Source organism: Melanerpes formicivorus, unplaced genomic scaffold (assembly GCF_026170545.1).
Source record: "Melanerpes formicivorus ecotype bairdi unplaced genomic scaffold, bMelFor1.0.p_v2 SCAF_26, whole genome shotgun sequence".
Lineage (NCBI taxonomy): Eukaryota > Metazoa > Chordata > Aves > Piciformes > Picidae > Melanerpes > Melanerpes formicivorus.
This window is the reverse complement of record NW_027142378.1, coordinates 12,000,716-12,140,545: the sequence shown is the minus strand read 5'-3', so window position 1 is coordinate 12,140,545 and position 139,830 is coordinate 12,000,716. Positions and strand designations below refer to the sequence as shown.

Here is a 139,830-nt window from a genome sequence, read left to right as displayed (position 1 = left end):
AGAGGGAAACTGATCAATGTTTGTAAGTATCTGAGGGGTGGGGGTCGGGAAGGAGGGGCCAGGCTCTTATCAGTGGTGCCCTGTGATGGGGGCAAAGGGCAGTGGGTACAAGCTGGAGCACAGGAGGCTCCACCTCAGCATGAGGAGAAACTTCCCTACTGTGAGGGTGGCAGAGCCCTGAGCAGGCTGCCCAGGGGGGCTGTGGAGTCTCCTGCTCTGGAGCCTTTCCACCCCCCCGGATGCCTTCCTGTGCAGCCTGCCCTGGGTGATGCTGCTCTGGCAGGGGGGCTGACTTGCTGATCTCCACAGGTCCCTCCCACCCCCTGGCATTCTGTGAGCCCCTGCTGGCTCCTCTGCCCCAAGGGCTGTGTGGGTGTCCATGGGCAGAGACCTCTCAGCCATCCACCCCTGCAGATGCTGCTGGCCAGGGCACACCCCAGCATTGCCTCCATCCCTGCAGCCTTCCCAGGCACTCCAGCAGCCTCAGGGACAAACCTCCATCCCTCTTGGGCCAGTGGTCTGCTGCCTGCACTGTGTCCCTGTGCTGGGGCAGGGAGCAATAACTCACAGCTGTCAGGCTGAGCCGGGCTGCCTGTCTGCAGCGCTGGAGGCATCGCTATTCCACTTGATTTATATTGCCAACCAAGCTAATTAAGCAACAATTCAGGAGGAATCCATCATTGTGACAGACTTGTTGATTAACCATCCCACACACAAAGTCAAGGGTGTTTGGTAGCCCTGGGGGGGGCAAAAAAATAAAGAAGGGGAAGAAAAAGGCAAACAAAACTGGGGTCAACAGGGAGAGACAGAACACAAAGCCTTGGCCACAAGCAGCAGTGACTGTTTCCAGAAGCACCCAGGAGCTGCACTGCATTGCACAGGGCCCAGCGGCCCAAACAAAAGCAGCTCAGAGCAGTGGGGGGCTGGAGAGAGAAGGAAAACTTCTACAGCTCATCTTCTCCAGGGAGAACTAACTGCAGCCCCCCAGCACCAGAAGGGTGGAGAGAGACTGCTTGCCAAGGCCTGCAGAGATGGGATGAGAGGCAGTGGTTTGAAATCAGAGCAGAGCAGATGGAGATTGGATGTGAGGGACAAGTTCTGCACCAGGAGGGTGGTGGAGCACTGGAACAGGCTGCCCAGGGAGGTGGTTGAGGCTCCATCCCTGGAGATAGCCAAGGTGAGGCTCTACAGGGCTCTGAGCAGCCTGATCTGGCTGAGGCTGTCCCTGCTGACTGCAGATGACCTTTGGAGGTCCCTTCCAACCCAGCCCATGCTATGGCTCTATCATTCTATGGTTCTGTGGCTCTGTGGTTCTACTCCTGTGATCCAGCTGTGAAGGCCAGCACTGTGAGGGTGGTGCCCCTGTGTATGTCCAGCAGGAGCAGGGAGGGGACTGTCCCCTGGGACTCAGCTCTGGGGAGGCCACAGCTCGAGTGCTGTGTCCAGTTTTGGGCAGCTCAGCACAAGAGAGATGTGGAGGTGCTGGAGCCAGGGCAGGGCAGGGCAGGGAAGCTGGGAAGGGCCTGGAGAATAAATCTGATGAAGAGCAACCAAAGGAGCTGGGGATGGTCAGTGTGAAACAGAGGAGGCTGAGGGGAGACCTCATTGCTGTCCACAGCTACCTGAAAGGAGCTTGTGAGAGGCTGCTGCTGGTCTCTTCTCCCAGGTGATTAGTGACAGAACAAGAGGGAATGGCCTCAAGCTGCCACAGACTGGACATTAGGAACAACTTTTTTCACAGCCAGAGTGGGCTCCCAGTCCCCCAGAGCCAGGCAGGCAGCTGGAAAGCTCATCAGGGGTGACCCTGCCCTGTGGTTAGGTAGTTCAGCAGGAGCACAGGCAGATGTTGGGACCACTTCTCCTGGGGGGTGGGTACCAGCTGTATTTAGCAGCACCATGCTCAGTCTTTAGGATCTCCCTGCCACAGGGCTGGAACTGGATCTCTTCCCTGTTACCTGGCAGCTCCTTGCCTGGAATACCTTATCCTGCTCTTCCTGGCTGCAGCAGCTGTGCCTAGTCCCACCCTGCCATAGCTGCACCTTTGCAGCCCTGGGACATGGGATGCCCAAACTGCTGGGCTGCCTCCCTGGGTGTCTGCCCCCGGCTGTGGGTGGCTGTCCCTGCTCCATCCTGGTGCTGGGGTGCATTCTGCTGCATGGCAGTGACATCTAGAGGCTCCTTGGCCTGAGCTCCTCTCTCTCACTTCTTGCTTGCTGCTGGCAGAACTTAGCAGGCAGAAACCTGCTCCTCATGGAGCCCCTGGAAAGCTCATTCACCCTTCAGGCTGAATCACAGCATGGGGAGGGTTGGAAGGGACCTCCAGAGCTCACCCAGTCCACCCCCCCTGCTAGAGCAGGTTGCAGAGGATGGCATCAAGGAGGGTTTGGAATGACTCCAGGGAAGGAGACTCCACCATGTCTCCAGGCAGCCTGCTCCAGGGCTCTGCCAGCCTCAAACCCAATCAGATGCTGACCTTTTCTCTCCACAACCTGTATCCTCCGTGGCACAATTCAGGCCTGTGCTCCAGGCAGTGCACTCAAGAAAGAGGGGAAAGCATCTCCTGAAGCATTCCCCAAACCTGAGGTGAAATGGAGGGAGAGGGAGGGAGCACCACTGGCCATGTGGGGGGCACTTGCCCTTCAGCAGCACACTCTGAGGTGACAGCAGAGGCTTTGTGGGTCAGCTCAGCACACTGCAAACGAGCTTCCAGCCTGCTGTCAGGCAATGAGCAATCCAGGGCAGCAGAACTCCCTCCCAACACAAAACCTGTGTGCACAGTGGCACTTCTGCCTGAGGGGCACTGGCTTTAGAGCCAGACTCCAGGAGTGTGGGGCCAGAGGAGCCCTGTGTCCATTCAGCTGCATTTTAAACGTGATTTCTGGGGGGTTAGCCAGGGGCAACCTTGTTTTGAGAGCTTGTGTCTCACTCACCTCCTCCTGCAGGCTGGCAGAGCATCCCCAGTGACATGGCAGAGACTACAGGCTGAGCAAACAGCATTGCTGTGCCAGGCAGGAAGGGCCAGACTGAGGAAGATGATGACCAGAGGCTGGTGAAAGCAGATGACAGCAAAGCTACTGAAAGGCTCAGGGAAACATGCTGTGGCTGTGCCCTCTGTGCTGCCAGGCTGGCAGGGGCTGGGACATGCTCCTCCTGCCCTGCAGGGACTGGTGAGTCACACACAGCTGCAGAGAACGGTTTAGGCTGGGAGGGACCTTGAAGATCATCTCTTGAACCTACCCTGCCATGGGCAGGGACACCTCACACCAGCCCAGGCTGCTCAAGGCTTCATCCAGCCTGGCCCTGGACACCTCCAGGAGGGAGCATCCACAGCCTCCCTGGGCAGCCTGTGCCAGGCTCTCACCACCCTCACCATAAAGAATTTCTTTCTCATCCCCAGTCTCAATCTGCCCTCCTCAAGCTTCAGTCCATTCCCTCTTGTCCTGTCCCTCCAAGCCCTTGCCAAAAGAGTGACTTCCTTCTCCAGCCACGCAGTAAGTGGAGAGCAGAGCAAGCAGGGGTAAGAAGGGGGCAGGATTTCCCAAGCTCCCTTTTCTTTGAGGCTGAAAGGCCTGGGGCCCAAGTGCAAAAAGTGGTGGTAGACATTTTTAGGTCAGGAACAGATTGTTTCTCTTCCTTGGACAAGTTACACTCTGGTCAGAAGGAGACTTCATCAATCCAGGGCTGTGCCATGCCATGTATAATACAGGAGCTCAGCCAGAGCACGATGTCCTCCTCTGGGTGTGCAGCAGTGAGTCTGGATGGGGATGAGGATAGCTGCTGGGTTAGGGTGAGCTCCAGCCTGGGGTGGCTCAGAGGGACACACTGGCAGAGGAACAATGATCTTAGAGGTCTTTGGCAACCAAAAGAATTCCTCAGTGAGACCTGGACAGGCTGAGAGCTGGGCAGAGAGGAGCCTCATGAGGCTCAACAAGGAGAAGTGCAGAGCCCTGCCCCTGGGCAGGGAGAATAACCTGCAGCAGTACAGGTTAGGAGGTGACCTGCTGGAGAGCAGCCCTGGGGAGAAGGACCTGGGAGTGCTGGGGCAGAACAAATCATCCATGGGACAGCAATGTGCCCTGGGGGCCAAGAAGGCCAAGGGCATCCTGGGCTGCATTCAGAGGAGTGTGCCCAGCAGAGCCAGGGAGGTTCTCCTCCCCCTCTGCTCTGCCCTGCTGAGACCTCCCCTGGAATCTTGCATCCAGCTCTGGGCTGCCCAGCTCAGGAGGGACAGGGATCTGCTGGAGAGAGTCCAACAGAGCTGCCAGGATGCTGAAGGGACTGCAGCACTGCCCTGTGAGGAGAGGCTGAGAGCCCTGGGGCTGTGCAGTCTGCAGAGGAGAAGACTGAGAGGGGATCTGATCAATGGCTATCAATAGCTGAGGGCTGGGGGTCAGGAGGGAGGGCACAGGCTCTGCTCAGCTGCACCCTGGGATAGGACAAGGGGCAGTGGATGGAAACTGCAGCACAGGAGGTTCCAGCTCAGCATGAGGAGGAACTTCTGCACTGTGAGGGTGCCAGAGCCCTGGAGCAGGCTGCCCAGAGAGGTTGTGGAGTCTCCTTCTCTGGAGCCTTTCCAGCCCCATCTGGATGTGTTCTGTGTGCCCTGTGCTGGATTCCATGCTCCTGCTCTGGCAGGGGTTGGACTTGATGGCCTTCAGAGGTCCCTTCCACTCCCTCACATCCTGTGACCCTTTGGTTGCATGGTTTGGGGTCAGGTAGGGTCAGAGGCACTCAGCACTTCATCACAGTGCCCTCCTACCAGGCTCTTTGATGGTAAGCTTTCATGAAGTCCAACAAATGCTTTCCAACAGCTCCCTTTGCCTGCAAACCACAGTGAAGGTGTGCAGAGCTGTGGCAAGCTGCAGCTCCCTGGCACTAAGTATCTGAACAACTCTTCTTCCATTTTTCCTCCTATAAAACGGAGAGGTTGGACAGGAACAGCTGAGAAACAGCCCAGCCATGAGCCCCAGGCAGTGCTGGTATGGGGACAGGCCCTGAGGCTAGCATCTCTTGCTTGAGCTGGGTGGTTTAGCTCCCTGCTTCTCCTGTCCTCGCCTCTGGAAATTCCAAGCACAGAAACCTCACCTCAGAAGAATGCAGAATTGACCATCTCTGGGTCTGGCCTGGCCTGTGGGGCTGGGTCACAGAATGGTAGGGGGTGGAAGGGAACTCTGGGGACCCTCTCTTGAAGCAGATTCTCCTAGAGCATGTCCAAGCAGGCTCTGAATGACTCCAGAGATGGAAACACCTCTCTGGGCAGCCTGTTCCAGTGCTCTGCCACCCTCAACACGAAGCAGTTCCTCCTCATGTTCAGATGGAACTTCAGCTCTGTGCCTGTTATGCCTTACTCTGTCCTGGGCACCACTGAAATCAGGCTGGCCACAGTGTCACACAGGACATTACAGGTTGGAAGGGACCTCCAGAGAGCATCCAGTGCACCCCCCTGCCAGAGCAGCATCACCCAGGGCAGGCTGCACAGGAATGCATCCAGGTGGGGCTGGAAAGGCTCCAGAGCAGGAGAGTCCACAGCCCCCCTGGGCAGCCTGCTCCAGGGCTCTGCCACCCTCGCTGTGAAGAAGTTTCTCCTCATGTTGAGCTGAAACCTTCTATGTTCAAGCTTGTACTTGTTGTTTCTTGTCTTATTACTGTGCACCACCCAAAAGAGCTTGGCCCCCTCCCCTTGACACCCACCCCTCAGATATTGATAGCCACTGATCAGATCCCTCTCAGCCTTCTCCTCTCCAGGCTAAACAGCCCCAGGGCTCTCAGTCTCTCCTCACAGGGGAGATGCTCAAGTCCCCTAAGCCTCCTCCTGGCTCTCCCCTGGCCTCACTCCAGCAGGTCTCTGTCTCTCTGGAACTGGGGAGCCCAGAACTGGACACAGGATTGCAGCTGTGGTCTCAGCAGGGCACCCATGAAGTATTGATAAGATCCCCTCACGTTCTGCTCTCCTCCAGGCGATCAAGCCCCAAGCCCCTGAGCCTTCCTCCTGCAAGAGAGGCGCTGCAGCTCCCCCAGCACCAGCAGAGCTTCTCGCAGCTCCAGGCGTGAGCTGCAGGGGGCAGGATTGCCCTGCAGGGGGCAGGATCGACCTGCAGGGGGCAGGATTGCCCTGCAGAGGGCAGGATTGACCTGCAGGGGGCAGGATTGACCTGCAGGGGGCAGGATTGCCCTGCAGGCTGTGGTCCAGCCCAGCGCTCATTGCTCGCCCAGCCGGCACTCCGCTTCCAGCCAGCGGACCGAGAGACTCGCAGCCTCTTGTCGGCGAGAGTCGCGATACCGCAGCTTGCTCCCGAGATGTCAAACTCCTCCTGCAAAAGAGATTTCTTCTCCACAGAGAAAGGCACCTGGCCGGCCCTGGTAGCAGCCCAGCTACAGACACACAGGATCAGCCAGGTCGGAAGAGACCCCCAAGGGCATCAAGTCCAATTGATCACCCAACCCTAACTGATCAACCAGACCATGGCACCAAGGGCCTCATCCAGGCTCTTCCTAAACACCTCCAGGGATGGGGACTCCACCACCTCCCTGGGCAGCACATCCCAGTGGCCAATCTCTCTGTCTGGGAAGAACTTCCTAACATCCAGCCTGAACCTCCCCTGGCACAGCTTGAGACTGTGTCCTCTTGTTCTGGTGCTGGGTGCCTGGGAGAAGAGACCAACCCCCACCTGGCTACAGCCTCCCTGCAGGGAGTTGCAGAGAGCAATGAGGTCTTCCCTGAGCCTCCTCTTCTCCAGGCTAAGCAACCCCAGCTCCCTCAGCCTCTCCTCACAGGGCTGTGCTCCAGACCCCTCCCCAGCTTTGTTGCCTTCTCTGGACACCTCCCAGCAGCTCAACATCTCTCCTAACCCGGGGCAGAACTTGCAGTAGTACAACCCACACGAAGATGTTTCCCTGCCCACTGTGTCCCAGAACATTTTCTGCTGAGAATGAGTGGCAAGGTACAGCTCTCAGGCCTGCATTTAACTAACTCAAGCACAGGTCACAAAGCAAAAGCAGGCACTGGAACTCGAGCTGTGCTGGAACAACAAGCACTCCCCACCAGCAGGTTTATTGCCTTGCTGTCATTCATTTGTGCTCATTACAAAGGTCCTAAGCATCAATAAGCTGTTGCACCTGGAAATTACAGATATATAATACCTCTTGTCCTTAGGCTGCTGCACAAACCTGCTTCCACCCACAGCAGAGGAGGGAAAATGGGCAGGGAAAAGCACCCAGAGAGGAGGAAACTTCTCTGGGCAGCTTCTGATTGAGGAATGATTAACTAAATGAGGAGAGCTTCTGGTGGCCTTCCAGGATCTGCAGGGGGCTGCAAGAAAGCTGGGGAGGGACTTGTGAGGGTGTCAGGGAGGGACAGGACTGGGGGGGATGGAGCAGAACTGGAAATGGGGAGATTGAGATTGGCTGTGAGGGAGAAGTTGTTGCCCATGAGGGTGGTGAGAGCCTGGCACAGGCTGCCCAGGGAGGTGGTGGAAGCCTCCTGCCTGGAGGTGTTTGCAGCCAGGCTGGAGGTGGCTGTGAGCAACCTGCTGCAGTGTGAGGTGTCCCTGCCCATGGCAGGGGGTTGGGACTGGCTGAGCCTTGAGCTCCCTTCCAGCCCTGAGAGCTCTGTGTTACCCTGTTCCAGCAGAGGGAACACCCCTCCATTGCAGAAACTCCTTCTTCTTCCTCCCCTTTCACCATTCCTTTCCTAGCACAACCTAAACACTAAATCATATTCCCACTGCTCCATTAAGAGTGAAAGCTCCAACACTCCCTTTGCCTCAAAGCCTGCTGGGGTGGTTCTGACCAAGGTAATGAAGTCCTGTGAGGAGCAAGGAAGAGCTGGCATCAGAGATGCCCTGGCAGTCAGTTGTCTTAACCTCCTGATTGATCTCCCCCGTGGATGCACTGCTGCAGCAGAGAGGTTCAGGGAAACAGATGATAAACACAAGAGCCCCTCCAGAGGTTCCATTTCCCATCCTTCCTCCCACAGCCTCCCAGAGAGGCTGCTGCTGGTCTCCTCTCACAGGTAATTAGTGACAGAACCAGAGGGAATGGCCTCAAGGGGAGGTTTACACTGGACATTAGGAAGAATTTTTCCCCAGCCAGAGTGGTCAGGGACTGGAATGTGCTGCCCAGGGAGTGTGTGGAGTCCCCAAGCCTGGATGTGCTTCAAGGTGGTTTGGATGTGGTGCTTGGGGCTCTGGTTTAGGGGAGAGCCTTGCAGAGGAGGGCTCTGGGTTGGAGCTGGTGATCCTGAGGCTCTTTCCAACCCGAATGTTCCTGTGACATCAGGAGCTTCTCCTTTGCAACTGGTTTGGAGCCCTTGGGAACTAGCCCCAGGAAAGGGCCTGCCATTTCCCTCTCCCATTTGGAAGGCAGAGGGGGGAGGAAGAGGAAGGTTTGGGAGGGGGAAGGGGGAGCAGATGCTTGCTGGAGGAGCAGCCAGAAGAAGCTGGAGGCAGGTGTGGGATTCTAGAGGTTCCAGCAGATCCCAGCCCTCAGCAGCCAGAGGAAGCCGGCACGCCACAGCTGGGCAGAGGCAAGGCTCTGAGTGTGCAGTGTGGAGGGGCAGGGGATGGAAAAGGCAGCAGGAGACATTGATTTTCTTAGAGGAAAAAGTGAGCAAGAATGACATCAATGGAAGAATATTTGTTCTTTCTGTCTGACAGACAAATATAGCCCTGCAGGCTGTGCTGAGGCAGCAGGCAGGCACGCCTGGAACGAGCAGCCTGGGAGGCAAGCTGCTACCACTTGTCCTCACCCTTGTTCTTGGCTTTCAGGTCGTCCTTTCCGTTTCTCTTCTCTCCTCCAGCATGACCTGGCCCTGGCAGCTGCCACAAAGCCACCTCAGAGCGAGCCCTGCCTCCAGAGGAGCAGTGTGGAGAGCAGATGGAGGGAGGTGACTCTGCCCCTCTGCACCGCTCTGGGGAGACCTCACCTGGAGGCTGTGTCCAGCCCTGGAGCCCTCAATGAAGGAAGGACATGGAGCTGATGGAGCAGGTCCAGAGGAGAGTCATGAAGATGATCAGGGGGTGGGAGCACCTCTGCTACAAGGACAGGCTGAGGGAGCTGGGGGTCTTCAGCCTGGAGAAGGCTCTGGGGAGACCTCATAGCAGCCTGCCAGAACCTGAAGTGGAACTACCAGAAGGATGGGGAGGGACTGTTTGCAAAGGCCTGCAGGGACAGGATGAGAGCAATGGCTTCAAACTAGAGAAGAACAGAGTTAGGCTGGAAATCAGGAACAAGTTCTGCACCATGAGGGTAGTGGAACACTGGAACAGGTTGCCCAGGGAGGTGGTTGGGGTCCCATCCCTGGAGGTATGGGCTGGGGCTGGAAAGGCTCCAGAGCAGGAGACTCCACAACCTCTCTGGGCAGCCTGCTCCAGGGCTCTGGCACCCTCACTGTGCAGAAGTTCCTCTTCATGCTGAGCTGGAACCTCCTGTGCTGCAGTTTCCATCCACTGCCCCTTGTCCTATCCCAGGGTGCAGCTGAGCAGAGCCTGTGCCCTCCCTCCTGACCCCCAGCCCTCAGCTATTGATAGACATTGATCAGATCCCCTCTCAGTCTTCTCCTCTGCAGACTGCACAGCCCCAGGGCTCTCAGCCTCTCCTCACAGGGCAGTGCTGCAGTCCCTTCAGCATCCTGGCAGCTCTCTGTTGGACTCTCTCCATCCCCCCCAGTCCTATCCCTCCCTGACACCCTCACAAGTCCCTCCCCAGCTTTCTTGGAGCCCCCTGCAGATCCTGGAAGGCCACAATGAGGTCTCCTGGGAGCCTTCTCCTCTCCAGCCTGCACAACCCCAACTCCTTCAGTCTGTGCTCACAGCAGAGCAGCTCCAGCCCTCTGCTCATCCTCCTGGCCCTGCTCTGGACACCTTCCAGCACCTCCAGATCCTTCCTGGCACAGATGCTCCAGAGCTGGCCCCAGAGCTGCAGCTGTGGTCTCAGCAGTGTGGAGCAGAGGGGCAGAATCCCCTCCCTGCCCTGCTGGCTCTGCTTCTCTTGCTGCAGAGTAAACCTGCCCTGTTTACAGCTGCCCCCTGCACAAGAGCATCATCACTTTGACAAGACCAAGGCAGAAATCAAGAGGGAATAACCTTTATTAGAATAAACCAAACCAGGTTGAAAGAGACCTTCAAGATCATTGTGTCCAACCCATCAACCAATCCAACCCACCCAAACAGCTAACCCATGGCACCAAGCACCCCATCAAGTCTCCTCCTGAACACCTCCAATGACGGTGACTCCACCACCTCCCCGGGCAGCCCATTCCAATGGGCAATCACTCTCTCTGTGTAAAACTTCCTCCTGACCTCCAGCCTGAACTTCCCCTGGCACAGCCTGAGTCTGTGTCCTCTTGTTCTGGTACTGGGTGCCTGGGAGAAGAGACCAACATCTGCCTGTCTACAACCTCCCTTCAGGTAGTTGTAGAGAGTGATAAGGTCACCCCTGAGCCTCCTCTTCTCCAGGCTGAGCAACCCCAGCTCCCTCAGCCTCTCCTCACAGGGCTGTGTTCCAAACCCCTCACCAACTTTGTTGCCCTTCTCTGGACTCGTTCCAGCAAGTCAACCTCCTTCCTAACCTGAGGGGCCCAGAACTGGACACAGTACTCGAGGTGTGGCCTAACCAGTGCAGTGTACAGGGGCAGAATGACCTCCCTGCTCCTGCTGGCCACACTGTTCCTGATGCAGGCCAGGATGCCATTGGCCCTCTTGGCTGCCTGGGCACACTGCAGGCTCATGTTCAGCCTACCATCAACCAGCACCCCCAGGTCCCTCTCTGCCTGGCTGCTCTCAGCCACTCTGCCCCCAGCCTGTAGCTCTGCCTGGGGTTGTTGTGGCCAATGTGCAGCACCTGGCACTTGGATGTGTTCAATCTCCTGCCCTTGGCCTCTGCCATCTGTCCAGCCTGTCCAGGTCCCTCTGCAGAGCCTCTCTACCCTCCAGCAGATCAACTCCTGCCCCCAGCTTGGTGTCATCAGCAAATTTACTGATGATGGACTCAATGCCCTCATCCAGATCATCAATAAAGATGTTAAAGAGCACAGGGCCCAGCACAAAAATCACTGCGAGGCATTTTCCTGTCTCCTCCAGCCCACATTAGCCAAAGCAGCGGCAATGAGCAGCAGATTAATGTGCCCAAGCCTCCAGAGATGGGCTGTGTGTATTGGTGCCCCTGAGCAAGACCATGCCTGGGCTGAGGGCTCCCGGAGGAGCTCATCTCTCCCTCCCTGCGATGCTCATCGCTCTGACATCACAAGCACGTCCAGCAGACGAAGAAACCCCAACTGAAACCCAGCCCAGACCTCACAGGCACATCACAGCCGCAGGGCAGGCAGTGGAGGAGCGAAGCAGAGGGCTTACATCAGCCCCCAGCAGGTTGCTATGCGACCAGGAAATCCCCCCCTCTGTTGCCATGACGATGTCAGCTCCCCACCATTGGCAGCACAGCTGGGAGGAGGGCAGCAGGGCTGGCAGTGTGCGCACACCGGGACAGAAAGAGCTGGGATGGAGCAAGAGCATCACAGCCTCTGGACAGGGAGCTGCAAAGCCTGCAGAGCTGCAAAGCCTTTCCCCTGAACACTTCCTGGTGCAGCATTTGCCCCTGGGATTTCATTCACCCCACACAGAGTCAGGGTTGGAAGGGGCCTCAAGGATCATCCAGTCTGGGTCCCTTCCAACCCTGAGAGTTGTGTGATTCTAGCTCAGCACCAGAGCTGTTTCCTGGGCACCAAGTAGGGCTCCAGAGAGCTTTTCTTCTGCCAGCATGCCTTCTCTTCCCTTGGGCCCTCTGTGAGGCTTTTTGTGTCCTCAGCCCCCTGCAGCAAGGCATTCCCCTGCTCTTGTGCTCCCCATGCAAGGACCCAGCTCACTCTTTCCAGAATCAGAGCAGGGTAGATGCAGATTGGACATCAGGGAGAAGTTCCTTACTATGAGACACTGCAACAGGCTGCCCAGAGGGGCTGTGGATGCCCCTCACCCTGGAGGTGTTCAAGGCCAGGCTGGATGAGGCTTTGAGCAACCTGGGCTGGTGAGAGGTGTCCCTGCCCATGGCAGGGGAGTTGGAAGTAGAGAATCTTTAAGGTCCCTTCCAGCCCAAACCATTTGATGGTTCTTGCTGCAGCCCCAGGCCCACAAGTGGTGCACAGAGAAGACCTCAAGTTGAAGGGACACAGAGTGAGGCTTGCCTCCTCCCCATCTCCCAGCCAGCTCTCACCAGTACAGGACTCTTCCCCAGCCCCAGAGCCATGCCAGAGCAGAGCAGAGCTTTCTCTTTCTTCTCCATCCAGCTCCCCAGAGCTCATGCAGGCAGTGGAACAGGAGCTGCAGGAGAGCAGGCGAAGGGCTGGGGAGGGAGGCACAGAAATGGCTCTCAAGAGCTGGCAGGGAGAGGGGAACGAGAAATAGCTCTGCTGGTGCATGGCTATAAAAAGGTTTGTGAGCTGCACTCTGAAGGAGAAAATTGACTCCATTACAGTCAAGTGGCTCAGTGCCTTCAGCTGTGTCTGGCCACCTCTGATGTGCAGGGAAATGGTTTGGATGCCTTTTGTTGTGCTGCTTCGGCAGAGCTCTGCCTCCGGCGTGCTCGGCCACCTGCCGGACCCAGGGCTGCAGCAGTCACTGTGCTGAGGCTCTCCATGGGCCTGCTGATGTCTTCCCATCTGCTTCTGAGCCCATGGTCCCTCCTGGCCGGTGGCACTCCTCCTTTCCATTGCTGTCTGCATGCTGCTGCCCTCACCCCAGGGCTCTGCAGAGAGCAGAGGGCTGGAGGTCTCCTGCAGGAGCAGAGTAGGTGCCTCAGGCTCAGACACCCAGGGCCAGGGATTTGGTCACAGCTCATATCCGAGGTGAGGAGAGCAGCTCTTGCATTTGTGGTGCTGCAGGTGCTGGGTTTGGCTTCATGTCTTCATCAAAGCTCCACTTTCTCTCCTCCTTCCCACACTGTGCCCCAGGGGATGCCATCCCCAGCTCCTCCCTTTGTGGGGCATGAGGTTCCTGCCTGCTCTTCCAGTTGGGACCAGAGGTGCTGTGCTCCATTTTGCTGTGGGGACATCCACCTGGCTGAGGATCCTTGCAGCAGCTGTGCTGTCGGGTTGCAGGTCCAGCGGTGCTTGGCCCCCAGCCTTGAAGGATCCACATCTCTGAGGAGCTAAGGGGTGCCTCATGGAGTGTCCCTTCTCTCCAGCCAGCACACACCCAGGGCAGCCCTGTGCAGGCTGTGGACATCTGGGACCCAGGAAGAAGATTCCTCAGCAGAATTTGCCAGCAGCATCCTGGCCTGGGTCAGGAATAGTGTGCCCAGCAGGATCAGAGAAGTGATGGTGTCGCTGTACTCAGCACTGCAGAGGCCACATCTGGAGTACTGGGGTCACTTTGGGGCCCCTCAGTCCAAGAAGGACACTGAGGGGCTGGAGAGTGTCCAGAGAAGGGCAACCAAGCTGGGGAAGGGTCTGGAGCACAGGGCTGGTGAGGAGCAGCTGAGGGAACTGAGGTGGTTTGGTCTGGAGAAGAGGAGGCTGAGGGAGACCTCATTGCCCTCTACAGCTCCCTGAGAGGAGGTTGGAGCCAGCTGGGGGTTGGTCTCTGCTCCCTAGTATCAGGTGATAGGAGAGGAAATGCCCTGGCATTGCACCAGGGGAGGTTTGTGTTGGAGATTGGGAAACATTTCTTGGCTGCAGGAGTGGTCAGGGACTGGCAGAGGCTGCCCAGGGAGGTGGTGGAGCCCCCATCCCCAGAGGTGTTCAAGGGACCTGTGGCCATGGCAGTGTGGGATGTGCCTTAATGCCCATGGTGGTCTCAGATTAGTTGCTGGACTGGATGGTCTTGGAGGTCTTCTCCAACCTGACCAACTCTATGCCTCTGTATTGGACCTGAGGCAGGGGCTTCAGCTCCCAGGGAGATTGACCTGAAGCCAGCAGAGCTCCAGGGCTAACAGCAGCAGAGGGCTTGGGCTGCTGGTCAAGACTCACACAAACACCCAGAGCCTGAAGTGATTTCTGGCTTTGGGACACACACAGAGAGACACAGACACACAGACACACAGACAGACACAGACAGACACATACACACAGACAGACACAGACACACAGAGACACACAGACACACACAGACAGACACAGACACACAGACACACAGAGACACACAGACACACAGACAGACAGACACAGACACGCAGAGACACACAGACACACATACAGACACAGACACACAGACAGACACGCAGACACACACACAGACAGACACACAGACACAGACACACACAGACAGACACAGACACACAGACAGACACAGACACACACAGACAGACACAGACACACAGACAGACACAGAGACACAGAGACAGAGAGAGACACACACACACACAGACACACAGACACACAGAGAGACACAGAGACACAGAGACACACAGACACACACACAGACACACACACAGACACACAGACACACAGACAGACACAGAGACACAGACCCCCAGTGCTGGCTGCTTCTGTGTCTGCAGGCTGCAGGCTGCGCTCCTGTCACACACACCTTACACACAGCCCCTGGGGGCAGGCATTGCCTCCCAGGGGGATGCCCAGGTGCTGCTTCCTCTGGGGTGGGCCTGGCCCTCTGCTGGCTGCCCATGGGCAGCAGGGAGATGCAGAATGAGGTCTCCCTTGCCCCTGCAGAGCAGCGAGCCCAGCCAGCCGATGTGAGCCAAGCAAGGCTGACATGGGAAGCAGCTGCCCAGGTTACATTACTGAGATTGTATTTAATAGGGAGGGCCAAACCTTTCCAAGCAAATCAATGCTCCTTGGCTTCATAATGCCCTTGCCACATCCTAGTGAAGGCTCCTTCCAGCTCCAGGCCCTCTTTTCCTGCACTCCTTGTGCTGGTGACACCTCTGACTGCCTCAGATGGCACCTCATGCTCTTTCCAGCTGTTTCTATTCAATTCCCTGCACTCCCAGCCCGGATTTGTCAATGGTTGGATCAATTAAGGGACTCTTAGGGGAGAACAATTTTCATTAGTGAGAAGGAAAGGGGAATTCATTTCAATCCTGCCTGTTCCTGCAGCCTCCAGCATCTCTTATTCCCTGTCCTCACCAGGCATGAGCAGAGGATGGCCACAGACCTACCCACCGGTCTGTGGCCACCTGAATTGTCTGCCGTGGCCATGCAGACTTTCCTGGGGCTGGGGTCCCTCTTCACCCACAGTCAGAGCCTGTGGCACAGGGTGCTGTGTTCCCAGCAGCACTGCACCCCCCAGAGACCACAGGAGCACAGGATGTCAGGGGTTGGGAGGGACCCAAAGAGATCATGGAGCCCAACCCCCTGCCAGAGCAGGAGCAGAGGATCCAGCACAGGGCACACAGAACACATCCAGATGGGGCTGGAAAGGCTCCAGAGCAGGAGACTCCACAACCCCTCTGGGCAGCCTGCTCCAGGGCTCTGGCACCCTCACAGTGCAGAAGTTCCTCAGGTTGGAACCTCCTGTGCTGTGCCCAGTGCTGCAGAAGGTGCATGACAAATGCTGCTGGTCAGTGGCAGACCCAAGAGCAGAGCTCAAGGTCTTTGCCCCAAGCTGTGCACAGTCCACCCACGAGGCCACTTGCCTGGGCTGTGTCTCCCCAGCAGCAGAGCACACCAAGCCCCACCACTCCTCCTCTGCAGTGCCCTCCTCTAGCTCCTGGCCTTAAATGATGCAGAAAGTCTACTAAGAACTTTCCTGCTGGAAGGACTCAGCAGGAAGCAGCTAATGCAACCTCTCTGGCTCATCCACAGCACTCATGTCCTACAGATAATAAAACCACAGGCTCCTGTCTCATTAATGCCTAATTAGAGCCTCTCTCCCTCATACAGCACTTTCTGTCATTAGTGGTGGGGAGCTGAGAGCCTGCTGCCTTTAACCTTCACATGCAGTGAGGAGGCAGTCCTGAACACCTTGCTGTGATCTGGCACAAACCTCCTCCCTGCACTCCTCCCAGGGGCTCCTGGAAAAGCTCTCCCCCTTTCCCCAGCAAGGGCAGGAAGGCAGGAGCTCTAGAGGAGCTCAGCAGCTGCAGCAAGGGTGCTGCAGGAGATGTTGGACTCTACCCCCTGCACACTCCCAGGGCTGCACAACCCTCTCCATGAAGAGGCTAGGAGGGAAGCTGCAGCCAGCTGTCCCCTTCCAGGCTCCCATGGAGGGATGGGAAACACAACCCCAAGAGCCACAGATCACAGCTCAAGCACCCAGGTGGACATTGGCCTGCCCCAGACAGGGAGCCATAGAATCACAGAATGGTTTGGGGTGGGACATTAAAGACCACTCAGTTCCAGCCCCACTGCCATGACCTGGGACACCTCCCACCAGCTCAGGCTGCTCAGGGCCTCATCCAGCCTGGCCTTGATCACTTCAGCAAGGAGGTATCCACCACCTCCCTGGGCAGCCTGCTCCAGCCTCTCACCACCCTCACTGGAAAGAATTCCTTCCTCTCTCCAGCCTGAAACTCCCTCTTCTGTCTCAGAGCCATTCTGCCTCATCCTACCACTTGAAGCCCTTGTAAAAAGCCCCTCCCCAGTTCTCAGGGGGGCTACCAGGGTCTTCCTGGAGCCTTGTCTCCTCCAGGCTGAACAGAGCCACCTCTTGCAGCTGTCCCCACAGGGGCTGTGCTCCAGCCCTCTGACCACCCCTGTGGCCCTCCTCTGGACCTGCTCCAGCGGTCCCATGGCCTTCACACGCCGGGAGCTCCACAGCTGGACACAGCAGTCCGGCTGGGGGCTCATGAGAGCAGGGCAGGGGCAAAGCACCACTGAGGGTGAGTTGTGTTCCTTCTGGCTGCATGCAGAACGTTGTCAGGCAGTGGAAAGGAAGCAGCAGAACCAAACCCACAGAACGCTTCAGGTCTTTATTGTTAGAGGAACTGGTAGATGGCTAAAACATTCTGAAGTGCTGGGTGACCCCCTGAAGGCTAAGGCTTCCTGGAGGATTGGGGTATCCTGGTGCCCCCTCCCACAGTGTAGCATAGAAAAATCAACCCTTAGAAAAACACAGCCCTGCTTGGAAGGGCACAGGGTGCACAGGAGCAGGAGCTGCCAGCTCCTGGGGTCAGGAGCAGCACCTCACAGACCAGCTCTGGGCCTTGCAGCCAAAGCCAAGAGACAAAGGCCTTGGTCTGACGTCCTGCTCTGCCCAGGTGAGCTTGGTGAGGGACACAGAGGGGCAGGGTTTCAGACCCCCCCACTGATGCTGATGAGGGAAGGTCTGATTGAGTATCCTCAAAGCACATCACTGATCCCCAGCAAGCTAAGCAAGACCCAGCAAGACCTGCAGGTCCTGCAAGGCAGAGCAGGTGGTAGTGGGTGAGAGGAGCCTGGGTGTCACTGTGTGTGCCACAGCAGGGGGAGGTGTGACCCCTGCAGCGCTTAGCACCTCGAATGTGTCGGCACTGAAAACATCTCAAAGGGATTGACCTGGTGTGGAACCCTTGGAGAGGGCCTTTGAGACCACTGAGTCCACCCTGCCAAGCCCCCCACCAAACCATGTCCCTGAGAGCCACCTGAGTGTGCTTCAGACAGGGAAACACAGCAGGACCAAAACAATCTCCCCACACTCTGTGCATTAGAAGCTTCTGAGTAAGAAGTTTTGCCCAGAGAGGAAGGAAAGCACAGAAGGATCTCCCCCCTCCCCCCCCCCCCCATTTCCTCAGCCACATCTCAAATACAGAAACCTCTTTGTAGATAAAGATCTGGGGCCTGGTTCAACCCCCCACCCTCCACCCTGCACTTCTACTTGGGCTGGACAGTGAAGCACTCCATCTGCAAAGCCAACATTCCCTCGCCTGGGGGAGGAGGAGCCTTCACTCCCCAGCTGCAGGCCTGCAGCAGGCAGCCAGGCACTGCAGAGGGGACAGGAAGGTTCTTCTTTCTCTTCAGGAGTGGGAAGGAGGAATTCATCTGCAGGATGCCTTCCACCCCACAGGCAGGTTCTGTGCTTGGCTCCAGCTGGGAGGAAGCTCCTTGGTAAGGTCAACCTTGGGCTGCATTGGGCTTCACTTTCAGACACACACACACATGGAAACCTTTCACTGCTCCGTGCCCAAGGCTCACACTGATGCTTCTGGTACAGCACAGAGTCCTCTGAGTGACAGAAAAGTGCAGCTGGTACTAAAGTCACCAGCATATGGACCCTGCCCTCCAAAGACTATGTTAAGGCTACTGGAGTAGGCTGGCCATGGTTACTCCTGCTATGAAAGCACAGCTGTGGGTCAGGGCAGTCCAGAAGAAGCCTTTCAGGTCTCTGCATTAACCAGAAATGAGGTTTGTAGTCGGCTGGGGGCAGAGGGAACTGCACCAGAGCAGAGCATTAGGTGAAGCAGAAGAAACCCCAGCAGGCCAAGCCAGTTAGGTGCAAGCTGCACACTGGGTACCACAGAACTGGGTGTGAAGAAAAGCCCTTGGAGTGCAGGCAGGACCTCCTTCCACCCTGACAATGAAACACCAGCTGGAGGTCATCAGGGAGCCAAATACAAATCTGGGGGGGGGAAGCCACAAATCTTCAGAAAACTAACCCTGAATGTAAACCTAATCTCCTAAGGAGGAAAAAAGGTGATAGGGATTTAAAACAGATGGCCCCAAGCACCTCCCAGCACAACAAAGCAGAGGTGAACACTTCTCACCTGGCAGGGGACAGCTGAGCAGAGGTGGTGATGCCTCCAAGGCAGGGCCCTTGACACCCACACACACATTTAGTGCTCAGAAGCAGACTGAGGTGGTCCCCCCAGCGCTGGAGGTGCTCAGCACAGGCCAAGGGATGCTCTGCACTCTCTGCTTCCCATCTCATGGCAGTGCCATGCAACACAATGGAGCCAGGCCAGCTGGGCTTGGCTCAAACAGGCCTCCATGCAATGGGCAGCAAAGGTTTGGTAAGTCACAGAGTCACAGAGCTGTCAGGGCTGGAAGGGACCTCAAGGCTCAGCCAGCTCCAACCCCCTGCCATGGGCAGGGACACCTCACACTACAGCAGGTTGCTCACAGCCACCTCCAGCCTGGCTGCGAACACCTCCAGGCAGGAGGCTTCCACCACCTCCCTGGGCAGCCTGTGCCAGGCTCTCACCTCCCTCCTGGGCAACAACTTCTTCCTCACAGCCAATCTCAATCTCCCCATTTCTAGTTCTGCTCCATCCCCCCCAGTCCTATCCCTCCCTGACACCCTCACAAGTCCCTCCCCAGCTTTCTTGGAGCCCCCTGCAGATCCTGTCAGAAGTCAGGAAGGTTGTGCAGCAATAGAGCTGACCAAGTGGTCTAGCTTTTTTGAGGCTGAATAAAACAAACCTACCCTGAAGAGTCCCCACCCCTGGAGGTGCTCAAGAGGGGACTGGATGTGGCACTTGGAGCCATGGTTTGGTTGTCAGGAGGGGTTAGGCATTAGGTCATAGCTTGGACTTGATGATCTCTGAGGTCTGTTCCAAGCTGGTTGATTCTGTGACTCTATGAAGTGTCTCCCAGCTGCTGGCAGGGTTTGTGCCTCTCACTGTGTCAGCAGCAATGCTACTTTCTCTGCACACACCAAAGAATGCACTTGGAAGTGCTTGTCTTGAGTTTAAGCCTTTTGGCTTGTCTGGAAGTCATGAGGTGAGAGGGAAAGTGTGGTAATGGAAGCCCCCTCCCCCCCCAAAACTGCAGAGGAGGTTGGAAAAGCAATGATGTCACAGCAGCTCCCTTCCCTTGTGCTGTGCTCAGCCTCAAACCCGCTCCTTGCACCCCTGTGAGGAGACAACCACTGCCTCAGCTGCTTGGCAACAGGCCTGGCTGATGAGCACGCAACAAGCAGCCTCCCTGCTATCTAGAGGGACACTTGAGAAGCCCAAGGAAGCCTCATGAAAAGCAAAATGAATGCTTTGAAACAGCCCCAAACAAACCCCAGAGACATCTTGCCCACTGTGAGGAAGTAAAGACAAAGTTTGCAATCACATCATGGCTACAGGGAGACCTTGCTGCCAAGCATCTGCCAGCTGCTCACAGACAGACTCTGGCCTCTAGGAGCTCAAACCCCACTAATGAGAGCAAGGCAGCTCCTCTATCCCCCAGCTCTGTGCACTGCAGCAGCAATGAATCAGAGTCACACAGCTGGCAGGGCTGGAAGGGAGCTCAAGGCTCAGCCAGCTCCAACCCCCTGCCATGGGCAGGGACACCTCACACCACAGCAGGTTGCTCACAGCCACCTCCAGCCTGGCTGCAAACACCTCCAGGCAGGAGGCTTCCACCACCTCCCTGGGCAACCTGTGCCAGGCTCTCACCACCCTCCTGGGGAACAACTTCTTCCCCACATCCAATCTCAATCTCCCCACTTCTAGTTCTGCTCCATCCCCCCCAGTCCTATCCCTCCCTGACACCCTCACAAGTCCTTCAGCAATGAATCTCCCACAAGTTATCAGGGAGAGCAAACCAGTGTGAATCAGTGAGAAATCAAAACCTAGCTGCAGAGGTCTCAACTCATCAGCTATGACTGAAATGGAGGCAGAACCAGCACTGCTTTCTGTACTGCAGCACAAGACTGCAAGGCTTGAAAGTCATTCATGGTGGCCAGGCCAGGTGCAGTAGTGTTTGGGCAAGCTGATGTGGAAATAGGATTGTTCCAAAAGAAGTCTGAATTCTTGAAATCACAGGATGTTAGGGGCTGGAGGGGACCTCAAAAGGTCATCCAACCCAACCCCCCTGCCAGAGCAGGAGCACCAGGGCAGCTCACACAGGAGCACATCCAGGTGGGGCTGGAAAGGCTCCAGAGGAGACTGCACAACCTCCCTGGGCAGCCTGCCCCAGGGCTCTGGCACCCTCACAGTGAGTAAGTTTTTCCTTCTGTTCACATGGAGCCTCCTCTGCTCCAGCTGCACCCACTGCCCCCTGGCCTATCGTTGGCAGGGCCTGGCTCTGTCCTCCTGACACTCACTCATCACATCTTTGTGAACATGGATGAGGTCAGCCCTCAGGTCCTCTTCTCCAGGCTACAGAGGCCCAGCTCATAGAATCATAGAATGGTCCAGGCCAGAGGGGACCTCCAAAGGTCATCCAGTCCAACCCTCCCACACTCAGCAGGGACATCCCCAACTACATCAGGCTGCCCAGGGCCTCACTGAGCCTCACCTTGAATCTCTCCAGGGAAGGGACCTCAACCACCCCCCTGGGCAACTTGTGCCAGTGTTGTACTCCCCTCCTAATGAAGAGCTCCTTCCTGATATCCAGTGCAGCTCTGCTCTTCTCTCGTTGGGAGCCATTGCCCCTGGTGCTGTCCCTGCAGGCCCTCAGCCTTTCCTCTCAGAAAGAAACAGGAAAACCTCTCCCCCACCTCCCACCAAAGCACAGTGAAACACTGCAGCTTTCCCAGCCCTGTGCTTTTAGTCCCCCCCAATGTGCCTGCTGCAGACAGCATCCATCTCTCTGTCCTGGCTTGGGTTCCCACAGGGGGAGTTCAGTGCACGCCGCATTCCTTAATGTCCCGAAGGATTGTCCGTGGATCCAGCACGCAACGACAGCAGGATGCAGTCAGACAGCAGGATGCAGTCGCTGCCTGACTGCAAGGAGCAGTGCTGGCACTACATTCAGAGATGAAGAGAAGTCCCCATCCTCACCTGCAGCAGGAGCTACCATTTCCCTCTCTCATTCCCAGAAACCAAGAGACAGCAAAGGAGGATTCTCATGCAGAGCAGAGCAGAGCAGCCCAGCCCAGAACGCGTTCTCCCCTGTGCGTAGCGCCTGCAGGACGCCTCCCACCCGCTCAGCTCTACAGCCTTCTCCCCCCACCCCCCACCCACCCCCCACTACTTGGATCTTATTTTGGTGCCATGGAGCTCCTGCTGCTTTTTGAAGTAGCTGTGGCAGGCCAGCTCGATCAGCTCCAGCCCCCCAAACAGCTTCTGCTGCGCGACGAAGAAGACGACCATGGCCGCCAAGTACCAGCGGGCCAGGCTGGAGAGGTACAGCAGAGCCAGCATGGCCAGGGGGAACACTGTCCAGTACAGCAGGGAGATGCACTTCACCATGAGGACCCTGAGCTCAGACTTGCAGGGTGGGACAGCGCTCTGCCCCGTGGCACCGAAGCGCTTCCCACCCTCGTAGAAGCGTCGCAGTCTTTCCTCCTTCTCCTGCCAGCGCTGGCGGCACCACAGCTGCAGCTCCTCCGGCGCCGCGGGCACCGCCTCGATGGGGTACCTCCGGACGTGGAAGTGAATCTCCTTGGGGAAGTCGCCCTTCAGAAGGTGCCTCTCCGTCTGAGGAATGTTTTGGGGGTATGCCACGGTTATGTCGTGGATAGCATCCAGATTGTCACCTGTGAGGAAGGGTGTGGGGAGGAAAGGATGAGTACAGAGCCTGCAGTGCCCCCGAGGCCGGCCCGCTGCGGTGCGCGGCTGACAGCTCTCCCGCTGCGGCAGCGCCCCCGGGATACAGCACCAACACAGCGGGGTAGGGGCTGGAAGGCACCCCTGGAGATCATCCAGTCCACCCCCCTGCCAAAACAGGGCCACCCAGGGCAGGCCACACAGGAGCACATCCGGGGGGGTTTGAATGCCTCCAGAGGAGGAGACTCCACAACCCCCCTGTGCAGCCTGCCCCAGGGCCCCAGCACCCTCACACCAAAGCTTTTCCCCATGGTGAGGCAGAACTTCCTGGGTTCCAGTCTGTGTTCAAGACGAGGCACAGCACACCTGGTGGAGCCCAGCTTGAAGTGAACCACATCTGCTTAGCTAGTTGGGGACAATGCCTGCAGAGAGCCTGAGGGAGCTGAGGGCTCTTCAGCCTGGGGAAGAGGAGCCTGAGAGGTGACCTCATAAAGATGTGCAGGGTGAGTGCCCAGAGGCTGGAGCCAGGCTCTGCTGGGGGATGCCCAGTGCCAGCACAAGGGGCAGTGGTGGAAGCTGAGGCAGAGGAAGCTCCATGGGAACAGGAGGAAAGGATTTTCCCTGTGAGGGTGCCAGAGCCCTGGAGCAGGCTGCCCAGGGGGGCTGTGGAGTCTCCCTCTCTGGAGACATTCAAACCCCACCTGGATGTGTCCCTGTGTGACCTGCCCTGGGTGATGCTGCTCTGGCAGGGGGTTGGACTGGATGATGTCTCAGGGTCCCTTCCAGCCCCTCACACTCTGATGCTGTGAAGCACTGAGAAAGCCTCTGCAGATTGGACATCCCAGGGGATGCTGAGGAACAAACCCAACCCTCTACCCTCCATTACCTTGCCTGATGCAGCCAGTGCTCTTGCAAGCAGGTTGGTGTTTCTGAGTGGGGTGTGCAGCCCATCCTCTTCACCACCACCACCTCCTCCTCCTCCTCCCCCTCTGATCAGACATACTTTTGAGATTCCATCCACTCAGTTCTGCTAGTGTAAAGCCCATCTAAAAATAGGTGCATGGTGGACTGGAGGTTGCATAACTGCTGAGTTCTGCCAGCAGTGATTTATCCTGCTGTTTGTGTTTGGCTGCCTGGCTTGGGGCAAAATGGAATTGGAGACCGAGAGCTGTCTCCAGCTCCAGTGACTGAAGACTTTTGTTCCCCTAAAATGATGTCACTTCTTGCAAAGATGATCACAACCTACTCTTTAGCTCTGCTCCCCCTTTTAATTTCCTCCCTCTCCCTGGCATTTTGGCTCTCCTTTGCAGCTCTAAAAATGACAGGGACAGAACAGAAAGTTACTTTAAAAGGCCATGCTCAGAATTATGTATCTAAAGTTCAACTCCAAATATCACAAGAAAGGGGGAAAAAAAAGCCCTTCTCAGAGCTGCCTTGGGATGATCTCTCTGGGACAGTCCTGTGGCAGGTTCCTTGGCTTTTTAAAGAGCTACAGATGGCTGCCAGGAGATCTAGCAGAGCAAACCTCAACCCTCAGGTTCTGTTTGCAGAAAGGCTCACAGGAGGTTAGGGGTTGGAAAGGACCTCCAAAGATCATGGAGTCCAACCCCCTGCCAGAGCAGGAGCATGGAATCCAGCACAGGGCACACAGGGCACACAGAACACATCCAGGTGGGGCTGGAAAGGCTCCAGAGCAGGAGACTCCACAACCTCTCTGGGCAGCCTGCTCCAGGGCTCTGGCACCCTCACAGTGCAGAAGTTCCTCCTCCTGCTGAGCTGGAACCTCCTGTGCTGCAGTTTCCATCCACTGCCCCTTGTCCTATCCCAGGGTGCAGCTGAGCAGAGCCTGTGCCCTCCCTCCTGCCCCCCAGCCCTCAGCTATTGACAGCCATTGATCAGATCCCCTCTCAGTCTTCTCCTCTCCAGACTGCACAGCCCCAGGGCTCTCAGCCTCTCCTCACAGGGCAGTGCTGCAGTCCCTTCAGCATCCTGGCAGCTCTCTGTTGGACTCTCTCCTGTCCCTCCTGAGCTGGGCAGCCCAGAGCTGGCAGGACTGGGTACCCACACAGCTGCTCTGATCCCTTCAGCAAGCAGACACACTTCTGTGTCCTATGCCCAGGGATAGGACAAGGGGCAGTGGACACAAACAGCAGCACAGGAAGTTCCACTTCAACATGAGGAAGAACTTCTTTACAGAGAGGGTGCTGAGCCCTGGAGCTGGCTGCCCACAGGGGCTGTGGAGCCTCCTTCTCTGGAGCCTTTCCAGCCCCACCTGGATGTGCTCTGTGTGACCTGCCCTGGGTGATGCTGCTCTGGCAGGGGGTTGGACTGGATGATCTCTAGAGGTGCCTTCCAAGCCCTGCCATCCAGTGATTGTGTGATGGTGCTCTGGGCAGCACAGCACCCTGCAGTGCTGTATTGCAGCAGTGGCAGCAAGTCAATAGAGGATGGCCATCAGATAAGAAAGAGCTGCTGCTGTTGGCTTCCAGTGCAGCACATCTGCATCTGTTCCACAATCCAGACAGGAAGCTCACCCTGCTCTTGTTTCTCCTTCCTTAATTGCTGTGGGGAAGTAACCTCATGTTCATGCAGAGCTCTTTGCTGTCTGCTCTTATCACTACCCAAAGCCAACCACTAGAGAGTACTCTTCAGCTGCCTGGTGACCTGACTGCCCTCCAAAGCCTCCCAGGCAGCACTCCCGCGGAGGGCAGGCTGCAGCAGCCCCAGCAGCAGCAAGCTGGCAAGCCGGCTCCCCTGCAATGCAAAAGATGGGCTGGGGGCATGCAGCCAGCACCACTCACTGGGGAGACGTCAGAGGGAACTGAAAAGGGGTCCAAAGCTTGGAGGGCATCAGGGTGGCAAATACAGAATCACAGGATGCCAGGAAGGGACCCTAAGGAGCAGCTGGTTCAACCTTGCTAGGATCAAGCCTGGATCTATCTGGTTCAACCTTGCTAGGATCAAGCCTGGATCTATCTGGTTCAACCTTGCTAGGATCAAGCCTGGATCTATCTGGTTCAACCTTGCTAGGATCAAGCCTGGATCTATCTGGTTCAACCTTGCTAGGATCAAGCCTGGATCTATCTGGTTCAACCTTGCTAGGATCAAGCCTGGATCTATCTGGTTCAAGCTTGCTGGAATTAGAATTAGAATTAGAATTAGAATTAGAATTAGAATTAGAATTAGAATTAGAATTAGAATTAGAATGAACCAGATTGGAAAAGACCTTCAAGACCATCAAGCCCAACCTATCACCCAACACCACCTCATCAACTAAACCATGGCACTAGGTGATGGTGCAGTTGAAATGAGCTGAGCCAGCAGCCTGCCAAGCTGGGTCTGAAAGCTGCTCAGTCTAGGGGAACCCACTGCTGTCCTTGGGAGATGATTCCGGTGTCCAGCTGCTCTCCTGGGGAAACATTTCCCTCTGGAGTCCAGTGGGAGTCTCCCCAGCAGGATCATAGAATCACAGAATCAAGCAGGTTGGAACAGACCTCCAAGATCATCAAATCCAACCTATGACCTAATCCCTAACCCCTCCTGACAACCAAACCATGGCTCCCAGTGCCACATCCAATCCCCTCTTGAACACTTCCAGGGATGGGGACTCCACCACCTCCCTGGGCAGCACATCCCAAGGGCCAACCTCTCTTGCTGGGAAGAATTTCTTCCTCCCCTCCAGCCTAAACCTCCCCTGGCACAGTTTGAGACTGTGTCCTCTTGTTCTGGTGCTGGGTGCCTGGGAGAAGAGACCAACCCCCACCTGGCTACAACCTCCCTTCAGGTAGTTGTAGAGAGCAATGAGGTCTCCCCTGAGCCTCCTCTTCTGCAGGCTAAGCAGCCCCAGCTCCCTCAGCCTCTCCTCACAGGGCTGTGCTCCAGACCCCTCCCCAGCCTTGCTGCCTTTCAAGTGCTCATCAGCTCTTGTCTCTTCCACGGGACTCTGTGTAAAGAGTGTCCCTCCTCATGAGAGCCACCCCTGACGTACTGCTGCATGGCAATGAGATGCACACAGCTCAGACCAAACCAAAAAAGCTAAATGCAAACATCCCCTGCCCCAAAACCTCAGAGTGTGGAGCAGATGCTGGCAGAGCCCCTGCTAGCAGCCGCCTCAGGCACTGGGATGGCTGCTGCCACAGATGCCCCCAGCCCAGCTCTGCTCTGTCATGCCTGGCTGAGTCCTGCTGCTGCCACTCTTGGTCACAGTGGTTTGCTTGCATTTCTGCCCACCAAGCAAGAGGAATGCAGGGCAGCAGCAACAGCAGCCTGGCAGGAAGGGATGGATGCAGCACACAGAACACAGACAACAAAGCCACATCCTACTTTTCACAGTCACAGAGCTGCCAGGGCTGGAAGGGAGCTCAAGGCTCAGCCAGCTCCAAGCCCCTGCCATGGGCAGGGACACCTCACACCACAGCAGGTTGCTCACAGCCACATCCAGCCTGGTTGCAAACACCTCCAGGCAGGAGGCTTCCACCACCTCCCTGGGCAGCCTGTGCCAGGCTCTCACCACCCTCATGGGGAACAACTTCTTCCTCACATCCAATCTCAATCTCCCCACTTCTAGTGCTGCTCCATCCCCCCCAGTCCTATCCCTCCCTGACACCCTCACAAGTCCCTCCCCAGCTTTCTTGCAGCCCCCTGCAGATCCTGGAAGGCCACAATGAGGTCTCCTGGGAGCCTTCTCCTCTCCAGCCTGCACAGCCCCAACTCTCAGTCTGTCTCCATCTGATCATCCTCAAGGCCCTTCCCTGGCATGTCCAGACCTTAGGACAGGGGCTCCTCCTTATTTTAAACCAGGGACAAGGGTTTTGCTTTGAGCTAATTTCACACTCTGCCATTCTCTGGAGACTTTCAAACCCCACCTGGCTGTGCTCCCGTGTGGGCCTGCCCTGGGTGATGCTGCTCTGGCAAAGGGGTTGGGCTGGATGATGTCCTGAGGTCCCTTCCAGCCCCTCCCATCCTGTGAGCAGAGGGATTTTTGTCAGCAATGTCTGTTTCATTACCTGAGCCCACAGCTGAGGCATAGCCACATGGGAACCAGCTCTTCCCTCTACACCTTGCTGAGTGAAAGCAGCTTGGGGCAGAGGAGCACTGAGGTTTCACTGAAGCAGCCCAGCCTCAGTCATGAAACAGTCAACAAAACAGAGCCAATGTGTTTTAATCTCTCATTCTTTACTCTAACCCCTCCAGATCCCCCTTAATCCTCTGATACTCCACTCTGACACTACCAATTCAATTCCCTGGGCTCTTCCTTGCTCAGCCTGGAGAAGAGAAGGCTCCAGGGAGACCTCAGAGTGGCCTTCCAATACCTGGACAGGGGTGATGGGAAAGCTGAGAAGGGACTTTTGACAAGGGCTTCTAGTGACAGGAAAGAGGAAAGGGATTGAGGCCTGAGGAGGGCAGATTGAGGCTGGAGATGAGGAAGGAATCCTTCCCAGTGAGGGTGGTGAGAGCCTGGCACAGGCTGCCCAGGGAGGCTGTGGATGCTCCCTCCCTGGGGGTGTTCCAGGCCAGGTTGGATGAGGCCTTGAGCACCCTGTGCTGGTGGGAGGTGTCCCTGCCCATGGCAGGGGGTTGGAACTGGATGATCTTTATGCTGCCTTCCAGCCCAGCCCATTCTGGGGTTCCCCTCCCCTGCCCATCCCTGCGCCCCAGGGAGCTCCATCCCCTAACAGGCATCAGCAGCCCGCGGCTGCCCGCGCCCCCAGGGGAGCTCACTGCCCCCAGCCCCCCGGTGCTAAAGCAGCTCCAGCAGGCCCCGAGGCAGGCAGTGGACAAATCTCATTACATTCACAGCCCAGCACTTGGGGCAGCAGTCTGAGGCAGAGAGGGATTCAACGCAGAGCCGCAGCTCCGGAGAAGCCTCTTTAATTACGGCTGACTAATATTTATCCACAAAGAGGAATCTGTCTCGGGATTAGGCTGAGACCTGGAAGAAGCCAAAGACATCAATTTAATAGGGGACTGGCTAATTAAAGCATAATGGAAGGCTAATTGTGATAGACTGCTCTGTAGTGCGGATGATTGATGGAGAACAATTGCTTTCCGCGGGCTCTTTAGGGAGGGCTAAACACAGCACAACAGTGGCAAGGCGGAGGGAGAGGCAGGCACGGCCGAGCTCCCAAGATGATTACAATCAGCTGATGAAAGACAGCGACATCTCTGTCCCACAGAGCGCTGCCACCCCTCCTGCAGCCTGGGGTCACACAGGGTAATGGTTACCCAGCTCCTTTCTCCCCTAACGACCGGGGATCAGACTCCCGACCCTGCCGCAGCGACTCGGTGGAGCTGCGCTGGGGGCAAGGGGCAGCAAAGCTGAAGGGTCTGAGGGCCACTGGAGCCTCAGGGAAACGACACACAGGAACCCTCCCAGCTGCTGCGGGAGGGAAGGGGGCAGGGAGAGACTCACAGCATCATGGAATCACAGAATGGTCTGGGGTGGAAGGGAGATTGGACGTGGCACTCGGTGCCATGGGGCACTCGGTTCCATGGGGCACTTGGTGCCATGGGGCACTTGGTGCCATGGTCTAGTCATGGGGTCTGTGGTGGCAGCTTGGACTCAGTGATCTTTGAGGTCTCTTCCAACCTTAGTGATACTGTGACCTCCAAAGGTCATCCAGTGCAGTCAGCAGGGGCATCCTCAGCTAGGTCAGGTTGCCCAGAGCCCTGCAGAGCCTCACCCTGAGCTGGGGTTGTTCACCCTGAGCTGGGGTTGTTCACCCTGGAGAAGAGAAGGCTCCAGGGAGACCTTCCAGTACCTGAAAGGGACTTAGGAGGAGGCTGGAGAGAGACTGTTTGCCAAGGCCTGCAATGATAGGGAGAGGGGCAATGGCTTCAAACTAGAACAGGGCAGAGTTAGATTGGATGTGAGGAACAAGTTCTGCACCAGCAGGGTGGTGGAACACTGGAACAGGTTGCCCAGGGAGGTGGTTGAGGCTCCATCCCTGGAGATATTCCAGGTGATGTTCAGCAGGGCTCTGGGCAACCTGATCTGGCAGAGGATGTCCCTGCTGACTGCAGAGGGGCTTGGACTGGATGAGCTTTGGAGGCCCCTTCCACCCCAGACCACTCTGTGCTTCTGTGATGTCTTTCTAGCTCAATCCATGATGTGAGAAGTCATCACAGCAGCACCAAGCACAGACATGAATGAATAATTCTACCCAAAGAGCAGAGCCCTGGCATGAGCTGGCACTGCAAACTGGCTGGTACACTGAGCCATGGTGCAGCCTCTGAGGACACCACCTAGCCAATGGCCCCAAGGTGGACATTAACTGGCCACCATCCATCTCTCTTCACTGCCTTTCAAAACACTTCACTTTGACACTGGGAACAACAAAACAGGCAAACCAGGGTGTTTTCAGACCCCTTGGTAAGTGATCCTGCCCAGCCTGGAACAGGGGACTGCTGGAGGGCTGGCAGCTTGTCTGACTTGACTGCTCTCACATCTTTCAAGCTGGTTTTGGCCACTTCTCAGCTGCAACCACAGCTCCCCCAACCACACACCTTCCAGGGAGGGATGCACACAGCAGCAGGCTGGTACAGCAGCAGGCTGGTACAGCAGCAGGCTGGTACAGCAGCAGGCTGGTACAGCAGCAGGCTGGTACAGCAGCAGGCTGGTACAGCAGCAGGCTGATACAGCTGCATCTGCACTGCTCTCCTGGCAGCCCCAGGGCAGGCATGAGGAGCAATGAACTGCCTGCTCCTAGCTACTTACCAGGAGCATCCTCCTAGGGCTAGCTGCAGGAAAAGCCCTCTGGGATTCTCAGGGGGGGAAGTTCTGATGTGTCTCAGTGCTTATGGAAATAACAGCCTCCCTCACTGGCTGGGCTGGGACTGGGATGGTCTTTGTCACCTCCAGCCAGGTTGACATCAGGCAGGGTCCATACATTACCCAGGGCCCTTCACAGAAGGCCTTGGTACCACCTGCAGCTGGGGTTCAGTGGGGTTTGCAGAGAGCCTCCAGTGAGGCAGGATGCCACAGCCCAGAAGGCCAATGGCATCCTTGGCTACACCAAAAGAAGTGTGGCCAGCAGATGGAGAGAGGTGATTCTGCCCCTCTGCTCTGCCATGGGGAGAAGGATGCTGACCTGCTGGAGGGGGTCCAGAGGAGGACCATGAGGGTGATCAGAGGGCTGAAAGAATTGGGGCTGTTCAGCCTGGAGAGAAGGCCCCAGGGAGACCTTAGAGCTCCATCACAATACCTGAAGGGGACCTAGAGAAGGGCTGGGGAGGGACTGCTCAGAAGGGCTTGGAGTGACAGGATGAGGGACAGTGGTTTGAAACTGGAGCAGGGCAGAGCTAGGTTGGACATCAGGAGGAGGCTCTGCCCCATGGGAGTGGTGGAACACTGGCACAGGCTGCCCAGGGGTGTGGTGGAGGCCCTGTCCCTGGGGGCATTCAAGGTCAGACTGGATGTGTCCCAGGGCAGCCTGCTCTGGTTGGAGGGCCTGCAGGGGGCTTGGACAGGATGACCTCTGGGGGTCCCTTCCAACCTGATGCAATCTGAGCACCCCTGAGTCTCTGATCTCCTGGCTGGAAGTGTCTTGGGTCTGCCTTGGGTCTGGATACTGCAAAGAAGGAAGAGCAGAGCAGAGCAGCACCCAAAGCAGGATGCCTTGCATTCCTGGCTCTCAGGCACACGTTCTCCAAGGGCTGCTTTAAGGAAATATTTACTCTGGGGTTGTTATGGAGATCAGCTCTTCATAGCAGTTTGTAAAAATAGGCAAGGCTAAAAATACCAAAAAGGAAAAAAAGAAGAGGAGGAGGAGAGAGCTCCAGAGGGACCCGAGGCACTAAAACTGGAATGTGGCATGCAGCCCTGTCTGCCTCCGAAGAAATCTGCATCCCCTGCCCTGCAGCAGCACAGTGGCACAAAGGGAACTAAAGCCATGAAATTAGCATTTTAATGGAATAGAGAGCCCATTGACGTCAGGACTGCTCACTGATTGTTGCTTCCAGGTGGCCTAATGAGATGAAAATGGAGTTTATGTCTTCAGCTAGTCTCAGCCAGGCTTGTTTGGTGACTGTGATTGAATGGAAATGAGCAGAGACTGCTGTGTGCAAACACGTCCGGGCTGGTAAGCAGCCTTATCGGGTCTGGGCATCAGGAGTGATTGATTTGAAACCTTTTCTGCCAGAGGAAAGGGATCTCACTCTGCCTCCCACAGCTCCACACCAAAGGCAGAGCCCAAGCCTCACCCCGGACTGTGCAGCACACTGCACACAGCCTCTGCCCTGCCTGCTTCAGGGACTCCCACATCACATCCTCACTGCTCCCTCATCTCTCACGGCACAGGAAACATTCAGCAACAGCAGAGTGAAGTGGGAAACTCTAAATCCAACTGTGGAGAGCCCAGGGGTTTGGCACCAGGGGCAGGTCAGACACTAAGGTCCTCTGAGGCAAATGCCAGAGCATCCTACGCTGTGAAGCACAACACACTGCAGCAATGTGCTTGTGGCAAGAGGGCAGTGGTACCCCAGGGGGCATCAGGGAAAGACTGTCCAGCAGATCCAGGGAGGGTCTCCTGCCCCTCTACTCTGCCCTGGTGAGACCACACCTGGAATACTGTGTCCAGTTGTGGACTTCCCAATTCAAAGAGACAGGGAAGTACTGGAGCAAGGCCAACAGAGAGCTAAGAGGATGCTTAGGGGACCTGAACATCTCCCCTGTGAATAGACTGAGAGCCCTGGGGTGTTTAGTCTGGAGAAGAGAAGGCTGAGAGGGATCTGATCAATGCCTATCAATAGCTGAGGGGTGGGTGTCAGGGAGAAGGGACCAGTGTCTTTTTGGTGGTGCCCAGAGACAGGACAACCACAGGTATAAGATGGAACCCAGGAAGCTCCATCTCAACATGAGGAAAATCTTCTTTGCTGTGAGGGTGCCAGAGCCCTGGAGCAGGCTGCCCAGAGGGGTTGTGGAGTCTCCTGCTCTGGAGCCTTTCCAGCCCCACCTGGATGTGCTCTGTGTGACCTGCCCTGGGTGATGCTGCTCTGGCAGGGGTTTTGCACATTGAGGGTCTGGAGTGAGTGTGTCCAGAGAAAGGCAATGAGGCTGGAGAAGGGCCTGGAGCACATGGCCTACAGGGAGGTGCTGAGGGAGCTGGGGGTGCTCAGCCTGGAGCAGAGGAGGCTGAGGGAGACCTCACTGCTCCCTACAGCTCCCTGAAGGGAGGTTGGAGTGAGGAGGGAACAGCCTCTGCTCCTTGGTGGCAAGAGACAGGAGCAGAGGAAATGGTTTCAAGCTGTGCCAGGGGAGGTTCAGGCTGGATGCTAGGAAAGATTTCTTCACAGAGAGGGTTCTCAAACCTGGGAATGTTCTGCCCAGGGCAGTGGTGGAGTCACCATCCCTGGAGGTGTCCCAGCAGCCTGTGGAGCTGGTGCTGAGGGACATGGTTTGGTGCTGACCCTGCAGTGCTGGGTCAAGACTGGACTGGATGATCTGTGATCCTGGATGGATTCTGTGATCTCCAGAGGTCCCTTCCAAGCTCTACCATTCTGTGACTCCCTGCTCATCCATTCCATGCTCCTGCAGGCCACTGAGAGAGCTGCAGGGCATCTTCTGCCTGCAGGCCCCAGAGTGAGCAGAGAGGTAGAAACATCCTTCATTATTACTGATGAACCAACACTGAGTGTGCTTTAAAGGCCACACTGCTGCCTAGAGAAGAGGACAGCTAGGCTGGGCATACACCCTCAGGATTCCTCTGAAACCCTTTGAGTAAGTTAAGTTCTGTCCCACTTCCCAAGCCCTGCTCCAATGGGGAGAAAAGGAAGTGAGACAGACAACTAAATAAAGCCCAAAGCCAGGCTCAGCTCATAACACTGTGCATATTATTTCAAGCCTAATTCTCACTTCATTCCTGGGTTCACACATCTGTGAAATAGTCTTCATCAGGCCTCATTTCTCACTTGATAAGATGTCCTGACATGCAGCCTGCTGTAATTGATCAGTACCAGGGACTGGAGCAGGCTTGGAGACTCAGCTGACTCCAGCTCAGCTCTTCTCCCGAGTCTGGACTCCAGAGCTCAAGAACAGCAATGAGGGGATTTGATGTTCCCACTCCCAGCCTGGGGAAGAGAAGGCTCTGGGGAGACCTAATAGCAGCCTGCCAGTACCTGAAGGGGCTACAGGAAGGATGGAGAGGGACTGTTTGCCAAGGCCTGCAGGGACAGGCCCAGGGGCAATGGCTTCAAGCTAGAGCAGAGCAGACTGAGATTGGATCTCAGGAAGAAGCTCTCCACTAGGAGGGTGGTGGAACACAGGAACAGGGAGGTGGTTGAGTCTCCTTCCCTGGAGATACTCAAGGTGAGGCTCCATGAGGCCCTGGGCAGCCTGATCTAGTTGGGGATTCAGTACTCCTAAGGTTGGAAGGGACCTCAAAGATCATCGAGTCCAACCTGTCACCACAGACCTCATGACTAGAGTAGGGAGGACACCACTGCCCACTGCAGGCTTGAACCCACAACCTTCCCATTAAGGGTCTTGTGCACTACCAACTGAGCCACCTGTCCCTGCTGAGTGCAGGGAGGTTGGACTGGGTGAGCTTTGGAGGCCCCTTCTGGCCTGGACCATTCTTCATGGGTCTGCCAGCTGTTCCTCTTCCTTCCAGCAGTTCCCTGTGCCTGATTCCCCCAGCAGGGCATGGTGCACCTTCCCTCACATCCCTCCCAGCATCTCTCTGCCTCACACCAAGTGAGATCTGAACCAGAAAGAGACTCTGGAGATCCCCAGCTCAGAGCTCAGCTCTCTGGCCATGCTGGGGCCCCTTCAAGCATGGTGACCCTGCCACAGTGCCAGGGGACACTCTGTAAGCCTAGGCAGAGTCACAGTCACAGTCCCTCTCTCAGTCATATCTGCTCTGCTCTGGTTTGAAGCCATTGCCTCTCATCCTGTCCCTGCAGGCCTTTGCACACAGGCTGCTGTTAGGTGTCCCCTAAGCCTTCTCCACCTGGCACTTGGACCTGCTGAATGCCATCCTGCTGGACTCTGCCCATCTGCCCAGCCTGGCAAGTCCCTCTGCAGAGCTCTCCTGCCCTCTAACAGATCAACTCCTGCCCCAGCTTGGGGTTGTCTGCAAATACCAATGATGGACTTGATCTTGCAGTGAGCCCTTTCAGCACATGGAGCCAAGCAGAAGCTAATCCTGCTGAAGAGCCATGGGGCTGGCAGCAAAGCTGAGCCCTGGCTGATGGAAGTGGGAGCCAGGTTTGCCCACTGCTGGCTCCCAGAGTCAGGAGAGCTCACCAGGCTGCACTGGATGCTACATGCACACACTGTTTTCTTGTTAGAGACTTCTTCTCTCACCCACCCCAGAGGAGAAGGACTCTGTTTCCCTCACTCTTCAGAGGGGTAGGTGCAGGCTTGCCTTCTCATGGCAGAAGACCCAGCCTGCAGCTGACATCAGCTGTGTGGGCAGGACGCAGAGCCACGAGGGCAGAGCACGCAGCCTCCTCCTCGAATGCAGAGGGACTCTGGGCCAAGGGGAACGGTTTCCCTTCATTATCCTCCTGTTGCCTCCAGGAGCATTTCCCCTCTGTGAGCTGCTATTGCCTAGAGCAGCATCTGGAAGACGTTAGGGAGGCAGAGGAGAGGAGCAGACATGAGCTCAGAGCCTTCCCAAGCGCTGCTCTGGGGAGCTCCAGCACACCTGCAGCGCCCAGCCCGCGCCTGCCGGGAGCGGACGGCCTCCGAGCGAGCGGCAAGAATGGAGCCCCAGGCTGAGGGACCCTGCTCAGGCAGTGTGCCACTGCTTTCAACACCCAGCCCCAGGCTCTGGAGGGCTTGCTCCCAGCATGGGTGTGCGGTATTGCAGCCTGGGCGGTGACAGAGGCATGAATAACCACATCCCAGGACGGTCACAGATCCCTGGCTAGCAGCAGATGGAAAAGCAAAGGCATGGAACCACAGCTGCTGAAAGGGGAAGGACCCCACCAGGACCCCCAAGCTCCACACTCCAGCAGGAGGGAGCAGCTACACCCTCTCACCTCCTGCCAGAGGTGTGGGCACTCACTCCATGCCAGCAGCCAAAAGCTCCCTGCCCATCAGCTGCACATGGCACTGCCTCTCAGGCCCAAACTCCTCTGCTTCCAGGCACACTGCTCACTGTCTCACAGCCATGTCACGAGGAGCAGCAGAGGGCTGGAGCTGCTCTGCTGTGAGGATGGAGATTGGGGTTGTGCAGGCTGGAGAGGAGAAGGCTCCCAGGAGACCTCATTGTGGCCTGCCAGGATCTGCAGGGGGCTCCAAGAAAGCTGGGGAGGGACTTGTGAGGGTGTCAGGGAGGGATAGGACTGGGGGGGATGGAGCAGAACTAGAAGTGGGGAGATTGAGATTGGCTGTGAGGAAGAAGTTGTTCCCCAGGAGGGAGGTGAGAGCCTGGCACAGGCTGCCCAGGGAGGTGGTGGAAGCCTCCTGCCTGGAGGTGTTTGCAGCCAGGCTGGAGGTGGCTGTGAGCAACCTGCTGTGGTGTGAGGTGTCCCTGCCCATGGCAGGGGGTTGGAGCTGGCTGAGCCTTGAGCTCCCTTCCAGCCCTGACAGCTCTGTGACTCTGTGATTCTCTGCAATCCACAAACCATCCTCTGTGCAAGCAGAGGAAGCCACACACAGGCCAAATGTCACTGCTGGGGCAATGAGTGAGTAAAGAGAAGTGTGGCATCACCCAGCAGAGCATTGCACAAGCTGCTCTTCCCACCTCAAATCTGGTATGAGTTCCTCAGACACACAATGATGGACTGAGGAACACAGAGCCTCTGTCACTCTTTGCCTGTGTGGTCACTGTCACAGGACACAGCTCAGGTGAGTGCACTCCTCACAGAAGGACCTGGGGGTGCTGGTGGGGGAGAAGCTGTGCAGGAGCCAGCAGTGGGCACTGGCAGCTCACAAGGCCAATGGCAGCCTGGGCTGCATCCAAAGCAGTGTGGCCAGCAGCTTGAGAGAGGGCATCCTGCCACTCTGCTCTGCTTGGTAAGGCCTCACCTGGAGTATTGCATCCTGCTGTGGGACCCCCAACACAAGAGACAGGGAGCTGCTGGAGTGGGGCCACAAGGGGGGCACCAAAATGGACTGGAGCTCCTCTGCTCTGAGGACAGGCTGAAAGGACTGGGGCTGCTCAGCCAGGAGAGGGCAAGGCTGCAGGGAGACCTTAGAGCTGCAGTTAGTATCTGAAGGGGAGCTACAGGCAGGCTGGGGAGGGACTGCTCAGAAGGGTCTGTGGTGACAGGCCAGGGGCAGTGGTTGGAAACTGCAGCAGGGCAGAGTTAGGCTGGACATCAGGAGGAGGCTCTGCCCCATGAGAGTGGTGGAACACTGAACAGGCTGCCCAGGGCTGTGCTTGAGGCCCTGTCCCAGGAGACACTCAGGATCAGCCTGGCTGTGCCCCTGGGCAGCCTGCTGTGGCTGGAGCTGTCCCTGCTGAGGGCAGGGGTTGGGCAGGATGACCTCTGGGGGTCCCTTCCAGCCCTGGGCATTCTGTGGCTCGGGATGGATCCATTGGAAGCCACACCTGATGTCCCTTCTCACCACAGTGGAGATGGACTGGATGGCCTTCAAAGCTGCCTCCCAGGCCACAGCAGTGATTCCCTGATCTGCATGCAGCAGCCACCAGGATCTGCTGTAAGCCCTCCCAGTTGTGGTGCTGCAACTTTTGAGGCCAGCACTAAAGGTTATCTGGAGAGCTGTGGCTTAGCTCGTGATGAAAAGCATTACCTCTAACATTTACCAAGTAAAAGACTCCTCAATCCTTGATTTTTAAACACCTGCCAGGACAACCTTCACTTCTTGCAGTTCTTAAGTGAAAACAAACCAAAAAAGCAGCTAAAAAGAGGAATGTGCTCCAGGTGCACCCCTCAGACCCTCAGCCTTCGCCTAAAGGGAAGAAAAAAGTGTTGATATAACATTTCCAAGCTGCCCTGTGTTGACAGACAGAGCCTGCACTTAATGAGCAGAACTTAGCCTGGGTTTGTGGATGACACCAAGCTGTGTGGCCCAGGGGACACACTGGAGGGATGGGATGGCACCCAGAGGGACTGGGACAGGCTGGAGAAGTGTGTTGAAGCCAACCTCATGAAGATCAACCAGGCCAAGGGAAAGGTCCTGCTCCTGGGATGGGCAATCCCAACAGAAAGAGAGGCTGGGCCAGGAGTTGCTGAAGGAGTCTGAAGGACTTGGGGGTGTCAGCTGATGAGAAACTCCCCAGGAGCCAGCAGTGGTCCCTGGCAGCCCAGCAGGCAGCTGTGTGCTGAGCTGCACCCAGAGCAGCAGCACAGGGAGGGGATTCTGCCCCTCTGCTCTGCTCTGCTGAGACCCCCCCTGCAGCACTGCCTCCAGTTCTGGGCCCCCCTAGCAATAGAGGACATGGAGCTGCTGGAGGAGGTCCAGAGGAGGCTATGAGGATGGCAGAGGCTGCAGAACCTCCTCTATGGGGAGAGCTGGGGCTGCTCAGCCTGGAGACATGAAGGCTCTGGAACCTTAGAGCAGCCTTCCAGTACCTGAAGAGGGCCTACAAGGAGGCTGGGGAGGGGCCCTGTACAAGGGCTTGTGGTGACAGAATGAGAGGCTAAGGCTTTAAGCTGGAGGAGGGCAGAGTCAGACAAGCCCATGCTGACATCTCCTGCAGCACTCCAGAGGGGTGCAGGAGGTGAAAAGCTGCTGCCAAGTGCAGGGAGGATGCAGAGGAATCTGAAGATGGGATGCATCCCCAGAGGGGTCAGGGAGAGAGAAAGGAGGAAAGGTCACTCTCAAGCTTTTAACAGGCAGCAACATCTTCTGGAGGATATAACTCCACAAGCATTTGGCAGAGCCTCAGGCCATCCATCAGCACAGGCAGGACTGAGGGGCAGCTGGCTATTCTGTGAGATAGTCAGCATTTTATGAGTCATAAACTGAACAGAATGTGGATGTGCTGAGCCTTCTGCACTCCCAAGTCACCCCCTTTTTTGGTAACCTCAGCCCAGCATCTCCTGCCATGCAGCAGCAATGGGAACCCTCCAAAACAACCTAAACTCAAAGGAATTAAGCCTGAATGGAACCAGACAATACATGGATGCTGGAGTCCCATTTAAGGGAACAAAAGAAGAGCTCCAGAGAAGGGGGGTGGTGGGAGTGGGGAAAAGACCCAAAAACTCAGAGAGGTCTTTTTGGCTCCAGAATTGTAATGATGCTGGGAGAACCAACATTCCACACAGCTGGCAGGGCTGGAAGGGACCTCAGGGCCCAGCCAGCCCCAGCCCCCTGCCATGGGCAGGGACACCTCACACCACAGCAGGTTGCTCACAGCCACCTCCAGCCTGGCTGCAAACACCTCCAGGCAGGAGGCTTCCTCTCACCCTCCTCTCCTCCAGACTCATCAGCCCAAGGTCTCTCAGTCTCTCCTCACAGGAGAGGTGTCCAAGTTCCCCAATCACCTACATCTCTCTGCTGGACTCTCCCCAGCAGATCCCTGTCCCTCTTGAACTGGGCAGCCCCAGACTGCACAGAGTGGATAGGTGAGCTCCCACAGCTCCTCTGGAGGTGCCTTCCGAGTTCAGCTCAGCCTTCCCAGCTCTTTTTCCAGTGCTCCTGTGTCAAACTGCCCAGAGGCAATCCCTTGCACAAACACTGCTAAGCCTGGGCCACCAAACAACCTCACTGAAGTACAGAAAGTTACCCTGCTTCCCTCTAAGGCCTTTGTCTGCTCCTCTGGGCTGAGAAGGATATTTGACCATGTCAGAGCCATCCTCTCTTGCAAGGAGGCCACAAACCATGGCATGAGTTTATCCTATCAGTCCTCTCTGCTTTCTTTGTGATCACTGCACCACACAAACCACTGCTGCCTCAGTTCATTCCAAGTGGAGCAGTTCTAAACCCAGGCTAACAGCCACACTGGGTGGAACACTGAGTGCCTTCTGCTCTGGCTCCTGTTGTTGAGAAAGCAAATCAGGAATGCAATCACACAAATAGCTGTAGTGTCTGTACAGGGAAGAGGAGACCCGAAACAAAACCACATGGTGAGGCTCTGGAGAGCACAGAGTCACAGGATGCCAGGGGCTGGAAGGGGCCTTGAAGGATCTTCCAGTCCAACCCCCTGCCAGAGCAGCATCACCCAGGGCAGGGCACACAGGAGCACACCCAGGTGGGGTTGGAATGTCTGCAGAGCAGGAGACTCCACAGCCCCCCTGGGCAGCCTGCTCCAGGGCCCTGGGACCCTCACAGGGAAAAAGTGTTTCCTTCTGTTCCTGTGGAGCCTCCTCTGCTCCACCTTGCACCCCTTGGCCTGTTGGACATCCCTGAGCAGAGCTTGTGGTGGGGGTTGGTCTCTTCTCCCAGGCACCCAGCACCAGAACAAGAGGACACAGTCTCAAGCTGTGCCAGGGGAGGTTTAGGCTGGATGTGAGGAGAAAATTCTTCTCAGCAAGAGAGATTGGCCCTGGGGATGTGCTGCCCAGGGAGGTGGTGGAGCCCCATCCCTGGAGGTGTTTAGGAAGAGCCTGGATGAGGCCCTTGGTGCCATGGCTGAGCTGATCAGATGGTGCTGGGTGACAGCTTGGCCTGGATGATCTCTGAGGTCTTTTCCAGCCTGGTGTATTCTCTCTTCTGTATTCTGAGTGACCTTTGGATCAAGCATAGTGCTTGTGTTAAGCTTTCAAAACCCACCCCCAAACCAAACCAAACCAAACCAATAACCCCCCCCAAACACTGCCCAGGCCTCAAAGATACTTCACAACAGCAAACTGTTTAACTGTTCTGTGCTAAATATTTACAGTGATTGTATCAACAGTTCCAACCCAGCAATGTCTGACACAATACTCCAGCTGGCTTCCAATGAACTCAGGAATCTTCTTATTCCCCAACCAGTGCACACAAACCACTCAACTCTCAGCCCATACAACAAATACCAACATTTCAGGAGGTCACAGGGTGTCAGGGGGTGGAAGGGACCCAAAGAGATCATCCAGTCCAACCCCCTGCCAGAGCAGGAGCAGAGAATCCAGCTCAGGTCACACAGGAACACAGCCAGATGTAGCTGAGGCTGTCCCTGCTGACTGCAGGGGGGCTTGGACTAGATGACCTTTGGAGGTCCCTTCCAACCCAGACCATCACTGGAGGTGCTCAGGAGGAGACTTGATGGGGTGCTTGGTGCCATGGGTTAGTTGGTTGGGTGGTGTTGGATGATAGGTTGGACATGATGATCTTGAAGGTCTCTTCCAACCTGGTCTGGTCTGGTCTGGTCTATTCTATTCTATTCTATTCCATCCCATCCCATCCCATCCCATCCCATCCCATCCCATCCCATCCCATCCCATCCCATCCCATCCCATCCCATTCCCTTCCCTTCTGTTCTGTTCTGTGATTCTGTGACTGCTAGGAGGGGGTTTGTGGAACCCTGGGCTTGCCAAGTGCCCAGCTCCCAGGGAAGTCCAAGTCCCACCCCCCAGAGGCACCCAAGTGAGCAGGTGCCTATTTCTGCCTGCAGGAATCAAGAGTTTTCTTTAGCCAGCTGCTCTGACTGCCCTGCTGCTTTAGGTTGAGCTGCACCACTTGGGCTGGCACTGTCCACTGCCAGCAACACAAACCAGCTACACCCAGGTCCCTGGCATGGGCATCCCAGGCCTGCTCCTTGCCCCCATACCCACTGCAACAAGACAAGGATCTGCAGGCCAGATGGTGAATCATGGAAGAAAAACTCTCCCATTGAAACCCAATCCTTTTCCTGTGCTCTCCCCTGGTGGCAGTTACTGGTTTACAGGCACATAAAACCAGGCAGTTGGCTACACAGCTTTAGGGTGGACTGTTAATCCTCCCACCCCCTCCCCCCAGCTGTGCAACCAGGTGAAAAGGGAAGCAGCTGAGGGACTGGTTTCTTGTTCTGCTCAAGTTCAGCCAGGAAACAAACCCCCTGGGCTTCCAAGTGCAAAGGCAAACATCCTGGGGGGGTTGCAAAGGCTCCACTGGATGCACAGCAGCAGAGCTGCAGGTACTGCAACAGAGCTGAAGTAATTCACCCCAGCACAGCATCCAGCCTGGCAGGAGCAGGCAGGCAGAAAAGCAGCAGATCCTGCCTGAGGCTGGAGAGAGCTGCATCCATCTGGGAAGGCAGCAAAATAACTTTACCCATAAAGGGTAAGGCTTGATGAGAAGCAACATTCCCTGCATTCTTCTCACAAAAAGATGTGTGGTGTGGCAGGACCACAGCCTAACACACTACCCTTAGATGGCTGGCCTGAGCCTGCACAGGGCAGTGCCCACACATCCCAGGTTCTCCTGAGCAAGCAAAACTCAAAGCCCAGATGGGCTTATTGGGCCTAAAAACAAAGCTCCTGAGCACCAACTCTGTGCTAGCTTGAAACAAGTTGGATGCCCACAGCCAACCTCTTGTCCTACAGAGCAGGCTGAGGACCTCCACAACACAGTTCCCCAGCTCCTTCAGGAGAAGCCCCTGGGGTCATGGCTATGCACAGTGCCAAGTCTAAAACCACTTGGACTGAAGTGCTTGGACAGATGGGCAGAGTCCAACAGGATGGCATTCAGCAAGTCCAAGTGCTGGGCTCTGCACTTTGCCCACAGCAACCCCAGGCAGTGCTGCAGGCTGGGGGCAGAGTGGCTGAGAGCAGCCAGGCAGAGAGGGACCTGGGGGTAGTGGTGGACAGTAGGCTGAACAGGAGCCAGCAGTGTGCCCAGGTGGCCAAGAAGGCCAAGGGCATCCTAGCCTGCATCAGGAGCAGTGTGGCCAGCAGGAGCAGGGAGCTCATCCTGCCCTGTGCTCAGCACTGCTCAGGCCACACCTGGAGTCCTGTGTCCAGTTCTGGGCCCCTCAGTTTCAGAAGGACATTGAGGGACTTGAAGGTGTCCAGAGAAGGGCAACAAAGCTGGGGAGGGGTCTGGGGCACAGCCCTGTGAGGAGAGGCTGAGGGAGCTGGGGTTGCTTAGCCTGCAGAAGAGGAGGCTCAGGGGAGACCTTCTTGCTCTCTCCAAGTCCCTGAAGGGAGGTTGTAGCCAGGTGGGGGTTGGTCTCTTCTCCCAGGCACCCAGCAGCAGAACAAGAGGACACAGTCTCAAGCTGTGCCAGGGGAGGTTCAGGCTGGAGGTGAGGAGAAAGTTCTTCCCAGACAGAGAGATTAGCCATTGGAATGTACTGCCCAGGGAGGTGGTGGAGTCCCCACCCCTGGAGGTGTTCAAGAGAGGATTGGATGTGGCCCTTGGAGCCAGGGTTTGGTTGTCAGGAGGTGCTGGGGGACAGCTTGGACCTGATGACCTCTGAGGTCTTTTCCAGCCTGGTTGATTGTGTGACTCTGGGAATGCTCAAGGCCTGGGACTGAGGTGGGGTGTGTGTGTTTGAAGGGGGCAAGGGGCACTGCCATCTCAGCCAAAGCAATTCAGCTCTCTCCAAGACTGAGGCTATGGAACAAAGATGGTTTTGGTACTTAAAAAGTTGAAGAACAAAATAAAATAGAAATAACAACCAGATGGTTTCTGCTTTGGGAAGGACTAAAATCCCTAAGCCTTGGAACTGGCAGTCTGGCAGGAGTGGTATTTGTGTCAGCCTTTGCCAGCTCCCAAGAAAACATCCCAAATTTGGCCAGCAACTATGAGCCTTTGAAGAATCTGAACTCTGCACAAGCTCCCCAGCAAACACTGCCCAGAGTTCAGAGCTGAAACTGAAGGAGAATCTGTCCTGGTTCCATCCTCCCCACTGCTGGGCTTCAGTCCATGCACCATGCCCTGGGAGTAAAGACCCTTCCCTGCTCCTGCCTGCAGCCACCCAGGCAGCCCAGGCAAGGAAGCTGCCTGCCTCACATCACAGAATCACAGAATGGCAGAGCTGGAAGGGGCCTCAGAGGTCACAGAATCACAGAGCTGTCAGGGCTGGAAGGGGCCTCAGAGGTCACAGAATCACAGAGCTGTCAGGGCTGGAAGGGACTGGAACAGGCTGCCCAGGGAGGTGGTGGAAGCCTCATCCCTGGAGATACTCAAGGTGAGGCTGGACAGGGCTGTGGGCAGCCTGCTCTAGCTGGGGATGTCCCTGCTGACTGCAGAGGGGCTTGGACTGGATGCCCTTCAGAGGTCCCTTCCACCCCAGACCATTCCATGGTTCTGTGATACCTATTGAGCATCTCCAGCAGGGCCTTTGTCAAGCAAAGCAGAAAGGCAGCCCAGGGAGGGCTGCTGGCCATTATCTGTTGTGTGATCAGCCACTGATTTAGTGTTTAACAACTTTCAGCACCACATGAAATACACCAGTAGCAAAGAACATTGGGTTGCAAAGTTCAGGACTCAGCTGCAGACAAAAGAAGGCAGATCCAAGGTGGCCTCTGCCCATACAACAGATCCTATCTCTCCTTCCAGGATGAAATACTGCTTTGCCCCAGGGCCTGAACTCGCAGTGAATTGGGGTTGTGTGACAACAGAGTGCAAGGAGGCTTTGCTTCAATTGCTCCAGGAGGAAGAAAGAGAAACAGGAGAAGTTCAACTGGAGGCAGCTGAGCTGCAAGCAGCCCTCATGCTAAATAAAGCCCCAGAGCACCCAGTGCTATTTCTGCTTGGTTCATAAACAGACTGTTAATTTCCCATCCTCTGGTGTGCCTGGCTGCAAGTTCCCAGGGTCAGTTCCACTGAGCATCCCCAGCTGCAAGCTGCATGGAGAGTGCTGTGGCTGGAAAAACCCCAGCCCATAGGTGTGTCAGACCTGGCAGCAGACCTGACCCAAGGCTGCTGTGCTCCCCCTGCCCTCAGACGGGAGGCCAGTGCAGACAGAGTGACAAGCAGTGCCTGGGAGATCAGGAAGCACTTCAGCAGCAAGCAGCAGAGATGGAAAATTCTGTTTGCAGACAAGAGCTGGAACAGTGCAGCAAACAAGCCCTGGGGCCACACAGGGAAGATGAGGAGAAAACAAAACATTTAGAGGGTGCTCCCTCAGTGAGTGCTCAGTGAGGCAGAGGAGGTCTGCGTGGGGGAGGACGGCAGGCAGTCGTTTAGCTAAGGACCAGAGCAGCTCACACAGACGTGAGAGAGCCAAACTGAGATTCCACAAACAGCTCCCTGCTGCTTGCTGGCTCCTGAGAGCATTTCCCAGAGAAGGGCTTGGGCTGGAAGGGACCTGAGAGATCAGCTCCTCCACCCCCCTGCCACGGGCAGGGACACCTCTCACCTAGCCTTGGCTGCCCGGGGCTTCATCCCATCTGGGTTTAAAAACACCCCCAGGGAGGAGGCATCCACAACCTCCCTGGGCAACCCAGAGTCTCAGCACCCTCATACTGGAGAGCTTCTTCCTAAGATCCACTCTAGCTCTGCTCTCCCTCAGCTTCAGACCATTCCCCCCTGTGCTGTCTCCAGACACCCCTATGGAAAGTCCCTCTCCAGCCTTCCTGCAGGCTCTGCCAAGCAGAATGGTTTTCCCTCTCTCCCCTTTAAATTTTGCTTTCATTGTTAGTTTTGCCCAAATCAATGACCACATCCCTCCAACAAGTGGAATGGAACAGGGCTGTGAGACTGGATGATGCTGAAGCTGAATGGTGAGGGAAGAAATCCAGCCTCACCCTTCACACAGGGACTAGGGCTTCAAGCAGTCAGCTTTTAACATTGAAGATCCAAAGCTGATCTCTAAAGACAGACTCACATCTAGCAATTGTAGAGTGGTCTGGCTTGAAGTGGACCTTAAAGATCACCCAGTTCCAACCTCCACTAGACCAGGCTGCTCAGGGCCCATCCAACCTGGCCTTGCTGTCTACAGCTACCTGAAAGGAGCTTGTGGAGAGGCTGCTGCTGGTCTCTTCTCCCAGGTAATTAGTGACAGAGCCAGAGGGAATGGCCTCAAGCTGGGACTGGGGAGGTTCAGACTGGACATCAGGAAGAGTATTTCCCCAGCCAGAGTGGTCAGGGACTGGAATGTGCTGCCCAGGGAGGTGGTGGAGTGCCCAAGCCTGGGTGTGTTTAAAGGTGGTTTGGATGTGGTGCTTGAGGCTATGGCTTAGAGGTGAACTTTGCAGAGTAGGGCTCTTGGTTGGACCTGGAGGTCCAGAGGGTCTTTTCCAACCTGAATGTTCCTGTGACTCTGATCATGCCAACAGCCAGGTCCCAGAGCTTTCCAGTTGCACAAGCAGTGCTCATCAGCACTACAAAGCTGTTTCACTCTGACTGATTGGGTTCTGCTTTTCCAACAGCTGTAAAGAACACTGTTCAGAGGAGTTGTGGAGACTCTAAGTGTTCAAAGCCAGGGTGGGTGAGACCCTGGGCAGCCTGGTTTGCAAGTATCTGAAGGGTGGGTGTGGAGAAGAAGGAGCCAGGCTCTGCTCTGTGGTGCCCTGGGACAGGACAAGGGGCAATGGACACAAACAGTTCCACCTCAGCGTGAGGAAAAACTTCTTTACTGTGAGGGTGCTGAGCCCTGGAGCAGGCTGCCTTGAGAGGCTGTGGAGTCTCCTCTGGAGACCTTCAAAACCCACCTGGACAAGTCCCAGTGTGTCCTGCCCTAGGGGCTCCTGCTTTGGCAAGGGGGTTGGACTGGATGGCCTCTGGAGGTCCCATTCTGTGATTCTGTGGCTCCTGTCTCATGGGAAGCTGGGGGTGGGGGGATGGGGGGGCTCATCTAATCAAATTCAGCAGCAGATTGGAAAGAAGAACCAGGACTGAATTTGCAGTTGCAAGCTGGGCCCTCTCTCAGGACAAACTGTTCGACAGACACTCATCCCAGTGCCGGGGGATTTGCATCTCAGAACTGAACAGCCAGATGCTAACCACTGGAACGTGCCAGAGCCAGCTGCTCTTCAGCACTCTGGGAAGTGTAGTTACCAATGCACATTAACACACAGCCTTAAACTGTCTGAACACTCTCCTCCCCCCCCCCCCCAAAGACTAACAGCTCCAAGGCAGCTCCATGCCCATGGACAGCTCTGAAATGAAGTCACAGAGCAGCACAAACAAAGCACCAACAAAGAGGCAGGACAAGCACTGCCATCCATCCAGCACCCTGCAGCTGGAGGCTCACAGTGAATGCATCTCTGATCACTGAAGCACCAAGGCTGGGAGAGGCCTCAAAGATCATTGAGTCCAACCTGTAATGCACCAGAACAAGAGGACACAGTCTCAAGCTGCACCAGGGGAGGTTTAGGCTGGAGGTGAGGGGAAAGTTCTTCACTGAGAGAGTTGTTAGCCATTGGGATGTGCTGCCCAGGGAGGTGCTGGAGTCCCCATCCCTGGAGGTGTTCCAGAGGGGATTGGATGTGGCACTTGGAGCCATGGTCTGGTCATGAGGTCTGTGGTGACAGGTTGGACTCGATGATCCTCGAGGTCTCTTCCAACCTCAGTTGTGATACTGTGATACTGTGAAAGTTCTTCCCAGAGAGAGTTGTTAGCCACTGGGATGTGCTGCCCAGGGAGGTGGTGGAGTCCCCATCCCTGGAGGTGTTCCAGAGGGGATTTGATGTGGCACTGGGAGCCATGGTTTAGTACTCCTGAGGTCCTGGGTGACAGGTTGGTCTGGATGATCTTTGAGGCCTTTCCCAACCTCACTGATTCTGTGATTCTGACTTCTTATCCCTCTGCTTCAGCACCAGCCCCCTCGTGCTGTGAGAAGTGCCAACCCAGACCTGATAAGCACCAAGGACTTAAATCAGCTTTCCAGAGCCTTGGCTGGCCTGGCTGTTTCTAGCCGAGGCGACACCGAGGACGATCACCTTCGGCGCGGTGAATAAAGCCACTGCACAACCCCCAGCCCCGGCAGAGGCCACCCCAGCAGCACAGCTCTGCTGCCAAGCCTGCCCTTGCTGCTGGGCTCTATTCAGATGCAAACCGCTGCTGTCCCTTCTCCTGCTGCACTTCCACGGTGCTTCATTTGCACAAAAAGTAACGAGGCTTTGCTTCTGCACGCATCAGGGACTCACCCTGAGCTACCTCTGCATATTTAATGTATTTCCATGCCATCGTGCAGCCCCGGGTAATTGGTCCCCGGGACTCTTACTGTGTTTCAAAGGGTGAAAGGTAAGAAGATCTTACTTAACGTTAAGTTTCCATTCAAGGGGTGAGCAGCAATTTCCCCACTCATCTTCACCCCCCCTGTCTCTTTGATGCTTTTGGGGATGTTTTACACTTCAAGGGGCTGCAGGTTTCCCTCACTGAAGGGACACCTTGCAGGCACCCAGGCTTAGCCAGGTTAAGTGAGCATTCACAGGCAGAGAGCTGAATGATGACTTTCTCACCTTCTTTGCACCACCTTCTCCCCAAGTCACACCATCCACCCCAGCAAGCCAACACAGGAGGCAGTCACACAGACTCCCCTTGACCTCACCTTGCACTAAAGGCCACTGAAATCCCTGCAAGGGACCTGCACATGCCACACAGAAGCACGAAATGCTAAGGGCTGAAAGGGAACTCTGAAGACCTCTGAGTCCAACCCCCTGCCAGGGCAGCTGCACCTAGGGAAGGTCACACAGGAACACATCCAGGTGGGTTTGGAATGTCTCCAGTGAAGGAGACTCCACCACCACTCTGGGCAGCCTGCTCCAGGGCTCTGTCACTCTTAAAGAAGCTGCTCCTCATCAAGTCTGTGCCTGCTCCCCCTTGTCCTGTCACTGGGCACCCCAGAAGGGACTGGCCCCATGCCCTGACACCACCCAGTAAGTACTGATAAGCACTGGTGAGACTGCCCTCACTCTGCCCCCTTCCAGACTGAACAGCCCTACACCCCTCAGCCTCTCCCCCTAACAGAGGCATTCCAGACCCCTCAGCAGCCCTTGGCTGTACCCTGCCCAGCACCTATCTGTCCTTCCTGAACTGGGGAGCCCCATACTGGACACCACTCCAGAGGGGGTCTCACCAGGGTGGAATAGAGGCGGTGGGGGCAGGGGGGAGAACCTTCTCTGCCCTGCTGGCTGCACTCTTCCTGATGCACCCCTGGGTGCCATCAGCCCTCTTGCCACAAGGGCACACTGCTGGCTCATGGTGGCCCTGCTGTGGGCCAGGCCTCCCAAGCCCTTTCCCCAGAGCTGCTCTCCAACAGGTCAGCCCTCAAACCTGCACTGACCCCCAGGGCAGTTCTTCCCCAGATGCAGGACTTCACAGCACCCCCCCAGCTCTCCAGCCTGGCCAGGCCCCACTGTGTCCCACACAACTGTGAGCAGCTTCAGAACAAGCTGTGAGATGCTTCTGCCCCCACAGGACACAGCCTGAGCCACAGCTGGGGCACAGGTTGGATGCACTAAACTTGGCTATTTTTGTCCTGTTAAGATGCTGGAAGCAGTTTCCAGGTCTGGGAAGAGGTTCCCCTTGCATCTGCTGCTCTTGGGCTAGGCATGTTGGGCCAGGCTCCACCTCTGCTTAACAAGAGGACTGCCTGCTGTTTGCTTGCTACCAGAGCCTTAACTGTGCTTCCCTTCTAGACCTGTGGTTGCAGTCACTTCTTTTCAAGCCCAGACAACACAAAGTCATGGGAAAGCTACAGCTGGAGAGCTCATCCCAGGCCTCTGCAGCCTGCCCAGCACACTGCTCAAGGTTCTGCTGGAGATCTTCCTGTCCCCCCTGCCTTGTACCCCCATGTCCCCTGGGAGCTTCACCCCACAGGGATCTGCCTTCAAATCCAATAGATGGGATCACTGAAGCAGAAATCCCACTTGAAGCAAACTCCTTGGAGAGCCACCAGCTGGCCTGCTGGCATCCAGAATGCAAGGCTGGCAGGGAGGACCTCATTCCTCACAAGTGTTTATGGAGTGGAGAGCAGCAGCCCAGGGCTGCCTCTGCTGTGCAACCTCTCTCAGCCTCTGTCAGTAAACAGTGGGAAACTACTGAGCCCAACCTCCTGCTGCAGGAGCTCCACTCAGAATGCCATAGCTTGGAGCAGAGGGGCTCTAAGGACCCTTCCACCTGAAGCCATGCTACACTGAACAAAACCAAGGGCCCAAAGCTCTCTCAGCAAGGCTGAGTTGGATGAGCTCCTGTGCCAAGTCTCTGCCATGTGGCAGGAAATCCTCCACTCTAGGCTGGATTCAAACATTCCTGTCCTGGGCAGCTGCCTTGGCTGGGGGCACATGGAGCACAAACCTCAGAGGTGCCACAGAAGGGACCCTCTGAGAAGTGCTGGATGTGGAGTGGCTTCAGTGGAGGCAGTTGGTAAAGCATCATACTTTTCATGCTGGGGAGAGAGGTCATCATAGTATCATAGTGTCAGTCAGGGCTGGAAGGGACCACAGGGACCATCCAGTTCCAGCCCCCTCAGATCTGGCCACATGATGGCTTCAAGAGAAGAGTACACAGAAATCAGAGCATGGCTTAGGTTGGAAGAGACCTCAGAGATCATCTACTCCAACACCCCCCTCAGGGGCAGGGACACCTCTAGACTTGGCTGCCCAAGGCCTCATCCAGCCTGGCCTTAACACACCTGCAGGGAGTGGGCATCCACAACCTCCCTGGGAAATCTGTTCCAGCCCCACCAGCCTCCTACTGAAGAGCTTCTTCCTGAGATCCAGTCTGACCCTACCCTCCCTCAGCTTCAAACCATCCCCCTTGGCCTGGCTCTAGACACCCTCAGGACAAGTCCCTCTGCAGCCTTCCTGCAGGATCCCTTCAGGTACTGGCAGGCAGCTCTGAGGTCCTCCTAGAGTCTTCTCCAGGCTGCACACCCCCAGCTCCTCAGCCTGTGCTCACAGCAGAGCTGCTCCAGCCCTTGGATCATCTTTGTGGCCTCCTCTGGGCTCACTCTGTGCCCTTCCTAGGCTGGGGACACCAGCACTGGGTGCAGTGTTGGGGGTGGGGGTCTCAGGGGAGTAAAGGGGAACTCACTCACAATTCTTTGCACAGCACAGTCAGTGCTGCAGCAAAATCGTGGTGGGAAGTGCACAGAGAGGAGAAACCAATGGCCAAAGACAGCATCAGGGAGGGTTGAGCTTTCTTAGTTCTCTTGAACTTGACAGCTGGCATTTCCTCCCTTTGCTCTGAGGTGAACACCGAGGCAAGGAGGCAGTGGTGGGAGAGAAGGTTAAAGGATTAGCTGGCTTCTGCAGTGCAGTGAGGCCACTTTGGACACTCTTTCAGACCTGCCTGGGGCATGGGCAGCAGGACATGGCAGAGAGGACAGAACCACAACTTAGTGAAGCAGGCCTGCATGGAAGAGTGCTTGGAGTGTGTGCTGCAGGGAGGTGCAGGAAGAGATGCTTCAGCAGAATCCCTGCAGTGGGGAAGACTCCAGCTTTGGGTGACCCTGAGCAAATACCTGATAGCATGTACAGGGGTCCACCTGAAACACATCAGGGGCTGAGAGAGATGGAGCTGGGCATCAGGCTAGGAACCTAAGCACAGGATTCAGGATTGGGGCACACTGGCAGAGGCAGCAAATTCCAGAGCTGCTGTGGGATGCCAGATGGTCTGCAGAACTGCATGCTTTGAATGCTGGACTAGTCTGATGGCTCTGACAAGCAGGAGAGCCCTGTGGTGACAGCAGCCAAAAGGCATACTGCTTCCTCCTCCACCCATTCAGCATCATCAACTGGTTGGGGCTGTTCAGCCTGGGGACAAAGAAGGCTCTGGAGAGACCTTATGATGGCCTTCCAGTACCTGAAAAGGGGCCTGCAAGAAAGCTGGGAGGGGAGTTTTGACAAGGGCTTGTAGTGTCAGGATGAGAGGGAATGGATTGAAGCCTGAGGAGGGCAGATTGAGACTGGAGATGAGGAAGGAATTCTTTCCAGTGAGGGTGGTGAGAGCCTGGCACAGGCTGCCCAGGGAGGCTGTGGATGCTCCCTCCCTGGAGGTGCCAAGGCCAGGCTGGATGAGGCCTTGAGCAACCTGGGCTGGTGTGAGGTGTCCCTGCCCATGGCAGAGGGGCTGGCACTGGGTGATCCTTAAGGTCCCTTCCAACCCATTCCCTGATTCCATCATCTATGAACTTGCACCCAGTGCTTTGTAATGAATCTCGCTCAGCCCCAGGCTCTGCTGATAAGCATCAGCTCCTCCAGACTGCATTGCTTCCATCTCCTTTTACCTGGCTGGGTAAATCAGGGCCCTTGTGCTCTCCATCTAAGTGTGCCCACAAACAGGCAGCTCCCTTAGCTCCTGCTGCTTTGGAAGGCAGCAGACTGTGATGGAGGAGCGGCAGCAAGAGTCATTTATCTCACCCATGTCAGCGTTTTGTTTCTCTTGTAACTCCTTTGGTTTATTCCTATTTAACCAGGCTCCCTGGTGGATTCATCTGGTTCTGAACATTCTTCTGTATCATAAACACTGCTGAAAATAACATCCCATGAATTACAATAACAGCCTGAGAAAGATACTGGCTCCTGAGGCCACACTGAGCCCCGCTCCTGACAGCAGCCAGACTCAGATACCATCCAAAACCCACCCAATGTCCTTCCCCAGACCTCCTCTGTTGGTTTGGGGCTCTTGCATTTTCCACTCAGCAAGAATACCCAGCTCCCAGGGTGCATTGTAATGCTAATGACAACCCCTCTGCACACCGACTTGCTTGAAGGATCTCCTGTCCTTCCTCTTGCATTATTAACGCCACCAGACCACTGGAAGACTAATTGCCAATGCCAATTCCCTGAGTGCTATCTCCCCCTCCACAGAAGTTTCCATTTTAGCCCCAGCCTGTGCTCAAGTGGCAGACAAAATGCATTTCACAGGCAGCTCCCAGCAGGCTGTGTTTGTCTTGTGACAGAAGCCCCAGCAGCATACTGCTGCTGCTCTCAGTTGTTTGGAGCTGCCCTCCCAGGGTGTTTATACACACATGTATTTATTGGTTTGCTTCAGAGAGCCTGGTCCCCAGTGCCATGTTGTGGGCTTACAGTGATGCTGATGCTCCCTCCTCAAGGTAGGGCCTGGGGGGGTGTCCATACAGACACACTCAGGAACTTCCAGGAAGGCAAAGCCCCCCAGAGCAGCCAGACACTTCTGTTCCACGAGGCACAAGTGCAGTGCAGGAGTGAGAGGCACTGCAGGGTCAGAGAGACTCTTGACCACCAGAAGAGCTTTTGGGAGGGGATTTTTGTTGTCAAACCATACACTGCCCATCCCTTCCCTTCCCTTCCCTTCCCTTCCCTTCCCTTCCCTTCCCTTCCCTTCCCTTCCCTTCCCTTCCCTTCCCTTCCCTTCCCTTCCCTTCCCTTCCCTTCCCTTCCCTTCCCTTCCCTTCCCTTCTTCTTCCTTTCCTTCTTTTCTTCCTTAGATACCTTCCTTACTTTCTTTCATTCCTTTCCTTCTTCTCTTCCTTTCCTTTCTCCCTCCCTCCTCCCTTCTTTCCTTCCTCCCTCCCTCCTTCCCTCCCTTCCTTCCTTCCTCCCTTCCTTCCTTCCTCCCTTCCCTTCCTCCTCACTCCCTTTCCTCCTTTATCCCTCCTTTTCTCCCTTCCTCCCCTCCTTCCTCACTCCATTCCTCCCCCCACCTTCCTCCCTTCCCCTGCCTCTCCTCCCTCACTCTCACCTTCCTCCATTCCTCCCTCCCTTCCTCCCCTCCTTTCCTCCCTTTCCCCCCTTCTTCCCCCTTGCCTTCTCCCCCCCCTCCACTACTTCCATCCTGTCACATTTGTCACAGCTCTTCTGCCACAGCAATGCAAACCTTTGAAGAAGAGATTTGTGGACAGCAAAACACTTTGAGAGGCTGACAAGGAGAGAGCTGCTGCAAAAGAGCTGCTGGAGGATTTGGGCAAACCAAGGCAAGACTCCCAGCCTTCAGGCAGCTCCTCCCAGCTCCTGCTGGACACACACAGCTCATTTCCTCACATTCACCCCAGGGCCCTTCCAGCAAGCACAGCAGCTGATGGAGCTCACCTCACAGCTGCTCTCATAGATCACCCTGAGAGCCCTGCTCCCCGTGCTGACAACTGTTTCCCCTTTCCTTTCCTTTGAGACTGAAAAGCAGCACATGGTCAGAAGTTTGTCCTCCTGGGCAGAGGGAGCAGCAAACTGGCTACAGCTCTTTGTGCCCTCACCCTGGAGTGTGCACCACAAGAGGGCTGCATTCAGTCTTGCTTCTGAGAATCAGGAGTCCCAGCACCTCCTTAAGCAATCTGAGTGCCCAGCCCTGTCCTCCTGCTTGCTTTGGGAAGATCACAGAGCCACACAAATGTTCAGGCTGGAACAGAGCCTCAGCACCACCAAGCCCAACCCACAGCCCTACCCTGCAAGGCTCTCCCCTGGATCATAGCCATAGCACCACATCCAAACCACCTTACACACCTCCAGGCCTGGGGACTGCACCACCTGCCTGGGCAGCACATCCCAGTCCCTGACCACTCCTGCTGGGAACATCTTTTTCCTGATGTCCAGAGAGATGCAGTGCTTTAGGAGGTCACTCGACTTGGAGATCAGGACAGAGCATCCCCATAGGGGACCCTGGAATGGATTCCAAGTGACAAGTACCTACAGTGTTGAGTTCCTCCTCTCCACCAGCTAAGAGGCAGCAATGGACCTCTAGAATCACAGAATCAGCCAGGTTGGAAAGGACCTGAGAGATCACCAGGTCCAACCTACCACCCAACACCACCTCACCAACCAAACCACGGCTCCAAGTGCCTCATCCAATCCCCTCTTGAACACCTCCAGGGATGGGGACTCCACCACCTCCCTGGGCAGCACATCCCCAGGGCCAATCTCTCTTGCTGGGAAGAACTTTCTCTCACCCCCAGCCTAAACCTCCCCTGGCACAGCTTGAGACTGTGTCCTCTTGTTCTGGTGCTGGGGCCAGAGACATAAATGAAACCTATGCTCAGCAGCCATGTGGCATCTTCTTTCCTGCCCCTTCCTCTCATACTGCTCAGGCCACACCTTGAGACCTGTGCCCAGTTCTTGGCCCCTCAGTTTAGGAAAGATGTTGAGCTGCTGGAAGGTGTCCAGAGAAGGGCAACAAAGCTGGGGAGGGGTCTGGGGCACAGCCCTGTGAGGAGAGGCTGAGGGAGCTGGGGTTGCTTAGCCTGGAGAAGAGGAGGCTCAGGGGAGACCTTCTTGCTCTCTCCCACTCCCTGCAGGGAGGTTGTAGCCAGGTGGGGGTTGGTCTCTTCTCCCAGGCACCCAGCACCAGAACAAGAGGACACAGTCTCAACCTGTGCCAGGGCAGGCTCAGGCTGGATGTTAGGAAGAAATTCTACCCAGCAAGAGAGATTGGCCCTGGGGATGTGCTGCCCAGGGAGGTGGTGGAGTCCCCATCCCTGGAGGTGTTTAGGAAGAGCCTGGATGAGGCCCTTGGTGCCATGGTTTAGCTGATGGGATGGTGCTGGGTGACAGCTTGGCCTGGATATCTCCAAGGTCTTTTCCAGCCTGGCTGATGCTGCAGCTCCTGCAGCTGGGCCCAGTGCCAGAGGCCCCAGCGTTGCAGGTCAGGCTCAGCAGGGCTCTGCACAGCCTGCTCTAGTGGAAGACATCCCTGCCACGGGGGGTGGACTGGATGACCTTGGGAGGTGCCTTCCAGCCCAGCCCACTCTGGGACTGCAGGCCCCTGTGCTGCTGCAGCTTGGGCGAGTTGAGGGCCGAGAGGGAGCGGGAGGAGGGCAGCAGTACCTTGCCTGAGGCGCTGAACCACGCAGGTGAAGCCGGTGGTGCGCGGGTGCAGGACGTAGTCGTAGCGCTGCAGGCCGCTCCGCGCCGCGAACTCGTTGCTGCGGGCTCTGGTGTTGGCTGCAGGAGAGAAGGAGAGGCCCCAGCCCCTGTCAGCGTGCACACACACCCCAGGAGCAAAGCACTGCTGCTGGCTGCAGACACAAGAGCAGCTGATGCAGCACAGAGGCAGGAAAGTGCCGCAGTTCCCAGCTGCAGGCGGGCTGCGAGTGCGCTCCCAGGGGGCTGCCAGGAGGGAGAGGGATGTGGAGTGCAAGGAAAGCCTTTTGGTGCTCTTGCTTCACTGCAGAAAGGCATCAGCAAGTCCTGCACATTTCACAGACCCACAGGGCTGTTGCTGCTTGGAACAGATCTCTAAGGTCACCCAGTCCAACCACCATCCCCACACCACCATGGAACCATGGCCCAAAGTGCCACCTCCACACCTCCAGGGATGGGGACTCCACCACCTGCCTGGGCAGCCTGTGCCAGTGCCTGAGCACTCCTGCAGAGAGCAAGTTGCTCCTGATCTCTGACCACTGCCATGTAACCATGGCCCAAAGTGCCCTGTTCATACAGGATGGGGGCTCCACCACCTCCCTGGGCAGCCTGTGCCAATCCCTGACCATCCTTTCAGGAAAGAAATTTGTCCTCATCTCCAACCCAAACCTCCCCTGGCACAATTTCAGGTCACTTCCTTTCCTTCCTTCCTTCCTCCACTGCAGTCTCCTTTCAGGGAGTCACAGAGAGCAATGAGGTCTCCTCTCAGCCTCCTCTTCTCCAGACTGGGCCACACCAGCTCCCTCAGCTGCTCCTGAATGCAATGCAGCTGAAGTGCAACCTGAATGCTGCAGGTTAAACCTCAGGCTCTACAGCAGACTTCAGTAATTAACAGAAAAGAAATCAAGTCTAAGCCTTAATCACCTCAGAGTTCACACAGCTAATTAGCACTCAGGCAAACCCTCTCTGCAGGTCTGCTCCCTGGCACTTGCTTTCAGAGGGAGCTTGTGAATGAATCCCTTGGTGCTTGCAGAAGGCTCTGACTGGTGCTGCAGGACAGCCCAGGAGCCAGTCCTGAGCAAGACATAACCAATGCTGCCACACAAGGTCTGAGACCTCCACTGCAATCACCTTCAAACCTCCTCTCAGTGCTCCTCCTGGTGCTTGGAAAGCCTTCCCTTGTAAACATCTGCAGAGCATCTTCCAGCTTTGCCTTTGCCTCAGAGCCTCTCTGCCAAGGTGTGAGCAGCTGGGCACTGGCAGTGCCCAACACTGCCCAGCTTTGTGTCCCTGATGTTTGCCTCCCTGCCTTGCCTCTGGACCCTGCAGTTTGCTGCCACAGAGAGCACTGCCCTTTTGCAGGGCCCTGCTGTGAGGGGATTGTAGAACCAGAGGAATGCTCTCAGCCACTGTGATGATCACTGGCACCTCCCCCTGCCCTTCCCAACAGCCACCAAGCCAGGTCTTGGTGCATCAAACAAGGTTTGTAACAGTCAGCCAGGAAGGCCAAGGGGGCTTGATGCTACCCTGACAGTAAGTGTAGGATCACAGAATGGCAGAGACATTCAGGCTCAGCACCACCAAGCCCAACCAACATCCTCACCCTGCAAGGCTCACCCCTGAGCCATAGCCCCCAGCACCACAGCCAAACCACCTTCAAACACACCCAGGCTTGGGGACTCCACCACCTCCCTGGGCAGCCTGTTCCAAGGTCTGATCACTCTTCCCTTGTAGCTCTCCCTTGGACTCTCTCCAGCAGATCCAGAACATCAGCTCCCCTCCAGCACACAAGCCCACACAGACTCACAGCATGGCCCAGGCTGGAAGAGACCTCACAGATCATCTACTCCAACCTCCTGCTGTGCTCAGGGATGCCTCTCAACTAGACCTGGTTGCTCAAGGCCTCATCTAACACCATTACTAGTGGCAAATGAGAGTGCCAAACAGCAGACACTTGAAGAGGCCAGTGCTTCCCTGCAGGTCATCTGCCCTGCCCTTCATGCTTCCCACTTCTCTGCTTGCTCCCTGAGCTGCTCAACACAGCAGGGGGAGCAGGATCCCCACCCCACCTGCAGTGGCTTCAGAAGAACCATCCAGCCATAGCCAAGTGAATCTGCAGGGTTAGAGAGGATGCTACACAAGCAGGAGGAAGGAAGAACCAGAACCAGAGCAATGCCCTGACAAAAGATCTGTGATAAATCTGTGCTCAGACATCCAAGCAGAGATGGGGGATTTGGCACTGTGAGGAGGAGCATCTGGGAGGCAGAGAGCTCTGGCCTGAATGGCATCAGCAGCATGCACTCACACTTAGCCTGAGTCATCAACTGATACAAATGACTCTCAGAGTGGGAGGGGGTGGAAGGGACCTCTGAAGATCACCCAGTCCAACCCCCCTGCCAGGGCAGGATCACCTGGGGAGGCCACACAGGAGCACACCCAGCTGGGTTTGGAAAGCCTCCACAGAAGGAGACTCCACAACTTCCCTGGGCAGCCTGCTCCAGGGCTCCAACACCCTCAGAGAAAGGAAGTTTCTCCTCATGTTGAGGTGGAGCTTTCTGTGTTCCAGCAGAGGTGTTCCAACCCTTGGATCATGGCTGTGGTCCTCCTCTGGACTGGCTCCAACAACTATGGAGGTGCTGGAAGGTGCCCAGAGCAGGGCCAGGAGGAGGAGCAGGGGGCTGGAGCTGCTCTGCTGTGAGCACAGCCTGAGGGAGTTGGGGTTGTGCAGGCTGGAGAGGAGAAGGCTCCCAGGAGACCTCATTGTGGCCTTCCAGGATCTGCAGGGGGCTGCAAGAAGGCTGGGGAGGGACTGCTCAGGATCTCAGGCAGTGATAGGACTGGGGGGAATGGAATGAAGCTGGAGGTGGGGAGATTCAGGCTGGAGGGGAGGAGGAAGTTCTTCCCCATGAGAGTGGTGAAGCCCTGGAATGGGTTGTCCAGGGAGGTGGTTGGGGCCCTGTCCCTGGGGGTGTTTAAGGCCAGGCTGGATGAGGCTCTGGGCAGGCTGATCTGGTGTGGGGTGTCCCTGCCCATGGCAGGGGGGTTGGAACTGGATGATCCTTGTGGTCCCTTCCAACCCTGACTGATGCTATGACACTATGAACTCTGTGTCCTCTTTTCTCCCACCCACGGGAGCTCAGGTTTGCTCCAGCCTTGGACTTCTGCAATTATGTCCTAACCACCAGGGATTCCCAGCTCAGCTGCCTCAGCAGAGGTGAGGAGCACAGCCTACCTGTGAGATCAGTTCCTTCTGGGAAGATGAGGAGCTGCAGGGGTTCATGGATGTCACAGAAATAATCCAGCATTCTTTCAAAGTGGCTCTTGTCATCCTCCCACCTCCTCTGGATGAACACAAAGGCAGCAACCTGCATGGCCCAGCCTGCAGGTAAAGAATACACCTTCAGTAACACTCTCACTCACTTCCACACAGGCTGCCCTCCCAAGGCATTTCACAGGCTGTGGCAGACACAGGCCTGATGCAGCCTGGCCCTGGTAAGTACAGGTGAGTGTTTGTGCTGGACACACTCACTGCATTCCACACTCCTGGATGGTGGGAGCTGTGCTTGCACATGCAGCTGCCTTGGCTTCCAGCTCAGCTGCTCTGGCACTTTCATGCTGGGGAGTAATTTCAGCCCCTCCAACTACAGAGCTGCTATTCACTCTTGATCACAGAAGGGGGAAAACATAGCACAACTTGATGCCTAGCCACTTGTTTGCAGGGAGCACACCAGCCAGCTGTGCAGGTGTACAGCCTGGCAGCAAAGTGAGAGCACTGCACAGGGAAAGGAATGAAGCTGCTGCTGAGCCTGCAGCCCAGGGGGGCAAACAGCATTGCCTTCAGTCAAGGCTCTCAGCTCTGCTGGCACAATTTAGTGGAATCACAGAGCTCTCAGGGCTGGAAGGGACCTCAAGGCTCAGCCAGCTCCAACCCCCTGCCATGGGCAGGGACACCTCACACCACAGCAGGTTGCTCACAGCCACATCCAGCCTGGCTGCAAACACCTCCAGGGATGAGGCTTCCACCACCTCCCTGGGCAGCCTGTGCCAGGCTCTCCTGGGGAAGGGTGGTCAGACACATCAGACAGCAAGTGCTGTCCACTAGTGCAGGCAGCAGAGCTGACAGCTCAGTGCTCTGGCTCCTCCACATGCCTGAGATGCTACCTCCCTAAAGCAGGTGGAAGCTCAGAGGAGCATCACATTGCCTTGCCCACGCTCCTGGCTCACTCTGTAGCTCAGCAGAAAGCCTGCAGCTAGGTATCCCACATCAAAGAGGCAGTGTCACAGCCCTGCATGCTCCTCTCTCCTCACCACAGCTCTCAAAGTCTGCTCCTCCTTTGCTCTGGTGACTCACAGCGTGTTAGACCGAGCTCCAGAGCACTCAGTGTAGGAAGCACATGGAGCTGATGGAGAGGGCCCAGAGGAGGGCCATGAAAATGATCAGGGGGTTGTCCAGGGAGGTGGATGGGGCCCTGTCCCTGGAAGTGTTTAAGCCCAGGCTGGATGAGGCTCTGGCCAGCCTGATCTAGTGTGGGGTGTCCCTGCCCATGGCAGGGGGGTTGGGACTGGATGATCCTTGGGGTCCCTTCCAGCCCTGACTGACACTGTGATTCTATGACACTATGATACCTGTTGTGTGCTCCATCTATCTCAGCCACTAGGCCTAGCCTGGTGCATGCAAAACACCTAGGTGCCAAACCTTTCTGTGAGGGGTGTCACACAGCAGGCCTGAACTACTCAGTCCTTCTGCTCTCACTGCAGCAGAGGCTGTAGGTGGAAAGGAGGGAAAGCAGCAGCAAAACAAATGCTTGCTTGGCAAGTCTGCTGATGCCTTCCCAGCTCAGCAGCTCCTTGGGAAGAGAGATTTGGGTCCACAACAGAGGGAGCATGGCAAAAAGCCTCGCTGCCAGATCCCACCTGCTCCCCTGCCTTCTGTCCTGGAGCAGAAGGCTTTCCATCACATGGAAACTTGTGCAAAAGTCCTCCCAGTGCTCACTCCTTGGCAGCACTGTGAACATCAAATTACAAACACCTTCAGCTATTCAGAAAGTTGCTGCTTGGGTGATTTGTACTTTACCTGACTAACCTGCCACAGAGCAGAGGACACAGAGAGACAGTTTCCAATTCCTGGCCCAAGTGCTGGTGTTATATACAGGCCATGAAAAATTAACCACAGGCAGCAATGTAAGGACAGGTGTCAGAGAGGAGGGAGAGAGAAAGAGAGGGAGGGAGAGAAGAGGGGAGGAAGAGAGGTAGGGAGGAAAGAGGGGAGGAAGAGAGGGAGGGAGAGAAGAGGGCAGGAAGAGAGGGAGGGAGAAAAGAGGGAAGAGAAGGAAGGAGACAAGATGGGAGGAAGAGAGGGAGGGATAAAAGAGGGGAGGAAGGGAAGGATAAAAGAGGGTAGGAAGAGAGGAAGGGAGAGAAGAGGGCAGGAAGAGAGGGAGGGAGAGAAGAGGGCAGGAAGAGAGGGAAGGAGGGAAGGGAGTTGGGTTTTCAAAGCAGGTTTGATCTGCCAGGCTGTCCAACAGGTAGCAGCCAGTGCTGTGGAGGAGCTTTTCTGTCTCTCAGTGTGCATCTCATCAGCCACAGCGGTCCTGACTGCTCAAATGAGAACAGACTGCCTGCTGGTCAGATGACTGATAGTAGAGGACCCAAGTTTTCCTCCCCACACAAACCAAGTGCAGCACAAACTATTTCACCAGTTCCAGTCCTTCACCACCCTCATGGGGAACAACTTCTTCCTCACATCCAGTCTGAATCTCCCCACTTCCAGTGCTGCTCCATCCCCCCCAGTCCTGTCCCTCCCTGACACCCTCACAAGTCCCTCCCCAGCTTTCCTGCAGGCCTCCTTCAGACCACAGCAAGGTCTCCTCAGAGCCTTCTCTTCATCCCATTGCAGTTTTGCTTGTAAACCCAACTTCATTTGTGCCTCCATCTGAGCTGGCAGAGCCTAGCTGAGGCCCTGGGTGCCGTGGGTTGGTTGATTGGATGGTGTTGGGTGATAGGTTGGACTGGATGATCTCCAAGGTCTTTTCCAGCCTGGTTAATGCTATTCCATTCTATTCTGGTCTGGCCTGGCAGTTTTATGTGGGGGGCTGGGGGGTAATTTCCACCCAGCACACTAAGGAAGGAGCTGTGGCAGCACTAACACCTCCCTGTCACCCCACACACAGCCCGACTCCCCGCGGCGTGCGGCGCTAACCGTGCCGCAGCCCAGCCAAGCGCCGAAGCCTGCTCTGCTCAAGCACTCTGCTCCTTCACTCCATGGGAGCTGATCCATCATAGCTGTCAGTGTGCATGCTCTCAGCCCCTGGCAAAGGCAGGATAATCTGAGTGGCTTTGCCCTGCTCCATTGAAGACCAGGCTGACTCAAATGACTTGGCACTTGCTGCCGGGGAGGCTCGCGCCTGGGGACAGCTCCAAAGGATCGACTCAGAGGGTGCAGGGTAAGGGGGGGTGCTCAGCCCAGCACTCAGATGGGGCACCAGGCCACTTCTTCCCCATGGGGGTGGTGAGAGCCTGGCACAGGCTGCCCAGGGAGGTGGTGGGAGCCTCCTGCCTGGAGGTGTTTGCAGCCAGGCTGGAGGTGGCTGTGAGCAACCTGCTGTGGTGTGAGGTGTCCCTGCCCATGGCAGGGGGTTGGGGCTGGCTGAGCCTTGGGGTCCCTTCCAGCCCTGACAGTTCTCTGATTGTGTCACAGAAGAAACTGCAGCAAGAGCCAAGACCAGAGTGGTGGTGCCTGGAGATGCCAGCCTTGGTGAGTGGCACTGCAAGGCTGCAGGAGTGCTTTCTGAAGCTAAGGTTCCTGACAGGCACCACCTGCTCCTTGAGAACTGTGCTGCACACCACGGGCCAGGGCAGAGCTCCTCTCAGGCAGAAGCACCATCTGGTTTGCTTTGGGCTCCTTTAGTTATTTTGTTTAAACCTCACCTTTTCATCAGTTTGGTGTTGGGAGGTTCACTTTCCCCCATGCAGTGGAATGCAAAGAATGAAGAAGTTAAGACCTACCTAAGTGACTCCATGCATCCCCCTGCCCCATCTGATTTTCATTACCTGGAATCCAACTGCCTGCTTGTAACAGGCTCCACAGACTCATTAAACCTGATACCTTTACACTTTTAACCTGCTAAAGGGGTGAGAAAGACTCTGGATCTGTTTGCACTCCAAGCTCTCCCCTTCACCTACCATATACACCTCTCAGAGCACTGGAGTCTCTCACAGGAGTCACCAAGCCTAGTTTGGATGTGGTGCTTGGGGACATGGTTTAGAGGTGAGCCTTGCAGAGTAGGGCTCTGGGGTGGACTTGGTGATCCTGAGGCTCTTTTCCAACCTGAATGTTTCTGTGATGCTGTGACCTACTTTCCCATCCCAGCTGAGACAGTACAAAGGTGCAATGCTTCATACTTCCAAGGTGCTGGGGCTTGAGAGCCCTGGGGCTGTGTAGTTTGGAAAAGAGAAGACTGAGAGAGGCTCTGATCAATGTCTCTACATATCTGGAGGGTGGCTGTCACAAAGAAGGGGCCAGGCTCTTTCCAGTGGTGTCCTGGGGTAGGACAAGGGGCAATGGATACACACTGGCACCCCTCAACATGAAGAAAAGTTTGCTGTGAGGGTGCTGGAGCCCTGGAGCAGGCTGCCCAGAGAGGTTGTGGAGTCTCCTGCTCCTGGATGTGTCCTGTGTGACCTGCCCCAGGTGATGCTGCTTTGGCACAGGGTTTGGACTGGATTCACAGATTGCATTGGGCTGGAATGGACTCTCAGAGGTCATCATGTCCAAGCCCCCTGCAGTCAGCAAGGACACCTCCAGGTAGATCAGGCTGTCCAGGCTGATCAAGGCTGATCCTGAGTGTCTCCAGGGACAGGGCCTCAAGCACATCCCTGGGCAACCTGTTCAGTGTTTCACCACTCTCACTGTGCAGAGCCTCCTCCTGATGTCCAAGCTGAATCCCCCCTGCTCCAGCTTCAGAGCAGTGTCCCTCATCCTATCCCTACAAGCCCTTCTGAGCAGTCCCTCCCCAGCCTTCCTGTAGCTCCCCTTCTGATACTGAAATGCAGCTCTAAGGTTTCCCCAGAGCCTTCTCTCCTCCAGGCTGAAGGGCCCCAACTCTCTCAGTGTGCCTTCATAGGGAAGGTGCTCCAGGCCTTTGGTGGCCCTCCTCTAGACCCACTCCAGCAGGTCCATATCCCTCTTGTGCTGGTGGCTTCAGATGATCTTTGGAGGTCACTTCCAGCCCCTACCATTTTATGGGTCTGTAAGATGTTCACCAACTTGGCACCAGAGGGCTGCCCTCTAGGCCTTACCTCACACATAACTTGAAGCAGAATGTGGGTTAAAAAGTCTCCTCATGTGGAGGTGGCACCTCCTGGGTTCCAGCTTGTGCCTCTTGCTCCTTGTCCTGTCACTGGGCACCACCAAACAGAGCCTGGCACCTTCACCCTGACCCCTACCCCTCAGCTATTGATAGCCATTGATCAGATCCCCTCTCAGCCTTCCCTTCTGCAGACTAAACAGCCCCAGGGCTCTCAGCCTTTCTTCCTAGCAGAGATGTTGAAGTCCCCCAACCATCCTCCTAAATCTCTTGAACTCTCTCCAGTAGTTCCCTGTCTCTCTGGAGCTGGGGAGCCCACAGCTGGACAGGGTATTCCAGGTGTGGTCTCACAGGGAGAGGAAGAGGAGACCCCCCCAGAGCTGCTGTGTGCTGAAGCATTGCTATTAATCCACATCTTGCCATTTCCTGTGCTGTCAGAAGAGGTGTCCTCTGTCAGGCAAAACTGCCCATAAACTCTGACTGCCAGGGGGGAAAAATGTAGCTGTGTTACCTGAGTGCAGCTCTTACTTAGGAGGACTAAAAGCCCAGCAAGTGAATTCAATAACTCTGCAACTCCAGGAGAGATCCTCCTCGTGGAATCCTGCCAGCAGGCCCTGCTCAGACAAATGGCCTGACAAAAAGCAGCTATAAATAAGGCTCCTCTGGACAGCAGAAAGTTGATGCACATCCTGCCCCAGCTAGCCTTGTATAAACCAGCAAAGAAAGCTGAGAGAGGAATAAAACTGCAGAGAGAAGCTGTGATCTCAGCCAGCTCTGCCCAGTCCCTCAGCCAGCCATTTCTGGGACAATGATTTCTCTAAGTACCTGAAGCTGGGACCCATGTCCAGCCTCCCTCACTATCAGTATTGATCACTTCTTATTTCCTGCAGCATATTTAGCATAACCAAAGGAAACTGAGAGCTGCAGTGATGGAGGTGAACCATCAACCTTGCAGTTCCTTACAGAGCTGCTGCTGGATCCTTTTCTCTCCTTCAGCATAGTATCAATTGCCTAAGGAAGAAAGGAGCCTGGTGGAAAGATCTGCAAGGTGGAGTGAAATGGCACCAAAAGCCCACAATGGTGAAAGAGGCTTTGAAAAGAGTCCCAAGGTCTTTCTTCAGTGTCCTGAAACATGCTTTCAGCACAGAGAGCAGAAATGTTTTCACCTGTAAGCACCAGTGGCATATGGAAAAGAAATCAGAGAGCCACAGAGTGTGAGGGGTGGGAAGGGACCTCCAGAGTCCAAGCCCCCTGCCAGAGCAGCATCACCCAGGGCAGGTCACACAGAACACATCCAGGTGGGGCTGGAAAGGCTCCAGAGAAGGAGACTCCACAGCCCCTCTGGGCAGCCTGCTCCAGGGCTCACCACCCTGCTCATGTTGAGGTGGCACCTCCTGTGCTCCAGCTTGTACCTGATGTTCCTTGTCCTGTCACTGGGCACCACCAAACAGAGCCTGGCTCCTTCACCCTGACCCCTACCCCTCAGATATTGATAGCCATTGATCAGATCCCCTCTCAGCCTTCTCCTCTCCAGACTAAAGAGCCCCAAGTTCTCTCAGTGAGAGAAGTGCCTAAGCAGCAGCCCAGGTGTCCCAGGACATTTCACCACTCAATGCACCACACATTTCACACAGGTTTGTGAGCACAAGAGAATTTCAACCCAGGTCATCAAACAGAGCATGAGCAGTGCTGGGCAAGTTTGCAGATGACACCAAGCTGTCTGGCCTGGCTGACAGGCTGGAGGGAAGGGATCCATCCACAGGAACAGGCTTGAGAGGGGGCCCAAGCCAGCCTCAGGCAGTTCAACAAGGCCAAGTGTGAGGTCCTGCAACTGGGTTGGGGCAATCCCAAGCACAAATCCAGGCTGGGTGAGGAGTGGCCTGAGAGCAGTCTGGAGGAGAAGGACTTGGGGGTGTCAGCTGATGACAAACTCCCCAGGAGCCAGCAGTGGTCACTGGCAGCCCAGCAGGCAGCTGTGTGCTGAGCTGCATCCAGAGCAGCAGCACAGGGAGGGGATTCTGCCCCTCTGCTCTGCTGAGACCCCCCCTGCAGCACTGGGTCCAGTTCTGGTGCCCCCAGCATAAGAGGGACACAGAACTGCTGGAGTGGGTCCAGAAGACATCATGAAGATGATCAGGGACTGGAGAACCTATCCTGTGGGGACAGGCAGAGAGAGTTTGGGCTGTTCAGCATAGAGGGGGCTCTGGGGAGACCTTATAGTGGCTTTCCAGTACCTGAAGGGGGCTACAGGGGAGGGAGTTTTGACAAGGGCTTGTAGTGCCAGGGTGAGAGGGAATGGATTGAGGCTTGAGAGGGCAGATTGAGGCTGGAGATGAAGGAGAAATTCTCTCCAGTGAGGGTGGTGAGAGACTGGCACAGGCTGCCCAGGGAGGTCATGGCTGCCCTCTCCTGGATGTTCAAGGCCAGGTTGGATGAGGCCTGGAGCGACCTGCATCTAGCAGGAGGTGTCCCTGCCCGCGGCAGGGGGGTCGGAACCAGATGATCCTTAAGGTCCCTTCCAACCCAACCCATCCTAGGGATCAATGAAAAGCTAACACACTTCCCTTTCACACTGAAGGGTTCAGCCACCTACCAAATCCTGGAATGCCTTTGAGGCTGGCTTTGAGACAGATCTTCTCCAGCCTGAGGTAGCTGTAGCGCAGCAGGCAGCTCCAGAGGAACATCCAGTCCATGCGGGTGCGGTGGTTCATGATAATCACGCTCCTCTCCCCCGGCACAAACCCATCACCAGTCACAACCACCTTGGCACCAAACACCATTTCCAGCAAGGCCTAAAAACAGCATCACAGAAGAGGATTCACTTCACTCCCAGCAGGGCAAAAGCAGCAGCAGCAGCAGCAGCCCATTAGCAGTAACAATGCATTGGAGTGACTCTTCACTGTGCTACCAGCGGCACACCAACCTCTGCCTGCCTCCTGATGGAGCAGGCAGCTCTGCCACAGAGACAGCTGCTCAATGGCAGAGGAAACCACAATTAAATAGCACTTCTTAAAGGCACTCTTCTTCCATCAAGCTCCAACATCAAATGCTGGTTTTCCCCTCTGTTTTATGCCCCACCCCAGAATACTCTCACGCTGGAGTAAAGGCAGAGCAGTATGGACTGGGAGCTGGCAGGAGATGTATCAGAGCATCAGCCAGGCTGGAACAGACCTCAGAGATCATCAAGTCCAACCTGTCACCTAATCCCTAACCCCTCCTGACAACCAAACCATGGCTCCAAGTGCCACATCCAGTCCCCTCTTGAACACCTCCAGGGATGGGGACTCCACCACCTCCCTGGGCAGCTCCTCCCAGTGGCCAGTGACTAATTACTAATTAAAGGAGAGACTGGCTGCAGAGATAATCTGTTGCTCAACACCACAAGGGCTGGGAAGGCATCAGAAGTTGCCTTGCTTTCCTCTTGGGTACAGGTGGCCAAGATGTTTGTGCTTGACTTCCACCTGCAAAACCAGGTAGAACCTAATGGCAGAAATCACAATGGCTGCACACAGCAGAGAGATGTGTAAAGGGCAGGGGGGTGAAGTCAGAGCAGATTTAGATTGGATGTTAGGAACAAGTTCTGCACCATGAGGGTGGTGGAGCACTGGCACAGGTTGCCCAGGGAGGTAGCTGAGGCCCCATCCCTGCAGATATTCAAGGTCAGGCTCTAGAGGGCTCTGGACAACCTGATCTAGTGGAGGATGCCCCTGCTCTCTGCAGGGGTGTTGGACCAGATGACCTTTGGAGGCCCCTTCCAATCCCTTTAATGATGTAGACCTAGATAGGAGCTGTAGCTCCTCCTTCAAGCCTGGTGTTTGATTCTGGGGAGTCTGCAATTGCAGAACATTGGGAGACAAACAGAGCAAGGGTCCTCCTGTGACACTATCAGCAGCCAGCTACACCTTGCCATGGCAAGAACCAGGAGCCCTTCTCTTCCCTTTCCTGGCAGTTACTTCTTTCCTCTTAACTTCATCACATTTAGTAATGATCACCAGACCATGAAACAACTCAGAGAATCACAGGTGGGAGGGACCTCAAAAGCTCATCCAGTCCAACCCCCTGCCAGAGCAGCATCACCCAGGGCAGGTCACACAGGAGCACATCCAGGTGGGGTTGGAAAGTCTCCAGAGAAGGAGACTCCACAGCCCCCCTGGGCAGCCTGTTCCAGGGCTCTGACACAGGGAAAAAGTTTTTCCTCATGTTCACAAGGAGCCTCCTCTGCTCCAGCTGCACCCACTGCCCCCTGGCCTGTTGGACATCACTGAGCAGAGCCTGGCTCCATCCTCCTGACACTGCCCTGCACATCTTTATCAACATGAATGAGGTCTCCCCTCAGGCCCCTCAGCTCCCTCAGCCTGTCCTCAGCAGGGAGATGTTCCACTCCCTTCAGCATCTCTGTGGCTCTGAACTGGACTCTCTCAAGCAGACCCTGAGGTCCTCCTTGAACTGAGGGGCCCAGAACTGGACACAATATTCCAGATGTGGCCTCAGCAGGGCATCCCTCAGCAGGGCATCCCTCAGCAGGGCACCCCTCACCAGGACATCCCTCACCAGGACATCCCTTTAGAACACACCAGAGAGAAGCAGAGAGAGCAGCAACTAGCTGGTATGTCACAAAGGGAATTCATCCTTGCTGCCACACTGTACACATTTCTGCACACCAGTGCAGCAGGAAAAAAGAGGTAAACCTATCTGTAAAGGCCTAAAGGAATGAAGTCCCTCGGGGTTCAGAGAACAGATGAAGAGACAGATCCCATTCCTCCTGCCTTTCCTCAGGAGCAATTCAGGGAAGAGCTTTGCTATTGATTTTCAGACTCCTGGAGCTATAAAGCTGATGCATTTAAGTGAGGAAGACTTCATTTCTAGGGGAAGCTCTTCACCTGCAGTCATTTCTCTCTAATTCAACTACAAGGACTAAATTCTCAGGGGATTAAGTAAGAGAGGAGTGAAGGTCAGCACCACTGCAGCACAGAGTTAATAATTCTCCTAATTAGATAACTGGAACACAGTCCAAAGGAGGAGTTTGGAAGAGCACTCACTGAGAAAGTTTGTCATCCAGAAGAATCCTCCTGCTCCCTGGTGCTTCACCTACCCTTTCCTGCTCAGCCCCTGACTGACACTGGATGGGGATGGCAGGAGAAGGCCTTAAGAGTGCAATTCAGATGTGTCAGGAGCTTACCTGACATTCACTGTGGAAGAACAGAGGGACTGGGCTCTCACCACCCTCATGGGCAACAACTTCTTCCTCACAGCCAATCTCAATCTCCCCACTTCTAGTTCTGCTCCATCCCCCCCAGTCCTATCCCCCCCTGACACCCTCACAAGTCCCTCCCCAGCTTTCTTGCAGCCCCCTGCAGATCCTGGAAGGCCACAATGAGGTCTCCTGGGAGCCTTCTCCTCTCCAGACTGAACCACCCCAACTCCCTCAGTCTGTGCTCACAGCAGAGCAGCTCCAGCCCTCTGCTCATCCTCCTGGCCCTGCTCTGGACACCTTCCAGCTCTTCCAGAGTCTCTTTCACCAGGAGTCCCATGGAATAGACAAGGGCTGATGGGGACAAGTTACTCCTGGGGAGATTCCCATTGCACTCCAGAAGAAAATGTTTCCCCATGGGAAGAGTCAGGCATTGGAATCATCTCCCAAGGGAAGCAGTGGATTCCCCTGCTTTGGGCAGCTTTAAGACTCAGCTTGAGAGGGTGCTGGGCCAGCTCATCTCAGCCACACTATCCCTTAGAAAGGTTGGACCAGATGATCCTTGGGGATCCCTCCCAACCTGGCATTCTGTGAGCCTGGGATAATTGTCTCCACAGAGACTAAGAAGGTTAAGGCCTGTTTTGACACAAGCAGTAACAAAACAACATTAAAAACACACAATCAAATCAAATCAGAAGCATTTAAGTCCAGCTGAATGATGACCAGACCTGGCTCCAGCTGCAACTTACCACGGGGAGGGTGAGCCAGGTGGCCACGATGCAGTCGGTGATCCTGCGGTACCACGCCGGTGAGACAAGCATCAAGGGGAGAAAGGGCCCCAGCATGAAGATACTGCCAAAAAAGCTCCCCAGGAATAGTGCCAGTGCAAAGTAAATCCCTTTCCATGACACCATGGCTCTGAAAGAGAGAGGGGGCACTGTCTAAGGGAGAGAAACTGAAAGCACCCACACAGCGCTGCGAGTCCAGGGGCCCCGTGGGAGGCAGCTTCCTCCTTCCTCCCCTTGGCTGGGAAGGCATCCTGAGAGCAGACACCAGCCAACTGCCCCAGCTCCCCAGCACCACCAGAGGAACAACCATAAGCACAGTGACTTGGGAAGGGGCACTGGGGTACTAAAGGGGTCATAATAGTGTCAGCTGCATCCCCTTTACTCTGCTCGTGGGAGACCCCACCTCGAATGCTGCAGTGTAAGGACACAGAGCTGCTGCAGGCAGTCCAGAGCAGGCCACAGAGATGATCCAAGGCATGGAGCAGATCTGCTGTGGGCACAGGCTGAGGAGCTGGGGGTGTGCAGCCTGGAGGAAAGAAGACTCTGGGGTGACCTTAGAGCTGCTTTCCAACAGCTGAAGGGATCCTGCAGGAAAGCTGCAGAAGGACTTTTCCTCAGGGTGTCTGGAGACAGGACAGGGGCAGCGGTCTGAAGCTGGGGCAGAGCAGGGCTAGGCTGGATCCTAGGAAGAAGTTCTTCAGTAGGAGGGAGCTGAGACTCTGGAGAAGGCTGCCCAGGGAGGCTGTGGATGTCTCCTCCCTGGAGCTGTTTAAGGCCAGACTGGATGAGGCCTTGGGCAAGCAAGTCCAGCTGAGAGAAACCCCTGCCCATGGCAGGGGGTTGGAGTAGATGATCTCTGAGATCCCTTCCAACCTGAGCCACTCTAGGATTCCATGATCATTTCCTCTGCTTATTACAACAACCAGCTGAACCCCAGAATCTTCATCAAGTTATTGTTGTCAGCCAAACACCCAGAAGAGCTACAGAAGGACTTTTCAGCCACTACCTTTGTCACTGCCAAGGTACTAATGTCAGCAGCTTCTGAAATGGGGAACTTCACTTTTCACAGGATCATAGAAGGGTTTGGGCTGCAAGGGACCTTAAAATCCCAGAGTCACAGAGTTACTGAGGCCAGAACAGACCTCTGGGATCAGCAAGTCCAGCCTATCCCCTACCACCACCACATCAACCAGACCATGGCACCAAGTGCCACATCCAATCTTCCCTTAAACACCCCCAGGGACCTCATCTAGTTCCAAGCTCCCTGCCATGGGCAGGGACATCTTCCACTAGGCCCAGGCTGCTCAAGGCTTCATCCAGCCTGGCCTGGAACACCCCCAGGGAGGGAGCATCCACAGCCTCCCTGGGCAGCCTGTGCCAGGCTCTCACCACCCTCACTGGAAAGGATTCCTTCCTCATCCCCAGTCTCAATCTGCCCTCCTCAAGCTTCAGCCCATTCCCTCTCATCCTGGCACTACAAGCCCTTGTCAAAACTCCTCCCCTTCTTCCTTGTAGGTCTCCTTTTCCACCTCTCCATTTCTCCTTGCAGGAACTCATCTTCCCCACCCAGGGGCTGCATGCAACCTCCTTCAGGACGCACTCAGGCCTGCTCAGAGCCACTGGTGCTTGAGCCAGGTGCAGTGATGTCCTCCAGCCAGATGCCTGTCCCCAGGCAGCTGCTGGACCACACAGCCTGGGACAGATCAGGCGTTTCAAGCCCCAGTTCTCTTCTCATCACAGCAGGGCAGGCAAGCACTGGCTGAAGCCTCCCAGCTCAGCCTGCCTTAGACAATCTGTGGCTGTTTGAAGCCTGCTGCACTTCGACTGTCCTTATCAGTTCTTTCCCAGCTTATCCCACCAAACAGCCACCAGCCCTTGGTTCTTGAGGCAGTAGTCTAGACTTGAAATATTTCAGTGTCTGTGCTATCAGTTACACTCCCTGATTACAAATGGGAATGTACAGTGCCCAAGGCTCCTTAATGCATCATGGCAGAACACTCAGCAACCCTCCAAGCATCTGTCACACAGCTTCAGGCCTTCACAATTTAGCAGCCACTACCAGCTATGACAAAGCAAATGGGGAAATATCAATTCTCCAAATGAGGGCCTAAAAATAGACTCTTCTCATCTGTTTTGGGCTCCAACAACTGTTTGCAAAGCCAAAGGTTAAGTAGAAGTCACTTTCCAGTCCCTCCACTGGACTCATTTCTTTCCTTTGACAGGCTATTTCAGACATGCTGAGAGAGAAAGGATTTCAGGGCAAGCAAAACAGGAAGCTGGTGTTTTCTTCTTTCCATTTGAAAATGAGCAATGGAAAGGTAATCACAGCCTCACAGAGTCACAGTGTCACCAAGGTTGGAAGTGACCTCAGGGACCATCGAGTCCAACCTGTCACCACAGACCTCATGACCAGACCATGGCTCCAAGTGCCACATCCAATCCCCTCCTGAACACCTCCAGGGACAGGGACTCCACCACCTCCCTGGGCAGCACATCCCAATGGCTAACAGCTCTCTCAGTGAAGAACTTTCTCCTCACCTCCAGCCTAAACTTCCCCTGGCACAGCTTGAGACTGTGTCCTCTTGTTCTGCTGCTGGGTGCCTGGGAGAAGAGACCAACCCCCACCTGGCTACAACCTCCCTTCAGGGAGTTGTAGAGAGCAAGAAGGTCTCCCCTGAGCCTCCTCTCCTCCAGGCTAAGCAGCCCCAGCTCCCTCAGCCTCTCCTCACAGGGCTGTGCTCAAGGCCTCTCCCCAGCCTTCTCTTTGCAGGTCCCTTCCAACCCACACCATTCCATGCATCTATGAGAGCCACTCTGCTTTTGTGTGGGGGGCAGAGCTGTGGGGAACGAGCCCACATCATTCCAAGGCAAGGAGAGCTGCAAGCAGCCAGCAGGACAGCACCCTCACCCCGGGCCTGTAGCTCCTGCTGTGTTTTGTGGCAGCACTCCAAGCTGTTGGGGCACTGTACTTCCCATGCTCCAGTTGCCATAGCAGAAGCAAAACAAGCTCTGTCTCCAGGTACTGGGAACAGCCATCCTTCACACACAGTTTTTGGTTTGCATGTCTGTCTGGTTTAGCAATTCCTGGCCCCAGTGGGGCAAACTGCTGCACAGAGCAGCAGCAGTGCTGCAAGCCCCAGCTTTGGTGATGGTGGTGATGGTGTTAGTGCAACATCCCACACAAACAAAGGGCAGCCCACAGCTGCCACACTTGCCTGCAGCCAGGTTTTGGCATGCTTAGCTTATCACCTCCGTGCTTTGATGATGGGTCCAGCTGGAGTGGCAGACAAAGAGCAGCTTGGTAGGATGAGCACAGGGGTTGAGTCAGGGGTTGGAAGGCACCTCTGGAGGTCATCCAGTCCAACACCCCTGCCAGAGCAGGGGCACCAGGCTATCACAGAATCACCAAGGTTGGAAGAGACCTCACAGATCATCAAGTCCAACCTGTAGGTCATGCTGCCAGGCACGAGGCATCCACGATTCCTCTGGTGGGCTGTCCCAGTGTGCCACTGCTCCCACAGTAAAGAACTTCCTTTGGGATCAGGAAGATTACCCTTCCCCATCTCCGAGTTCATGATGATTCTATTAGATTCTGTTATTTCCCCCAATTACAGAGTGTTAGGGGATGGAAGGCTCCTTGAAAGATCATCCAGGCCAACCCCCCTGCCAGAGCAGGAGCACACAGGGCAGCTCACACAGGAGCACATCCAGGTGGGGTTGGAATGTCTCCAGAGAAGGAGACTCCACAGCCCCCCTGGGCAGCCTGCTCCAGGGCTCTGACACCCTCACAGTGAAGTTTTTCCTTCTGTTGACAAGGAGCCTCCTCTGCTCCAGCTTGCACCCACTGCCCCCTGGCCTGTTGGACATCACTGAGCAGAGCCTGGCTCTGTCCTCCTGACACTCACCCTTCACAGACTTACAAACATCAATGATGATGCAAATGCAGTTGTAAACATGAATTGATTACTAATTATTGCACATATTTGTGACCATTCATCACTATTTCACAAGGTTTTAAGCAGCCTGCTCTCTACAGCAAGCCTACTCTTCCTTCACAACTTCCTCCAGGGCTTCTCAGTGGGCAAAGGATGGACAAGAAGTTTATCTGGTGAGAAACAAGGAAGTTCTGCAAGTGAAAAGTGAAGTTGTAGGATCAAAAGATAAAGTTCTAGGATCCAAAGATAAAGTTCTAGGGTCAAAAGATAAAGTCCTAGGATCAAAAGATAAAGTTCTGGATCAAATGATAAAGGTCTAGGATCAAAAGATAAAGTTCTGGATCAAAAGATAAAGTTCCAGGATGAAAAGCAAAGCTCTAAGACGAGAACTGAAGCTGCAGAAGACTGACAGTCGTCAGGACTCACCACACTCCTCTTGCCCCCTAAACAGTCCCTGGCTAGTTCAAAGCTCTGGTACAAAGAGGTTAATCCATCTTCCAGGTTCAGTGGGAACAGAGCAAAGGTTTAGCCTCCAGCAGGGGATGAAGCACAACTACCTGACCAACAGAGCCAGCTGCTGGGTATCTAGAGAGGTTTTTAAGCACTTGGTCCTCTGCAGTCAGCAAATCAGGTTTTATGACACCACTGGAAGCAAAATTGAAGAGAGGGATTTTAGTGCCAATAAAGCAAGAGGGAATTAATGCTGGTCAGGGAGTTTCCATTCAATCAGCAGAGGCAATAAAAGTGCTCATTAGTCCTCAAGAAGTGGATGGGGAAAGGCTAACTACGGGGTTTGATTCTTCTTCCAGCCACAGTTCCTCTCCCAGTCAATCACCAGTGGAAAAGGTAAATGTTCTCTTCAATTACAGTCAAGCAGAGACTCCCAGCCAGCCTAAGATGCCTCTTCTCCAGCAGCACAGCACAGAGCAGCAGCAGTTAAGTGGCTTCATGCAGCTCTGCATTTCTGCACATCTCTGCCCTGGCAGCTCCAGCTCCCAGGTTCACGTTTGCATTCTGGAAGGGGAATTCCCAGTCACAGCTTCCACAGCAACTTCTAACACCTCTCATCTGGGTGAAATGAGCTGGGGCTGCAAGGGTGAAGTCAGGGTGGTGAGAGAGTGGAACAGGCTGCTCAGGGGGGTTGTGGCTGCCCCCTTCCTGGAGGTGTTCAAGGCCAGATGGGATGAGGCCTTGAGCAACCTGGGCTGGTGGAAGGTGTTCCTCCCATGGCAGGGGGGTTGGGACTAGATGATCTTCTGTGACTGACTTAAATCTGCCCTCCTCAAGCTTCAGGCCATCCCCCCTTGCCCTATCACTACAAGCCCTGATGAAAACTCCCTTCCTGCCTTCCCTGTAGACCCCTTTCAGGCACTGGAAGTCCTCTGGAAGTCCACAAGAGATCAAAGAGCTGACCAGCTCTGACAACAAACCCCAGTGACAATCATGAAAGCCAGCTCAGAAGTTCCACTCTGTGGCTGGCAGTGCTAACCAAGCCATAATTGCTTTTGTTCTTCCCCTCTCTGCTCCAGAGCTCCCCAGGGCTCCACAGCTCTCTTGGTGGGGAGGGGTGCCACTTGTGCCTTCAGAAGTACCCATTTCACAACGAAACCTCAAGTGGGAGCAGAAATCAAGGACCCCAGGCTGAAGAACTCAAAGGCAAAACTCACAGAGTGTTCAGTGGAGTGTTTTTAAACCTCTCCTGCTGGCACTGAACCAAAACAATCACCCCCTGAGAAGAGGAGGAGCTCTGCAAGGTCTTGACATGGATGGCAACAGATCCTGGATGTACAGGCTGGAAAGCAGTGGTAATTTCCAAGGTTCACAAACTCTGCTGTGCTCACCCTTTGCAAGGCAAACTCTTTGCTCAGCCTACTCACAATGCCCCTGGTGCACCTTAGAGACCTCAGAGCTGCATTTCAGCATCTGAAGGAGACCTACAGGCAGGCTGGGGAGGGACTGCTCAGAAGGGGCTGTGGGGATAGGGTCAGGGGCAATGGTTTGAAACTGCAGCAGGGCAGAGCTAGGTTGGACATCAGGAGGAGGCTCTGCAGCATGAGAGTGGTGAAACACTGAACAGGTTGCCCAGGGATGTGGTTGAGGCCCTGTCCCTGCAGGCATTCCAGATCAGCCTTGCTGTGCCCTTGGGCAGCCTGATTTATTTGGCCATGTCCCTGCTGGGTGCAGGGGGGTTGGCCAAGATGACCTTTGAGGGTCCCTCCCACCCCAGTGTGATCTGTGAACAGTCTTCCAATGCATTTGTGCCCCTCAGCTGTAGATCACCACCACCACACCTGGGTACATCTGGGTGTACAAAGCAGTGTTAGACCTGCAGCCTGCACCCTGCTCCCCAGCTCTGCAGCTACAAGGAGGAGCTTCTCTCTTGACAGAACTCCAAAGAGACATCCCCAGGGCTTCCAGTGGATCCAGATCTCCCAAGTGATTTCTAACCCAGTGCAAATCCTTCCTTCAGAGGTGCTGTGCAGAGGGGCAGGCTTTGCCCAGGGAGGCAAGCAACTGAGTTGGGCCAGCTCTACTCGAGCTCACCAAGCTCCCTGCCTCAGTGTCCCGTGCTCAGTGTCCCATGCCCAGGGTCCTGCTGATGCAGACACCTCGGTTCTGGTTCCAGGCCTACTCCATCTGAGGCTATAAAACACTTTTTTCCCCCTAAGTAAGTTCTCTCAAAGCCAGAAAATGTATCAGCAGTGCAGCATAACAAAGCAACTCATGCTTTATGTTTGGGGGAAGGGATGCCATCCAGAAGGGTCTTGGCAGGCCTGAGAAATGGACCAGTGCCAACTGCATGAGGTTCAAACAAGTCAAAGTGCAAGGTCCTGCAGCTGGGTGGGGACAAACCCAGGCACAAACCCAGGCTGGGTGCAGAGTGGGCTGACAGTAGCCCTGAAGAAAAAGACTTGGGGGTGCTGGACAATGAGAAGCTTAACATGAGCTGGCAGTGCCCTCCTGCAGCCCAGCAGGCAGCAGTGTGCTGGGCTGCAGCCAGAGCAGTGTGGGCAGCAGGGCAAGAGAGAGGATTCTGCCCCTGGGCTCTGCTCTGCTGAGACCTCACCTCCAATACTGTGTGGAGTTCTGCTGTCCCCAGCAGAAGGACACAGAGCTATTGGAGTGAGTCCAGAGGAGGCCACAAAGATGACCCAAGGGCTGGAGCAGCTCTGCTGTGAGGACAGGCTGAGGGAGCTGGGGCTGTGCAGCCTGGAGACTCCAGGGCAACCTTAGAGCTGCCTTCCAGTACCTGAAGGCTGCCACTGGAAGGCTGGAGAGGGACTTCTCATAAGGGTGTCTAGAGACAGGATGAGAGGGAATGGTTTGAGGCTGAGGAAGAGCAGGTTTAGACTGGATCTGAGGAAGAAGCTCTGCAGTACAAGGGTGGTGAGACTGGAACAGGCTGCCCAGGGAGGTCCTGGATGCCCCCTCCCTGGGGATGCTCAAGGCCAGCTTAGGTAAGGCCTCGAGCAGCTGAGTCCAGTTGAGAGGCACCCCTGCCCAACGTGGGGAATTGGGAGCAGATGATCTGAAGTCACTTCCAACCTAAGCCACTCTGTGATTCTTGTTAGAGGGGGATTGCTTTGGCGCCTCAAACACAGAGGAAGGCAGAAGCCCCCATCTGATTCCTAGCTGATTCCAAAGTGTTTAGATGCTATTGACAAGTGGGTGAACAGAATGCTTTGCAGGAGCACTTGGCAATCCTGCAGCACATCCCCAGTGTGAGCAGCTGAACAAAGCAACCCAGTGCTGAAGCAACTGGGGAAGTCATCTGCCAGTGCTTTAGGCAATCCTTCACTCAGCTGCCAGCAGACAAATGGGGGAAAAACCAACAAGAAAGTAACATCTGAGACTAAGAGTTGGAGGTTTTCAGCTTTGCATTATGTAAAACAGCAGCAGCTCACTTCCAACAGCAGCTCCATTTCCAATCCAGTTGGCCAGGGCTGGAAGGGGATTGGAAGGAACAGAAGGACTGAAAGTGGTTCAACAAGTGCTGAATTCCCCCTTGCAGAGACCACAGAGACCCTGCAGCAGGAGTGAGGTTGGAGTGGGCTGCAAACGCAGTTGGCACTGCAGAGGCATTAGCCAGACACGCTGTGGCAGGCAATTCCAGAGCAAGGCAGCCATGAAACCACTGCAGGAGACTGAAGAGACTCAAGGGAAGAAGCTGCTAGAGCTGTTCAGGGACCAGCAGAGTCTATGCTGAGCAATGCTGAAGCTAAACCAGAGCAACCAGGGGGAAAAGGGCAGGCAAGAAGGGAAGGCTCACAGGAGGCAAAGAGCTTCCTCACACACACCCAGGGCACTGCTGGAGGCCACCTGACTGCTCCCAGTTTCTGACTGCACAGAATCACCAAGGCTGGAAGAGACTTCAAAGATCATCGAGCCCAACCTGCCAGCACAGACCTCATCACCAGACCATGGCACCAAGTGCCACATCCAATCCCCTCTGGAACCCCTCCAGGGATGGGGACTGGCTATAGGAGTGCCCTAAAAGCTGCAAAGTGAAAGGGCAAACAAGCAAGTCTGAGAAGACTGTGATTGATGAAGAGGAAAACAAAAGGCTTAGATAGTTAATCAGGCAGAATACAAAATTAACCAGGTGGGAAAAGGCCTTGGGGATCATCAAGTCCAACCTGCCCAGGCTCCCTGCAAACACCCCCAGGGATGGGGACTCCACCTGGCCCTGCTGGCCACACTTTGCCTGATGCCCCCCAGGTACCATTGTCTCTCTTGGCCCCCAGGGCACATTGCTGCCCCATGCAGAACTTGCTGCCCACCAGCACTCCAAGGTCTTTCTCCATGGAGCAGCTCTCCAGCAGGGCAGCTCCTAACCTGTCCTGGTGTCCTCCCCAGATGCAGGACCCTGCCCTTGCCCTTGTTGGACTCCATGAGGTTTGCCTGTCCAGCTCTCACTGGATGGCTGCACAGCCTACAGGCTATGTAATTCATCCATCACCACCCTGGGCTGCAACAGGTCTGAGTGACTTCCAGAGCAAGGAAGCTCCCTCCCACCTCCAAAACCATGGCCACACAGCCACCAACCACTCTCCTCTGCAGGGGCAGTGCAATCTATGACTCACTTGCATCAAGCCTGCCTGAAGAAGCCATTACCTTGACCTAGACAAATGCAGCTAAGAGTTGCAGAGCTAAATATAGCAGAAGTGATGTCAGCCTTATGTGATTTACTCCTCATCTGAATACATCATGCTGCCTTTCAAATGCTTTTGTAGCTGCTCATTAGCTCTGCTCTTGGGTTGGGCTTTTTTTGCCTCTCTTTGTCCTCTTCTCACTCACTCCTCTTTGCTTACCCAGAGAATGCCTGCTCAGGAGAGTTCATTGAGCTACAGGCAAGAAGGCCTGGATCACTGCACTGCTGCAGCACCCATGCTGGTGTGGAATGCAGAAGCTGCTGGGGCTGAGGAAACTCAAATGCCAGTGGTGACAACGAGAGATGTGGGAGTCCATATGCAAATAAGCCCTCAACAGTGAAAGGAAACAGTAATAAGAGTGGCTTCTAAATGTCAGCCAGGGGAACTCAGCAAAGGTCAAGGCACTTGGAAAGGAAGAAGTTAATCAAAGAGTTTTCTGTATTTGCAGTCCTTTGTTCCACAGCTCAGTAAAACACACTCCAGAGCACAGCTAACAAGTGACCTTTCTGGCCAGCACTCCCTGCTCCTTCTCACAGATCACAGAATTGTCTCAGCTGGAAGAGACCTCTAAGATCATCCAGTCCAGCCACAGGCCCAGCCCCACCATGGCCATTAAACCCTGTCCCCAGCTGCCATGGCCACAGGTTTCTGGAACACCTCCAGGGGTGGGGACTCCACCACCTCCCTGGGCAGCCTCTGCCAGTCCCTGACCACTCCTGCAGATAAATTTGTCCTCACCTCCAACCTGGCCTCCTGCCAGAGCAGGTCACACAGAACACATCCATGTGGGGCTGGAAGGTCTCCAGAGGAGACTCCACAACCTCCCTGATCAGTCTGCCCCAGGCCTCTGGCACCTCACAGTGAAAAAGTTTCTCCTTCTGTTCACAAGGAGCCTCCTCTGCTCCAGCTGCACCCACTGCCCCCTGGCCTGTTGGACATCACTGAGCAGAGCCTGGCTCCATCCTCCTGACACTGCCCTGCACATCTTTATGAACGAGGTCACTCCTCAGGCTCCTCTTCTCCAGGCTACAGAGCCCCAGCCCCCTCAGCCTTTCCCCAGAAGGGAGATGCTCCACTGCCTGCAGCCCCTTTGTGCCATCCCATCATCCCGGGCAGAGCCTTCTATCACAATCAATGCATTGAGCTTCAGGAGTAATGCCTCAGAAGAAAGCCATCCTAACCTAGATCCTTCATCCTGATTGCAGAGGCATTAGGCTGGAACTGGGGGTGGGAAGTGATCCTAGATGCTAACACAACCTCCACACGAGTTGCCCTGAAGGGAATTCCAGGATGGGAAGAGCCAGATGAGGAGGAGCTGGGAGCAATAACCATCTGCTCAGGCCCCATGTGCAGAGACACAAAGAGAAGAGCAAAGCTTCAGAGAGAGGCATTCAGCAGGATCTGCACAATTCAAACTGCACAACCACCTGTGACTGTTGACTGCTGCTCCCTGGGCAGCACATCCCCAGGGCCAATCTCTCCTTCTATGAAGAATTTCTTCCTCACCTCCAGCCTAAACCTCCCCTGGCACAGCTTGAGACTGTGTCCTCTTGTTCTGGTGCTGGGTGCCTGGCAGAAGAGCCCAATCCCCAGCTGGCTACAACCTCCCTTCAGGTAGTTGTAGAGAGCAATAAGGTCTCCCCTGAGCCTCCTCTTCTCCAGGCTAAGCAACCCCAGCTCCCTCAGCCTCTCCTCACAGGGCTGTGCTCCAGACCCCTCCCCAGCTTTGTTGCCCTTCTCTGGACAGGTTGAAGCCTGTGTCAGGGCTCCAGAGGGAGGTCTCAGGGTATGAGTGATGGGATGTGCATGTCTGTGTGGCTGTAAGGGCAGTGTAGCTGTGGGGCAGGAGGCTCTCATGCTCAGGTGATTTGCAGTCCTGTCAGGGCTGTGTGGTACTCTGCAGAGCTCTGTGCATGCATTGTCAAACTGAACAGCTGACTCTGAGGAAGTGCCAGGCTTTGCTGAGCTGACTTGGTGCAGTTTAACTACACACTGAGAACAACCTACAGCCCAGAGGAAGAGGCAGACTAAGCAAGCAGATTTAACCTTTGAATTCAGCCTTTTATTCATGCTGCATTTTACAGTTGTCCAGCAGTAAGTCAAAGTTCCCCCAGTGCCCCCCCTTAAACCAACCTTGCCCTGTTCAGCAACAGCTCTTACTTGAGCTCAGACACACAGTCACTAGAAATACAAGTACCCCTGACCCCAGGGTGTTAGGGGCTGGAAGGGACCCAAAGAGATCAACACCAACCCCCTGCCAGAGCAGGAGCAAAGAATCCAGCACAGGGCACACAGAACACATCCAGGTGGGGCTGGAAAGGCTCCAGAGCAGGAGACTCCACAACCTCTCTGGGCAGCCTGCTCCAGGCCTCTGGCACCCTCACAGGGCAGAAGTTCCTCCTCATGCTGAGCTGGAACCTCCTGTGCTGCAGTTGCCATCCACTGCCCCTTGTCCTGTCCCAGGGTGCAGCTGAGCAGAGGCTGTGCCCTCCCTCCTGACCCCCAGCCCTCAGCTATTGATAGACATTGATCAGATCCCCTCTCAGTCTTCTCCTCTGCAGACTGCACAGCCCCAGGGCTCTCAGCCTCTCCTCACAGGGCAGTGCTGCAGTCCCTTCAGCATCCTGGCAGCTCTGTTGGACTCTCTCCAGCAGGTCTTGGTCTCAGAGGTCACCCCACATGCATTTTACTGCAGGACATCACAGCTCACAGGATGTTAGGGGTTGGAAGGGACCTCCAAAGATCAAGTGGAACCCCCTGCCAGAGCAGGAGCAGAGAATCCAGCACAGGGCACACAGGAACACATCCAGGTGAGTCTTGAAAGTCTGCAGAAAGGAGACTCCACAGCCTCTCTGGGCAGCCTGCTCCAGGGCTCTGGGACCCTCACAGTGCAGAAGTTGCTCCTTGTGTTGAGGTGGAACCTCCTGTGCTGGAGTTCACATCCACAACTCAAGCTATTCCATCCCAAGCTATCAATCTCCAAGCTGTGCAGGAAGCATGGTTAGAGTCTGAAACAAAGAGAGAGCAGCTTGGCCTCTGCCAAGAGCCTTGTGGCTGAGAGCCTCAGCCTGCCCTTCAGGGAGATGCTGGGATACAAACCCCAACCCTTCCACCTGTGAGGCAGCTCTCATCTGCAGCAAGCCTTGACACACCTTAGGGTGTTCCTTAGGGTGTCAGAAAGCATCTTCCATGCTGACCTCACTGGGAAGAGCTGCTAAGAAGGAAGCAAATGAAGGACTTGTCCTTCTTCAGCTGGCTGCCTTCACTGCTGACCAAAGCACAGCACAACTCCAACAGGGAGGCACTCACTAGGGCCAGCTCCCACTCTCCCAGCCCAGCAGCCAGACCTGAGTGCTGAGGTGCTGTGAAGGAAACCTGTTTGAACACCAGCCTCAGCAGCTGTGGAGGAGGCTGCTGAGACACTCACCTTGACACCAGCATCCTTCTGCAGACACAACTGCCTCAGGGCACACAGCAGTGCTCACTGAGGGGGCTGGGAAGCAAGGCTGCCTCTCACAGAACCAGGCAGTGGTAGGGGCTGGAGAGGAGCTCTGAGGATCACCCTGCCCACCTCTCCTGGAGCACCTTCCCACCCTTGTTCTGACTCAAGAGGTACTGAGTCAGGCTGCAGAGTTAGGCATGGGCTAAGGAGTTTTCCTCCTAGAGTGACCTAGTTCCACACCTTGGTAAGAGCACTTCCCTTGGAGCCATGCATTTGCTGCAGGGCTTCCACCACCTACACTTCAGACCAAGGCTAACTCAGGCTGAGCAACGAAGTGTTGAAGGAGCCAAGCCCTGGCCACAAGCCCAGAGGGGTTTCAGATGGTTCTGATGCCAATCAGCTTCACTCACCCTTGAATTCCAGGCAGCCATGGCATTTCTCACCTCCACAGAGAGGAAGCCTTGGTTTCCAAGTGAGGTAGCTCCCAGCTCCCAACCCACCAGCTCACCAGAGCCACCCCATCATGTTGGGATTCCTGGGCACAGTGAATGGAACAGGTACAAACATGCCCCTACAGAAGCTGCCTTGGCCTGGTGGAAGGGGTCCCTGCCCAAGGCAAGGCTGGAACTAGGTCACAGACTCAGAGAATCACCAGGGTTGGAAGCAGCCCCTAAAGGTCAGGCACTTGAGCACCCCCTGCTCCCCCTACCCTATCCTCACAGCTCCTGCTCCACCACCACCATTCCTGCACCCATCCCAGAGCCAGGGAGGGATGCAAGAGAGCACCTAGAGGGGCTGAGCCCCACTGAGGGGCTGAGCCCCACTGAGGAGCCCCAGCCAGCACCCGTGGAGGGGATGGGGGGAGTCAATGTTGGCCCTAACAACCGGGGGGCCAGCAGGCCCCCCGGCCTTTTGTCACCACCACCATCACCCAGTGTGCACCGTGGGCACTGACCTGAGGTGAGAGGAGGATCCTCAGCCCCGAAGGGCTCAGCTTAGGGCTGCTGCCCTTCCCGGGAGGCACTAAATAGTGGAGAGGGTGGGGAGGGCAAAGTGGCCACCCCTGGGGTGGGAGGAGACTGGAGCAGAGCCCAGGTGCCCTGGGTTTGAGGGGAAAAAGGGGGAAATTGGGGTGGGAGGAGACCAGCAGAGCCCAGGTGCCCTGGGTTTGAGGGGAAAAAGGGGGAAATTGGGGTGGGAGGGGTGGCAAAGGGGCAGGGTGTGAAACCAGTGCTCTTGAGACAGAATGGAGATTAAAATGGCATTCAGGTGTGAATTGTTGGCTTGCAGTGATTGCTGGGTGCTTCATGTGGCTGCTCCCAGGCTGTTGCACTCCTCTGGGAGAGGAGAGAATTCATTGGCAGCCCCAGCAGGGTCTTGAGAGGCCAATGATAAGATCAATAAACAAACCCCACACAGCACAGGAGGTGATTGGGTGCAGTCAGCACAGCTCCACCAGGGGCAGGCCTTCTGTGACAAGGTCACAACATCAATAGATGAAGGCTGAGCAGCTGACCTCCTTTGCATGGACCTGAGCATTCATTGGCAGCCCCAGTAGGATCTTGAGGGGCCAGTGATGAGTTCAACAAACAAACCCCACACAGCTTCTGCTAAGGCACTGTACAGCACAGCACCTCAGTACACTCTTGATCTCCACCCAGAGGGGGCCTGGGGGCTGCTTTCCTGCCCATCTGGGTGTGGGGAGGGGGCCTGCTTCTGGGAGCAGGCTGTGTGAAGCCAGGACACTGCTGGGCTGGAGGAGCCAAGGGGTTCAGCTGGCAGAGCTGAACTCCCCTGCAGCTACACAGAACAGTCCCTGGCAGGAGCAGCCCTGTGGCCTGCCCTGTGTGAGCATGGAGCCAAGAGGAGGGTGGGAGGGAAGCCTCTGCTCTGCAGCACGAGTGCAGGAGCTACAGAGAAAAGGAAGGAGAAGAGAGAGCTCCTGCAGCAGCCCTGCCAGGAGCAGCTCCCTGGTGCTAGGGCATGTGGGCAGGGGCAGATCTCAGGCTCTGGCTGCACAGGAGGCTGCAGCAGGCAGCACTGGGCCCGAGTGGGGACAGCAGCCCTGCAGGTCACAGCAGCACTCAGGCTGGCAGAGACCTTTGGTACCCTTGGGCCCCACCACCCAGCTGCCATGGCCACCACACCATGCCCTGAAGCACCACATCCCCATGCCTCTGACACCCCCAGGGCTGGTGACTGCACCCCTCCCTGGGCAGCCTGCTCCAACCCCCCCTCCATCTAGGAGCTGTTCCCTGTGGCACTGCACAGTTCCAGATGCTGCAGCTGGCCCTTCCCCTGCACCTGCCCAAAATGCCTCTTCCTGGGTCCTGCTGACTCCCTGCAGCCTCTCTTCTCCCAGGCAGAGTGGGTGGGGATGGACCTGCTGCAAGCAGAGCAGCAGTGCAGTCCAGCCCTGCCTGCCCCTCCAGGAGCCATCCTCATCTCCACAGGCACAGAGCTCTCAGGCTGGGGAGAGACCTCAAGGCTCAGCCAGCTCCAAGCCCCTGCCATGGGCAGGGACACCTCACACCACAGCAGGCTGCTCACAGCCACCTCCAGCCTGGCTGCAAACACCTCCAGGCAGGAGGCTGCCACCACCTCCCTGGGCAGCCTGTGCCAGGCTCTCACCACCCTCCTGGGGAACAACTTCTTCCTCACAGCCAATCTCAATCTCCCCACTTCTAGTTCTGCTCCATCCCCCCCAGTCCTATCCCTCCCTGACACCCTCACAAGTCCCTCCCCAGCTTTCTTGCAGCCCCCTGCAGATCCTGGAAGGCCACAATGAGGTCTCCTGGGAGCCTTCTCCTCTCCAGCCTGCACAACCCCAACTCCCTCAGGCTGTGCTCACAGCAGAGCAGCTCCAGCCCTCTGCTCATCCTCCTGGCCCTGCTCTGGACACCTTCCAGCCCCTCCAGATCCTTCCTGGCACAGAGGCTCCAGAGCTGGCCCCAGAGCTGCAGCTGTGGTCTCAGCAGAGTGGAGCAGAGGGGCAGAATCCCCTCCCTGGCCCTGCTGGCCACACTTCTCTTGCTGCAGCCCAGGCTCTGCTTGGCTCTCTGGGCTGCAAGTGCTCACTGCTGGCTCCTGCTGAGCTTCTCCTCCCCCAGCACCCCCAAGGCCTTTTCCTCAGGGCTGCTCTCCAGCCAGACCCTGCCCAGCCTATAGCAGTACCTGGGATTGCCCTGCCCCAGCTGCAGGACCTTGCCCTTGGTCTTGTTGAACCTCCTGAGGTTGTCCTGGGCCCAGCAAGGCCTTTGCCACCATCCCCCACAGCCAACTCCTGGCCAAGCTGTCACCCCTGGCTGGGACAGCAGCTCTGAGCTGGGTGAGGAACTGGCTGGAGGCTGAGCCCAGGGAGTGGTGGTGAATGGTGCCACAGCCAGCTGGCAGCCAGGCACCAGTGGTGTGCCCCAGGGAGCAGTGCTGGGCCCCAGCCTGTTCCATATCTTTATTGATCATCTGGAGGAGGGGATGGAGTCCACCAGCAGTGAGTTTGCAGCTGACAGCAAGCTGAGAGCAAGTGTTAATCTGTTAGAGGGCAGGAGGGCTCTGCAGAGGGACCTGGGCAGGCTGGGCAGATGGCAGAGGCCAAGGGCAGGAGACTGAACACATCCAAGTGCCAGGGGCTGCACATTGCCCACAGCAACCCCAGGCAGTGCTGCAGGCTGGGGGCAGAGTGGCTGAGAGCAGCCAGGCAGAGAGGGACCTGGGGGTGCTGATTGACAGCCAGCTGAACAGGAGCCAGCAGTGTGCCCAGCGGGACAAGAAGGCCAAGGGCATCCTGGCCTGCAGCAGGAGCAGTGTGGCCAGCAGGAGCAGGGAGCTCATCCTGCCCTGTGCTCAGCACTGCTCAGGCCACACCTGGAGTCCTGTGTCCAGCTCTGGGCTCCTCAGCTCAGGAAAGATGTTGAGCTGCTGGAAGGTGTCCAGAGAAGGGCAACAGAGCTGGGGAGGGGTCTGGAGCACAGCCCTGTGAGGAGAGGCTGAGGGAGCTGGGGTTGCTTAGCCTGGAGAAGAGGAGGCTCAGGGGAGACCTCATTGCTCATTGGTGGGGTTGGTCTCTTCTGCCAGGCACCCAGCACCAGAACAAGAGGACACAGTCTCAAGCTGTGCCAGGGGAGGTTTAGGCTGGAGGGGAGGAAGAAATTCTTCACAGAGAGATTGGCCCTGGGGATGTGCTGCCCAGGGAGGTGGTGGAGTCCCCATCCCTGGAGGTGTTCAGGAAGAGCCTGGATGAGGCCCTTGGTGCCATGGCTGAGCTGATCAGATGGTGCTGGGTGACAGCTTGGCCTGGATGATCTCCAAGGTCTTTTCCAACCTGTTAACTCTGTGTTCTGCCCTGGGCCTGCAGCCTGTCCAGATGCCCCTGGATGGATCCCTTGCCTCCAGCTGTGCTGCACCACCCAGCTCAGTGCAAGCTTGTGCCTCAGCAGAAGTCAGGGCAGATGAACTCCCCCGGAGGAGCAGGGCCTGTGGACATGCAGCCACTCCTGCCTGCATGTGGAGTGCCTCATCTTGGTGCTGGGCAGTGCCTGGGGCAGGCCCCTGCAGCAACACCACCCAGCCCTGGCTTCCCCTCAGTCTGCAGCTCATCAGCCTTCCCCAGGTGGAGCTGGGCACTGCTGCAGACAGCAACCCTCCTGCCCTGCTGGACAGCCTGTACCCATCCTGCATTCCAGCTGTGGGGATCATCCCTCCCAGTGTCAGGGAGGGCCTCTGTGTCACAGCCCCCCAGCAGCTCACTGCCCTCCAGTCACCCTCTCTGCTGCCCCAGCTGTGTGCCTGGGCACAGAGGCTCTGCAGCTGGGCTGCCAGTGCCCCCCCTGAGCTGAATCCCCCTTGGGGTGCCCCAGTGCTTCAGCCTTGCCTCAGGGCCACAGGAGGAGAGCCCTTGCCAGCACCCAGCCCTCAGGGCAGGAGCAGGGGTGGTGGGGCCTTGGGGTGTGCTGTAAGGGACTCCTGTTGAGCAGCTGCAGCCTTCCCCAGGGACACCTTGCACCCCTCAACCCCCTGGTGTGATGAGAGGCACTCTCCTGTCCTCCCAGGGCCAGAGGGGATCTGCCCAGCCCCAAGGCAGGACCCCCGGGAATGCCCCCAGCCACAGCGCCCCCCCCAGGCAGCCTGGCAGCAGGCTCCGGGTGGGGCTGGGCTGCCTCTGCCCTCCCCCCCTGCCCCCGGGAGCCTCTCTGCCCTCCTCAGGAGCCCAGCAGGGAGCCAGCCGGGGCTGATGCAGCTGCCCCCAGCCCCGGAGCCGCTGGCCCCGGGTTTGAACCAGCCTGGGCTGCAGCAAGGGGAGCAGAGCCAGCAGGGCAGGGAGGGGACCCCCTCTGCTCTGCTGAGACCCCCTGCAGCACTGCAGCCAGCCCTGCAGCCTCTGTGCCAGGAAGGCTCTGCAGGGGCTGGAAGGTGTCCAGAGCAGGGCCAGGAGGATGAGCAGAGGGCTGGAGCTGCTCTGCTGTGAGCACAGCCTGAGGGAGTTGGGGTTGTGCAGGCTGGAGAGGAGAAGGCTCCCAGGAGACCTCATTGTGGCCTCCCAGGAGCTGCAGGGGGCTGCAAGAAAGCTGGGGAGGGACTTGTGAGGGTGTCAGGGAGGGATAGGACTGGGGGGGATGGAGCACAACTAGAAGTGGGGAGATGGAGACTGGCTGTGAGGAAGAAGTTGTTCCCCAGGAGAGCCTGGCACAGGCTGCCCAGGGAGGGGCTGGCAGCCTCAGCCCTGGAGGTGTTTGCAGCCAGGCTGGAGGTGGTGTGAGGCACAGTGCAGCCAGAGCACTTCTCTGTCCTTTGTTCTGCATGGAGGAGCAACCTGCCCAAGTGACCCTCCCCCTGGCACCCCCAGTGCTGCCTGTCAGGAGCAGCTGCATTTCCAGGAAGCTTCCCCAACCTTTGCCAGAGCAAAGCCAGGTCAGATGGTTCAGCCACTGCCCTCAGCCTCCACAGACACCTCCCTTACAGTGCTCCCATGTAACCCAGCGCTGCTGCACCTTCCCTGCCAGCTGCTGCACCTTCCCTGCCAGCTGCTGCACCTTCCCTGCCAGCTGCTGCACCTTCCCTGCCAGCTGCTGCACCTTCCCTGCCAACTGCTGCTCCCTCAGCACAGGGCTGTGTGGAACAGTCCTGCTGCAAGTCCTTTCCCTTCTGTGTCAGAAGTGAATACACCAGGAAAGAAGGAGGAGGACCAAACCCCCCAGGAATGCTGGGTGCCATGTGGGGTGCAGCAGTTCTGGAGCCTTGGCTAGGAGCAGCTCAGGAGTGGGTTTGGAGGAACATCACTCATGAGGCCCAGCCTTAACAGCTGGGGAAAGGGAGAATGCTGGCCCAGAGCTCTGCTTCCCCCCAGCTGCCCCTCCAGCAGGAACTCCACTTTCATGCTCCAGAGCTCCAGCACAGGCCTGGTGGAAAGCTGATGCTTCAGGGGAGATCTTACACAGACAGGAATCCTCTGGGGCCCCCAGGTCAAGGAGGACCTGAGGGAAGTGATGGAGAGTCCAAGCCAGAGCCCCAGAGATGCTGCAGGCAGTGGAACAGCTCCCTGCTGGGGACAGGCTGAGGGAGCTGAGCAGCCTGAGGGGAGAGCTCATTCCTGTTGGTAAAGATGTGCAGGGCAGTGGCAGGAGGATAGAGCCAGGCTCTGCTGAGGGATGTCCAACAGCCCAAGGGGCAGTGGGTGCAGCTGGAGCAGAGGAGGCTCCACAGGAACAGGAGGAGGTGGCAGAGCCCTGGGGCAGGCTGCCCAGGGAGGCTGTGGAGTCTCCTGCTCTGCAGACATCCAACCCCACCTGGCTGTGTCCTGTGTGAGCTGCTGTGAGTGGTGCTGCTCCAGCAGGGCCTGGGCTGGATGTTCTTGCAAGGGGTTCCAGCCCTCCTGTGACTGCAGGGCAGACAAGAGGGCAAGGCTGCATGTCAGGCAGCTCCCAAAGCAGAGGTGAAGGCCTTGCAAGCTCCACTCCAAGCATTAGGCTCCCCCCAGACACTGCCCCTGGCAGGGCAGCACAGCATGACCTCCTGCAGAGAAGGGCAGGCCCTGAGGCCCCTCAGCAGAGGCTCCAGGCCCTGCAGGTGTAAGAGCAAGCCTCCTTACTGCTGGGAGGCTTCCCCAGCTGCAGGCAGCAGCTCTCACCTCAGGAGTCCTGGGAAGTGACATCCTCAGGGGATTCTGAGGCCAACCAGAGGCATTTTGACCTCAGCCTGTAACATCTCCCCCTGGCAGGGTTGGGAAGCCTCAGCCAAACAGCTGGAGAGCTACAGCAGCACCAGCAGTCCTCCAGGGACCACAAAATACCCTCTGACAACTCTCTCCTACTGTCCTGCTAAAGGCATTGCTGCCATGCTGCCTCCCTGCCAGACCAGATCCTGCTCAGTGCTGCTGAACACCTCCAGGCTCAGCCACTCAGCAGCCTCTGGGCAGCCAGGCACAGCAGTTGCCAGTGCTGGGGCAGCTCCTGAGCAGCAGCTCCTTCGGTGCCACCTCCAGCAAACACTCTCAGCTGTGGCAATGGTGGCCATGAGGAGCTGACACCCAGAGCTGCCTCCCTTGGGGGTTGCTTATTTCACACTGGTGACTAAATGCCATGGGACAGCTCCAGCCACAGCAGGCTGCCCAGGGGCACAGCCAGGCTGACCCTGAGTGTCTCCAGGGACAGGGCCTCAAGCACAGCCCTGGGCAGCCTGTTCAGTGTTCCACCACTCTCATGGGGCAGAGCCTCCTCCTGATGTCCAGCCTAACCCTACCCTGCTCCAGCTGCAAACCACTGCCCCTGGCCTGTCCCTGCAAGCCCTTCTGAGCAGCCCCTCCCCAGCCTGCCTGCAGCCCCCTGCAGGTACTGAAATGCAGCCACAAGGTCTCCCTGCAGCCTTCTTTGCTCCATCCAGACTGAACAGCCCCAGCTCCCTCACCCTGTCCTCCCAGGAGAGGTGCTCCAGCCCTCTGACCACCTTCATGGCCCTGCTCCAGCAGCTCCCTGTCTCCCCTGTGCTGAGGGCTCCAGGGCTGGACAGCACTGCAGCTGAGGTCTCACTGGAGCAGAGCAGAGGGGCAGAGCTGCCTCCCTTGACCTGCTGGCCACACTTCTTTTGGTGCAGCCCAGGATGCCACTGGCCTGTGGGGCTGCAAGTGCCCCTTGCTGGCTCCACCAGCACCCCAGGTCCTCCCCTGGGCTGCTCTCAAGCTCATCATCCCCCAGGCTGTGCTGATGAGTGCTTGCTCTGGCCTAGGTGCAGGACCTTGCCCTTTGCCTTACTGAACCTCAGGCAGTTCTCATCCCCCTTCTCCAGCCTGTCAGGTCCCATGGGTGGCACCCACCCCATCCTTCACTCCTGTCAGCTGCAGCCTCAGCCTGTTCTGGCCAGCAAGCCTGCTGAAGCTGCCTCAGCCTCCTGTCTGTCTCACCCATGAAGCCATTCAACAGCAGAGCAGACCCCTGAGGGGCACCACCTGTCCCCTGCCTGCAGCTGGACAGCTACCACCTCTCTTTGCCACTGCCTGCACAGGAGTAAGGGTCTGAGTGTGCCTGGAGCCACAGGCAGCACAGGAGCCCCTCATGGCTCCCCTTAACCCAGGGAAGGATTTGCTGGAGCCACCTCAGCCTGCCAGGCTGCAGAGGCACAGAGGCAAGAGAGCCTAAGAGCAGCTGGCTGGCAGGGCAGGGCACAGGGAGAGGGGACTGAGCCCTCTGCAAGTCTCCAAGGTTGATGCTTTCATTACCACTGCTGGGAGGCCACCCCCAGAGGCACTCTGCTGCACAAGGCCTGCATGGCACACCCTGTGGCTCTGCAGCAGATGAGCCTGGAGCAAGAGTCCAGCTCCTCTCCCTTTAGTCAGGGGGTAAAGACAGCTGCCTGTGCTGCCCACAAGCCCTTCAGCACTCTCCCTGCTGGCACCACCCTCCTGCCTGTATGCAGTTGCCATGCTAGCACAGCCACAGAGCCCTTGTCTCAGCTTGTGCAGAGCAGGCACCCCTCAGGGCCCTGCAGTGACCTGCTGCACCAAGAGCACACAGACCCAGGGGAGCTGTGTGACCCCTGGCACCTCTGCAGGCACTGCCATAGCTCTCACGGTGGCAGGCAAGCTCAGCACAGAGCCCTCTGGCCCCCTGTCAGACTCTGAGGTGTGGGGTCAGTCACAGCAGAGCCATCACCTGTCTGTGCCTGCTCCCTGGAGCTGGCAGGGCTCAAACCCTGCAGCCAACAGAGGGGCAGAGCTAAATGTTCTCAGGATTGAGGGGAGAGACCTTGAGAGCAAGTGGAACTGATCACAGAGTCATAGCATCAGCCAGGCTGGAACAGACCCCAGAGCTCAGCAAATCCAACCTGTCAGCTAACCCCTAACCCCTCCTGACAACCACACATGGCTCCAAGTGCCTCATCCAATCCCCTCCTGAACACCTCCAGGGATGGGGACTCCACCACCTCCCTGGGCAGCACATCCCCAGGGCCAATCTCTCTTGCTGGGCAGAACTCTCTCCCCTCCAGCCTAAAGCTCCCCTGGCACAGTTTGAGACTGTGTCCTCTTGTTCTGGTGCTGGGGGCCTGGGAGAAGAGCCCAACCCCCAGCTGGCTCCAGCCTCCCTTCAGGTAGTTGCAGAGAGCAGTGAGGTCTCCCCTGAGCCTGGTCCTCAGCACTTCCACCCTGCAGGGCTCACACTGCACCAGAGGCCACTGCTGGATTCCCACTCAAGCTCTCAGGGGCAGCACACCACCACCACCCTCTGTCAGACTGCAGAGGGGCAGAGCAAGGCTCTGTGCTGGCAAACACCTTGACCACTGCCCTGTGCCACTGCTCCCTGACTCTGCCAGGGCTGGGGCTGGATGATGGCCCTCAGCACCACACTCTGCCCCTCTGACACACCTCCAGGGCTGGGCTTCAACCACCCCCCCGGGCAGCCTGTGCCAGTGGTTTAGAGCCCCACCAGCCAAGAACTATCTTCTAACACCCAACCTAAACCTCCCCTGGTGCAACCTGAGGCCCTTGCCTCCCCTCCTGCCACTTGTCACCAGGGAGAAGGGACCAGCTCTCACCCCTTACACCCTCCTTTCAGCACACTGAGCCACAGGACAAGCAACAGGCAAGAAGAGACATCCAGGAGACTCCCTGACCAAAGGCTATGAGGACAGAAACCCCACAGCAGAGGGAGAAGAGGATTTGCAGCTGAGGTGATTAAGGATCCAGGCTGGCACTTCCAGAAATAGCTGCTGGAGACTCAGGGCCTGCAGGAGCAGATGGCACTCATGGCAGCCTGCCCCTGAGCAGCCACCTGCAGGAAGAACCCCCAGCCTGCTAAGCCCCCTGGGGATGTGGGGATGAGACCTCCTCACACTTGAGAGCTCTCCTCCCAGCCTGCCTGTGGGAGCAGGGCAGGGACCTCCATGAAAGCCAAACCCAGCTGGGCTGAGCAGCTGCAACACTCCAAAGCCAGCTTGCCCAGCACAGCCTCAGGGGGGCTTCTGCAGCAGCACACAGCAGGCTGCTCCCTGCAGGACTCTGCCCCACTGAGAGCACATGGACCTGGAGCTCTGCATAAGGCCAAGAGGCTTCACCTCCTTAGCACAGGAGGCCACTGGCAAGAAGTGAGTGGAGAAAAGCCTCTGGGAAGCTGGGAGAGGTCCTTCACAGAGCCATCCCCTCACCCTTAGCCACACACTGCCTGCACGTGGCTGACTCCTCTATGCTCAGTCCAAGCACCTCAGGACCCTTAAGGGTAGCCCTGATTTTCTGAGTGGCCAGGCTGAGGCCTGGCTTCTCAGGGCAGTTCCACAGCACACTTACCCCCAGAGGGTGTACAGAGGAGAGACAGCTTCCACCCACACCACAGCACACACTCACTGGGGCAGCTGAGCCCTGGCAGGAGGCCATCCCCACCACACTGTGAGATCAACCCTCCCCACAGCCACCCAGCCTCCACACCCACTGCAGGCAGAGGAGCATCAACCCCTGGCCAGTGACATGAGAGGAGGAGTGAGAGGAGGGAGAGGAGTGAGGGCACACTCTCCAGCTGCTGCCCACACGCTGCCCAAGCCATGCCCTCACACTGCCAGGCTGCACCCTGCTGTGCTGAGCACAGCTGCCACTGAAGCTCTGTGCTCTGAGTGTTAGGCAACAGCATAAAACCTGCTAACAAAGCCAACCAGCCCCTGTCAGCTCTCTGTGCTCCACTCAAGACATGGCTTTGGCTTTCCTCCTGGGGTTTGAGCCTAGGTTCCCCATTTGTAAAGCAGGAAGGAAAAAGAAAGGGAGGGCAGAAGGAGCATCTGTTAATGTCTCTGTGCTCAGGGGAACAGGCCTGTGCTCAGGAAACACCACAGCCCTGCTGCAAGGGCCAAGGATCCAACAGCAGGGAGGGGGTGGTGTCTAACACAGGAGAGGCAGCTACTATGAAGCACAGAGCCATGGAAATGCTCAGCCAGCAACAAGCAAAACCACTGCCCCTCTGCAAGCACAGCCTGGCCTGGCCAGGAGCATAAGCAGAGACTGAAAGGCCTGCTGGCAGCCAAGAGCTGTGTCACAAGGAATGCACATGAGAACACAGCATCACCAGGCTGGAAAGGACCTCAGAGAGCATCCAGGCCAAGCTGTCACCCAGCACCATCTGATCAGCTCAGCCATGGCACCAAGGGCCTCACCCAGGCTCTTCCTCAACACCTCCAGGGATGGGGACTCCACCACCTCCCTGGGCAGCACATCCCCAGGGCCAATCTCTCTTGCTGGGAAGAATTTCTTCCTCACCTCCAGCCTAAACCTCCCCTGGCACAGCTTGAGACTGTGTCCTCTTGTTCTGGTGCTGGCTGCCTGGCAGAAGAGACCAACCCCACCAATGAGCAATGAGGTCTCCCCTGAGCCTCCTCTTCTCCAGGCTAAGCAACCCCAGCTCCCTCAGCCTCTCCTCACAGGGCTGTGCCCCAGACCCCTCCCCAGCTTTGTTGCCCTTCTCTGGACACCTCCCAGCAGCTCAACCTCCTTCCTAACCTGAGGAGCCCAGAGCTGGACACAGGACTCCAGGTGTGGCCTGAGCAGTGCTGAGCACAGGGCAGGATGAGCTCCCTGCTCCTGCTGGCCACACTCTTCCTGATGCAGGCCAGGATGCCCTTGGCCCTCTTGGCCCCCTGGGCACACTGCTGGCTCCTGTTCAGCTGCTGTCCACCAGCACCCCCAGGTCCCTCTCTGCCTGGCTGCTCTCCTGCTGCAGAGACCAAACCATGGCAATGTTCTGGCTGGAAGAGATCTCCAAGATCATGCTACACCCATCAGCACAGTGCGACCCTGGCATTCATTTCCACTGCCCAGCCCCCTGCAGACACAGCTGGGTGCCCAGCAGCTCTGCTGTGCAAAGCTCCCTGTCCGGCTCCAGCTCTCGCCCTGCACTTCTTGCGTAAGAAACATCCAGGTCAAAGTTTAGCATCGCCAGAGGGCAAAGCGAGCCGAGCCGGCGGCGCCCAGCGCAGCCCCGACGGGAGGGGCGACAAGAGGCACAGCAAGAGGCACAGCGAGAGGCACAGCGAGAGGCACAGCGAGAGGCAGAGCGAGAGGCAGAGCAAGAGGCAGAGCAAGAGGCAGAGCAAGAGGCAGAGCAAGAGGCACAGCAAGAGGCACAGCAAGAGGCACAGCAAGAGGCACAGCAAGAGGCAGAGCAAGAGGCAGAGCAAGAGGCAGAGCAAGAGGCAGAGCAAGAGGCACAGCAAGAGGCACAGCAAGAGGCACAGCAAGAGGCACAGCAAGAGGCACAGCAAGCCAGGGCAGGCCATCCGGGGCGACGCCTGCGCGGCTTCGGTGTGTGCACAAGAGCAGAGCCCCTGCCCTGCCCCACGGGAAGGCCACGGCCGCGAGCAGGGCGCAGAGCCGGCCCCGGCTGCCGCAGGCGGCACGCAGGCAGAGTGGTGCGAGCGCGGCTCGGGTACCGTACGCGCTTCACAGCCGAGCGGATCCAGGCAACCTCAGGCGCTCTCCTCCGCAGGCTCCTGCGCGGGCATCACCGCGGCTCCCAGCCCCTCCACAGCGCCGACAGCATGCCTGGGGAGCAACGGGAGCCGGCTCAGAGGGAACAGCAGGCCGCAGCGGGGCGAGAAAGCACGGCCGGGCAGCCCGGACCCGCCACGGGGATCAGCTCAGCCCCGCCGCGGGGGTCAGCTCAGCCCCGCCGCGGGGATCAGCCCTGCCCCGCCGTGGGGATCAGCTCAGCCCCGCCGTGGGGATCAGCCCTGCCCCGCCGCGGGGGTCAGCCCGGCCCCGCCGCGGGGGTCAGCTCAGCCCCGCCACGGGGATCAGCTCGGCCCCGCCACGGGGATCAGCCCGGCCCCGCCGTGGGGATCAGCCCAGCCCGGCCCCACCGTGGGGATCAGCCCAGCCCGGCCCCGCCGCGGGGATCAGCCCTGCCCCGCCGTGGGGATCAGCTCAGCCCCGCCGCGGGGATCAGCCCTGCCCCGCCGCGGGGGTCAGCCCTCCCGCGGCTCCGCCAGGCGGCCGGCAGCCGCCACGTGCCCGCCCGCGCTCACCTGAGAGAGGGCAGCGCCAGGGCGAGAGGAGGCTGCGCTCCCCGCACCGCTCACGGAGCCGCCGCCCCGGGGAGCGCGGCCGCGCCGCCGGCAGCGTCCAGCCCCGCCAGGACCGCCACGGCCGCCGCCGCCATGTTCCCGCTGCCGCCGGCGACCTCTGACCCCGAATCACTTCCGGTCACGGCTGTCACGCCGTTGCCATGGCAGCGACCCTGCCCCCGACCTCCCTTAAAGGGGCAGCGGCCGCGCGCGCCGCGCCCGCTCCGTACGAGGGCAGCGGCGGCCAGGCTGGAACAGAGCTCACGGATCGCCAAGTCCAACCTGTTACCTACCGCCCAGCCCCTCCCGACAGCCACACGCGGCTCCACGTGCCGCATCCGAGCCCCTCCTGAGCACCGCCGGGGACGGGACTGCACCCCCGCCCCGGGCAGCACATCCCCAGGGCCAATCTCTCTCGCTGGGAAGAACTTTCCCCTCAGTGTCCTTCTTCAACTAAGGAGCCCAGAGCCTCCCCTGTGCTGTACACGCACCCCTGGCACACCCAAACCCACCTCCTGCCCCTCACCCACCCCTCACACCCCTGCCTTACACCCTCACCCTTCCCTTACCTACAGTCACCCCTCGCACCCTCCCCGCCCCTCATACCCGCCCCTCACACCCACCCCGCCCCTCGCGCCCACCCCTCACACCCACCCCGCCCCTCGCGCCCACCCCGCCCCTCGCGCCCACCCCTCACACCCACCCCGCCCCTCGCGCCCTCCCCGCCCCTCGCACCCTCCCCGCCCCTCGCGCCCCCCCCGCCCCTCGCGCCCCTCGCGCCCGTGCCCTGCCGCAGGGGCGGGCAGGGAGCATGTGGCTGAGGGAGCCGCGGGTCACACACAGTACCGCACAGTATCACAGTATCACAGTATCGCTTAGGTTGGAAAGGACCTGGAGGATCATCGAGTCCAACCTGTCAGCACACACCCCATGACCAGACCATGGCACCAAGTGCCACATCCAATCCCCTCTGGAACACCTCCAGGGATGCGGACTCCACCACCTCCCTGGGCAGCACATCCCCCTGGCGAATGACTCGCTTGGTGGAGAACTTCCTCCTCACCTCGAGTCTGAACCTCCCCTGGCTCAGCTTGAGACTGTGTCCTCTTGTTCTGGTGCTGGTTGCCTGGGAGAAGAGGCCAACCCCTTCCCGGCCACAACCACCCCTCAGGGAGTTGTAGAGAGCAATGAGGTCTCCCCTGAGCCTCCTCTTCTCCAGGCTAAGCAGCCCCAGCTCCCTCAGCCTCTCCTCACAGGGCTGTGCTCCAGACCCCTCCCCAGCCTTGTTGCCCTTGGGTCCCGGGGCAGCAAGCCCTGTCCTGCACAGGGCTGTAGGTCTCAGCCCCTGCTGCCTTTCATCTCCTGGCCAGCAGGTCAAGAGAGGGATGCTGCCCCTCTGCTCTGCTGGGATCTCACCTGCAGTGCTGTGTCCAGCTAGTGGCCCCCCAACAGAAGGGGAGCATGGACCTAATGGAGAAGGTCCAGAGGATGCCACCAAGCTGATCTGAAGCTCCTCTCACAGAGACAGGCTGGGGAAGTTGGGGTTGTTCAGCTGGGACAAGACCTAATAGCCAGAGATGCCCCTGCAGGGGCGTTGCCTGGATGACCTTAGAGGGTCCCTCCCAACCCCCTGCACACCATGATTCCTCTCTCCCCAAAGCCAGGCTCGCCCTGCAAGTCCCCAGCTGGGAGCTTGTGCCCAGGCTGCCCTGCACAGGTGATTTTTGGCAGGAGTTTGGGGGGCACAAAGAGCCCTGCTGCTGCTGCAGAGGGGCAGGCAGGGGGAGGGGATGGCCCTTGGGCAGGAAAAGCACCCAGTGCCTTTATCAGCTGAAAAGGAGCAATTTCATTCATCAGCCCAGCAGTGTTCTACACAGGGGCAAACCCACTCCTGCTAGCTGCAGGTTCTGTCATGGAATAGCCTGGCAGGTGTGAGAGAAGTGGGAATGGCCCTGGCATGGTTTCCACCCCTGGGAGGTGATGGTTTCTCTCAGCCTCCTCTGAAACTGGCAATGTTTCCAGCTTCCCTTGCCCCATGCTCTGCTGCTGCTCACTGGGTATCAGCCTTCTGCATGGTCTCTTCACACCTATGCTTTTAAAAGCTAAAGAAGTCTGGTGAAACCCCCTCCTCCAAGAAGGCTTTTGATCAAAACTGGTGCTTGTGTGACACCAAAGTGAGCCCACACTCCCCAGAGCAGAGCTCTTGCCTTAGGAGCAAAGTGCCCCCCAGCTGCACGTGCAGGAGCAGGCAATGCTGCTCCCCAAACCTGCTGCCCACACACCCAGAGACTGCCCCCTCATTGGCAGGGGGCTTGGACTAGATGATCTCCAGAGGTTCCTTCCCACCCCTCTCCTTCTGTGACAACCAGGCCCTTGTTGAGCTCTCCTCCGCAGCTGGTTTTCCCAAGTGCCTGCCAGCATTCAGGGAGAACTCACTGCCTCCAGAAGTACCTCTGTGGAGCAAAGAATCATGAACCAGTTTGGCTAATACCTGCAGAAAACAACCCAAAATGATTAGGGAGTGAGCTTTCTGGGAATCCCATCCCATAAGTCATGGAAAAAGGTTGGCATATCCATGGTAAGAGCTTGCTGAGGGATCTTGGTTTGTTCATTCAGCCTGGAGAAGCAGAGCCTCAAGGGACAATTAGCTGTTGCCTTCCCCTGATGGAAGGTAATTGAGAAAGAGATTCTGTTCAGTTCCATGACCTGTGCTGGATTCTCTGCTCCTGCTCTGGCAGGGGGTTGGACTGGATGATCTCCAGAGGTCCCTTCCAGCCCCTAAGCTCCTGTGAGCCTGTGTGATCCTGTGGAGCTGAGCTCAGCTCTCCTCCAAGGTGCACAGTGAGCAGGTAAGAGGCAGGGGTCCCACGCTGCAGCAAGAGACATTCCAGCCAGACACTAAGGAATTGCTCAGCATGAGGATGTCAGGCCCTAGAACTGGCTTTCCAAAGGCCTTGTGCAGTCTCAAAGGTGGTCTGGACAAGGTCTTAAGAGCTAATAGCATCACAAACTCCTTCACCACCTAGCTGAAGAGAGCTCACTATCTGATTGCACTGCCTCAGGAGCCTGGCTGTTGGGTTGCTTGGTTCATCTGATGTGTGCTAGCTGTAAAACAGTCAGACATAGTCATCAAGGTTGCCCTGCTCTAGGCAGCTCCAAAAAGTGACCCATTCACCCTAAAATGAATGTCTAAGACAGCTCAGCTCAGGAGGAGATGTAATGGCTGACTTTGGTAGCACTCACTGGTCAGGCAGTTAAAGCTAGTTTGGAATCACAGAGCTGTCAGGGCTGGAAGGGACCTCAAGGATCATCTAATTCCAACCCCCTGCCATGGGCAGGGACACCTCACACCACAGCAGGTTGCTCAGAGCCCCTGTCCAGTCCAGCCTTAAACACCTCCAGGGGTGAGGCTTCCACCACCTCCCTGGGCAGCCTGTGCCAGGCTCTCACCACCCTCATGGACAACAACTTCTTCCTCACATCCAATCTCAATCTCCCCACTTCTAGTTTTGCTCCATCCCCCCCAGTCCTATCACTACCTGAGACCCCAATTAGCATCAAAGGTGTTAGCAAAAGTGATTGTAGTGTGAGCTTGTGACAGTGCAGCCTAGCAGAGTGCTGCAGTGAGGTTCACTCTGTCATTCACTACATGGAGGAAGCATGCACAGGAACATCAGGTTGGAATCCATTTAGAATGATTTACACAGAGACCCCCCCACAAAAGGGTAAAGGAGACCCTCCTATTGACCCACAAGCTTCAAAAATGGAGCTCCTTGCTTCCTAAGCTCCTGGTGGAGCTCAGAGGTGGCTAAATTATGTCTTCATCTCAGACTTAATCAATGGTTAGTGCCTGATGGAACCAATCCAAACACTCAGGGAAACCTCCCGCCGAGCCACGAGGCTCAGGAGGGACCCCTTTGGTTTCTCAAGAGTCTGGGTCTGGCTAGAGCCAGGCTTAGGCACAGATTTGGTCATTGGCTTGTGTCTAATGGAATCAGACACGTGGATTTCATTAGCATTGATTCAGCATGCTGTCAGTCACTGAAGGTCTGTTGTGCATAAGGAGCCTCTCCACTGGGGCAAGGACAAAGCACTTCACTCTCCCTGTCAGTGCAGCAGCAGTGATGATGCTCTCCTCTCGCTGAGAGTGCTGTCAGGGAGACACTAATCAAAGCTCCTAATCCAGTGTGAAACCCTGTGCAGCTCTCCTTGCAACACCAGCACCTGGCTGCACCAACTTCCAGTTAAGATACTTTAATTACAACTGTGGAGAAAGCAATTTGCTCAGACAGACAATGACTGGCTTTATTCCTGTGCTCCTTAGGGACCCAAAGCAATTCTGTGCTCTTTGTAGGGAGAGCACTTTGCCTCTCAGCTGGGCATGCAGCAAGCTGAAGAAGAATGTGACATCTTTTCAACCATTCATAGACTCATGGGGTGGTTGTGGTTGGAAGGGACCTCCAAAGGCCATATGGTCCAACCCCCACACAGTCAGCAGGGACAGCCGCCTCTAGAGCAGGTTGCTCAAAGCCTTGCCCAGCCTGACCTTGAATATCTCCATGGATGGGGCCTCAGCTACCTCCCTGGGCAAGCTGTGCCAGTGTTCCACCACCTTCATGGTAAAGAACCTGTTCCCAACATCCAATCTAAACCTGCTCTGCTCTAGTTTCAAACCATTGCCCCTCGTCCTGTCACTGGAGGCCTTTGGAGACAGTCCCTCCCCAGCCTTCTTGTAGCCCCCTGTAGATACTGGAGGGCCACAATTAGGTCTCCTCAGAGCCTTCTCTTCTCCAGGCTGAACAGCTCCAACTCCCTTGGCCTGTCTTTGTAGCAGAGGTGCTCCAGCCCCACAATGATTTTCATGGCCCTCCTGCGGACCTGCTCCATCAGGTCCATGTCCTTGCTGTGCTGAGGGCACCAGGGCTGGAGGCAGTCCTCCAGCTGCAGTCTCCCCAGAGCAGAGCAGAGTGGCAGAATCTCCTCATTCAAGCTGCTGGCCACACTGCTTTGGGTGCAGCCCAGGCTGCCACTGGCCTTCTGGGCTGCCAGTGCCCTTTGCTGGCTCCTGCACAGCTTCTCCCCCACCAGCACCCCCAAGTCCTTCTCTGCAAGGCTGCTTTCTGTCACCTCACCCCCCAGCCTGGATTGGTAACAAGGATTGGTCCAACCACTCACCATGGCATTGTACTAGAAGAGACAGAGGAGAGTTGAGTTCTCAGCTGCAGCTCACCCAGGCAGGCAGACAAGCACCTGCTGCTTTCCAGCCCTGTACCCAAGGCTGGACTCACCTAAGGGGAGCTCCTGTCCCCATTTTGTTAGAAAGCACAAGGCCTGCTCAAGGGAAGTGCAGGCACTCAGAATGCCCCTACAGATGTTGTGGAAGTGGAAAGAACGAAGCCAACAGCCAAAGACAACAGTGAGGGGAGGAAAAGAATGTTCAGCATTCAGCAAAAAGGAGCTGCCTGGAAAGGGATGTGCATTGCAGAGGGCTTTGCTAAAGCAGCAGAGGGGGACTGGCATTACCTCCACAGAGCACTGCCAGCTGAAGCTGAAGTCAAGCTTTTGGCATGCTGGAAATAAGAGAGCACATGGATTGCACAGAGTCACAGAATCATTGGGGCTGGAACAGACCTCTGAGCTCATCCAGCCCAGCCTATGCCCTAGCACCACCACACAGACCAGACCATGTCACCAAGTGCCACAGCCAGTCTTGCCTTAAACACCTCCAGGGACAGCAACTCCACCACCTCCCTGGGCAGCCCATCCCGGTGTCTAATTGCCCTTTCCACGAGGAAGTGCTTCCTAACACCCAACCTAAACCTGCCCTGGCACAGCTGCAGGCCATGCCCTCTCATCCTGCCACACATTGCCTGGGAGAAGAGCCCAACCCTCACCTTATTACAACTTCCCTTCAGGCAGTTGTAGAGTGTGATAATGTCCCTCTGAGTCTCCTCTTCTCCAGGCTAAACAACCTCAGCTCCCAAAACCCACCTGGATGCAGTCCTGTGCAGCCTGCTCTAGGCAAACCTGCCCCAGCAGTGGGGGCTGGCCCAGTTGACATCCAGAGGTCCACACCACCCTAGAAGTGCCAAAAATCCCCCCAAAAACAGCACAAAGAAAGCACAGGTTCATAGAACCACAGAGCTGTCAGGGCTGGAAGGGAGCTCAAGGCTCAGCCAGCTCCAACCCCCTGCCATGGGCAGGGACACCTCACACCACAGCAGGTTGCTCACAGCCACCTCCAGCCTGGCCTTAAAAACTTCTGCAAAGCCCTTCCTGCTCCTTGCAGAAGCCTCAGTCACTGAAACAAGGAGAGTCTCTAGGAGCTAAATGGCCTGGGCTGATGCTTGCATAATAGAGTGGTTTTCAAACTGTGACCCACAAGCTACTTATGGGTCTGCAGAGAGCCTGCTGGTCAGGTGGCTCTTTCCACCTCCTAAACCACACCAGAAGGTGTTAAATGCTTTCCTAATGGCCCTACACCATATAAGCAATTGCAGAATTAGCCCCAGAGATGTTATAAAGTGGTAAAATGAAGGAGAGGGAAGAAGAAAAGGAAAGGCTGGTGTGACAGAAAGGGAAAGATGAGAAGTGATCATAGGTGCAAGGAGTGGGAGGTTATGAGATGCTTTCCCCAAAGGCTCCCCCACCCCAGAGAGCAGGGCAGACACCCCTGTGAGAGCCTCTGCCCTGTGTCCTCCTCCAGTGCTTTAGGATGGCTCAGCCCAGAGGGTGTCCACCCCAGAGAGCAGGGCAGACACCACTGTGAGAGCCTCTGCCCTGTGCTCTCCTCAGGTCCTTCAGGATGGCTCAGCCCAGAGAGCAGGGCAGACACCCCTGTGAGAGCCTCTGCCCTGTGTTCTCCTCAGGTCCTTCAGGATGGCTCAGCCCAGAGGGTGTCCACCCCAGAGAGCAGGGCAGACACCACTGTGAGAGCCTCTGCCCTGTGTTCTCCTCAGGCCCTTCAGGATGGCTCAGCCCAGAGGGTGTCCACCCCAGAGAGCAGGGCAGACACCACTGTGAGAGCCTCTGCCCTGTGCTCTCCTCAGGTCCTTCAGGATGGCTCAGCCCAGAGGGTGTCCACCCCAGAGAGCAGGGCAGACACCCCTGTGAGAGCCTCTGCCCTGTGTTCTCCTCAGGCCCTTCAGGATGGCTCAGCCCAGAGGGTGTCCACCCCAGAGTGCAGGGCAGACACCCCTGTGAGAGCCTCTGCCCTGTGTTCTCCTCAGGTCCTTCAGGATGGCTCAGCCCAGAGGGTGTCCACCCCAGAGAGCAGGGCAGACACCACTGTGAGAGCCTCTGCCCTGTGTTCTCCTCAGGTCCTTCAGGATGGTTCAGCCCTAACCCTCCTCAGGGCACAGCTCACTGCTGAGCCTGCAGCACCCCGCAGCCAGCTGGCTTTCCCTGTCTGCTGGGTGTCTCTAAGCAAGTTCCACTGCCTGTGGGAAGAGCTGCTGTTTGGGGTCTGGATCATTCACCTCCTCACCCTCATTTTCCTGCTTTTTGGGGAGGGTTTGAGTCAGAGCTGTGCTGAGCCCAGGGAAGGATTGTCACCTCCCCATCTGCTTGCAGCGGCAGGCAGATCCCCGAGCCCACAGCCCCTGGAGGTGTGGAGCCTTGCTGGCTGCTCACAGCGTGCCTGAGCTCCACTTGCAGAGGTATTTGTTTGGTAAGTTTTTAAGGGAATTTCAGAGGGAGAGGTCCTGGCTCCAAAGAGTGTCAGCACAGCAGCCAGCAGAGGTTACAGTCACCGAACCACAACGAGGGAGGCAGTGACAGCACGGAAAGCTTTGAGCAGAGTTAAGCTGGTGTAACGTTTCTGGTGCCAGTAAGGTAGGTGTGGAGCTCTGGGGACAAACAGAGCTCATTCCTATGCACAGCCCAGTGAACAGCAAACAGTGAAGGGTTTGCTGTCCCACAAACAGAGCAGCTGGCACAGGTGATACAATGGCTTTAGAATCAGAATTGTTAGGGCTGGAAGGGACCTCAAGCACAGCACAAAAATTGCTCTCCTTGTTCCTACCAAGCCAAGGTCTAAGCCACATGGTCACAGAATCAGCAGCATTGGAAGGGAGCTCAAGGCTCAGCCAGCTCCAACCCCCTGCCATGGGCAGGGACACCTCACACCACAGCAGGTTGCTCACAGCCACCTCCAGCCTGGCTGCAAACACCTCCAGGCAGGAGGCTTCCACCACCTCCCTGGGCAGCCTGTGCCAGGCTCTCACCACCCTCATGGGCAACAACTTCTTCCTCACATCCAATCTCAATCTCCCCACTTCTAGTTTTGCTCCATCCCCCCCAGTCCTGTCCCTCCCTGACACCCTCACAAGTCCCTCCCCAGCTTTCTTGCAGCCCCCTGCAGCTCCTGGAAGGCCACAATGAGGTCTCCTGGGAGCCTTCTCCTCTCCAGCCTGCACAACCCCAACTCCCTCAGTCTGTCCTCACAGCAGAGCAGCTCCAGCCCTCTGCTCATCCTCCTGGCCCTTCTCTGGACGCCTTCCAGCACCTCCAGATCCTTCCTGGCACAGAGGCTCCAGAGCTGGCCCCAGAGCTGCAGCTGTGGTCTCAGCAGAGAGGAGCAGAGGGGCAGAATCCCCTCCCTGCCCTGCTGGCTGACTTGGGAAACGCTGGGAGCTTAACTGCTTTTGCTCTCAGATTTGAAAGCCAGCTGCAGGTACAGCCATGAGAGGCAATGCAATAAATTACTGAGCTTGGGTTTTTTAAACACACACACACTCCCCCCAAAGCTAAAGAGGAGATGGATTTAATTCAGCACTGTTGGTGTGATTTAGCTGCTGCTTGGTTCACAGGCAGCTCCCCACAGGGGCAATAAAACCCCAGGCTGCCATTTGTTGTTCTGTTTGTAGTGCAAAGATTTCACAGTGCAGCCCTCCCCAGCCTCTTTCAACGTCCCCCTCTCATTTTGCAACACTGGGAAATTCCATTCATCAGGACTCAGAGATGGAAAGGATCTGTGAAAGCCCTCTGATCCACCTCCTGAGCAGCCTGGGGACTGCTCCCTGCAGTGCAGTCAGTGTTCTGTCCCCCAGGTTTGTAAGGCCACACTGCTCAAGTGTTTAAATCACATCTCCTCTGTGTATAAACAAGTAAGTGGTTGCTGCCTGGCAGTCTCCTTGCTCTTGCAGAGGGACCAGAGCAAGGCAGTAAGAAATGGCAGGTGCCAGGGGTGGGGGTGTGTGTTTTGTTGCTAAATATGATCAGTGCTGTGCAAAGTGGAGCTTCCAACTGCTCCTCTTTGGAGAGAGGTCACTCTAATGTCAGTCAGCAGCAGCTTGCTGCTGGTCACTTGGGAGCAGCATGTTTCCCACCAATTGCTCTCATTAGTCACCACTTCTTGTCTAAATAATTGGCTGTGAGAGAGCCTTGTGTGAGGCAGGAGTTAACAGGATGCCAGAGTCTCGGGGTGCATTGCTATGGGAGGGGTGCTTTGCAGTTTTGGAGTGCTGAAGGCATAGTGGAGTAGGCTCAAGTCTCTTTTAGGCTGGGTCCAGGCTGGAGCTGCACCACCACAGTTCAGTGGAGCCCTCTGAAAAGCCAAGGCTCATGCACATGAGGTCAGTGTCTGGCAGCAGTGCAGCAGAACATTTGCTTCTCTCTGAGATGCAGTCACCTCTGGCATGAAACCTGGCAGCTCTTCACATAGAGCAAGAAAGATGTGGACCTAGAACCTTCAGGAGAGGAGGGAGGGCAGGGGCAAGAGAAGAGAGGAGGAGGGAGGGCAGGGGGAAGAGAAGAGAGGAGGAGGGAGGGCAGGGGGAAGAGAAGAGAGGAGGAGGGAGGGCAGGGGGAAGAGAAGAGAGGAGGAGGGCGGGCAGGGGCAAAGAGAGGAGGAGGGCGGGCAGGGGCAAAGAGAGGAGGAGGGAGGGCAGGGGCAAAGAGAGGAGGAGGGAGGGCAGGGGCAAAGAGAGGAGGAGGGAGGGCAGGGGCAAAGAGAGGAGGAGGGAGGGCACAGGGAAGTCTCACCAGTTTGTATCCTTGAGCTTGCTGTCACCAGCACGTTTGGTGGCAGCTCCTACCCTGGTTCCAGTGCCTGCTGCTTTGGCAGCCTTTGATCTCACTGCCAGGAGGGGTTGTGGCATGACAGGAAACAAGAGGAACACAACCATTTAACTCACCTACTAAAAGGAAAGTGCTGTGGCAGAGAAAGCAGGTCAGAGCAGCACACCTCATGCAGCTATGTCACTCCCAGCAGGAGCTGCAGCCTTCCCACCACCTGAGCATGCTCTCCTTCAGCTTACTACTTGACTGCTCCTAGGGTCCTACTATAACTGGTTTGTGAAAGCTGACCTGAAAGAGTCAGAAGGCTAAAGGTTACAATGCCCTCCCAGGAAGGCTCCTGTCATACTCACAAGGAAATAGCTGCATTTGTGGATGGGCTCCTGTAGGGATGCCAGGAAAAGGGGCTTGGATATCATACCAGTCACCCTGGGGCCTCTGGAAACATGTACTGGGACTCCAATGCAGGCACAGCCAGCAGAGGTGTGGAGAAAGCAGCAGCAGGACTTTGGAATCCAAAGCTGCTGCCAGAGAGAGCAGGGCAGTTGTTCCCCCAGGTCTGGGTAGGAGCCTGAGGAGGAACAGTGGGAAACCAGAGCCCAAGGGGAGACACTGGGACACCAGAGCAGCAGCAGGAGAGTGGATGGGGGTCAGAGAGGAGCCAGCCTGGCATCAGCCACGCCTCAAAGCTGCCCCACAGAGAAGGTTACTGACACTACTGCACTTCTACAGTGCAGCCCTACAGGCACTTCAAAGGCTTTAGAGGAGGGAAGTATTTTCCCATGAGGTGGTGGATGGACAGTTTGGAGCAATAAGGAAAGCAGTGGCTGCCTTGCAGCTGCAGGGAGAGCCAGGAGTGTGGCTGGGAGCAGCAGCAGCATCTGCAGAGCCCTCTGAGCACTTGGTCACAGCCTCTCAGATGCCTGGGTCTGCTGGAGAGGAGCAAGCTGGCAAGTGGGGAAGAAACTGTCCCTGAATCAGGAAAGAGAGCAGAGCAGGGAAGCACATTGGTGTCTCTGTCAAGATGGGAGAAGAGGTTTGGTGAAAACAGCAGAGAAGCATTTTGGGTTCCCAGGACTTTATTACCTTGTCCAGTGGCAGCCAAAGGATCCTGTCCAAGTTTCCAGAGATTGTTCCTCACAGGAAGAGCAAAACCCTGATAAAGGACATGGGACTTGCACAGCAGAAACAACAACAGCAGTGAAACACCAACAGAAGTCTTGTGTGCAGTCACCTGGAGAGATTCAGTGTGAGGCAAATCAAAGACAGGAGAAGAAGCTTCAAGAGGTGGGGGAGATCCACAGGGGCCTGCCAGGCTGAGGCAGAGCCAGGGGCTGCTGGGGAGCAAGAAAGGGCAGCAGTAAGCACCTGCCTGTGGCCCTTGTGACCAAGCTGCTCTTTGTCATCAGCACTGCAGACCCTCAGGAGCTTCCTGCCCTCTCAAGAGGCTTCTTCAACCACTTGTTGGTTTCCCAGGGGTGAAAGACCCACCACCTCCCACTGCTTCTCATGGCTAGACTGACCCCTTTGGGGTTACCATGGGGGTAGCAGCTCAGCCCTGGGCACCATTACTGGATGCAGAGGGACCCCATCCTGTGGAGGATATGTCCTGCTCCTTCAAGCACATCTGGAGGGATCCCCATCCTGTGGAGGATGTGTCCTGCTCCTTCAAGCACATCTGGAGGGATCCCCATCCTGTGGAGGATGTGTCCTGCTCCTTCAAGCACATCTGGAGGGATCCCCATCCTGTGGAGGATGTGTCCTGCTCCTTCAAGCACATCTGGAGGGATCCCCATCCTGTGGAGGATGTGTCCTGCTCCTTCAAGCACATCTGGAGGGACCCCATGCTGTGGAGGATGTGTCCTGCTCCTTCAAACACATCTGGAGGGACCCCCATGCTGTGGAGGATGTGTCCTGCTCCTTCAAGCACATCTGGAGGGATCCCCATGCTGTGGAGGATGTGCCCTGCTCCTTCAAGCACATCTGGAGGGATCCCATGCTGTGGAGGATGTGTCCTGCTCCTTCAAGCACATCTGGAGGGACCCCCATGCTGTGGAGGATGTGTCCTGCTCCTTCAAGCACATCTGGAGGGATCCCATGCTGTGGAGGATGTGTCCTGCTCCTTCAAGCACATCTGGAAGGATCCCCATCCTGTGGAGGATGTGTCCTGCTCCTTCAAACACATCTGGAGGGACCCCATGCTGTGGAGGATGTGTCCTGCTCCTTCAAGCACACCTGCCTCATTTACTAGGAGTGCTGCTATCACCCTGTTCCTCCCTGGCACAAATGGCTACACCTCTGGCTACTGCTGTGCTGGACCTGAAGCTCTTGGTCCCTTCCAGCTGCCTTCTCTCTGCTCACTGTGAGCAGCTGCCCTGTTTCTGCCTGGACCATTTGCTGTCCTTGGGCAGGCAAAAGGTTTCCTTGCCCACTGCTGAGTGGCTTCAGAGCATTTGCAGAAGCCCCAGGCAGCTCTCGTGCTGCATCCTCTCTGCTGCCTCGCAGTACTGCTGTCAGCAGGACAGGTTTGCCAGGAGAGGCTTTAGCTGGGGAGATCAGATGGCAAGGCTCAGGACTGCTCCTGCAAGACAGAAATTGAGCCTTCATCAGAAACTCAGCTCTTGCTTGTCCTGGACTGGAATGAAGGCTTGGATGTGCAGCCAGAGGTAATGCTCACAGGAGCACAGGATGTCAGGGGTTGGGAGGACCTGAGGAGATCCTCAAGTCCAACCCCCTGCCAGAGCAGGAGCAGAGAATCCAGCACAGGGCACACAGAACACATCCAGGTGGGGCTGGAAAGGCTCCAGAGCAGGAGACTCCACAACCTCTCTGGGCAGCCTGCTCCAGGGCTCTGGCACCCTCACAGTGCAGAAGTTCCTCCTCATGCTGAGCTGGAACCTCCTGTGCTGGAGTTGCCATCCACTGCCCCTTGTCCTATCCCAGGGTGCAGCTGAGCAGAGCCTGTCCCCTCCCTCCTGCCCCCCAGCCCTCAGCTATTGATAGACATTGATCAGATCCCCTCTCAGTCTTCTCCTCTGCAGACTGCACAGCCCCAGGGCTCTCAGCCTCTCCTCACAGGGCAGTGCTGCAGTCCCTTCAGCATCCTGGCAGCTCTCTGTTGGACTCTCCCCAGCAGATCCCTGTCCCTCCTGAGCTGGGCAGCCCAGAGCTGGATGCAAGATTCCAGGTGAGGTCTCAGCAGGGCAGAGTGGGACAGGTTGGACAGGTCTGTAGGACTCCACCTGTGCTTTCTGTGCTAGTTTAGATTTCAGGGCCCTAAGGGAACAAAGTGTATGCCCTGCCCTATGAAATGCAGGCTCAGGCTGAGCCTCTGCTCTGGCTGCTGGTGGACAAGATCCAGCATTCCAGGGGAGCGCAGCCCAGCAGCTGAGCCTCGCACGGAGCAGCCCGAGCCAGCTCCGGGAGTAAAAAGCAGGCCTGTGGCTTTCCAAGGCAAAAGCAGCAGCTCTGACATGCTGTGAGCAATCAACAAGCAGCTTTGTCAGCATGTCTGCAGGAGAGGATAATTCCTGGAGTGTGAATGCTGAAAGGTTAACCAAGATGGAGGCTTCGCATGGCGCTGCGGTTCGGAGAGCATCTGCGCCTCGGCCGGCAAAAGCTGGCTTCAAGGCAAGGAGCCCCCAGCTAAGGCACTGAGCAAGGTCTGCCAGCTCTCTCAGCTTGCTCCTCAGGGGTGTGCTCTCCCCTCCCCTGCATGAAATGCAAAGCATTGCTTGTGCCAAGGGGAGCTTTGCACCGTTGTGAGCAGCGCCTGGACCCGCTCCTCTCCTTGCAGGGCTCTGCAGCGCCTGCCGCTCGACCCGCCGGGCTGGCTGCAGGCCAGTTCCCTACTGACCAGGAATTATGGGATCACAGGATCACAGCCTGGAAGGGACCTCCAGAGATCATGGAGTCCAAGCCCCCTGCCAGAGCAGGGCCACAGAATCCAGCACAGAGAATCCAGCAGAGGAGCACATCCAGATGGGGCTGGGAAGGCTCCAGAGCAGGAGACTTCCTTCTCCGCGCTGGCAGGCAGCTCTGGTGGCCCTGCTCTTGTCAGAGGGATGGAAAGCCTAATCCAACCAGTGGGAGTGTCTGGGGAGGTTACTCTGACCTTGGCTCAGACCTGGCAGCCTCCTGCTGAAGTGTTTTGCAATCAGTTGCATGGTTTCAAGGCCAAACAGAATCAAGGTGGATTTTCCCTCTGCTTTGTTTGGAGGATGGCAAAATGTCCACTGCAAGCCACAGGGAGTGTTCCCTGTCACTCCAGAGCTGGATGCCATTGGCAGCCTGGTGTTAGCAGAAAGCAAGACTAACTGCTACCAGGAGAGGCCAAGTATCCCCTCACCTACCAAATCTTTCTTTTGCCACTGTCACTTCTGGGCAGGCTGGCTTTGGATGGAGATAAGAAATAGCCCTGCTGCTTTCCAGGAAAATCCTGGTGCCAGCAGCTCCCACTGAGGCCTGGCCCACAGCTCAGCTTGCCCAAGGTCTGAGGCACTCAGAGCAAGAAAATCAATGAATAAATTACTGAATATTGCACAAGTAAAAGTCACAAAAGGCCACAGCCTCCAGTCTGCCTCAGCCATGCTACAGGGCTCAAGAGGGTGGCTAAGCACATTGGGGCACCTGCTAGAGGGGCACGAATTTGTTGGAGAACAGGAAGGCTCATCTTGAGTGTCACAAACCTGGCCTCTCTGTCACTCCTGGCTCCCTTCTCTTCCTCCCTCTTCATCATTCTCTCAATGGAAGCTCCCAAAAACACACCTGGAGCACTAGGAAGAAGGGAAAGAGCTATTAGCACAGCACAAAAATTGCTCTCACTGTTCCTACCAAGCCAAGGTCTAAGCCACAAGGCCATAGAATCAGCAGCAATGGGAGGGACCTCAAATAGCATCCAGCTCCAACCCCCTGCCATGGGCAGGGACACCTCACACCACAGCAGGTTGCTCACAGCCACCTCCAGCCTGGCTGCAAACACCTCCAGGCAGGAGGCTTCCACCACCTCCCTGGGCAGCCTGTGCCAGGCTCTCACCACCCTCATGGGCAACAACTTCTTCCTCACAGCCAATCTCAAGCTCCTCACTTCTAGTTCTGCTCCATCCCCCCCAGTCCTATCCCTCCCTGACACCCTCACAAGTCCCTCCCCAGCTTTCCTGCAGCCCCCTGCAGATCCTGGAAGGCCACAATGAGGTCTCCTCAGAACCTTCTCTCTTCCAGACTGAATAACTCTTGTGCACCTCTGTCCCAGTGCCTGCCAGCTCACTGCCCTGTGATGTGAGGAACAAGTTCTGCACCAGGAGGGGGGTGGAACACTGGCACAGGCTGCCCAGGGAGGTGGTTGAGGCTCCATCCCTGGAGATATTCAAGGTGAGGCTGGACAGGGCTCTGAGCAACCTGCTCTAGCTGAGGATGTCCCTGCTGACTGTGAGGGGGTTGGACTGGGTGAGCTTTGGAGGTCCCTTCCAACCCAGACCACTCTGTGATCTGGAGCTGTGTGGTCACAGAATCAACTCCTTCCTGCCACGTTTCTCTCTCCCACATGCCCAGCCTCCCACGGGGGCCTCTCTGTCACCTGGTGAGTCCAAGCAGTGAGCTGTGGCTACATCAGGCTGCCTTTCCCAGCAGTCAGACCAGTTTGTCCCTGCAGCACAAACCTCAGGTTCACAATGGAAGCAGGAGAATGAGAAAATGCCTCTGATGTAATCAGCTTAACCTTTCTGCCAGGTGCTGAACAGCACAGAAAATACCTGCATTTAATAGCCCCCTGGCCCCTCTTGATAAGGAGCTGAATTCCAACCTCCACTTAGAAACCTGGGAAAACTAAACATACCCTCCCTGAGAGCTCTTAAGGAGCTGGAGTTCCACCACTCACTTGCATTCCCAGCTCTTTATTGGGCAAGAGGGAGTGCAGCCATAAAGCCAGGCAGGAGCAGGCATGGCAATACACAGCCAGCTAATGAGCACAAGGCAGATCCCTTGGCAGGGGCCACCTCCTTCCCCCCTCTCTCCCAGGGAGAGCCCTGTGGCTCCAGCACCCCACCCAGGGTCAGTGAGTAGTCCTACTCAAGGTGGCAACAGAGGACCCCAACTTTGCTGCCAGTGCTACTGCTGGAAGAGGACTCAGCTGTTACCAGGGACCTGGTGACAGCACACACTGATGATGAATTGGGTTGTGTGGCATGAGGCTGCAGGGCAGGAGTGTCATCAGCCCACACCCAGTTAGCAACCCTCTTGCACTGTGCTTGCCACACACTTCCCTCCTCACACAGCCTACAGGCAGAGGCAGAAGAAGCAGCACTGCTCCAGCCCACTTTATGGCATGCCTTTGGAGCAGAGCAGGTATGAGAAGATGATAGAATCACAGAATCATCAGCACTGGAAGGGACCAGACACCAGACAGAGGAGGATGAAGCCTCTCATCACTCTTACCAAGTGGGTGGATGAATGAGTTTCCCAGTGATGTGAGATGGTTCTCCCAGCTCCTTGATGTTGAGCAGGGCTAGAGGCAACACCCAGCAGTGTTCTTGTCCTGAGCTGTGCACTCATCCTCACAGCAGCCACTCTCTCCAACACCTCCCTCTGCCACCTCTACATCTTCACATCCTGCTCATCATTCTGAAGCAGACAGACACCTGAAGCACCCTTAGCTCCAAAATGAGTTGCCAGAACCTCCTTGGAGACATTCAAAACCCACCTGGACGTGTTCCTGTGCAATCTGGTCTAGGAGATCCTGCTCTGGCAGGGGTGTTGGGCTGGAGGAGCTTGAGAGGTCCCTTCCATCCCCTCACATTCTGTGCTTCTGTGATTCCAGGATTCAGCTCAGTTTTGTCAGAGGGAGGCAGAAGTGTGGTGATTGTCAGCTGGGTTAACCCCAAAGGGATCACTCTTCAACATTTTGATGAGCTATCAGCATCTCAGCTCTGCCCTCAGCAGCTCTGCCCTCAGCAGCTCTGCTCTGCCCTGAACACCACAGACAGAAAAACTGAGTCTCAAATGAAAAGCAAAACAAAACCAAATCAGCTCTGTCAAGGTTAATCTTTCCAAAGCCACCCTCCACCTGGATGCCTTCTTCCTTGCCATTGGTTATGAAGGCTCAGCCTGTCATCCACCAGTGAAACAGGGGTGAGAAGCAGGGCTTGCTGCAGTTGGGTTGGAGATTCTGCCTGTCAAGAGGGCATCTAATCCACCACGAGCAGGAATTCCTCAGGCCCCTCAGGAGCTACCCCAAGCACACAGCCCTTCTAAAGGAGCAGCAATCTCCTGCCTCCTATCTTCACTCTCTTGAACACCTAAGTGGAGCTAAAGCCTGCTGTGGGAGCTCCAGCAGTGGGTGGGGACCACACAGTACCCATCTCCCCGTGTAGAAGTGAGCACAGCCCTGAGGTGAGCGTGGGCAGTGAGGTGGAGTCCTGGCCCTTTTGTTTTCATGGTGGAGAGCCCTTCTTCCTCAGCACACAAGAGCTCTGCCAAGATCTGGGAGCCCCACAAACGATGCCCTGGCAAGATCTCACCAAGAGTCTCGAGCAGCAAGGTCAATCATAAGCCCCACAGGCTCCACTCTTCCATGTAAGCAGGGAACCACAGAACTGCTGATGTTGGAAGAGCTTTCAGATCAAGTCACAGTATCACAGTATAACTAAGGTTGGAAGAGACCTCGAGGATCATCGAGTCCAACCTATCAACACAGACCCCATGACCAGACCATGGCACCAAATGCCACATCCAATCCCCTCTTGAACGCCTCCAGGGACGGTGACTGCTCACCTAGAGCTCCCAATCCCATCACTACTGCCAAGCCACTGCCACTAGACCATGTCCCTCAGCACCACATCCATGCATACCTCCAAGAGCAGTGGCTCCAGCACCTCCCTGGGCAGCCTGCTCCAATGCACGAGGACCCTTTCTGGGAAAAAACCTCCTCATCTCCAACCTGAGCCTCCCCTGGCACAGCTTCAGGCTCTTTCCCCTTGTCCTGTCACTTGCTGCATGTGAGAAGAGACCAACCCCCATCTGGCTCCAGCCTCCTTTGAGAGAGCTGTAGAGGGAAATGAGATCTCCCCTCAGCCTCCTCTTCTCCAGGCTGAACAACCCCAGCTCCCTCAGCTGCCCCTTCTAAGACCTGCAGGGAGGTGGTGGAAGCCTCCTGCCTGGAGGTGTTTGCAGCCAGGCTGGAGGTGGCTGTGAGCAACCTGCTGTGGTGTGAGGTGTCCCTGGGCATGGCAGGGGGTTGGAGCTGGCTGAGCCTTGGGGTCCCTTCCAGCCCTGACAGCTCTGTGACTCTATGATTCTAAGCCTTGTGTTCAAGACCCTTCACCAGCTTGGTTGCTTACCTCTGGACACACTCCAGGGCTTCAGTGTCCTTAAACACCTTCCTCCTCGCCCTGCATGGGACAAACAGTGGGCTGCAAGGCTGACATCTTGCAGATGCTGGGAGCAGGGGATGGAGGGGGAGGCAGCAGAGGGGGAGCAGCAGAGGCGACGGAGCGTCGTGGCTCGGGGAGGCCTCGGGGGTCAGCGACAGTGGCGCTGGATGGATTTTTCCAGCCGTTTCCAGCTGAGATTTGCACTCTGCAATCTGAGTGCTTTTATCTCTTTCTGAAAATAGCCAGGAATTTTTTCCACAGGCCTCTCCAATCTGGCCTGGAGGAGATGCAGGGCAGGATTACAGGGAGAAGTTCAGGCTGTGTTCGGCGAGCGCCGCTGTTCCAAACCAAACACAGGCAGCTGGCCGGTGGTGCGGCAGCGCCACGAGCCCGCTCCAGCCCCGGGGACACCTCCCCTTGGGCCAGGCAGGAGAGCAGTGGGTGCTGTGCAGAGCCCCACAGCTTCTCCCTCCTGCTTGCCTCTCTGGGCAGCTGTGCTGGAGCCAGCGAGGTCCCTCCAAAGCCGCAGAGAGCAGGCTGGAGGTGTTGGCCCTGCGGAACAGAAAGCGTGAGGTTACCTGATGGCTCTTGTCTGTTTCACTCACATTCTGCTGCAGCTGAGCTTCCTCTCTTGCTTAGTCATGTCCTTTCTGGCAGAGCTTTCTCTGAAGAGAGCTGGTTCTAGAAATCAGCCAGGACAGGAACTGTTGGGTGGCTGTGTTACAGCACCCACACAGGGGACAAGGAGTTGGTAAGCAGCCAGCCTTATTTACTGACTTTTTCCTGTCTGGAGCAGGAATTGCAGTGGTGGAGCCTGGTTGTGGTCTTGTGAACTAGAAACTAAAGGATGTGTCCAGTTAGAACAGAATGGAACAGAACAGACCAGACCAGGTTGGAAGAGACCTTCAAGGTCATCGTGTCCAACCCATCAACCAACCCAACACCACCTAAACAACTAACCCATGGCACCAAGCACCCCATCAAGTCTCCTCCTGAACACCCCCAATGATAGTGACTCCACCACCTCCCCAGCCCAGTTCTGGGCTCCCTGACTCTAGAGGGACAGAGATCTACTGCAGAGTCCAATGGAGAGGTATGAGGTAGATGAATGGACTTGAACATCTCCCCCGTGAAGAGAGACTGAGAGCCCTGGGGCTGTTTAGCCTGGAGAAGGGAAGGCTGAGAGGGGATCTGATCAATGCCTATCAATATCTGAGGGGTGGGTGTCAATTTGAAGGTGCCAGGATCTTTTCAGTGGTGCCCAGTGATGGGACAAGGAACATCAGGTACAAGCTGGAACACAGGAGGTTCCAGCTCAGCATGAGGAGGAACTTCTGCACTGTGAGGCTCCCAGAGCCCTGGAGCAGGCTGCCCAGAGAGGTTGTGAAGTCTCCTCTGGAGCCTCTCCAGCCCCATCTGGATGTGTTCTGTGTGCCCTGTCCTGAGTGATCCTGCTCTGGCAGGGGGGTTGGACTGGATGATCTCTGGAGATCCCCTCCAAGCCCTGACATTCTGTGATGAGCTTGAGCATGGACATGCCAATGCCTTGGGGTAACACACTGTGGGATAACAGGACCTGCACTTTCACAGCATCAGCTCTGCTCACAACCTTTTCCTGCTGCCCCCTAGTCCCACCAGGCACTCATCTGCCTCGAGGAAGCTCATCTGCTCACTCCTGAGTTCCATGGACACTGCCTGCCTAGCTGCTCCCAATAGCTGGCAATGAACCAGCCACAATTTTATCTGAGCTGCCCTCCAGCAGCCCCACAAAGAGCTGCTGTGAAGCACAGCTACACCCTACTGGGTGGGAAGAGCTGGGCACTGAGCTGTGCAGCCTCACTCTCAGCCTGCAGGCTGGGTAGATATCATTGATCAGTGGGCATGGACAGAGGCAAGTACCTGGCCAGCAGGTTGAGAGCTTGGCTTATGGTCCTGCCAGGAGGTGGCTCTGCCTAGCCGTGCCCAGGTGGCACCAGAGCTGCAAAGTAAAGGTTCCAGAGCAATAGCTCCAGGCCAATGTGAGGGCAAGAAGGAGGTCACTCAGTCAGGCACTGCAGTTATTGATGCCAGTAAGGCTCCTGTGGGGGGGAGGCCTGAACCCGGATGGGAAGCAGCATGCATGGCTGGGGCCACACCAGGGCAAGCAGGGCTTGGCAAGCCATGCCAAAGGCTGAGCTGCTGGAGCATCCTGACAGCTCTGAAAGAGGATGACAGGGAGTGAGCACCCCCTGGGAGCCTTCTCAGCTGGAGACTCACAGGGGGAAAAGGTCTGTGGGGAGGCAGGCAGAGCCACAGAGCCTCGGCTGTTTGACAGAGGTTGAGCTCAACCCTCCTCAGAGCAGTGTGGCATGTCCATCAGGCAAACAACTCCCAAGCAAGCGAGTGCAAAGCTCCACTGGCATTCACCCATGCCCTTCAGGTTTACCAGCAGTCCCTCCCCACCCCCTGGCCCTGCATCCTGCCATTTGCCTGGGCTCAGAGCAGAGTTTCATTTCAAGCCAGCAGCATGCACTGCCTGGAGAGGCCAAACACCCTCAAAACACAGCCATTCCCTGGCACAGAGAGCAGACATCAACCCTTTCCCCTCAGCCAGCCACTACTGGCAGTACAATTCACGTGGAAATTGAGTTTCTGTGATGTACCAAACCAGTCAGACTGGGACTGTCAACATCACCTGCCCCCAGGCATGGGAAGAGGCTGAAAACAAACCCTGAGGAAGTGTCTGAAGGAGTTTGCTTGTGGGGCAGAACGTCTGTGCAGAGGGCAGCCTGGTGCTGAGGATGGAAGATGGTGCTTGGGCTCAGCAGCCCCTCTGCACTTGCTCCTAGTGGTGGTGCCCCCAGGTAGAGTTCCCAGGGCACACTGCTGCTAGAATCATGGAATTGCTTTGTTTGGGAAAGGCCTTTGGGGTCATGGAGCCCAACCATCACCCAAACACAACAGTATCCATTGCACATCACAACAGCCACCACTGCACATCACCATCCATAAACCCTTCTGGTGCTGGCACCCAGCCAGACCCAAAGCTGCTGGCAAGGACAGAGTGCACTGTGTCCTACAATCATAGAATCATTCTGGTTGGAAGGGACCTCCAGGATCATGGAATCCAGTCACTGACCTAACACCACCATGGCCATTAAGCCATGCCCCACGCTGCCATGGCCACAGGTTGCTTGAACATCTCCAGGGGTGGGGACTCCACCACCTCCCTGGGCAGCCTCTGCCAGTCCCTGACCACTCCTGCAGCAAAGAAATGTTTCCTAATCTCCAACCTAGCCCTGGCACAATTCCAGGCCATTTCCTCTCATTCTATCACCTCATACTAGAGAGAAGAGGCCAACCCCCACCTCACTCCAGCCTCCTTTCAGGGAGCTGTCAGAGAGCCACGAGGTCTCCCCTCAGCCTCCTCTTCTCCAGACTAAACCACCCCAGCTCCCTCACTGCCTCCTCACCAGCCCTGCTCTCCTCTCCAGACCCTTCCCAGCTTTGTGGCTCCTCTTTGAATGCACTCCATCACCTCCATGTCCTTCTTGCAGTGAGGGGCCCAGAAGTGAACCCAGATGTGCTTGGTGCTGTCAGCCTTTCAGCTGGCTCTCCCTCCTCTCCCCCTGCCCTCCCCAGTCAGCAAACAGCAGCACACTCCTGCTCAGCCTTGTCTATTTTGGGCTCCCCACCAATAAACACAGCTATAAATGTTTACACTGATAGGAGACTGGCCCATATTGTGCAGAGATAATAGCAGCACAATTTGATATTCATGAGGTGCTGATGATCTCTAAATATAGGAACAGAGTAATTACTGCTGGCACTGCAGGCTGGGTCTCAAGCAGCAGATAAATGGAGGGATGGATGTGCTATTTATTGCAGCCTCCACAGTAACAACAGGAAAGCTGACTCCCTCGATTAGGCAAGGGCCAGGCTGCAGAAGGCAGAGCTCATGGCTGAGGGGTGAAGGGCTGGGACACCCTACCCATGGGAGGGAAAAGTGGAGCTGCAACAAACCCCCACAATCTGGGAATAGCTTGTCCCAGTGCAGGTGACCATGCCAGGCAGCAGCCCAGAGTCCAGCAGAGAGCTGCCAGGATGCTGGAGGGACTGCAGCACTGCCCTGTGAGGAGAGGCTGAGAGCCCTGGGGCTGTGCAGTCTGCAGAGGAGAAGACTGAGAGGGGATCTGATCAATGGCTATCAATAGCTGAGGGCTGGGGGTCAGGAGGGAGGGGACAGGCTCTGCTCAGCTGCACCCTGGGACAGGACAAGGGGCAGTGGATGGAAACTGCAGCACAGGAGGTTCCAGCTCAGCATGAGGAGGAACTTCTGCACTGTGAGGGTGCCAGAGCCCTGGAGCAGGCTGCCCAGAGAGGTTGTGGAGTCTCCTGCTCTGGAGCCTTCCCAGCCCCACCTGGATGTGTTCTGTGTGACCTGTCAGGGAGGTTGGACTCTGTGATCTCTTTGGGTCCCTTCCAGCCCCTAACATCCTGTGCTCCTCTGTACCTGCTAACATTTGGAGTTGAGTGTCCCAGCAGCACTGCTCTCATAGTCAATCCAAGCCTCCTGCCAGCATATTTGCTTCTCTTAGTAGCCTGTGCTGGACACTCTGGAGCTCCCCTGAGACCCTCAGGGACCTGCAAGCAACAGAGGGAACACCTCTGTCCTCCAGGCCTGCACTAGATTCTCTGGTCCTGCTCTGGCAGGGTGTTGGACTTGATGATCTCCAGAGGTCACTTCCAACCCCTAGCATCCTGTGACTGTACTAACAAAACCTATCCTGGTTGGAAAAACCCTCAGAGGCTTTTCTACCCAAACCACATCAAGGAAGATGCTTGGCTGCCAAATCACTGCAGCTCTACAGCTGGAGCAGGCTGGCAGAGGGCAGTGAGAGAAGGCTGAACTGAGACCCCAACCATGCTGCATGGTTCATGCTGCCTGCCATGGCTGGCCTTGTGTTTCATAGCTGCAGCTAAGATGTGTAACTTCTGGTCCTTTCAGTGACTTCCACAGAGCCAACCTCGTTGGAAAAGACCTCAGAGATCATCCAGTCCAACCATTCACCCAACACCTCATGGCTAACTAAACCATGGCTCCAAGGGCCACATCCAGTCTTTGCCTAAACACCTCCAGGGATGGGGACTCCACCACCTCCCTGGGCAGCACATCCCAAGGGCCAACCTCTCTTGCTGGGAAGAATTTCTTCTTAACACCCAGCCTAAACCTCCCCTGGCACAGCTTGAGACTGTGTCCTCTTGTTCTGGTGCTGGGTGCCTGGGAGAAGAGACCAACCCCCACCTGGCTACAACCTCCCTGCAGGGAGTTGGAGAGAGCAATAAGGTCTCCCCTGAGCCTCCTCTTCCCCAGGCTAAGCAGCCCCAGCTCCCTCAGCCTCTCTTTAAACAGCTTCTGTGAGGCACAGAGCAGCGGAGTCAAGGCACGTGAGGGAAGGAGGATGGGAGCTAGGAGAGCAGGAAGAGGTTAGAGTGCAGAAAAGGTGGGAGGTCCAACTCCTCCATCTCCCCCAGCTGGTCCCATGCAAGGGACAGAAGTGCATCCAGAGCCTGTCTCAGGCACAGGGCAGCTGGCTGTTTGGGACACTGAGGGTGGGAAGTGGAAACAGTCATTGTTTTGGGCTGGGATGAGCACATCCAAACCAAACCTCCACAGCTATCTTTCCTCATAGCTTTTTCCACTTCCCCTACCTGCAACTTTCCCTTTGGAATGAGAGGTGGAAACAGCCCCTGAGGGTCATGAGAAAGGATCAGCCCTCTAAACATGTTGTTGTTCCTGCTCTGCAGCTCTTGGCACGCACAAAACCAGGTGATGAAACAGAGTAGGTAGCAGTCAGCCATCCAGCTTCCCTGGCAGGTACAGGGGTTGCTCTGCAGAGGAGCAAGGCCACTGGGACAGACCTTGGCCCTGTTGCAAAGTCACTTAGCAGCACAGAATTGTTTCAGCTGGACAAGACTCTCCAGTGCAACCACCAGGCTACCCCCACCATGGCTGTCAAGCCATGAACCAGTGTGCCATGGCCACAGGGTTCTGGATCACCTCCAGGGATGGGGACTCCACCTCCTCCCTGGGCAGCCTGTGCCAGTGCCTGACCACTCCTGCAGCCAAGAAGCTTCCCCTAATCCCCAACCTAACCCTCCCCTGGCACCATTTCAGGTCATTTCTCTTATCCTATGGCCTGATAATAGGCAAAAGAGACCAACCCCCACCTCACTCCAGCCTCCCTTCAGGGAGCTGTAGAGAGCAAGGAGGTCTCCCCTCAACCTCCTCCAGACTAAACACCCCCAGCTCCCTCAGCTGCTCCTCACCAGCCCTGCTCTCCAGACCCTTCCCCAGCCTTGTTGCCCTGCTCTGGACACTCTGCAGCCCCTCAATGCTGCTCTTGGTGTGAAGGGCCCAAAACTGAGCCCAGTATTGGTGGTGCAGCCTCAGCAGTGGCAGGTACTTGTTCTGCACAACCAAGCAATGCAGATGCTGCAAAGGAGCACCACCTGACTGGAAGAGCCTTTCCTCCTCTCCTGGCCTGACTTGTTGCTGGGTGCCTTGTCTGCATCACATTGTGACAAGCTGCTGAGCAAATCAGGAAGACAGTCTGGGGGGTTTGTTCCTGCCCATGTAATGATACAGGGTCTAAGAGTCACAGAATGCATCAGGCTGGGAGGGACCCCCAAAAGTCACCTTGTCCAACCCCCCTGTAGTCAGCAGGGACACCAACTAGATCAGGCTGCCCAGGGGCACAGCCAGGCTGATCCTGAGTGTCTCCATGGATGGGGCCTCAAGCACATCCCTGGGCAGCCTGTTCAGTATTTCACCACTCACTGTGCAGAACTTCCTCCTGATGTCCAACCTAAATCTCCCCTGATCCAGTTTCAAACCATTGCCCCTTGTCCTGTCACTCCAAGCCCTTCCAAACAGTCCCTCCCCAGCCTGCCTGTAGCTCCCCTTCAGATATTGAAAGGCAGCTCCAAGGTCTCCCTGGAGCCTTCTCCTCTCCAGGCTGAACAGCCCCAGCTCTCAGCCTGTCCTCATAGCAGGGCTGCTGCAGCCCTCAGATTCTCTTTGTGGCCTTGACTTTGATTCAGGTTCCTTGCCATGAACAAAGCAAGCCCATAACAATCATCACATGCACACAACCCCTCCCCATACACAGTGAAAGCCATTCTGAATTTCTGACAGCCTTACAGCTGAAAGCAAAAGGGCTGAGAACGACTCTGAAGCTTGTGCCTTCCCTCCTGCAGCCCCTGGAGCTCTGAGCTCTGTCAGATGCAGACAGCAAAGCTCCTTCCTTGCTGCTGTTGCACCATCACCCTCACTGAGCTGCACAGTGCTTTGCTTTTGAGCCCCTGTGGCAGAGCTCCTTCCCAGTCACAGAGGTGGTGTCAGGGAAAGCCTGTGAAGTGCATGACACACCTGGGGCAAGTTTTGGCTTCCTGCTGCATTTCCCTTCCCTGTGAGTGCTCCCTGCTGCAGCACTGAAGGGGCACAGAGTGTCAGGGGCTGGAAAGGGACCCTGAGACATCATCCAGTCCAACCCCCTGCCAGAGCAGCATCACCCAGAGCAGCTCACACAGGGACACATCCAGGTGGGGTTTGAATGTCTCCAGAGAGGGAGACTCCACAACCCCCCTGGGCAGCCTGCTCCAGGGCTCTGTCACCCTCACAGGGAAAACATTTCCCCTCCTGTTTCCATGGCACTTCCTCTGCCTCAGCTTCCACCACTGCCCCTTGTGCTGGCACTGGGCATCCCCCAGCAGAGCCTGGCTCCAGCCTTTGGGCACTCACCCTGCACATCCTTATCAGCAGCAGTGAGCTCACCCCCAGGCTCCTCTTCCCCAGGCTGAAGAGCCCTCAGCTCCCCCAGGCTCTCCTAGTGAGGAAGATGTTCCTAGCCAGGATGGGGGAATAGGGGAAGGTGGGTGGCAGAAAGGAGCCTGCAGGGCCTGTCCTGGGGCTGTCTTAGGTAGCTTTGGGAGCCAGGATGTCAGAGGAAAGGAGGGGATGATGGAAACTCCAGCAGGGAGTTGTGACAGAGAGGGCACCTACCTTTTGTCCTGCAGGAGGCTCTCCCCCTGGATAGCTTTCCTTGCTGCTCCTCATGACCTCATCTTTTGAGCAAGCTCCTTGGCTTCTGCTGGGAGAGAAGATGAAGTCACATATGAGGCCAGGATGGGGAGAGGACTCAAAAGTCTCTCTTGGAGGAACATGCTGTGGAAGAGGCCAAGAGAGGACAGAAAGTTTCAAAGCAAACCAATATTCAACTTAGGAAATGCAGCAGACCTCCTGACATGAGAGTCTGCAGTAGCCATGGTCAGGAGCAGGAGGGGGCTCAGCAGAGGACAGGCTGGTGCCAAGCAGGAGCAGAAGGCCCACAACCAGCAATGGCATGTGGAATAAGAGTTACACCAGCCCCCAGAGGCAGAGCCTGAAGGAGAGAGTGCAGGCTCCAAAGCAGAAAGGAGTACAGCCTGTCATGTCTCCACTCCCACATGGGGACACCTCTGCCCCCCAACTCTGCTACCTGACTGAGTCAGGAAACACTTTCTGGCACCTTTGAATGTTGCCCAGCAGGACTGGTGGTGAAAATCAGCCTCTATGAAGTGCAGTCACCTCATGAGGTGTCCATCTGGCTCCAGAAGAGCTGCCATGAGCTCAGAGAGGCCAAAGCCATCACAGCCTTTGCTGTGTGCATGAGGCCATGAGCTTCCAGGGGTCCCCACTGCAGCAGCAGGAGGGCAGCTGGATTCACTGGTCCTGGGGAGGTGGCCCTGCTCAGTCCCCCAGTGGCTGCTCCAAGGCAGGCTTTACTTTGCACTGCCTCAAAGCCTGGCAGCCTTGGGAAGGGACCTCCAAAGCTCACCCAGTCCAACCCCCCTGCAGTCAGCAGGGACATCCCCAGCTAGATCAGGCTGCCCAGAGCCCTGCCAAGGCTCACCTTGAGTATCTCCAGAGATGGGACCTTGACTGCCTGCCTGGGCAACCTGTTCCAGTGTTCCACCACCCTCAGAGTAAAGAGCTCATTCCTGACATCCACTCTAAAGCCAACCTTCTCTAATTTCAAACCATCACTCCTCATCCTGTCACTTCAAGCCCTGGTTGGCTGCTGGCCTGAAGCTTCTGACAGGGATCCACCAAGGGTCAGAGATCAAAGTGACCCCCACCCAGCACCGGCAGTAGAGCTGGGAGTCAACTCTCCAGAGCCTCTTGTATTCCATAGCTAAAGGCTACCTGAAGGTCCCATCCCCTCCCCCTGCAGCTGGAGCCAGCCAGGATGTCCAGAGACCTCAGCCAGCTCCAAGCCTCCTGTGAGGAGAGGCTGAGAGCCCTGGGGCTGTGCAGTCTGCAGAGGAGAAGACTGAGAGGGGATCTGATCAATGGCTATCAATAGCTGAGGGCTGGGGGTCAGGAGGCAGGGCACAGGCTCTGCTCAGCTGCACCCTGGGATAGGACAAGGGGCAGTGGATGGAAACTGCAGCACAGGAGGTTCCAGCTCAGCATGAGGAGGAACTTCTGCCCTGTGCGGGTGCCAGAGCCCTGGAGCAGGCTGCCCAGAGAGGTTGTGGAGTCTCCTGCTCTGGAGCCTTTCCAGCCCCACCTGGATGTGTTCTGTGTGCCCTGTGCTGGAGTCTGTGCTCCTGCTCTGGCAGGGGCTTGGACCTGGTGATCTCTTTGGGTCCCTTCCAGCCCCTGACCTCCTGTGCTCCTCTGCTTTCGGAGCCTCGAGGACAGGGAGGCGTTTGCGGCGCTGCTGTTGGCTGCAATGGCTGCAGCCCAGCTCTCTGCTGGCTATATTTATCCCCCCATCCCCTCAGGAAGTGCCCTGGCAGGAGCTGTGGCGACGCAAGCGCTGCCCAGAGCTCTCTCTGGCCTGCTGCGAGCAGCCTTAGGAGCAGCAGCAGTGAGCTGCCGCAGTAATTGCTGCGTTAGCGCTGCCCATCGCGCTGGGTGCCGCCGCTGCCCGCCGCGGGGCACGGCAGGGGAGAGCTGCCCTGTCCCAAGAGGCACAGCTCAGAGCCAGGCTCGGCCCCTGGCCCCCGCAGGGACCTTCTCCCCCGGCAGCCAGCAGGCGCCGAGGCTGCCAGACCCCGGAGCGTGTCCAGAGCAGGGCCAGCGGCATGGGCAGAGGGCTGGAGCTGCCCTGCTATGGGGACAGGGTGAGAGGGTCGGGGCTGCTCAGGCTGCAGGGGAAAAGGCTCCAAGCAGACCTCGTTGTGGCTGTCCAGCATCGGGAGTGGGGCTAAAGGACAGCTGAAGAGAGGCTGTTTGCTGTCCTGCAGAGACAGGACCAGGGCCAAGGGCTTCAAACTAGGGAAGAGCAGATGGAGACTGGATGTTAGGAACCACTTCCTTACCATGAGGGCTGTGGAACACTGGCACAGGCTGCCCAGGGAGGTGGTTGGGGCTCCATCCCTGGAGATGCTCAAGGTGAGGCTGGACAGGGCTCTGGGCAGCCTGCTCTAGCTGAGGATGTCCCTGCTGGCTGCAGAGGGGCTTGGACTGGGTGAGCTTTGGGGGTCCCTTCCAACCCAGACCACTCTGTGATTCTGTGATCTAACACCTGTCCCTTGCCCCCTTTTTCAGGCTCAGTGAATGCAAAGACTCAGAGTTATCAGAGGGTTCACAAAGAGCCAAGTACAGCTGCAGGAGCAGCAGCAAAGGGAATCAATGCACCAAGGCTCTTCTCTTTCATTAAGACAGCTCATTCAGCTCACTTCAGTTGGTGAAAGTGCTCACAAACACTTCTGTAACCCTGGTGCCATGGGGAAAATGCTCTTCCCAGGGAACACAGAACCACAGAATCAACCAGGTTGGAAAAGGCCTCAGAGATCAGCAAGTCCAACCTGTCACCTAGCACCCAACACCTCCTGACAACCAAACATGGCTCCAAGTGCCACATCCAATCCCCTCTGGAACACCTCCAGGGATGGGGACTCCACCACCTCCCTGGGCAGCACATCCCAATGGCTAACAACTCTCTCAGTTGAAGAACTTTCTCCTCACCTCCAGCCTAAACCTCCCCTGGCACAGCTTGAGACTGTGTCCTCTTGTTCTGGTGCTGGGTGCCAGGGAGAAGAGACCAACCCCCACCTGGCTACAACCTCCCTTCAGGGAGTTGGAGAGGGCAATGAGGTCTCCCCTGAGCCTCCTCTTCTCCAGGCTAAGCAACCCCAGCTCCCTCAGCCTCTCCTCACAGGGCTGTGCTCCAGACCCCTCCCCAGCCTTGTTGCCCTTCTCTGGACACCTTCCAGCAGCTCAGTGTCCTTAAACTGAGGAGCCCAGACCTGGACACAGGACTCAAGGTGAGGCCACAGCTCCCATAGAGCAGCCCCTGTGCTCTTCTCAGACTGCAGACCACCTTTCAGAGAACACCAAAGCAGAGTTTCCCAGGCTGCCTCCCTCTAGCCTGACACCAAGCCTGCCTGGAAAGCACAGAGGGCTCAGAGTCTGCACTCCTAATGGGGTAGGTATCTGCCAAGCTTCTCCTCACCAGGAAACAATGCACCACTCACAGCCTTACAGAGACACAGAATTATTGAGGCTGGAAAAGGCCTCTGAGATCATCAAGCCCAGCCTCTGACCTAACACCCCACAGCAGCTCAACCCTGCACCAAGTGCCACATCCAAGCTTTCCTTGAGCACCTCCAGGGATGGGACTGCACCACCTCCCTGGGCAGCACATCCCAGTGCCTCATCAGCCTTGCTGGGAGGCAGTGCTGCCTAAGCCTCCCTGGGGCAGCTTCAGGCCATGCCCTCTTGTCCTCTCACAAGTTGCCTGGGGGAAGAGCCTGACCCCCCCTGACTGCACCTTCCTCTTAGGTAGCTGTAGAGAGTGATGAGGTCTCCTCTAAGTCTCCTCCTCCCCAGGCTGAACACCCCCAGCCCCCCCAGCCTCTCCCTCCAGCCCCTCACCAGCCATATGGTTTGGGTTGTTTGGGGGTTGGTGATTTTTCCCCCCATGCATCAGCCATTATTAAAACCTTCTCCATTAGTTCTGAGAGCTCCAGGACCCTCTGCCAAGGTCACCATTGGTGGTTGAAAGGGCTGCTGGCTGAGGAATGAACACTGAATCCTCCGGAGAGTCCCTCCTGAGTGGCAATCAAACTCAATCTCCTGTTAATTGCCTGCACATACTTGGTGCATTAGCAGGAGGAGCTTTAAAGCCATGAGTGTATGAACCCAAACACAAGTGAGGAAGGCAGAGCTCAGACATTAGCACCACATGAGGATTCCCTTGATGGCTTTTCTATCAAAGCCAGATCTGATTACTGACAAGGGAGAAATGTTTGATTTGGCACAACGAAGGCTGAGAGAGGATTTCATCAGTGTCTATCAATACCTGAGGGCTGGGGGGCAGGAGGGAGGGCACAGGCTCTGCTCAGCTGCACCCTGGGACAGGACAAGGGGCAATGGATGGCAACTGCAGCACAGGAGGTTCCAGCTCAGCATGAGGAGGAACTTCTGCACTGTGAGGGTCCCAGAGCCCTGGAGCAGGCTGCCCAGAGAGGTTGTGGAGTCTCCTGCTCTGGAGCCTTTCCAGCCCCATCTGGATGTGTCCTGTGTGCCCTGTGCTGGATTCTCTGCTCCTGCTCTGGCAGGGGGGTTGGACTGGATGGTCTCCAGAGGTCCCTTCCAGCCCCTGACACCCTGTGAAGTCTTTGCTTCAGAAGGCCCTGTCTCAAAGGCAGTGCTGGATGGCTGCTCCTGCCCTAGCATAAATTCTTGCCTGTCAGGAGAGGTCAGAAATAGGCTCCTGCCCTTATCACTGCTCCAGACCTAGCTGAGGATTCACTCCTGAACAGCTGATTCTGAAACAGAGTGGGGTGCTTAGTCACAAAGCCTTCCCCTCGAGGGCAGAGCTTGCCTTGCTGCCCTCCAAAGAGTATGAAGTGTAGGGAAGCCCTGTCAGGAGCAAGCAGGATCCCACCAGCCCAAAGCAGCCCCCTGAGCCCTAAGGCTGGGTTATTCCAGCTTCTGGAGGTGCTGCTGCTGGGAACTGCTCAGCTTGGCAGCCAGGATGGGCAGAGGGCTGGAGCTCCTCTCCTGTGGGGACAGGAGGAGAGAGCTGGGGTTGTTCAGTTTGGAGAGGAGAAGGCTCCAAGCAGACCTTACTGTGGCCTTCCAGGCTCTGAGGGATACTGGGTCAGGGATGGCTCTCAGCCCTAGCTCACCTCTGGCTGAGCAGAAGGGGATGGCACAGCTGAGCAGCCTGTGCCTGACCTAGCCCACACATTAGCTCCCCCCAGTAAACTTCCTCAGGCTGACTTGTGGGGAGCTGATAACCTCCCCTGAAGCACAGCACAGAGCAGGAGATGCCACTGGCTGCTCCAGGCATCAGCAGAGCTCAGCAGGACCCCAGGAGGGGTCAGTGCCCAGGAGAACATCTTTCTGGATCCCTTACACACCAGCTCCATCAGAGAAGCTGCACAGCCCTGAGCCTTCCCCTGCTGCTGTCAGTCCTCTGCTCTTGAGGGCACTGAATGCTCTCACAGAAGAGGTCCCCTGGAGAGACCAGACTTTGGTACTCAAATGTCTCAGCTGGGGCTACAGGCCACCTTCCCACAGCAATCAGACAGGACCTGGCACCTTTCTGTGCCTTACAACTTCGCTCCCTGTGTGTGCAGTGACAGCCTCTAGTCCCCAGGAGGAAAGGCAGAGGGTGCAATGATGGAGAACCATCAGAGCCTGCCAAAGTCTTTCACCTTCCCCTCTTTTCCCTTGGGGACGCTGGTGCATGAGTACTGCAGACCCCTGAGCTGACCAGAGAGCAGTTTCAGTGGGTGCTACCTCTTCAAGAGAGGATGGGTCAAGGCCCAGGAGAAGAATGAAAGAGACTGGCAGGCCTCTTCCCCTTGCTTGTGCTGCATGGTCCTTGGGAAGGTGAAGCCAACAGGATTTGCTAGCTACACCACCAGCCATATTACATTGTTTTTCCATGCCTAGTTTCAGATTACACTGCTTCTCCCTCCAAGCTCATAAAGCTCTCTTTAAAAGCCCACAAAATTCCACCTGTGTACCTTACAGGCTCTCAGGATATGAACTGAGCTCAACTGGTTTAGTTCTATTCACCACTGCTGCACTCCACACTGTGTTTCACCACACTGCCTTTCCAGGAGGAACAGGTCACTTCCTTCTCCTTTCCTCTTGCTGAGTCCTTCCATCTCAGCCACTAAAGACAGAACACTAACTCTTTTCATTACTCCCTCCCCCCTCTTGTGTAAAACTCACCAATACAATTCAGACTGGAAGTGTAAATAAGAGTCTGCACTGACAGAGGGCTTAGTGTCTTAGGTTGGAAGGGAGCTTACAGATCAGCTAGTTCCAGCCCCCCTGCCATGGGCAGGACACCTTCCTCTAGCCCAGGTTGCTCAAAGTCTCATCCAGCCTGGTCCTGAACACCCCCAGGGAGGGAGCAGCCACAGCCTCCCTGAGCAGCCTGCTCCAGTCTCTCACCACCCTCACTGGCAAGGATTTCTTCCTCTTCTCCAGTCTCAGTCTGCCCTCTTCCATCTTAAAGCTGCTGCCCCCTGCCCAAGCCCTTGTAAAAAGTCTCTCCCCAGCTCTAAGGTCTCCCCAGAGACTTCTCTTCTCCAGGCTGAACAGCCCCAGCTCTCTCACTCTGTCCCCACAGGGGAGGCTCTCCAGCCCTCTGACCATTGTTGTGGCATCCTCTGGACTTCCTCCAGTAGTTCCAGGTCTCTCTTATGCTGGGGGGGCACCAGAGCTGGATGCAGGACTCCAGGGGGGGTCTCAGCAGAGCAGAGGGGCAGAATCCCCTCCCTGTGCTGCTGCTCTCCCTGCTCTGGATGCAGCTCAGCACACAGCTGCCTGCTGGGCTCCCCTCAGCCTCCTTTTCTGCAGCATCTTACACAATGGGCAGGGATCAAGAGCTACTTACTCTTCAGGGGGAGGCAGCAGTCCTGTGGCCACTGACAGCAGAGACCTGGTTGACTTCAGCCAAGAGTGTCACACAGAACACAGCCTGGTGGAGGAAAAGGATGACCCTGGTGTGGAAGCTTCTGCTTTCTCTTCTCCTAGGGAATGTAAAAGATCATAGAATGTGTTGGGTTGGAAAGGACCTTAGAGATCATCCAGTTCCAACCCCCTGCCATGGGCAGGGACACCTTCCACTAGCCCAGGTTGCTCCATGTCTTGTCCAGCCTGGCCTTGAATGGGCAACCAGAAGCTGTAACTTCTTCAGCAAGCAGAGATGCAGCTGGAAAAACCTCTGTGTGCACAGACCTGGTGCCATCCCCTCACACAGCTCTTCATCATCTCCTCCTCCTCCTGGCAGCCTCCTCCTGCTCTAAACTAACCTCAGTGTCCTGAGTCACTGCTGCAACAGCACAGTGCTCAGACTGCACTCTGCTGCATCAGCTGCTGGAGGCATGGTCATCTCAGGCAAGGTGGCCAACAGCATCCTGCAATCATAGCATGCTCTGGGTTGGAAGGGACCTCTAAAGGTCACTCAGTCCAAGCCCTTCCCTGCAGTCAGCAGGGACATCCTCCACTAGATCAGGTTGCCCAGAGCCTCACCTTGAATATCTCCAGCGATGGGGCCTCAACTCCCTCCCTGGGCAACCCATTCCAGTGTTCCACAAAGATGATCAGGGGGCTGGAGCACCTCTGCCACAAGGCTGAGGGAGCTGGGGGTGTTCAGCCTGGAGAAGAGAAGGCTCTGGGGAGACCTAACAGCAGCCTGCCAGTACCTGAAGGGGCTACAGGAAGGCTGCAGAGGGACTGTTTGCAAAAGCCTGCAGGGACAGGATGAGGGCAATGGCTTCAAGCTAGAGCAGAGCAGATTTAGTTTGGGTATCAGAAACAAGTTCTGCACTGTGAGGGTGGAGGAACACTGCAACAGGTTGCCCAGGCAGGCAGTCAAGGTCCCATCTCTGGAGATACTCAAGGTGAGCCTTGGCAGGGCTCTGGGCAACCTGAGCTAGTTGGGGATGTCCCTGCTGGGAGGCTGGACCTTCAGTCCCTTCCAGCCTGGAGCACTCTCTGTAACTGGATGTAAATCTCCCGGCAGAGCTGCAGGTGCCCCCGAACGGCAGCGAGGCTTTGTCTGCAGCGGGTGTGTGCTCTGTCCGTGCCACCAAGCCAGCTGGATGGGAACCAAGCTAACCAGGGCTGTCTGCTGTGGCTTTCAGGCTGAGCTGGCTCCCTTCCTGCCAGCCCAGGGCACAGGTTCATCTGCCTGCAAAGGGACTGTGTGGGCAGAGACAGCCAGGAGAGATGAGGAGGTGCAGCTGTGTTAGCCTCTGCGAGGGCACCTGAGGATGCCTGGAATGAGAGCTGCTGTGAGACCTGAGCCTCTCCTGCCCCTGCAGTCCCAGCCTGCCCTGCTTTACTGCCAGCAGTTCCCAGGCTGGAGGCAGGTGAGCAAACCAGCACGTGGTGCCTGGGAGCTTTGCTAGGCAGTGTCCTTACCCAAAAGACAATTCCACAGTAGCCTCTCTCTGCATTTTAAACTCACCCCAAGTGAGCAAAGGGCAACCATCGTTGTTCCCCTCCTCTCACTGGAAAACTCTTTGACACATTTAGGTTAGCAAGTCCATTTGACAGATGACTTTATCACTCAGCTTGCCATTTCCTAATCACTTCCCTGTCTTGTAGCCCCCCTGGCTGAAGACTGATGATAGCTTCTAACAGCCACCACAGCTGCCTCGCTGCTGCCAGCGTCGGGCACGGCCCCAAGCACCGCAGCTAACGGTGCTGAGGCTCTGGGGGCTCCCTCTGTGGGGTGGCCATGGCTTGAAACGCAGCTGGAAGCAGCTCCTGGGCGATGGGCAGTGGACATTTTCACCCTAGCAAGAGCCTTGTCTTTCTAGAGTGGTAGAGGAAAGCCTACTGTGATGCCTTGCAAGGAGTGATGGATTCAGAGTGGCACCTCCTGCAGGGCACATCCCCATGGGCTGGGTGAAGAGCACCCACTGCTGCCCTGGGAGCTGGAAGTCAGCCCCATAGCTCTCTGGGTAGGAAGGTTGGTTGTGCAGTGCCAGCTCCTCAGTGCAGAGGAGAGCATGCAGGATGGTTGAGGAGCACCCATGGGTGAGAGCTGGTGGGGTGGTCACAGAGGCTCAGTGGAGGGAGTGCCAGAAGGCTGTGACCCAACCTGCAGATCAATGCTAGATCAATGCTAGATCAATGAGCAGCTGAAGCCATGCAAGGGTGAAGCAGGTTGCTCCAAGCCTCACCCAGCCTGGTCTTCAGCACTTTCAGGGATGAAGCATCCACAGCTTCCCTGGGCAGCCTGTTCCAGCATCTCACCACCCTCCTAGCAAAGAACTTCTTTCTCATGTCCAACCTAAATCTACCACTGCCTCTCACCCCATCACTGTCAGCCCTTACCAAAAGTCCCTCCCCAGCTTTCCTGTAGCCCCCCTCAGGTACTGCAAGGCTGCTGTAAGGCCCCCCTGGAGCCTCCTCTTCTGCAGGCTGAACAGACCAAACTCCCTCAGCCTGTCTTTGTAGAAGAGGTGCTCCTCTGATCACCTTTGTGGCTCCCTTTGGACCCTCCCCAACAGATGCATGTCCTTGTGCAGGGGGCTCCAGAGCTGGACACAGTCCTGCAGCTTGGGTCTCACCAGAGCAAGGCTGATGGCTCTACCTTAAAGGAAATTCAGTGCCTCTAAACTCCCAAAATCTGAGAAGTTGCACCCAGACTTTCACCTCAGACATGGGTTACATCTGCTTTCCTGAGTGGTTTCTGTCTTTTCACTCAGATGAACCAAACTCACCAGCCTTAAAATTCACTCACAGCTGCCCAGCTACCACTCAGACCCAGCCCCATGGGGGAGAAGAGAGGTCACAGCACTGAGCAAAAGTGTGAGTGGGGAGAGAGACTTCTGCAAAAACGTGGCCAGGATTCAGTTCCTCTTCTCTAGCCAAGCACTTGTGCCTGTGCCCCTTCCCATTTCACTTTTCTGACACCACTTCCCTTGCTGGTGGCCATCAAAGGCTCACAACCATCTCAGTGAAAGCCCTCAGACAGAAGTCACCCTGCAGCCAGGGGGAGGGCACTATGGCAGAGCTGATGACTTGGGCTGGCTGACTTTTGGCCACCCACAGAGGGGCTTCAGAGGGGCCTGAGATGCCCTGATGCCCACTTCCAACAAGGCCACCCAATGTGCTCAGAACCAGGCTCATGATAACCCTCAGGCTCCTGGAAATAAACCAGATAGATGATATCACACATGGAGAGAGAGAGAGAGTGGGGGCTCTCCAGGCTGGCTCCCAGGAGACCTCATTGTGGCCTTCCAGGATCTGCAGGGGGCTCCAAGAAAGCTGGGGAGGGACTTGTGAGGGTGTCAGGGAGGGACAGGACTGGGGGGGATGGAGCAAAACTAGAAGTGGGGAGATTGAGATTGGATGTGAGGAAGAAGTTGTTCCCCATGAGGGTGGTGAGAGCCTGGCACAGGCTGCCCAGGGAGGTGGTGGAAGCCTCATGCCTGGAGGTGTTTGCAGCCAGGCTGGAGGTGGCTGTGAGCAACCTGCTGTGGTGTGAGGTGTCCCTGCCCATGGCAGGGGGTTGGAGCTGGCTGAGCCTTGAGGTCCCTTCCAACCCTGACAGCTCTATGATTCTAAAGTAAGGATCAGGACATTCATCCAGTTCCTACAGGTGAGAAGAGAGTGGAAAACAAAGATGGAAATGCTAACCCTTTGCAAGCAGGAGTTGATTCTTTAAGGTCATTGGAGCAAAGAACAACATTAACCTCCTGCATAGAATCATGAAGGTTGGAGAAGACCTTTAAGGTCATTAGGTCCAGCTACCAAGACCACCAAACTATATCCTGAAGCACAGCATTTGCCTGCTTCTTGAGCACCTCCAGGGATGGGGACTCCAGCACCTCCCTGGGCAGCACATCCCAATCCCTGACCACTCTTGCAGCAAAGGAATTTGTCCTAATCTGCAAGCTGAACCTGCCCTGGCACAATTTCAGGCCATTTCCTCTCATCCCTTGAGCAGTTACTGGGGAGAAGGGCCCAACGCCAGCCTCACTCCAACCTTTCAGGTAGCTGCAGAGGTCTGCCCTCAGCCTTTGCTGACACAGAAGCCTTTACAGAAGTGCCTGAGTTGTTGATCTCAGTTCAGTTCCCAGCTCCTTTTCCATGCCACTGAGCACTGAACTTCTGCCCCTCAGTCCCCACCAAGGCTGTGTGACAAGCTGATGAACAGCAGAGCTGAGATGTGCTAAGACAGCTCCTGCTGAGGAGCTGAGCACTCACCTCTGCTCGCTTCACTTTGGGCAGCAGTTACAGCACTTCCAGCGAGCTCCAGCCTCCAGTGAAACTTCAGCCTGCTCAAATTATCCTCCTGGAGCACCACACCTGACAGGCAGCATATTGCTGACCTAAAAATGGGCAGAGCAGAACAAGTTTTCTCCCCAGAAAGGAAAGAGAAGTAGAGACAGTGCCGGTGAGACAGCTCCTAACCAGAGAAGCAGCTCACTGCCTGCTGGAGATCTTCCCCTGTCACTCTTACTGCTGACTCCTAGATTGTCACTCCTAGATTATCCAGCACCCCAAAAAGCCAACTGTAGCCTGGGCTGCATCAAAAGATGCATGGCCAGCAAGTCAAGGGAGGAGATTCTCCCCCTCTACTCTCTGCTCTGGTGAGACCCAACCTGGAGCACTCTTGGAGACCCCAACATAAGGACATGGAACAAGTCCAGAGGGGGCCATGAAGGGGGGCTGGAGAATCAGAGGGCTGGAGAACCTCTCCAATGAGGACAGGCTGAGAGAGTTGGGTCTGTTCAGCCTGGAAAAGAGAAGGCTCTGGGGAGACCTCAGCACAACCTTCCAGTACCCGGAGAGACCACGAGAAAGCTGGAGAAGGACTTTTGCTAGGGGCCTGTGGTGATAGGGTGAGAGCAGGGTAGGTTCAGACTGGACATCAGAACACAGTTCTTTGCTGTGAGGGTGGTGAGAGACTGGAATGGGCTGCCCAGAGATGCTGTGGATGCCTCATCCCTGAGTGCTCAAGGCCAGGCTCTGAGCAAGCTGCTCTAGGGGGAGGTGTCCTTGCCCACAGCAGGGGGGTTGAACCTCGATGATCTTTAAGTTCCCTTCCAGCTGAAGCCATTCTGTGGTTCTGTGATCATTGTCCCTGCACCCAAAGGCAAAGGCAACAAGGCACATGCTCCTTGTCCAAGTCCATCCTTCTCCACAAGCCTCTCTTGTCCTGCCAGCTGGGAGATGCTGGCTGCAGAAAGGAGCCCTGCAAGCAGGCAGTGGGAATGATGAGCTGCCTGCTGCTGTCACTTCTCCAAGGTCACCCTGCACGCCAGTGGAGCACTGCCAGGCTGCTGCTGTCCTGCCACTCACGTTTGGAGATCTGTTGCCATGGCACCAGGGGACAAATCACTTCTTGACTCTGCCCTGTGAATCTCTGCCGGCAGAGCCAGGCCTGGAGCTGCAACCTTGGCTATTTTTAGCCACGTGCTGCATAATGCAGGAGTTGATGACCATCTGCACATCTTCATTAGTCATCTCTTTCCAGGTGCTCAGGGAAAGGAAGAGGGAGCCAGAGGGAGGACAAAGGCTGGGACCAAACCCTGAGCAAGGGTGGCTGCTTGCTGTGCCTTCTGGAGAAGAACTCAAACCCATCATGAGGGAGCTGGAGCACAGGAGCACAGGATGTCAGGGGTTGGAAGGGACCTCCAAAGATCATCGAGTCCAACCCCCCTGCCAGAGCAGGAGCAGAGAATCCAGCACAGGGCACACAGGAACACAGCCAGATGGGGCTGGAAAGGCTCCAGAGAGGGAGAGTCCGGCTTGAGCCAGGCAGGGATATCCCCATCAGCACAGGAGGCAGGAGCTGTACAACAGGCTGGCATTCAGCAGGATCACTTACACAGGAGAAGCCTCACCTCGAGCACTGTGTGCAGCTCTGGGCCCCTCACTTCAGGAAGGATACTGAGGTGCTGGAGCAGGTCCAGAGGAGAGACCAGCCTGGTGAAGGAGTGGAAGAGAAAGTCTGATGAGGAGAGGCTGTGGGTGTTCAGCCTGGAGGAGACTTAGAGGAGACCTTATCACTCTCTACAACTACCTTAGAGGAAGCTGTAGTCAGGGGGGGTCAGGCTCTCCTCCCAGGCAACTTGTTCAGGCCATGCCCTCTTGTCCTGTCACATCACAGAAAAATACAGGTTGGAAGAGACTCTCAGGATCACCAAGTCCAACTGAGAACTCTACTCCACAAGGGTCACCCCTAAGCCATAGCCCCAAGCACCACATCCAAACCATCTTTAAACACACCCAGGCTTGGGGACTGCACCACCTCCCTGGGCAGCACATTCCAACGTCTGCTGTGAACAAATGTTTCTGACAGTCCAGCCTAAACCTCCCCAGTTGCAGCTTGAGGCCATTCCCTCTTCTTCTATCACTAATTACCTGTGGGAAGAGACCAACATCCCAGCAGAATCTGCCCCAGGGAGGCTTAGGCAGCACTGCCTCCCAGCAAGGCTGATGAGGCACTGGGATGTGCTGCCCAGGGAGGTGGTGCAGTCCCATCCCTGGAGGTGCTCAAGGAAAGCTTGGATGTGGCACTTGGTGCAGGGTTGAGCTGCTGTGGGGTGTTAGGTCAGAGGCTGGGCTTGATGATCTCAGAGGCCTTTTCCAGCCTCAGTAATTCTGTGACCCTGTGAATCAGGCACTGCAGCACGGCTGGGGGAGTTCCAGATCACAGTATCACCACCAAGGGTGGAAGAGACCTCGAGGATCATCCAGTCCCACCTGTCACCAGAGGCTGATGCTGCAGAAGGACCACAACCAGCCCAATGACAGCCACCAGTGGGATTTATCATGCACAGCAGCTTCCTGCTCCTGAGGCCATGCCAGCAAAGCAATGCATCATTTCCCCAGCCCTGGTGACCCAGGGCTGAATCAGTGACCTGGCGAGGAGAAGCACTCTGGCCCAGCCCCCCCAGCCTGTCCCTCCTTACCCAGCCTAGCACTCAACCACAGTGTCTTTGATGCCTTTCCAGCCCTCCTGCTGGGAGAGGGAGAGTCTGACAGCAAAGGAGGATCTAGGAGCTGAATTCAGGCAGCTGAACACAACTGGACCTCAGCCTTCCCCCTCTCGTGCTGGAATTGTTTGTTTATCCTCTTGCTTCCTCTGTAAAAGAGCTCATCCCAGCTGGGGCATGAGGGAAGCAACAATAGCCAGATATTTTTAGGACTTCTCTGTGAATCACTGGTGACTACTTTTTCCATTTGGTCACCCAGGCCATTCTGTCTGAACAGGAGACCCTGCAAAGCACTTCCAGCCAGGAGTGTGCAGGGAAGGAGTAGCCCTGCAAGTCAGGGATCCCCTGGAGCATCTGGCAGTGCCAGCCCTGCCTGCTGGCATCATGTTTATGCTGTCTCCAAGAAGTGAGGCACCACAGGCACCTCCAGGTGGGTCACAGCCACAGAAGTTACACATAACCTGCCAAGGGGTTCAGAGCTGTGGGTGCCACAAAGATGCTGAAGGGATTGGAACATCTCCCTGCTGAGGACAGGCTGAGGGAGCTGAGGCTCTTTAGCTTGGAGCAGAGAAGCCTGAGGGGAGACCTCATTCATGTTGATAAAGATGTGCAGGGCAGTGTCAGGAGGATGGAGCCAGGCTCTGCTCAGTGATGTCCAACAGGCCAGGGGGCAGTGGGTGCAGCTGGAGCAGAGGAGGCTCCTTGTGAACATGAGGAAAAACTTTTCCACTGTGAGGGTGACAGAGCCCTGGAGCAGGCTGCCCAGAGGGGCTGTGGAGTCTCCTTCTCTGGAGACATTCCAACCCCACCTGGATGTGCTCCTGTGTGACCTGCCCTGGGTGATGCTGCCCTGGCAGGGGGGTTGGACTGGATGAGCTTTCAAGGTCCCTTCCACCTTTTCCCCCCCTTCCTTTCATTTTTCCCCAACCCAAAAGATGCCTCTCTTCCACTTAGAGCTAAGCCAGGGGTTCACCCAGGTGGTTTTTTCCTTCACCCTATTGCAGCATCCCTGACCACACAACACAGGCACCCCAAGGCTGCCACAGCCCAGGAGAGGCGAGTGCTTGGTGCAACAAGCCAGGCACCTACTCATTAAGCCCCACAAGGTAACAATGCAAATCCACAGCCTAAATATAGCCTGTGACAACAGTCTCAGCCAGCACACAGCAATGTGGTGCCTCGGGGGACCGCCAGGACCAGCCCAGCCACCACGTGCAGGCACATGGCCAGAGGTGCAGCAGGAGGAAACACAGCAGCTTGGGGGCCTCACCAGTCCCCTGAGGGCCACGGTTCACATGCACCACCAGATCACCTCAGCAATGCCATGAGCTCCCTGGCAAGAGAGAGAGAGAGAGCCAGCACAGGGGAAACACAAAAGCCAAAGCTCCTCCTTCTCCTCCATCACCTCAGCCAGGGGCAGCATCAGGGAAGAAACCAGAGCTGGGTTTCAAAAGCCCTTAGCGAGTTAGGAGCACAAGATCTGCTGCTGGGGAAACATGAGACAGTCGTGGGAACAGTTTCTGCTTCAGAAAGGGAGGGAAAGGATTAGCAGGTCACAGCTCCCCCAGTCCCTGCCACTTAGTCTCCTCTCGAGCAGCAGCTCCCAGCGAGCTGCAGGTTCAGGCCACAAAGCTGCTCCCCAGCAGTGCTTTCTCTTCTCACATTCCTAGGTGAGGCAGTGGTGGGTGCAGAGAGGAGAGGAGATTTGTTCCAGCTTGCATGGAGTATCACAGGAAGCTCTGCCTGCTTGTCCTTAATCACAGCTCTATCAGCAGTCAGCCAGACTTCTAAGGTGGCTTCCACGTTAGCCCCAGGGACCTTCCCCCCTGCGCCTTTCCCAAGCCCTATCTCACCCTCCCTTACCCACCTCCTGCTGAGCTCTTTTAAGAAGGATGTTTCATCTTTTCCATGCTTGGGGGCAGGTCTGGAGCTCACCTTGCCCCAGCCCTCTCTCTCACTTTGCATAGCACTGATTCATGTCAGCTGCAGGCACATCCCAGAGCCCACATGAATCACTCCCTTTGCAGCTCGCGTTCCCAGGCCTTAGCCTTTGCCTGCAGCAGCTCACGGGAGCACAGGATGTCAGGGGCTGGAAGGGACCCAAAGAGATCAGAGTCCAACCCCCTGCCAGAGCAGGAGCACAGACTCCAGCACAGGGCACACAGAACACATCCAGGTGGGGCTGGAAAGGCTCCAGAGCAGGAGACTCCACAACCTCTCTGGGCAGCCTGCTCCAGGGCTCTGGCACCCTCCCAGTGCAGAAGTTCCTCCTCATGCTGAGCTGGAACCTCCTGTGCTGCAGTTGCCATCCACTGCCCCTTGTCCTATCCCAGGGTGCAGCTGAGCAGAGCCTGTGCCCTCCCTCCTGACCCCCAGCCCTCAGCTATTGATAGCCATTGATCAGATCCCCTCTCAGTCTTCTCCTCTGCAGACTGCACAGCCCCAGGGCTCTCAGCCTCTCCTCACAGGGCAGTGCTGCAGTCCCTTCAGCATCCTGGCAGCTCTCTGTTGGACTCTCTCCAGCAGATCCCTGTCCCTCCTGAGCTGGGGACTCCAAAACTGAACAGTTTGATTCTGTTAGTGCACCCCACCCAAAACCAACCAACCAAACCAACCCACACCACACAGCACCAAACCCCAGCTCTGCTCCCAAGCCTCTTCCCACATCACCTCAGGGCTTCTCTAAGGAAGCTGCCTTTTTTTTCCCCCACACCACTGCTTTACTAGAAATCCCTTTCCTTTCTCAAATGCAGGGGTGGAAGGATGTGGGGGAAATGAGTCTAGCAGCACAGGGATGGGCTGGTGCAGCTGTTTTCCCAGCAGCTTACACTCAGTACCTCACATTTCTGAGGATGTGGGGATGAGGGAGCAGATAAAGCCTACACAAGCACGTTGCTTTCTTCCTGCACACCAGACAGCACTTGCAGCCCAGAGAGCAAATCCCAGCCTGGGCTGCAGCAAGAGCAGCACAGCCAGCAGGGCAGGGAGGGGATTCTCCCCCTCTGCTCCACTCTGCTGAGACCACAGCTGGAGCTCTGGGGCCAGTGCTGGAGCCTCTGTGCCAGGAAGGATCTGGAGGTGCTGGAAGGTGTCCAGAGCAGGGCCAGGAGGATGAGCAGAGGGCTGGAGCTGCTCTGCTGTGAGGACAGACTGAGGGAGTTGGGGCTGTGCAGGCTGGAGAGGAGAAGGCTCCCAGGAGACCTCATTGTGGCCTTCCAGGATCTGCAGGGGGCTGCAAGAAAGCTGGGGAGGGACTTGTGAGGGTGTCAGGAAGGGATAGGACTGGGGGGGATGGAGCAAAACTAGAAGTGGGGAGCTTGAGACTGGCTGTGAGGAAGAAGTTGTTCCCCAGGAGGGTGGTGAGAGCCTGGCACAGGCTGCCCAGGGAGGTGGTGGAAGCCTCCTGCCTGGAGGTGTTTGCAGCCAGGCTGGAGGTGGCTGTGAGCAACCTGCTGTGGTGTGAGGTGTCCCTGCCCATGGCAGGGGGTTGGAGCTGGCTGAGCCTTGAGGTCCCTTGCAGCCCTGACAGCTCTGTGATTCTAGATAGTTGCCTTCCAGCACCTACAAGAAAGCTGGAGAGGAAGATTGGCACATGGCAGACTAAGCAGAGGCAGATTGACCACACTAGGCTAAAGGGCAAAGGATCAGACAGATGTTCCTTGCTGTTGTTAATGTGCCCATAATGAGCCCTGATCTTATCTGGGTGGCAGAAAGCCACAGCTCTGGTGCTCAAGTGCCCTGGAGCCTAGGGAGCCAGGCAGTGTGGCCAGGGCACACTCAGGAGACCTGAGCCACCAGAGCTCTTCTGCAAAGCACAGGCTGATGCTTTCTAGCCACACAGAAGGGGAAGGTGCTCAGAGGCAGCTGAGCCTCTCCTTCCAGGCAGTGTAGTCTTTGGGGAGGGTAAAAGGACAAAAGGCCAAACAATTCCCCCTCCCTCCCCTGGAAACTGAGGCTGCAGGACACCAGGTTTTGAGCAGTTCCATGCAGGGTGTGCTGCCCCCACTCCCAGCCTTCAGCCACAAGCAGGGAGCCTGTCCAGGGGAGGGCCTTCTGCTGGGCACCATGCTCCACTTGACCTCCTGGACCTGAAAAGGTCTCAACAAACCAAATCCACTTCCCTGAATCCCTGCAGAAACACCAAGAGCTGAACTGCCCACACAGCTCTCCCCTGCCTGCCACAGCACAAACACTCACAGTCCCCAGCCAGCTGCTCCCACTCCTAGCTGGGTGCACCCCTCACAGACCTCCTGAGACCAGAATGTGCCAGCAGGCAAAGCAATGCCCACCAGCTCCCCCCACACTCACAGCCTCCCCTTCCCCTCCCTGCAGGCCCCCCCTGCACTGGAAGCCTCTCTCTGCCAGGCCTCCTGACCCAGC

The 139,830-nt window shown here is 56.5% G+C and overlaps 1 protein-coding gene and 1 long non-coding RNA gene across 4 annotated transcripts; both read right to left on the bottom strand.

Annotated features, from left to right (window-relative positions):
- Nucleotides 1–21,762: 21,762 nt before the first annotated feature.
- Nucleotides 21,763–95,573, bottom strand: LCLAT1 (lysocardiolipin acyltransferase 1). 3 transcript variants are annotated; one of them, XM_068153706.1, is made up of 7 exons: nt 95,066–95,573; nt 94,477–94,583; nt 69,009–69,177; nt 65,662–65,860; nt 57,995–58,141; nt 54,727–54,843; nt 21,763–22,271 (listed from the first exon to the last, which is right to left on the bottom strand). In XM_068153706.1, exons 3-7 carry the CDS (start codon nt 69,171–69,173, stop codon nt 21,763–21,765), a joined length of 1,137 nt encoding a protein of 378 aa, XP_068009807.1. In that variant the 5' UTR covers nt 69,174–69,177; nt 94,477–94,583; nt 95,066–95,573. The 3 variants fall into 3 exon arrangements, with proteins under 3 accessions (XP_068009807.1, XP_068009806.1, XP_068009808.1); XM_068153705.1 differs by lacking the exons at nt 94,477–94,583; nt 95,066–95,573 and adding an exon at nt 81,563–84,226; XM_068153707.1 differs by lacking the exons at nt 94,477–94,583; nt 95,066–95,573 and adding an exon at nt 73,409–73,534.
- Nucleotides 95,574–106,212: 10,639 nt separating this feature from the next.
- On the bottom strand, nt 106,213–112,287 carry LOC137448854 (uncharacterized). Its single transcript, XR_010989242.1, has 3 exons — nt 111,819–112,287; nt 109,810–109,896; nt 106,213–107,702 (listed from the first exon to the last, which is right to left on the bottom strand). It is a non-coding gene; the product is annotated as an uncharacterized lncRNA (long non-coding RNA).
- Between the last annotated feature and the right edge of the window lie 27,543 nt (nt 112,288–139,830).

Excerpts from the sequence above, each read along its gene's own strand:
- LCLAT1 (XM_068153705.1), bottom strand. Across the intron at positions 58,142-65,661 it reads CAAAGGCATTCCAGGATTTG|GCTGGGCCATGCAGGTTGCT; the intron begins GTAGGTGGCTGA and ends CTTTACCTGCAG. Across the intron at positions 54,844-57,994 it reads AGAAGGAACTGATCTCACAG|CCAACACCAGAGCCCGCAGC; the intron begins GTAGGCTGTGCT and ends TCTCTCCTGCAG.